General features: G+C 41.1%; 1 protein-coding gene across 1 annotated transcript; it reads left to right on the top strand.

Annotated features, from left to right (window-relative positions):
• Window positions 1-24,587: 24,587 nt before the first annotated feature.
• On the top strand, window positions 24,588-107,941 carry LOC135198821 (ras-related GTP-binding protein D-like). Its single transcript, XM_064226790.1, has 6 exons — window positions 24,588-24,811; window positions 33,910-34,087; window positions 48,307-48,443; window positions 57,565-57,707; window positions 78,222-78,367; window positions 100,008-107,941. The coding sequence occupies exons 1-6, from the start codon at window positions 24,623-24,625 to the stop codon at window positions 100,145-100,147; spliced, it is 933 nt and encodes a 310-aa protein (XP_064082860.1). The 5' UTR covers window positions 24,588-24,622; the 3' UTR covers window positions 100,148-107,941.
• Window positions 107,942-143,462: the final 35,521 nt, after the last annotated feature.

Raw genomic sequence — 143,462 nt, 5'->3', positions numbered from 1 at the left:
CGCGCCTGGCTGACTCCCTCGCGCTGCTGGGCGCCTCGCGCCTGACCTGACTTCTCGCGCTGGCTGCCGCTCGCTGACTGGTGCCTCACGCTCAAAAGTCTCGCGCCTGACTGACGCCTCGTGCCTTGTTGAAGTCTCGCGTCTTCCTGGTGTCACATCCTTGCGTGACAGATGCTTGTCTGGAGCCTCACGCTTGGCTGAATGCTCACGCTGGTTGTTACCATCGCGCTCGGCTGAAGCTGCTGATCTGGCAGACGTATCCCATCTGGGAGAATCCTCTCGTCTGTAATGCGTTTCTCGCTTGTCTGACTCTCTAATCTTAGAGGACGCTTTCTCGTCTGTAGGACGCCTCGCGCTTGGCTGGCGCGACGCGCTTGCTGGCGAATCAAAATCTTCCCACGAGTCTCTATCTGAGTTCTCAAAAGACTCACGTCTCACAGGAGCCTCACTCCTGGTGGGAGAAGGAAGACGAGTCTTCTTGACCGGCAGTCTGACGTCTTTCTTACGAGGAGGATCCTTCCGAAAGGACTCCTACTAAGGCGGAAAGCTGTTCCTGCACCGCCAAAATGATCCTCTTGGACAGCTTCTCCTGCGTCTTCTTGAACTGGGGAGAGGGAGACCTCGAAGGCGTGTTGCCCCCATCATGGGACGGCAAAACCCCTCTTCGCCTTCTTGATAGAAGGAGGCGCTTCTTCCGAAAAGCGTTCTGGGCTTGAATCCAAAACAGGATCTCTCCAGTGCTTTTCAGGGGCCTGGACAAGTCCGAATCCTTCCACCCTCGTTTAGGAGAGGGAGAAGCGGACGAAGAGAAGCACTCTCTGAGGACGCTTTTTCGATAGCGGTCCTGAGCAGGCTGTCTATATACAGCACCTGCTGAAGGGACGCCTGACCGGGGGAATTCTCCACAACCTCCGTACGGCTTTTCGACTTTCTTTCCTTCTCCTCTGGGCTTGGGAGCTTGGAAGAGGTCTAGGCCTGGGAGCGTCGCAGAGACGGTCAGACGCCCCCTCCACAACACTGGGGACACTCACTTCACTAAAATCACTTTCACAGTCCTTACCTTTCATGGTAGCCATTTTGGATCTCATCCTGTGAAGAGTAGCCTTCAGTTCAGCAATTTCCGATGCCGAATCTGAATGTACGGCCAGTGAGGGTCCTGATACAGAATCATAATTAAGAGAAGAGTTAGAATTATCAAAGGCTCAATAGGCCTTGTACTACTACCCGCAATCTTAGATGCAGCCCTTCTGACTCTATCGCCTTTCTACTTCTTCAAGTGAAAGTTAGAGTCTTCATTCCTCAACATTCAACCTCGTCACACTTCATGACCAGGTGTTAGAAATAGAACAAACAAAACCCCTACATTTGCGACATACAGTGTGAGGATCAACCGAAGCTTTCGGTATCCTCACCTTGCAGCCTACATTCACACACATTCTCACACAAACACTTGAATCAGACATTCTGAAGAAAAATCAAAAGCAAGTCCAAATCCAGTCCACAGTAGCGAATGCCAAAACAACGATCCAGGTACGTCACCAAAAGTCCACAAAAAGATGATCAATTGTCTAGAAAAGCGGATTCCAGTCAAGAGTGGCAGCAACGATGTTGATACCACCGCGACAGAAAATATATGAGTAGAAAACGGGAATGGTTCCTAGTCCTGCCGCCCAGGGCAGGCTGGTAGATCACCTGACCTACCTGTAGCGAGTGGCGCGAAATTTGAATTTCTGTCGGGGACGACGGAGTCTTAGCTATGTATATATCTGACAGGTAAGTTGATTGTATGAAAACAGAAGTTCTCCATGGAAACCTCTGCTTCAGTCCTGGCGGCTCTTCGCCAAGGGGATTGGATGGTGTCTCTGGATCTCCAGGACGCCTATTTTCACGTCCCGATCCATCCTTCGTCGAAGAAGTACCTCCGTTTCATGACGGGGTGGGGGAAGGATCTTCCAATTCAGCCTTGTGCTTCGGCCTGTCGACGGCGCCTCAGGTTTTCACGAACCTTTTGAAAAATGTGCGAGATGGCTTTCATCTGAAAGGAATCAGTATATCTCTATTACCTAGACCGACTGGCTCTTATCAGAGCAAAGTCAGAGGAACAGTGTTTGGAGGACCTGACTGTGACACTAAACCTAATAAAGACTTTAGGATTACTCGTGAACCTCGAGAAGTCCCAACTGATCCCCAGCCAGAACTTGGTCTATCTGGGGATTCGGATGGATTCTCGGGGTTTTCGAGTATTTCCTTCTCAAGAGAGACTAGCGAGAGGTTTAGAAAAAGTCTCTCTCTTCCTAAGGAAGGAACGGACTTCAGCGAGGAATGGTTGAGCCTGTTAGGGACCCTTTTCCTCGCTCGAACAGTTCTTTCATCCTAGGAAGACTTCATTCTCCGTCCTCTTCAGTTCTTCCTCAGAAGTTCCGTGGAACATGAAGACAGGACTCCTCTCGGACATTTTTCCCATTCCAGATCTGATAAAACGACATCTAGAATGGTGGTTACTCCCACTGAGGGAAAACAAGGGTAACTTCCTGGAAATACAGAGCCCAAACCTTGTATTGTTTTCCGACGCGTCGAAAAAGGTTGGGGAGCAACTTTGGGAAAGAGAGAAGTGTCAGGCACTTGGAATGCTCTTCAAGTGTCCCTGGCACATAAACTGCAAAGAACTGCTAGCGGTACACTAGCTCTAAAGAGCTTCGAACCGTTAGTATGCAACAAAATAGTACAAGTGAATGCGGACAATACAACCGCTCTGGCATACATTCGGAAGCAAGGAGGTACTCACTCGTATGCCCTTTACGAACTCACAAGAGAACTGCTGTTGTGGACATCCCAAAGGAACATCTCTCTCTTGACGAGGTTCGTTCAGGGAGTAAGGAACGTACGAGCGGACAGGCTGAGCAGGAGGAACCAGGTCCTTCATACCGAGTGACCCTCCACTCAGAAAGTTTGCCTCCAGCTCTGGTCTCTTTGGGGAACTCCCTCATGTCGACCTCTTTGCCACGTTCCTCTCGAGGAGACTGGAAGTCTTCTGTTCAGTAGTAGAAGATCCCAGAGCTCTAGCAGTAGACGCCTTCCTACTAGATTGGTCTCAGGTAAAGACTTTAAAAACGCAATTTCCCCCCCATTCAAGATTCTGGGCAAGTACTCCAGGAAGTTTGTGACTTCAAAGGGGACCAAGAATGGACCCCATGATTAGCCCTTCCCCCTTTTGGCCAGCTCAAGAATGGTTTCCAGAGGTACTGGAGGTTGGATAGTAGACTTCCCCAGATCCCTTCCACAAAGGAGGGATCTTCTCAGACAGCCACACTTCGAGAGGTTTCATCAAAACCTCCCGCTCTCGCTCTGACTGCCTTTAACGACTATCGAAAGACTTGTCAGAGCGAGAGGCTTTTTTTCTAGTAAAGCAGCAAGCTCGATCGCTAGAGCCGGAGAACTTCCACTATCCGGGGTTTACCAAATCCAAGTGGGGGGAAATGGGAAGTTTTTAGAGGTGTAAGTCAAAGAAGTTGTCCTCCTCCAGTACCTCTGTAACAGAAATAGCTGATTTTTCTGTTATTTCTGAGAGAAGAATCGCAGCTCTCCGTAGCCACGATAAAGGGGGGCTATAGAAGTATGCTATCAGCCGTCCTTTAGGAATAGAGGCCTAGATTTGGTTTGGGGAAACAATAAGGATCTGCATGATCTGATTAGGTCGTTTGAGACCAAGAAGTCTAGAATTACTTCTCCCCCTAACTGGAATCTAGACGTAGTGCTGAAGTTCTTGGCTTCAGAGAGATTTGAACCCCTACATTTGGCCTCGTTTCGTGATATACGAGAAATGTTTATTCCTTTTGTCACTGGCGACGGCAAAAAGGGTTAGCGAACTGCACGCCCTTAGTGACAAAGTCGGGTTCAATATAGATTCAGCCATCTGTTCCTTCAAGGAATTATTCTTGGCGAAGAATGAAAATCCTTCGAACCCCTGGCCCGAGAAACTTCGAAGTAAAAGGATTATCGGGTCTCGTCGGCAGGGAACCGGAGAGATCTCTTTTTGCCCAGTAAGGGCATTAAAGTTTTACTTAAAGAAAAAGGAACAGTTGGGAGGTTCTAGACAAGGCCTTTGGTGCTCAGTGAAGGATCCATCAAGACCTATGTCTAAGAATGCCTTAGCCTTTTTTGTCAGGAACGTAATTATGGACGCTCATAAGGCTTGCACGGATGATTCTTTAAAACTCCTGAGAGTAAGAGCTCATGAAGTGAGAGCAGTGGCGACGTCTCTCTCTTTTCAGAGAAATATGTCGCTGAAGAATATCTTGGAAGCGACATATTGGAGATGTAATTCTGTGTTTGCGGCTCACTATTTGAAGACATGCGTGTGACCTATGAAAAAGGTGTTTTTCATTAGGTCCTTTTGTGTCTGCGGGCACAATCCTGGGTACAGGAGCTTACAACAATCCTTAAAATTTTTTTGGTTGGTACTACTTAAGTCTAAAATAGATATGTTCTAGACTTTCTGCTGAACAAGTGCAGTTGCCGCACAAGCGGTCCAGTCACTTCAGTTCAGTAAGGAACTCTTGTGATATCTTGTAATAGATAAAATTTTTTTTGAAATTATTGTGGTTGCTTGTGCATTGTGGTTTGAGTTACGGTTGTTGCGAAGAGTTGGGGATAACTCGGAGCAATTTTTAATACTAACATGGTGGTTAGGATCAGGTGGTCGGGATTGGTTGTGTGCTCCTTAATAAGGTGTGTTGTCATGTAAGTGGAATCAGCACCCATTGACAAAGTCCTTTCAGGCTCTGCCGAGTAAGTGGATAAGACCCCTTCGGCAGACCCACAAGAATTCTTGGCCATAGATCACATATCTCGCTAAAGTTTCTTGAGGTGATGCAGACTACGGGGAAAACACCCACGAAGTCTACCACCTATCAGGTAGGAACCAAGGTTTTTAATTTATACCTACAACAGATGTTGTTTACCTGTCTATTCCAGTAGTAGCTGTCTCTTACCCTCCACCGAAGGGTGCCAATCAGCTATGTATATATCTGACAGGTAAGTTGATTGTATGAAAATGATATTGTTATAATACAATAAAGTTTCATACATACTTACCTGGCAGATATATACGATTAGGGCCCACCCAGCCTCCCCGCAAGGAGACAGGTGGAAGAGAAAATATATGAGTAGAAAACGGGAATGGTTCCTAGTCCTGCCGCCCAGGGCAGGCCGGTAGATCACCTGACCTACCTGTAGCGAGTGGCGCGAAATTTGAATTTCTGTCGGGGACGACGGAGTCTTAGCTATGTATATATCTGCCAGGTAAGTATGTATGAAACTTTATTGTATTATAACAATATCATATTGTTCTGGTACATAATACAAACCTTCAGTCCTTTAACAATAGGAATTAACTTGCGGCGTAGCTGGAATTACGGCCGTTGAATCTTGAACAAGGTAGTTAGGCAGTAACTACCGTGGGGCTGGCTAGCCTGCCCGGATGTAAACACTCCACGTGTGTGCCCCTGGAATTCCAGGCTTTCCGTGTTCTCGTTTTGGCTTCGGCAGCGACTGATCCCCACATCACATGTAGTAGGTGCCGTTCTAATTTTTGTACTATAACGAATCCTTGCACGGAGTGCCGGGCACGTCTTAAAGAATGGAAGTGGTTTTATAGCAAGAGAGAACATCGGAGGGTTTCGACTCTTCCTTCATGGGAAGGCTTTTTGCCTCTTCCTGATGCTTTGTCTCCTGCAGTATTCAACCCCCATAGTAGCGTTGTTCCTGTGTCTCCTTCCTTTTCTTCCATTGATTTGTCACTGGAAGTATCGGGAGCCCACCAGGCTGATGTTTGTAATGTCGTCCTTTCTTCTTCAGGAGTTAATTTGATTCCCAGGAAGGGGGAGGCATTTTCATCATTCTCATTTCTTCCAGAGTCTGAGGCGTCCAAGATGGCGGCGATTTGGAAGACGCTCGAGGTAGGGGGTACCCTGTCCTTGGAGAGGTTGCTTGTGCACTTTTTGGAGGCTCACTACCACCCCCTCCTCAGGCTGGCTAGGCCATCCCCCCCTCCTCCCGGCCTCGTCTTTGTGGGTAGCCAAGGTCAGCCATCTTGTGTTGCTCCGCCAGTGACTGTTGCCGCTTCTTCGAGTTGGAGGGAAGCTGTGGCGTCAGCCTTGTTCATGACGTCACAGGATCCGTCGTTGTGTATTCCTCCACCAGTGGTGTCTGATTCCCCTTCACACCAGGGGGAAGCCGTGACGTCATCACCACTTGTGACGTCACTCCCATCAATGATGTCACTCCCAGTCATCTCCTGAGCACTGCCTTTCTCAGTCGTGGCATCATCTCTGCCGCCCAGTTCGCTACATCTCCCTTCCATGTCATCGGAGCCTTCTCTTGCAGATCAGTCTGAGGTTATATGCCAGGCAGTGTTTAGGAGGTTGAACTCTGTTTTGGATGATAAGTTGGCTGTCTTGTCGGTTGGGAGGATTGGAAGGAAACGTGTTGCTTCATTCCCTGCCTCTAGCGAAGAGATCGCTTAAGGAACCAGTTATGTCTTTCTCTCCCTCTTCCCCCTCAACGCCACGTTGGCGTATCAAGCGTTGAAAGGCTAAGGACTTTGCTCTTTCTTCGCCAACGAGGGAGGAAGAACGTGGACGTGTTCTCGAGAGTGTTGGTGTTTCGGAGAGTGTTAGTGTGTGTATCTTCCCTTGTGTAATCTGTAGCGGCTGCTTTGTCCTCTGCATCGAATTGCAGGAGTGTTGCAACCTCCCCTGTCCATGCACATCTCGAGTGTGTTGCAACCTACCCCGTCCATGCACATCGCGAGCGTGTTGCAACCTCCTCTGTCTGTGCATCATGTCCGTGCACATGATGCAAGTGCTCCTTCTCCAAGGCCTATTCGTTGCCGTAAGGATCTCAAGGCGCCTGTCAAGAGGTCGAAGGTGGTGAGCGCAAAGTTGCTGCAGTAGGAGTGTTTGCCTGCCCCTCTCACTGATGCTTCTAAGAGTTCGATTCTCGAGGATTCTCCTTCGATCTTGAGTGTTTGGGATTCCTCTCCAACTCATGTTCGTAAGTCTGCCACGGCTGTGACCATTCACGGACATGTTAATGAATCATCTGTTAGAGGAGAATATAGTGATGTTCCTAGTGTTATAGTGGGTTTGTCTCAGGAGCTGACGTGTGGACCCAGCCCAGACAGGTTAGTTGGTGTTTCAGGCTGTTTGGCTGCTGATCCTACCGTTAATTTTAATGAAGAAGTGCCTTAGAGGAGCCTACACATCCTTCTTGTCGTCGGTCTCCATTGCCGGAGCAGGAGGAGGGAGACACGCAAGAGTTTTTGTCTTCCTTTTCGGAAGTTGTTGATCTCATTCATGGGTTCAACAATTTGGAAAGTAGGTCTCAGGCTTGGTTATCTTCACTCCTTGCTTGGGAGCCAAATCATCTCTTCAGGATCCCAAATCATCTTTTCAGCTTCCCTTGTCGGGGGCACGTTCAGTCAGTCTTGCATAAGGTTAACGCCTCTGTTTCGGACTGGGATGGTTCGCTTCGCTCTAGGGGCTCTGCCAAGCTACTACTCCCGCCTGGAAGTACTATGCTATGAACTCTACTTTTTTTTATGTCGCGCCATCTTAACCCAGACGTCATTCGCCTGAAGCCGGGATTGACTTTGGAGCAGGTGAGGTCGGTGGCTCCGTCCATGTCTCCGCAGGATGCCTCCGCATTGGAATCTACGGCAGCCCTCATGTTGCACACTGTTTCTTGGCTGATCTCCTGGTCTGTGGTCATTGCCAAGATAGCTTCTGACAGGTCCCCAGAAAGGTTGGTGAGTGCATCCTCTTGCCAATCTGTTGCAGTCTGGAGGCAAGGCGTTTTCGTATATATGGCTCACCTCAGTGTTAGTTTATGGGCTAACCTTCTGCTGATTAGAATGCGATAGGCCAGCGTCGTGCTGACACCAAAGACAGACTGGTGCACCAGGCCGTGTCTAAGTCGGAGTCTTGTCCTCAGAGACTTCTGGCTCCTCCTCCTCCCCCTGTCCAGCAGCAGTCAAGAAGATCGTCGCCTGGTAGGGCGTCAAGGAATTCGAGTTCGGCAGGACCTTCCCGTTCGACTCAACCTAGGTCAGAGGATCAACGTCCCCTTCGCTCACGTTCCTTTAGGCCAAGAAGGGGCCCAAGGGGCAGAGGTAAAGGGGGCTGTCAGTAGGTTAGGCGCCTCTCCCTCTCCTGTGCCATGGGGGGCCAGGGGTTGTTGCCTGGTGGGCCATTGGGCCAATTGGCAGAGTTATGGGGCGGAGAAGGGGGTGGTAGATATGCTTCGGGTGGGGTGCCTACTGTCATTCAATTTCTCTCCTCCTCTGTCAGACAAACCACAGCTGGGGAAGGCATATCTTCTAGATTCTCTGAAGTTCTGTGCTCTTCTGGAGGAGGTGCAGAAGATGCTGGACAAGGATGCGATAGAGGAAGTGGTGTGTCCGTCTCTGGGGTTTTACAGTCATATCTTCTTAGTGCTCAAGGCGTTGGGAGGATGGAAACCTCTGATCAACTTATCCACCTTGAATCACTTCATCAGGAAGACACGTTTCAAGATGGAGACCCTGCGTTCGGTGTTGGCAACTGTGAGGGAAGGCGACTTCATGCTGTCGATAGACTTATGGTTTGCATACTTCCAAATCCCTGGTCATCCGACGTCCAGGAAGTTCCTTCGCTTCCCTCTTGGGGACAAGGTCTTTGAGTTCAAAGTTCTATGCTTTGGGCTGACAGCAGCCCCTCAAGTGTTCACAATGGTCTTCTCTCTCGTGTCAAGTAGGGCCCATGCTCAGGGGATCCGTTTGCTGAGGTACCTCGACGATTAGTTGGTCTTGGCAGTTTCCAGGGAAAAGCTACTGCAGGACAGGGATTGTCTGCTTTGATTCTGTCTGGAACTGGGCATTGTAGTCAACCAGGAAAAGTTGAATCTCGTACCCAGTCAAAGGATTCTCCGCCTGGCCATGGTCATCGATACGACAGTGGCAAAAGTTTTCCCGTCAGATCAGAGATTGGTGAAGTTGCGGGTGGTGGCGCGCAACTTTCTGTCGGAACCACATCAGTCAGTTCATCAGTGGCAGGTTCTTCTGGGAGTGTTGTCATCCCTGGATAAGCTGGTCCCTCATGGGTGTCTTCCATCTTCGGTCTCTGCAATGGAGAAAGGGAGGATTCTGGTCTCCGGCGGGGGACTCACCCTTGTTAATAGTTCCTCTGTCTCTGGAAGTGAGAGAAGACCTTTGTTGGTGGTTGGACGACCAGAATCTTTCGAAGGGTGCCCCTCTGCGTTCTCTTGCACCGGACTTCCTTCTGTTCTCAGACGCCTCCCTCGTGGGTTGGGCGGCCTCATCGCTTCAGGTGTTTGAAGGACAAGCAGCAACATATCAATGTCTTGGAGTTGAAGGCAGCCTTCCTGAGTCTGAAGGAGTTTCGGGAGAAGGTAGATGGTCATTCTGTCGTTCTCATGTCGGACCACACCATGGTGGTAGCCTATGTGAACAAACAGGGAGGCCTGGTTTCTCGTCAACTTCACGCTTTGACCGTTGAGGTTCACCAGTGGGCGGTCAGCAATTAGGTAGAGCTCTCAGCCAGGTATATCCCAGGCAAACGGAATGTGGTCGCAGACAAACTCAGTCGTTGGGATCAGATCCTAGGCACAGAGTGGTCCCTTCATCAAGTGATAGCAGACAAGCTTTTCCAGGTTTTGGGTAGACCCATGTTGGACCTTTTTGCGACTCGCTTCAACAGGAAGCTGGAGGTGTTCTGTTCAATGTTCCCAGATCCTTTATAAAGGGCATTAGCAGAGGACACATTCCAACATCCCTGGGACAACCTGGAGGTGTATGTCTTCCCTCTGTTTTGTTTGATCCATCAAGTTCTGAACAAGCTAATGAGTACACAGGGTGTCAGGATGATTTTGGTAGCCCCTCTGTGGCCTCAGGCGGAATGGTTCCCAGATCTGCTGCTGTTGTTGTCAGAGGTTCTGAGGGAGATTCCCCCTTAGTAACATCTCATGTGTCAGCTCCACGCGGAAATGTTCCACCAGTCAGTAGAATCCTCGTCTCTTCACGGTTGGAAGCTATCAAGTATCTCCTCCGAGCAAGAGGTTTTTTCTCAGAAGGACAGCAAGCATATGTCCAGCAGTCTCAGAAGTTGCCTCCGCGGTTTACCAAGGCAAATTGACAATCTACTGTGATTGATGTCATAACGGGGTTTTTCTCCACTAGCAACCTCTATTCAGCGAATAGCAGACTTTTAACCTTCCTCAGAGATGAGAAACGTTTGTCTGTTTCTGCCATTAGAGGCTACAGGGCGGCCCTGAGTTTGGTGTTACGCCTTATAGGTATCGACATCTCCTCTTCCTGGGAACTTTCCTTGCTAGTTAAGGGGTTTGAGCTGTCGCGTTTTCCTAGAGGGCTCAAACCTCTGACGTGGGATGTTTCCTTGGTTCTCAAGAGCTTCACTAAGAGTCCATATGAGCCCTTGCGTCGCTCATCTGACAGGAACTTGATGCTCAAGGCAGTTTTCCTTTTGGCCTTGGCATCTTCCAAGAGGGTAGAAGAGCTCCACGGTCTGAGCTGTGAGGTGAAGCACACCAAGGGTTGGGGGTTGTTGTCCTTCAAATTTGTCCTGGAATTTGTGGCCAAGACCCAAAATCCCTCTGTGCACGATGACAGGTTCACTTCGTTTTCCATTCCATCACTGAATGACTTGTGGGTGGTGATGCTCAAGAGCTTTTGTTGTGCCCTGTCTAGGCCCTGCATTGCTATCTTAAAAGGACTCGGCACCTTAGACCAGGCTGTTAGCACAGGCCGTACAAGAAAGAGGTGTCTAGGAATACTATCTCTTTTTTGGATATGGGAAGCCATCAGGCAGGCTTACGTGTCTCTTAATTATTCCACCACCACATCTGTGCAGGCTAGACCGCATGACGTTAGGGGCATTGGTCCCTCTCTGGCTTTCAAAAAGAACTTGGCTGTACATAAAGTGCTGAGCGCTGGTACTTAGTTCCGCCAGTCCATGTTCGCCTCTTTTTATCTTAAGAATGATGCCCACAGATCTACAGACACGTTTTCCCTGGGTACTGTGGTGGCCGCCCAACAGGTTGTGTAACTCATAGTTGCCCCTAACAGGGCACTTTTGTATCTTACCTAAGATGATTGTGTGGATGAGAGAATGAGTGAGTTGGCTGGTCTCCTTCTTTCTCTTGTACCTTTCCTTCTTCCATCGGGCGGGTTAAGGAATAGACACATCATTCGCTGGACTGGTCTGATACAGTGAGTAAGGTAGTCATACTGATAGTGTGGTTGCTTAACGTATTATACGTCGACGAAAATTGTCTGTTGGGTGCTTAATTGACATATCTGGCAGCTGGGACTGTCAAAGGAAGGGCAAAGCGACATTTCGGAAGCATTCCAGTCTTTCTGGTGTCGGAAAGACTTTCTCTACAGTGGTGTCGAGGATCATACAGAGATACACCAGTTGTTGAGAGGGCTCTAGAGAGGATTTCTTGCAGTTTACCATGATCCTCAGATTGTGACAAAATGCCAGAACCCTGTCTTGGTGGAGACGAAGCATTTCCATCGAGGGCGCCAGTATCAGCCAATCATCTAGGTAACACAATAAAGGAATGCCCAAGGCAATGAGTCCATGTCGACACTAGGGTGAACACCCGAGAGAAGACTTGCGGAGCTGTGGAGAGACCAAAACGTAGGACCTAGAATTGGAACACACTATCCGCTACAACAAGACAAAAATACTTCCTGGACAATGGATGGATTGGGTTCTGGAAGTATGCGTCATTTAGGTCAATTGTCGTGTAATCCAGAGGACAAATGACCTGTCTGACCGTGGCAGGAGTCTCCATCCTGAACGGGGTTTGCTGAATGAACTCGTTCAGGGCTGAGAGGTCGATGACTACTCTCCAGCCTCCAGACGCTGAAGTAACAAGATGCCGTATAGTACTGTTGTCTAGTTCCTGCAGGTTCTGGTCACAGCATACTTGTCACATTCTTCAGTTTTCTGGGCACCAGCTTGAAGAGCCCCAATATATTGGGTTAGATTTCAGGATTAAACTGGCCCAAGAGTCCCCTAAGATTTTCGGTATGATCCTAAATGGTTGTTTTGGTAAAATATGGTCTGTTAATGTGTATTAAGCCATGAAAACCAGATTGGGAAAGTAATTTATTTTCTCTCAACAAAAAAATAAATTAAAGGACTTATTTTAAAACAAGGAGAGTGTTATTGTTCAAGTGAAATCCTTCTGTAAAAAAATACTTCTTTATTAAACAATTGAAACAAAACTCAATAAGGTTCAATAAGTAACAAAAAAGAACACTGGTGGACAATATTTGAATAACCATTACTTGCTCAAGAACAGTCATCTAAAACATTTAAAATTAAATGACTCAGGTTTAGGACATCAAGTTAAATGACTCAGGTTTAGGACATCAAGTTAAATGACTCAGGTTTACAACATATCAAGTTAAACACAAAATATTCGGCGTCCAAGTTTCAAAGTTCCAGCTCTTGAATAGGAAGCTCACCTGAATGGCAAGCTTCTACACCTGTGGGGAAGAACCAATTGACAGTTAGCAGTGGAATGAAATACTGACACACCTCACGTACAACAAAACCAAATTTTTTTTAAACAGAAAATTAACAAAATAAAAATTCAGATAACCTTTGAGTCTCACTCTCAACTCACTACAATGCCTTCTTTACAAGAAAGAGTCGACTGGAGAAGTCTAGAGACTCGTCAAGGACCTCCTCGAGAGCATCCTTCCCCAGCATGTCCTGGACTTCCGCCTGAAGGGCGAGATCCTTTGTCGATCCCTGACGATAGGATGATGATATCTTCGGGGGAGAGTTGATACCCGTGTCGGAGGATGGTCAGCATCCAATCCTCCGCCTCGGTGAGCACTAACTCTGTTGCTGAGGCAGTGGTGAAGCAGCGTGTTGGGTAACACGCATTACAGGCGAGCGCTGTCTAAAGGACTGCATGCGTGTCACGCGTGATGTCGGAGTGCGCTGTCCAGGAGTAACACGGTGTGCAAATGAATGGTGCGCATCAGGAACTAGTTCTCGCTGTGGCGTAGAGGGTGGGGGCGCGTTGGCGCATTGTCCCCAAGAGGGAGAGACAATTTCTCTGCGACCTCTCTCCAATGAAGGCTCCTGTGCGCATGCTGAAGCATCACACACTGCAGGGGAGCGTTCAATTAGCGAAGCCTCCTGTGCGCGTGCCAAGCATCACACTTTGTGGAGGAGAGTAAATCCAATGAATGGTCCTTTGTGCGTGCTGTAGCATCGCACAAAGCCGAGGAGCTTACACGTGAAGGTTTAGTAGTTCTCGAAGGAGAGCATGCGTCAGCACGTCTCTTAAGAGGAGTGTCTTACTACTTCTGTGAGAGTCACTGCTGGCTCTCGAAGAAGGTGTTTGTTCCGATACGTAATACAAACCCTCGGTCCTTTAACAATAGGAAGGTAACTAGCGGCAGCTGGGACGGTCGTAAGCTTCAAACAAGGGGAGAACGGTAGTTAACTGCTTGTCCGATCGTGCGCGCGCCCGCGCGCCCGAGAGGTGAAGAATCACTTTTGCTTTCGGCCGCGGGTGTGAAGGACGTGTTCGTCATCGCTCTCTGCCCGCTTCATCGTCGTATGCTTTGTTTATATTGTGTTTTCTACTAATGGTTTGGTTTGACTTGAAAATGAAACATGGAGCAATCGCCGTAGAGACGGCGATTTCCGCTCTTTTCATGAATTGAACCCTTGAATTATGTCTCGGTGCCGAGGGCGGGCGCACTCGCGCCGAGTCATGTTATTTTGGGCGAAAGTGTGTAATTGAAAGATGTAAGTACTCTTTTTCATTATTTTTTTGCCCTGTGCGTTCGTTGCCGAGAGCTTGATTGCGCTCGGCAAGAGCCTCTTATTTTGTATGAATAGAATGCAATGAAAGTGGATTCGCAATGCAGTTTTATTTTCATTTTCATTTATTAATTGCATCAAATTTAATTTTGGATCAATTTCCGCTCTTACCCGGGAATTAATCCTTACGATTTATTGCTGTGAAAGTGAAAATAGCAAGTGCAGTATTGTTCATTTTCATATATATTTATGATAGCATCATATTATTATGGATCAAGTTTCCGCTCTTACCGGGAATTGATTTTTCCCTCTTTAAGTTCTATGAAGTGAATCGCAAGTGCAGTATCTGTTTTCATTTTCATATTACTTTTCACTGCTGTGCGGGGGTAGGGGAAGCGAAGGTCTGCCAGGAAGTCGTCGGAAAGCTCTCCGCGACTCCCTTGGTATCCGATTCTTCGTCTTCTTTCCTGCCCCCCCGCTCAGCTTCCTCGTATTTTGTTTTTGGGGTCTTCCTTCCGTTCGGGGTGGGGCATGTCTCCCCCCCCGTGCGTGAGGGAACCCCTCTTACTAATCTGTCTGTGCTACCGCAGGTGCTACAGCCATGGAGACGACCTTGGACAGGTATGGACCACTGCGGCTGCAGGGCGTGCCTAGCATCCACGATCTGCTGCAGAGTCTAGCGAGGTCTGGGGCGGTGACCTTGGAGTGGTCTCCACTACAACCTTCACGGCCGCTTATGCTGCTCCCCCGCTGGTCTACACTCCATGCTGTGTCGGTGACGCCGTCTGCCGCTTCTAGGGCCGGTCGCCGCCGTACCGAGGAGGGGTATGCCGCCGCCGCCTGTGTTTTCCTTCGTGTTGCCTGCCCCAGACTTCCGCTGTTCCAGCAGCTCACCCCTGGACCGGCCGCCAGTACCACGCTGGCTGCCGATGATTCTACGAGGCGATGGCTGGGCCTGCCTGTACCTGTCGCTGATGTGGTTCCCGCTACTGGCTTGGCTGTCCCTTCTGTGTTTACCGCTGCCGCTGTTCCTGCCGCTCCTGAGCTGGTTGCTGTTCCTGTCGCTCCTGGTTCCTGCGCCTGTCCATGCTGGTTCTGCCCATGGTGTGTCTTCCAGTCCCAGGTCCTTCCGGACAGGTGCAGTCCGGGCCGTGTTGCTTCGGCAATAGGCCCGACTCCGGCCTGGATGGAGGACCTGACGACTGTCCTGCGTGAGCTGACGAAGAAGAGGAAGGTGTCATCTTCGTCTGTTGCTGCCTCTTCCCCTTCGACTTCTAAGGCCCATAAGCCGAAGAAGAAGAAGGCTGCCTCCCCCCCTAAGAAGTCTCCTTCGGGAACTTCTAAGGGCCCGTCCCACCTCGGTGGGACGGGGGGTCCTTCTGCTGGTCCTCCTGCTCCTTCGGGAGCGGGTGCCCGTCTCCCCTTCCGTAAGGAAGAGATAGACGGGGACCAGAGGAGTATCGGTTAGCTCTGGTACTTCCTCGCCTGGTGCTAGCGGCGATGCCGCTACGCCAGGTTCCGGCTCGGTCTCTCGTTCGCGGGAGATCCCGAGTGTACGCTCTCCCTCGGGAGACCGTGCAGCCAAAGTTTCGGCGCCAGAGTTCGCTCGGCGCCAAGACCACGGCACGGAGCAGAAGGCTGGCGAGAACCGCTCAGGTGACTCTCGCCAGGCCAGCGGCTGCTCTCGCAGCGACCAGCTGGTAACCGGGTTTTGTTATTCCCCCTAAGAAGACTCCTTCGGGAACTTCGAAGGGCTCGTCACATTCCGGTGTGACGGGGGGGTTCTTCTGCTGGTCCTCCTGTTCCTTCGGGAACGGGGCCCGTCTCCCCTTCTGAGAAGAAGAAGAAGACGGGGACCAAGGGTGTGCTGGCTACCGCTGGTACACCCTCGCCTGGTCTTGGCAGCTCTGCTGGCTAAGCCAGGGTACCGGCTCGGTTTCTCGTCCGCGAGAAGTTCCGAGTGTACGATCTCCTTCGGGTGACCGTGCAGCCAAAGTTAAGGCGTCTGAGTTCGCTCAGCGTCATGACCGAGGCACGGAGCAGAAGACTGTCGAGAGCCGCTCAGGTGACTCTCGCCAGGCCAGCGGCCGCTCTCGCAGCGACCAGCCGGTACCTCGGTATGGACGTGACGGTCTCTGACCGGCCACGGGTTGAGGCTGGGAAGAGGTCCCCCAGGTCCCCTCGACCGACGGTACCAGCCTCGCTGGTACCAGCGGTTTGACGTGCCGCGAGGACGCTCACCGGTCTCACGGCGAAAGCGAGCTCTGCAGGTCACCTGACCGCCGCTCCCACAGGGACCGGGCGGATACGGTGACCAGCAGCAGCTCGTCTGACGCACGGGACCGGGGTCGACGTGCTCAGTCGAGCCGCTCGCCACAGGTGAGCGGCACGGCCAGGCCTGCAGATCGATCCCCACCGCGGGTTGGTGATCGGCTGCAGCCCCCCACGTACGCTGGTCCTGCCAGCGAGCGGGGGGGGAGCGTCAGGTCTGTCTCTCCACTACCTTCAACTTCCTCGGGCTACACCGGGAAGAGCGAGGTAGCTAGGAGTGATCGTGAGAGGTGCGCCGCTCACGATCCCGTCACGACGCCGCACGTGCCACGTATGGTCTTAGGACCAACCAGGACGTACGCGCAAGTGATTGGAGGCGACCGTCAGGGGGAGAGGGGGTAGCGTCAGTTCTGTCTCTCCGATACCTTCAACTTCCTCGGCATACGCCAGGAAGAGCGAGGCATATAGGAGTGATCGTGAGAGATGCGCCGCTCACGATCCCGTCACGACGCCGCACGTGCCAGTTGGTCTTAGGACCAACCAGGACGTACGCGCAAGTGATTGGAGGCAACCGTCAGGGATCTGTTGCTGGTGGCCTTCTTCTGAAGGAGGAGGGTCCTGGGAGCTGCTCTTGTTGGAGGGACTGGACGGTCCTACTCCTCAAGACGCTGTAACTTCCGAGATTCAGAGTAACTTTACTGATTCGTCAGCACAACGACCGGGGGGAAGGATCGCCGCTCCCACCAGCAGAGCCCATGTCTCTGCTCGAGTCGTTTTGGGGCCCGAGAGGGAACCCAAACCGACGGTGGGTATGCCGCGATCGGAGCTTGCCGATTCTGTCTTGAACCAGAGTCTCTCGTCTCCGGACAAGAAGGCTCTCTCAGTTCTGGCCGGTCGATCAAGCTACTTCCACCTCCTCTACTGCGACAGCGGCGTTTCTACGTGTCTTCGGACACCGTATTTAAATACTCCTTCGGTCCTCCTGAGAGGTTTCGACCTCGACGAGGACTGGAATGAGTCGGAGGACGGTATCGGCTCTCTCCTGTCAGGTGTCGATCAGCCCCACCCAGACGACGTTCACAGTGGCGGCAGACCCTTACCTACAGTGAGAGTTCGTAACCCTCCTCGGGAAAACGTTTTCTCCTGACGATACGTTTTCCCAGACTCTTGAGAGGCCATCGCCGCAAGGCGATGGCTGCTCCTACTCTTCTCCAACTGCTAGTTCCACTGGGAAGGCGAGCGAGTATCCAATTCCTCCCCATTCCCTCTCTCCTTACGGCTACGAGGGAAAGGGGAAGGATCCTACAGAGATTTCTCTGTAGGATCCCACGTTGGGGACTGCGCTACCAGGGGGGACCTTCGGGTCCTACCTGACGTAAGCCCCGGTCGTTGAGGAGGGATCTTGCCCCATTCTCGATTTCTACGGGAATCGAGAGGACCACCAGCCGATATCGTTTGACGAATTCGGTGGGGTTTCGCAGACTGCTTAGAAATTCTACGAAATTTCTAGCGCATTCAGAGTGTTAGAGTTTCTTACGATCTCCAAACACTTAGGCGAGACCACGGTCCAAAGTGAGCGAGACGAGAATCCCCGATATGTTACACGATAATCGGGAACCTCGCCTATGCTCGAATTCCTGGAATTTCTAGCATTAGGAGAAGACTGCTGCTGAAAGAAGACTATCTCACAGTAGGCGACCAACCTGGAATAGAGAAGAACGGACGGGAAATATCCAGTTTGGCTGGAACTATCGTCTTAGTATTCTGTTCACCATTGAAGCTTTCCTTCGAGAAGACTTCTCCTTCACTCTCTTTAATAGAGAACGAAGGTGGTCGATCTCCAATCCTTATTTTGTTTTCTTGAAGGAAAGAATTTAGGATGGAGATCGTTGTTCAGAATCCTACAAATATACTACGTATATTAACCTCGCGGACATGATTCTGCTAAGCAGTTGAATGGTCCGAGGGGTAGGCGCATATCCTGGTTATTCTACGGATTGCGACTTAGACGAAAAGTATTCTAATTGAACTGCAACCCGGGTTGCTTGCAACCTCCAGGAGTTTCCAGTTTCAATTTTATATACTTATGGTGTTGTCACAACAACACCATTTAAGCTTTTATATTTACCGAAATTCGTTTCGCTTAAATATAATTGCTCGAGCATATCTTTTTATGCTCGGTGGTTCTAGCCGAACGCATTCCTTCGTGGAAAGGATTACTTGGCAACTCAGGATGACGAGTCAGCGACAGCTACTGCGTATTGAATTGCCCGAGGCATTTCAGTATCAGCTGCCGCTTTGAGATAGACGGTTGTTTATGTCTTTCTCACCTGCTTTGATTGAATAACAACCGTATCTCTGCCCAACAATCACGGACTTAAGTCTCTGATTAACGGGGGATTCTCGCATACATGAATGATCATCTCACTGCTGTGAAACGCTAGTATTCATCGTCTTCGGTATTGCGAGAATTTTAAACAGAGATATCTATTCGACTCTCATCTTTCTGTTTACCGCACGGTAACAGAATTCTGTAATAGTCTCTTGCTGCATCGTATCCCGATAATGCGGATGATTTTTGCGGAATCTGAGTTTGTCCTCAAAATATCTTGTATTCGGAGGTGTACAATTGTTCATTGTTCACCCCGGATTAGCAGATGTATTGAAAGACATCGCCTACTCCCACACCTGCCAGCTCTACTTCCAAACGTTCAGCCCATGAGAAGCAGTTCTCATTACTGAAGAACGCCCCGCTTTCATTGCACAACGGACAGCAATGAAATGGCGGTTAGCGTTTTCAGTCATTTGTAAGCACAGGTTTAGAATCTTGAGATTCCTTCTCTCGATTCAGCTGGAAGACGTAGGTTGCATTCATTGCCTACCTTCGTCTTCAACGTCACATAGTGTTGTTTCTCCTTAAGCTGAGATTCAACTTCTATGAGATTTTCTTGCCATCAGGGACCTCGGTCTTTTGAAGGCAATTGACTTTCGCCTTTTGAGCTTATGCATTAAGAGAATCATCGCCGCGCCGTCCGGCATCGGTGACTAAAACAAATATTTTATTTGTTTGGTCTCTCAGCATAACTCTTTAAAGGGCGAAGGTCACGTGACTTACCCGGATGCTTGGACAACTTGCCTCTACTGATTCCGAACCAGTCAGTCGGCAGCTGTCAGAGCGCCCGAGTCAGTTACGAACTATGCTGTGGACTTAGTTCGGTTGTTCCAGAGCAATCATTACTTCGTCTTAATAGCTTGTCAGTATGAGTACTGTACATAACCAAAGTCGAGAAGAGGGATAGGTCATACGACTATTCCCTTCTTTTCGTCTTAGGTAACTGCATGACTTCTCTTGAGAAGTCAAGCACAAAGGGATGGGGATTTGTGACGCTCGATTTCGTACCGATCTTCGGTAGCGAAGACTCAGAACCCTTCGGTAACTGACGATTGGTTCGAGTCCTTCACAATACCCTCCCTAATGGACTTCACCGCCTCCGATACGAAGGCTATGCTGCTTTGTCCTGTGAAGGTGCGACGGAGCTGTCTGAAGAAATCGACACCCAGGATGAGTGTGGACGCCTCTTCAATCATTCTCTCGCGTTCCGCAAGAACTTCTCCGTGGCGCAGGTAATGAAGGCAGGCGCCTGGTCCAACCGGACCGCATGCACCTCCTTCTACCTTCAGGATATTGCCCACAGTTCCTTGGATCTTTTTCCTTGGGAAACCGTGGTGGTTGCTCAACACGTTGTGTAGTTAACCCAGACCCTCGCAGGCTGAACAGCATCGAGTCCTGGTGTGACCGTAAGAATGGATGAGGAATGAGAGTGTGACTGGCTCCTCTTCCCATCTTTTTCTTCCCTCTACCTTTGGGTAGAGGGACACGGTCGTCACCCTGCTGGGTAAGGACGAGATGCAGGTGAGCTACTCAATAGAGCACCATCCTATCCCTTTCAGTAGGGATAGGAGTAAATATCCACCACTTCCTCCAACAAGGGGGAGGAAGTGGATGCCAAATTGAGACAAACCCATCATTTTATGATTGTCTCTTGCAAACAGGAACAAGTTCTTGCTTGCTGGTACGAAGAGATACGCTTGCCTCTCTCTTAGTACTTGGCCCAGAGGTCTGACCATTGATCCTGCGGTGCACACCCCGATCAATCGGACAGAGGTTTGGATCCCTCCCTTGCTCTTACGACCAGGGAGGCACTCCAGGGTTGGACGAACACCAGTCTGTTCACCAAAAAGACTCAGATTCCTCCCACCAAGAAGTGAGTCTTCCTATTGTTAAACGGACCGAGGGTTTGTATTACGTATCGGAACAAATGACAATTTGTCGAAAATTGCATTTTTCCTAACTATACAAACCTGAGGTCCTTTACATATAGTCCCACCTCATGCCACCCCTCACTCTGCAACTTTTTGCATGGGCCTAAAGCAAAAGTGATTCTTCACCTCTCGGGCGGGCGGCCGGGGGAGGGAACGTGGGCCCAACGGATCGGAACAAGCAGTTAACTACCGTTCTCCCTTGTTCGAAGCTTACGACCGTCCCAGCTGCCGCTAGTTACCTTGAAAGCCTATGTTAAAGGACCTCAGGTTTGTATAGTTAGGAAAAATGCAATTTTCGACAAATTGTCATTTCAGGAGGAGTCTGAGGACCTCGTTCAGGGACAAGGTGAAGCTGCAGGGCCCGCATCCCCGAGGGCGGGCAGACAGGATGACAGACCTGGTCAGCGTCGAAAAGAGCCTCCGCAGGGTAGGGCTCTGGGGGCTGCGCCGCATCCACGAGGGCGGGGCAGACAGGATGACAGACCTGGTCAGCGTCGAAAAGAGCCTCCGCAGGGTAGGGCTCTGGGGGCTGCGCCGCAGAGTGAAGGGCGTCTTCCTTAACAGCATGGGAGGATGAGGCTGACTCCTCCGAGAAGACTAAGGAAGAAGACACAGCCCCTGAGGAGAGTACTGACAAAAGTCTCTCCTTCAAGGGCAGCCAGGAAGTCCCAACGAAGGCCACAAAATACGAAGGGTGTCGTCAACAAGTACTGAAAAACAAGGCTCATCCTTAGAAGGGCCAGGCCTTCCCGTTTCACCAGGGGAAACGGGCAGGTCTTGCTCTTTCAAAGGCTGGCCAAGAGTTAACCCTTAAACGCCGACTGGACTTATTTTACGTCGACATTTTTTGTCTCTCGGGTGCCGACTGGACGTATTTTACGTCGACATACAAAAGTTTTTTTTAAAAAAAAAAAAAAAAAAAATTTCCGCGGAAAAATACTTTTAGGCCTACCAGCCGAAAACTTGAATCACGTGCCTTGGGGGATGCTGGGAGTTCACGGATCAAGGTGTTGTTTTGTTTACAATCGTTACGCAGGCGCGCAAGCGCGAATTTCTTTCTTGCCGCACTAAAAAGTATCTGTGACACATCTCGGAAATTATTTTGTCACTTTGACATAATTTTGTTACCATTTTAAATTAGCCGTTACATAAAGTTTTATATATGAAAATGTGCGCATTGTTATGTAGAACACAACAAAAAAATACTCATGATTGTAGCTTTTATCAGTTTTGAGATATTTTCATATAAATAACGATAAGTGCCAAAATTTCAACCTTCGGTCAACTTTGACTCTACCTAAATGGTCGAAAAACGCAATTGTAAGCTAAAACTCTTATATTTTAGTAATATTCAATCATTTACCTTAATTTTGCAACTAATTGGAAGTCTCTAGCACAATATTTCGATTTATGGTGACTTTATGAAAAAACTTTTTCCTTACGTCCGCGCGGTAACTCTTCCGAAAAAAATCATACATGCGATTGTGGTAATGTTTGCACCATTTTAAATTAGCCGTTACATAAAGTTTTATATATGAAAATATGCGCAATTTCATGCACAATACAACTAAAAACAACCCATGGTTGTAGCTTTTATCAATTTTGAAATATTTTCATATAAAAAATGATAAGTGACAAATTTTCAACCTTCGGTCAACTTTGATTCTACCGAAATGGTCGAAAAACGCAATTGTAAGCTAAAACACTTATATTCTAGTAATATTCAAGCATTTACCTTCATTTTGCAACAAATTGGAAGTCTCTAGCACAATATTTCGATTTATGGTGAATTTATGAAAAAAATAACATTTTCTTTACGTCCGCGCGGTAACTCTTCCGAAAAAATCATACGTGCGATTGTGGTAATGTTTGCACCATTTTAAATTAGCCGTTACATAAAGTTTTATATATGAAAATGTGCGCAATTTCATGTAGAATACAACTAAAAATAATTGAAGGTTGTAGCTTTTCTCATTTTTGAAATATTTGCATATAAATCACGATAAATAGAAAAAAAACCACGTTCGGTCAACTTTGACTCTACCGAAATGGTCGAAAAACGCAATTGTAAGCTAAAACTCTTACAGTCTAGTAATATTCAGTCATTTATCTTCATCTTGAAACAAATTCGAAGTCTCTATCACAATATTTAAATTTATGGTGAATTTTAAAATAAAACTTTCCTTCCCTCCGCGCGCGGATTCTCCACCACAAATCTCCGAAATGTGTACGTCCCATTCTCGGAATATTTGCTCCTTTCATACTCCGTTCATATTAGGCATTTCATAGAGTTTTATATATGAAAATGTGTGCAATTTCATGTAGAATAAAACGAAAAATATTTGAAAGTTGTAGCTTTTCTTATTTCCGAAATAATTGCATATAAAAAATATATATAAAAAATTTGACATTCGGTCAACTTTAACTCGTCAGATATGGTTGAAAACTGCATTTGTAAGCTAATATTCTTATAGTATAGTAATATTCAATCATTTGTCTTCATTCTGAAAGAAATTGGAAGTCTCTAGGACAATATTTAGATTTATGGTGAATTTTTGAAAAAAATATTTGTTTACGTCCGCGCGTTACGAATTCATGCATTATTTTGTGATAATATTTTCTCTGTGTTGCTTTTATCGTTTTACAATGTGTTATATACCAAAATGATCGCAATTTAGTGTAGATTACAACGAAAAAAAAAGTAACTTGTTACCTTTAACTGTTTTGCGCACAGCGCGATTTGAATACAATTATATATGAAATTTCGTTTTTGCGCTATCATATATCGCATTATTTATATATGATAATGATAATTTTTTTCATTTCTGATGGTTGCATACTAAACTTCAGGCAATGACAAAAAAAGGAGCCAAAAATGAACTCTTAATCTTGAAAACTAAGCGCGCTGTGATTTAAAAAAAAAAATATCTTTTCCGCTTCCGCGCTCACTCTGAAACACCTCCGGCACACGGGAGACATTTTTTTTTTTTTACGGCTTCGGCGTTTAAGGGTTAAATTGTCGCTCATATGCGCTTCACTCCTGGAGGAGTGAGATACCGAAGGTCCCGAAGGACGAGTCCCCGACGAGGAAGCAGAAGGTCTGGGTCGTTTAGTCTTCGAGGAAGAACTCGAAGGCGAAGAATCCATTTTCTTCTCCTTACTTCACCGCCAGCGATACTCAACCCACTAGGCAGGCGACCAGGTATGACACTCCTCACGGGGATTCCGATGTACAGGAATGACCCCTGCAAGGACAAAGGGAGTGAGGGTCTCTATCAATCCTGCTTATGAGAGTCCCACACCTATGGCCCGGGACACCAAGGCAGGAACACATAACCATATTGTCAGACATACTCGCATTCAGGTAGAAAGAGAAAAAGAATGTTATGAATAATTTCAACAAGCCAGCGAGAGCGAGAGAGAGAGAGGTCTTTCCTCCCTGCCGGCTGTAATCAAAGTGGCGACTCAGTGAGCTGGTGGGAAGGCGGTGCCTCCCCACCACTGGGCAGGTAACTACCAACCCGGTAGTTACTACCTTGGTATATAAAAGAATGTATTAGCTGGTAGTTTCAGCTGAGCTGCAATCTATCCCTAATTAAAGGACAGAAGGTTTGTATACTGTGTAGGAACAAATAAAAAGTGTAGAAATGTAAAAAATAAAGGCAGAAAAAAATGCATAGGCATTGGACCACTTACCATACTTGTTGTATCATAAATATGATGCAGTTGCAAAATATGTGATGGATCAGGTACATTAGTACATTAACAACATAAAAATACAATCAAACCTGTTTAACTGGCTTAGTTGATCTTGTAAGGCACCTTACTACCAATTTAGAGTATAGTCAGCAAATTATTCTTATGTTGGAGGCAGCAAAGGGGAATTTAAAAAAATAGCCATGATTAATTCAAATAGCATATTTTTAGTTATTTTTACACTTATCTTTTTATTTGTGGTTGATTATCATTTTATAATAATTGGATTATGAATGAAATTTGTTATAGATACTAAAGAGTTAGGTACCATTGACCTAAGATTGGATGTATTTGTTTGGAGTGACATTGTATAAGTAGTAGCTACAATTTTAATGGCAATTTGTCATACTGGATGTTTCAGGAGTGGCAAGTCATCAATACAGAAGGTTGTGTTCCACAAGATGACTCCAAATGAGACGCTCTTCCTAGAGTCAACAAACAAAATAGAATCTGAGAACATTTCCAATTCTTCGTTTGTCCAGTTCAAGATTCTAGATTTTCCTGGGCAGATAGATTTCTTTGAACCTTCATTTGATTCTGAGAAGATTTTTGGTGGTCATGGAGCACTTGTCTTTGTTATAGATGCACAGGTATGTTGGAAAGTTTCCTTTTTTAAATTAACATATTTATTTTCATGATAAGTAAAAATGTATTATTTGTAAAGTTAATGTGTCAAAGAATGAATGAGGGTGGTTTGGGTCGTTCAGTTTTTTGTGTTTGAGAAGACTGGAGATTTTGGTTATTTGTTTGAAAGCCAGTAATTCACATGTTACATATTCAAGCACACTGCATTGCTGTACAAAAGCTCATTCCTTGTATCACAGAACCATTTCTTATTAATTGCTATATCTAATGATTATGTTTCAAGAAATTTACTGGAATCGGCAATTATACAAATCACTAATAAAAGCAACCTAAATCTTAGTCTGGGAATGTACCATTTGGACCCATATATTTGTAAGATGTTTATGAAGGACCTTAAAATAAATGAACTGCTAATAAATTAGTCCCACTGTTATATAGTATATTTCTCTTAGTACTTATTTCATCTCTCTTCTTCGAATCTTCTCCCCTCTCTCTATCTCTCTCTTCTCTTCTCCTCCCTCTCTCTCTCTCTCTCTCTCAACTCTCCTCTCTCTCTCTCTCTGGTTCAATATTCTCTCTCCCTCTTTCTCTTGCTCGATATATATATATTTATATTTTCTTTCGTCTTTTCATTGCTAATAATTTTTTGGGAAAATTTGTGTAAATTTCATGATATTAAGTTGTATATGCTTCCTTGTATTTTTTTCAAAAATGTGATGTTTTCTGGAAGAATAACCTGTTTACCGCGTGTGTATCCTCCAAGGTGTGGCTACCCTCAGGCCCTTCCTCGTTTCTGTAGAGCGAAATCGACCTTATTGCTAATCTTGTAGTGTCAGTTTGGATATTAAGCCTTCTTTTGACTGTTTTCCTCTGTAAAATCAGTTTGCCTTAGTAAAGGGTCGGAACAAGACCGAAAGTACTCGGCTATCTCGCTTTTTCATTTTTTCCTTCTTGGAAAAACCTTTATATATGTATGTATGTATGTATGTGGTAAAATTATGGCAATTATTCAATTTCTAGTATCAATTTTGCTGTCACACAGACTCAAACACTCTCTCTCTCTCTCTCTCTCTCTCTCTCTCTCGTCTCTCTCTCTCTCTCTCATCTCTCTCTCTCTCTCTCTCTCTCTCTCTCTCTCTCTCTCTCTCTCTCTCTCTCTCTCATTATCAGTGCAGTTTTTGTTTCAGTCACATAGTTTAATTAATTCTTTATTGGATATCATCATCGCTTTAGCTCTAGGTTCTTGTTAATTTTCCCGCTTCTTCCTTTTGTTCCTTTCTTAATTCATAACGATGCTGCTTTTCTTCATTCCTTCTTTTTTTGAGAGAGATAGAGATTGCTCCCATCCTAATCTGATGAGTGCCATTGTCATAGCCAAGAGGATTTGGTGGTACAAAAATAGGAGTTTAGGACTTTTTGCCACATGTTTTTGAACCACGGTTTGGCCTAAAATTTATTTGACACTGATGGCCAAATTGTCCTGTGGACCCCTTGGAACATTCCACAGACCCAAGGGGTCTGTGGACCACACTTTAAGAAATACTGTCCTAGACAAAGGTCACTGTCATACTCCCCTAAGGTCTAAACCTGGGAGGAGACGTACCGGAAGTCCAAGGGAGGTCGGGGTGTTTACACACAGGTAGATGTGTAAACAGTTGATCCTGTTGCTGGTCCCAGGTATCGACAGACAGCCACTGGAAAGATGTCTCGCAGGATGTGTAGTGGAGGAGGTTGCTATCCGGCCCTATCAGTTCCCCTAAACCTAGTACCTGTCAGGCTCCCCTAAACCAGGAGACATACTGTTGGTCCATGGGGAGTCCAAAAGGGATTTGCCCCCCGGATAGTTGCTGCTCAGTTGAGCCTGCTGTCTGCAGGTGTTCATAAAGATTTGCCTTTATTCTGGTGACACTCCAGTAAACAAAGCGCCAGTGGCACTTTTTCTAGTGAATCTCAGTTGATGACGGCCGTGTTTATCTACTCCCCTAAATTGGAGACATCTTGTCATGCAACGAACTCGTGCAGTCTTAGGGGACGAAGAACCAGCCTGAGAACTCTTGATTCGAGTGGAGATCAACACGGACTGGATCACACTCACATACTTGAAGAGTCCGTGCTGGGAAGATGTAGAAACACCTTTCTCACTCTTAGAAGATGCCCCACGGACTGGAACATGTTCACATACTTGAAGGGGAGAGTCACATCTGTGCTGGGAAGATGGAGAAACTCAAATTCCCCAACTGTAAAGGAAGGGGAGGAGGAAAAGGCAACGGATGTCTTGCCCTACAATATAGAAACTCAGGGACTGGGACACCTTCCAAACACAGAAACCTTCCAATCAACCAACTCTTGGAAGAATACTTCTGATGGGCTGACAACCAACTATGTGGCGTTTTGGACGATGATGGAAGTTACGTCACAGTAACTGGCGTAGGAGAGACGTCACCGAAGTGGACGTCACAGGCAGAGATGAATTTGAGAATGATGTCATGGTATTTGGACTGGTAGCCCAAATCTAGGGTCTCGGTGACAGCGAAGATGGCAAAAGAGGCCTTCTGCCACTTCCTAAAGCAACCAGAGGTCCTCCCCAGGACATATACATGTGACAGATAGCGAAGAATTTCCAAGAAAATCCATCATTGAAGAAATAGGAAGAGAGATCGCCCCTCAGTCAAATGTATTATTGTCAAACTATGCAGTCAACAGAAGCCATGACATAACAGGCCCATTTGTGACCTCACACAGCAGATTACTGTTACAGAGAGAGAGAGAGAGAGAGAGAGAGAGAGAGAGAGAGAGAGAGAGAGAGAGAGAGAGAGAGAGAGAGAGAGAGAACATTGTGTTTAGTGCAGAAAAATGTTAAAACAAAACAGTAGTACAATTATATCATAAGACATTAGGGTACCAAGTCGAACATCAAAGGTTCACTATTCAAAGCAGTCCATAAGGTTGGTATCCCAACATGACGACACTGTATTGTTTGGCAAGCAAGGGGCTCCAATGACGGCAAGGAACACACTGCCGACAGTACTGACTGCTTTCATAGCACAAACTCACAAATAAAAAATTAGTGAAGTTTCATATCTGTTAGAGGGAAGCAAAGCAGAGGGGTTCCCAAGTTCTGAGCGACCACCGCCGCTGCCGGACTTCCAGACGTGAAGCAGGGGTGACAACTGAATATGCTCTCTCCCTCAGGAAAGATTTCTATCCTGAGAGAGGGTAAAAGAATCATATTTATGTGAAGGTGGAGGGAAGGACGGGAGTGAGCCATACTGAGCCGTACAACCCACGCCCTACTCCCGCCAAAATGACGGAAAGAGACGAGATGACAATCACGACTGGTCTTGCAAGCAGGCTGGAAGGTCGCAGTTGTACAACATTAAAATTTGTGTTGAAGTGTGGGAATGTACTATGCTCGACAGCCGAATCCTAGCATAAAATCTTGTTTGCAACACGAACCCCTACGTCTCGAACATCCCGAAACACAAACATTCTGAAAATTAAAACATTACTAAGTTCCCAGAAAATGTGTGCAAATATCAAAAGAAATATTCAAATTATCTTCAATTTAAAAAAGCAAAATATTGAAAAACTAAAAGTAGCTGGGCCCTCTCTCCCTGAAGGGGCAATATCACCTTGGGAACAGACCAGCATACTCAAAACACAAGCGATAATGAGGCAGAAGAAAAAGGCAAATCTACTGCAATTTGCATCTGTCCCAAGGCAGGTCAACATGGAAAACAAGGAAGACCATCTAAAAATGTTGGCGTTCCCGGAACTTTTGGGCTGAATAAATGTGAAAAAATGTACAGGCTTCTATCAAAAAAGTGGTTTAGGGGAAGGAGGGCAAAGCGACAAACTACTCTTCAAGGCGGTTGAAGAAAGCCTGGTCAGTAACCAAAATCCACCTCGTATACTCATGAGTTGTCAGATGCCACAGATTCCTTGCTTTATAATCTTGGATTGTTTTTAACTGCTTTCCAGCTGGTGGTAGAAGATTATCCTATTGTTAAGACCGAAGGTTTGTTAGCCATGAAAAATGCAAATTGATTAAAAAATTTGCCATTTCAGAGCAGACCATGACCGCCTGAGCTTCTGAGAGCGGCCACTAGCGCCCAAGCTTCCAGGAGTGGCTGCTAGCGCCCAAGCTTCCAAGAGCGGCCGCTGGCGCCCAAGCCTCCAAGAGCGCCTGCTAGCGCCCCAAGCTTCTGAGAATGTCTATTAGCGCCCAAGCTTCCAGGAGTGGCTGCTAGCGCCCAAGCTTCCAAGAGTCGGCCGCTGGCGCCCAAGCCTCCAAGAGCGCCTGCTAGCGCCCCAAGCTTCTGAGAATGTCTATTAGCGCCCAAGCTTCCAAGAGCAGCCACTAGCACCCGAGATTCTAAGAGTGGTCGCTAGCGCCTGAGCTTCCAAAAGTGCTGGATAGTGACCGAGCGCTCTATAGTGCTCAATGGTTCCCAGACACATCACTCAGGCAGTTTTGCCTATTTTTTATTTGTTCCAACTTTGCCTAGAGTTACAAACGGGCCAAATTGCGCCCTTTTGTGTCATCAATTAGTGCCTCAAAGCTTTGGTCTTTGCAGGCAAGGACTTTGGTGGATGAATGTATGAGCATGTTGAAGAAAACTGTCGCCTCTATGGGGTGTTGGGAGCCTGACAAATTTTTTGTGTGTTATTCCCTTTGATGTTAAGACAGAATAGTCCTACTGGTTGTAGTTCTTGTCAAGATTTTAGAGTTAGATCTTTTTTGTCTTAACATCAGGAGCAGGGGCTAAGATTCAGAAGACTTGCAAGTGTTGCCAGCCTCAGGTCTGTAACAAGAGAATCACAGCTACTTTCAGAAGGTATGTATACATATATGCTCTGTCATTTGGTCCTTTGGATTGGTGATATCTTCCCTCCTAATTGCTTTTTTATGGATAGTCTTTCTTTGGCTCCAGACTGAAGGGAACAGCTCATTTTCCTTTCATTAGAGCATTGTGTTTCACTGAAGCAGAAGTTATTACCCCTGGTTGGGTTGAAGAATCTTTTTTATCCAATGGCCAGGCTTTAGTGTCTCTTACGGACTTTCCAAGTTTCTTTTCAACATGTCATATATAAGTTTTACCCAAGTACAAGTTTCTTTTCAACATGTCATATGTAAGTTTTACCCAAGTACAGTGCCGCATATATTTTCAGTCTGTACAAGTCAACACTGGGCATTATCGCATAGGAAGTCGATCCCGCCCTGATGGCCATGTGTCAGTGACTGGGTATCAATATGGTTGACAACTGATCCATTTAGTTTTCTGCGAGTCTGCACGATGTTCTACAAATTTGTTTGGTTTTCAGAGACAAACCTCACTGTCCTGTCATCCATTCCCTGGGGTGTTTGAATGAAGTTCCTGGTTATTAAGATTTTTTATTTTTTTTGTGTCCACATACATACACTAGAAGATGCCTCAGACTCGTCTCAAGAGACGGAGTCAGCCAATTCGAGAATTTAGGCTTCAATAACTATGGCACAAACCTCTCAAGTCTATGCTTCGCTTTCTCCTGCTTTCTTTTTTGGGCAGGAAGTTCAGCCTGTCCAACAAGACCAACAGGGACAGATTATCTTAGCTGGTAGTTGTCCAAATTTTAGTCGTATGGAAAAGGTCTCTCATCATGAGACTGGTCTTAAGGTGGGTACACACGTGAGAGCCGAATCTTGTATGTGTAACTGAGTTACGCATACATGGTTACAAGGTGTCAAAGTGTTGAGGACGAACCGTAACCACGTTAAGCACGTAACTTCATTTCAATCCACTGCGATCATCAGTCTGTCTCTGTCCGGGTTGTTTACCGACGATGGCCACCATGCAAGTAGCAGATGCCGCATATATTTATATACATTATTTAACGAAGAGGAAGCGAAATAAAAGAAGATGGTGGCAATCGAGGTTATATACTAGAAGGGTAGAATACAGTGGTCGGGAATTACTCGCTGACATGAGATTCCAAGAAGTTTCTGGCCACAGTAACTAATAAATTGAAGGACCTCTTCCTCACTCCAATCAGCCATGGTAGACATATATGTACGTACTGACTGACCAAAACATGGGACTCTACTATGGACGGCCTTGTTCATAGTTGGTTAGTGTTAACAAGTTCAGAAACCTCTGTTGATACGCGTGTAATACAGGTCCCCTCCACACATGGCGTAACGTGCAAAGAGACCTCCCTTTGATTCGGGGCCCAAAAACCGACAATTGCCGGGACGGAGGGCGAACGGAGCCTCAAACTTCGCGGGTTCAGGGTTCGGGTTCGAGGAACCGTCCACACTTGCGTTTTTGTTACAAGAATCGGTTACAATACAAGGTTCGGTTCGCACGTGTGTACCCACCTTTAGACTACTTCTCACTCCTCGTTGTAGTCAAGGGAGCCCGCTTGGGGAACCGGGAGTGTTTTTTCAGAATGTATCCCCAGCAGAACGGAACCTTTTCACACATGCCAGAATAGCCTAGACTGAGTATTCCTTTAGACACAGTTATTACATTTTTACTTTAAAACTTGTATGCAAGCAAAGAGTTTTTCTGTGAGCAATCAGTCAAGTTTTCTCTAGTCTAACTGAAATTTCTGGTGCAGAAACGTAACTGTCAGAAACCAACTCTAACTCTTGGGTAGACCTTGATTCCCCTGATCTGTTGAGTTATGCTATTTATGGGGCAGGCTGACCTTGACTGTCTGCCACCTTTAAGGAATCTTCTAACATGGTCCATGGACACCATTTTACGAGATTGTTCTAACTTGTACTTCTACGCTTTTCCACCGTTCAATATGGTCAGGAAAGGGCTGGATTTTTTTGGACTCATCAAAGCTTTGCTATCTCTTGTTGCTCTGTTCTGAGTTACAATGATAGTTCCTGGTTTGCTGCGAGGGATTGATGAACTACCCTAGAATCCCTCCACCTTTTATACCTTCTTGAACAATCTCATTTCAGGACACTATCAAGGGCAATATGCTCTTACGGGGAGAGGCTTTGGGATATCCAAGTGTTTAACAGAAAGGAGGGGCCTTTTTTACAGGAGCTACAAAAGACATTTGAAAGTTGGGAAATGGTATCAAACTAAGTCTTGACTCAATAAGAAGGTTTGGTCATTTACCCTGAGTTCTTTACCAAGAATGAGGACCCTTCCACGACCTGGATCCATTCTCTCTCTCAAGAATTTTTTGGTAGAGAAGACAGTCTTGTCTACCAGGGATAATGCCCAGGAGTACCCATTAGTACGAGTTTTTTTCCCTCACATGGCTTCCTGCTCGCCTGGTGCCAGTTACAGCCGGGTACAGCTCTAACCAAAACTCCTAGGAACACCTTCCAGCTCCAGCTCCCAAACATTTAGTAGTTAGATGGCAGCCAGTCACCTGTAGTCTGGCGCCAGCCCAGTCGCTTGAGCAACCAGAATTGCTCACTAACTTAGGAAGAACAGCGAGTGGCCTTTAAAGTTGGAGGATTCTGGTATTACCGAGAAGGAAATGGAAGTCTGCGACCATCCTTTCCTGAAAAGAATCTGTGGTTCAAAGGCCATCTATAACCTAAGGTGTTACAGCTAGGTCTCATCTTGTCTTCTGTTTAGGTCTGGTTCTTTATACTAATGGACATATTTTCTGATACTCTCAGATTTTGAGGGGCATTACTTAAGGGTCTCTGCAGCATGCCTTTGGCCCCTAGCTGCAACCCCCTTTCATTCCTTTTACTGTACCTCCTTGTATATTCTCTTTCTTCCATCTTACTCTCCACTCTCTTCTAACATTTGAGTCTTAGTGCAACTGCAAGGTTTTCCTCCTGTTACACGTTTCTAACTCTTAACTGTCAATTTCAGTTTCAGCGCTGAATGACCTCATAGGTCCCAGCATTTGGCCTTTGGCCTAAGTTCCATATTCAGTTCAGTTCTATTTGAAAGCTAAAGATGTCAGGAAAGCTTTTCTTCTTTAACTTTCAGGCTCTTCTTGTCCCTTACGTCCATTCTACTATCATTCTATTGGAAACAGTGTTACAATTTTTTTACAGTACCTCTTGATTATCAGTAACTGCCACAAAACTGCGGAAGGAAGCATAAGATATTCTCCTACCGTCTCTTCACCTTGTTATAAGTTATCGAGTTTTAGGGAACCAAAGGGTCACAATGTACCTAGAGCACCCACCACTCTCAGTGGATGGGTTGTGATTTTATTTCAATGCAGGTGTTAGTATGTCTGGTTGTATCTAGTTGTTTTCTTGTGGTACTGTGCCCGGGGCACCTTACATAAAGTTTTGCTAGCCATCAGATAACTCATTGAACTACATAACTTCTACTAATTCTTTGGCAGCCATCAGAGTACTCCATCGATACAAAGCTCCCAGTTAAGTAGAGGGGCTCCTGGCTTTACTGCCATGCTGCTACAGGTTAAGTTGAGCAACAACCAGAGGCAGCTCACTACTGCAGGCTCTCTTAACTAATCAAGAACTACAAACATTGTACTCAATGCTAACGACTTTCTGTTTCAATTCATTGTATCACTTAATGTTTTGAAGTAAAGTATGTCCATGTATCTCACTTCCTTCAGTGTGGAATCAGGTTGGTAATTACTGGGTAAGTTACTTATTTAAAAATGACATTTTTATGATAAAATAAAACTTGATATAATACTTACCCAGTAATTGCTGACAGGGCCCTCCCACCTCCCCACTGATGGACATATGGCATAAATAGAATGAAGTGGTCTGCTAGTTGTTCTTGGTATCCCTGTTGATGGGTGGGTTCTATCACCGGCTCTAAATCTGTGAAGTGTTACCCAAGAATCTTTCAATCTTCAAGCTGCTGAAGCAAGAAATTGTTAGCTAAGTAATTACCACTGGGAAGTTACTTCTACGAAATTTTATTTTATCATAAAAATGTCAGTTTACTCTATTCTCTTTATTTTTTGGGGGTCTTTATCTTGTTGTTCAATCATTCCAGCTTCATTGTTTCTTGGTCTTAAGAGCTGAAAGGTAGCAAGTGTCCCAGTTATTGGCTTTATAACCTAAACTTTTTTATTCATTAATCCTGGGAAATTCTAAGCTTAAGATGGAGGGTATTTTAATATTCTCTAACTATTATATTTTGTTTAGGATGACTACATGGAAGCTACCCAGAGATTACACCAGACAGTTTTAAGGGCACACAAAGTCAATCCTAATTTAAGATTTGAAGTCTTCATTCACAAAGTAGACGGACTTTCAGATGACATTAAGATCGAAACTCAACGAGATATTCATCAGAGGGCCAATGATGATTTAATAGATGCAGGTACAGTTTCTAGTATTTGTTATTTGTGGATTGAAAATCATTCTATCCTAAGAAAAATTTAACTTTGTAGATTTTTAGTATGGAACGAGTGTAAATTAGTACAAATATTAATCCCTTTTATGACCTTCACAAGGGTCTAAGGTTTTCAGTTTTGACTTACTCCTTATTTTGTTGAAATATCACAGTAGTATAAAATTTACTACCAATGCAACACAGGAACATTTTTCATATTTGCCCCTTTCATATCAAGTCTGTGCTAATAATTCATTTACAAGATTTTCTTGACAGATTTTTAATGTTTTCATCAGTCATACATTTTTCTCCTAACTAAATCCATGTTGTCATCTTATACTCTCTGTTGTAGATTTCTCCTATCACTTTCTTGACTTCCCCAAACCATGTTAGTCTGTAATCTCAGTCTGTATTTACATGTCTGATCAACACATCTTTATGTTGCTTAATACATTTATGGTGGGGTCTTCCCAGCATTGTCCAACCAATGAATCTTATTTTATTTCATAACAAACCCATCATGAACATTAGCTGAATTTGTGGTCTTTACATTTCTTCTATATTTCATTCTTTAATTCCCAAATTAAAAGATTGTCTACTGGTGAACAACTGCATCTTGGATGCGCTGTGTAAATCTTGAAGAGCTGAAAAAGGTCCTGCTTTTGGCTCTTCTTCATTAGAGGCTTCGTCGAAGCCTAGGAAGTCCGCTTCTTGAGCTACGTCGCTGCCTTCGGTCTCGCTGCCATTTGAAAATTTTGCATAGAGCTGCCGTGCCTTCTCACATATGAATACACGACCAAGGGGAACGTTCTTCTTACGGCAGTCGTGTATCCACAGTGCCAAGGCAGACTCCGTGCGTACCACAGCCTGGTCTCGTGCAGTACTCACTTTCTTGGCGCTGCCAAGAAAACTAATGCCGACGGCCTTTCTTATCTCGACCTCCTTCTTCTTGATGGACCTGAAAATATAAAGAAAATTCATTAATTAATTATCGTTACAGCATATATACGTATACGTATATGCATTATTTGTACATTATAAGCACTTTCGTTGATAAACGATTACATACCTGACTGTACTTTCATTAACTGCAAAATGGCGACCTACGGCTGCAAAACTGTTGCCTGCTTTAAGCATATCAAGCAATTCCACCTTCTGCTGGAGGGTCATGACCTTCCTTACTCGCTTAGGCTCATTGCCAGAAGCTTTACCAGAGGCAGGACGTTTAGGAGCCATGGTATGGATTAATATAAAAATACACGTGACTGGAGAGAAATAACAAGATGCTACCTGAACGATCTAACGAACGCGAATGAGAGGTCAGGACATGAGATTGCCGCATTTAAAGATTCCCTCGCTGGATTAAGTACTTTGCGCACGCGCAGGCTCGCCTCTGCATGTGTTGATCGTGGGGAAAACATTTATTCAAAAGACAAAAATACGCATCACAGTACGCATTTATTACTTTTGTTTCTGTGATTACATTAATACTACAGCATTGTACTTTTATTTGCACGTACAGTAAATACTTTTTTATCATAAATGTGTATTCATTCACAAAATGCATATTAACCTAAAAATGCGAAAGATGACTGCCGTGACGTCACAATACATACAATCTTGTTTGTACGTATGTACGTACATACTATCGCACACAAAGTAATAAATAGTAGTTACACTGTCCCAGAAGCTACCCACATATTTTATATACTCTAGTAAACCCATAATAATTCACTTTTTGTACTGTAAATATAATTTCAAAATCCTCTTACAAAACACAAAAAAATGAAAAGCCGTATGGTTGCGTAGTAGTACGATGCGTGGACATGTTCAGTCCAGTGTTACCAATTTCGCATTTTTAATGCTACCCTTCATTTTCTTGAGGTAATTAGCAAGAAAATTTTCAGTCTAGCATCTGGCAGGAAAACTTGCACTTTTTTTTTTAAATACATCTAGCATACGTATTTTGACATCAAATCTTTGCACTGTTAAGTTGAATATTTCTTTTATTCTACTATATTTGATATATCATGTAAGAAAAAAAGAACAAAATCTTGTAAAACCAGAATAGGTTTCGAAATTATTAGGAATTATGCAACGTAATGTACAAGTACAATGTGTATGTTAGAAACATGTTTGAATCGAAAAGACGGGCAATAGGTTGAAATTGGTTGGGTGGCATTGTTGTGTATAGGACATCGTCAATTCATATGGAAGGTATAGTCTTGTCACCGTAGCGAGCTCTCTGGCGTGGCTTTTAAAGATCTGCCCTTATGGTAATTTTACAAAAAGAGCAACTACCCGTGTGTGTGACAGGCCTTTTAATGCCCTTGAGACAAACCCCGGAGGCTATAATTATAAGATTATAAGGGGTTTTCATTCCCAGGTACTATAATCTCCTTTCTATTCGGCCCTGCTCTCTCTCTCTCTCTCTCTCTCTCTGTCTCTCTCCTAAATCTTACAGCTGTCCGAGCGAGAGCTTTTTTTATGGGACAACATAGGCCCGCATTTCGCATTTTCCAAACCTATTTATTTTGTATACAATTGCCCTTTCTCGGCTGTGAAGTTGATTTCTATCCACGACTGTGAGATGACCAAGAATAACTTGTAAGTCGGTGTCAAAGTCATTCCACACTTCAGATCAGGCCGAAAACTTGCCATAATCCATTCAAGCTATATTCAGTCATTGTTTCCTATCTATTATTTTGTCAGAGAGAGAGAGAGAGAATCTGTCTGTATACGATTGTTTATTTTCTCACTCGTCAAACTTACTCTATTATGCTTTATTTCATATTTTCTTGCTCACCAATTTATTCTTTACCTACGATATTAAGAAATCAAGATATGTGTAAAGGGAGAACTGCCTCCAGACTGCAGAATTGCCAATTGGCAGTTTTCACTGCCAAATTTGCTGATTTTTGGCAGTATAGTGAGCGTTTGGCATTGGAAAACAGTGAATTGGCAGAATATCATAATGGGGCTCAAATTTGGCAGTTTCAAATGAATTCTGGCAGTAAATCAATGAAAATATCCCTAATCATATTTTTTATTATTTCTATAAATGAGGCAGCTAATATTATCATAATATATTTGACATCAGTAATAAATCATGTCAAATTCCCTAAATCTGAGGATATTATCTTTATTTCTTAAATCTAAAATAAAAAAAAAAAAAAAAAAAAAAAAAAAAAAAAAAAAAAAAAAAAAAAAAAAAAAAAAAAAAAAAACTACATATGCCCTGCATTGCTTAACTACACCAGTAAGCAATGCAGTTTTGGAGAGAATATTTTCCCATGTAACAGCAGTCAAGACTAAAGTTCGCAATAGAATGAGTTTGAAGATGCTTGAATCAATTTTGAGAATTCGCACAACACTAATAGTTTCTGGGAAATGTTGCAAAGACCTGGCAATTTCTGAAAGTATGATTGAAAAATTTAATGTAGATATGTACCATGATGTAGAAAGTTCCAATCCACCTCTGGATAATGCTGTTTTGAGAATTTATTTTAGTCATACAAACAATCAAAATAATCTGAACAATTTTATGTTACTCAGTTAATTTTCTGTCAAATTGAAATTATGGTTTAAATTTTCTGTCGAAGTGAAATTTTAGTTTAATTATTTGTTTTTATTTAATTATGAGATTTAGCTTAATGAATAAAGATTAATCACTGGAACAGTAATGGCTATTCACTATTCAGCACCAAGACATGGCCTATTATGTATATTTATAGACTAGGATAGTGCCACTAGAAGGTTACATAATTCCTAGGTAAGAATGCAATTGTGTTTCAATATTCTATGATGTTACTACTACCAAAAAATAATATTTATACACAACCTTAAAAGTTTTGCCAAATAAAAACAACTAAATACAAACATTTTCTTCATTTCCAGAATAACCTAAAGTCCTAAACTTAATATAAACTTTACAAGACCCCTCAAGATATAGTTTTTGATAATAATTTTTCAAGTGTATGAAACATTCAGATTTGGCAGTAAAATGCTTGAATTGGCAGTAAATCTTATCAAATTCGGCAGTAGGGGAGTCATGTGACTTGGCAATCCTGCTGTACAGTCAGTATGGATTTAAACGCACATTGTACTGGTTGAAATATTCACAACTGCACCAAAATGAGATGCCATGTTGATAGAAAATCTGACTCCGTTTCTTGTTATTGCATAAAAAAACTATCAATCGTTAACCTACGTAATTTATTTAGAATTCAGCGTAACGGAAAAGATAATATTTGATATCTGTAATGGGAGAAATGGTTTTATCTCTGTTGTTATAAATTTGGCAGATATGCGTTCAAACACGTGGGAGGACCAAAACAGCCCAGCCAGAGAGCTCTGCTCATTTTGTAAATACTATTGTTTGGCGTGTTAGGCTTACCCGATTCATCTGGGTGTGTGCTGCAGCTGCTGCTGCTGCTAATCAAATAATCGCCTTTTTCTTACTAATCCCAAGAGTTGACCATGGAAAGTCCCAAGATTAACCAAAAATCCCAAGATAATAAAATAATTGACATATGCCAAGCCTTGAAGTCCTAAATATTTACTTTGTCTGTCTATCAGGAAAAGATACTGATAAATTGAATTGACGGTATCTTTCCTGAGAGAGAGAGAGAGCGTATATTTAACCAGTGTGCATTAGTACATATGCAGGCAGTGTGTTCATGCTCGTTACAAAATGTGCAGTATGGGTAATTCATATCTGGAAGACAAAAAAAAAAAAATATGAATTTTGTTGCTGTCAGTCGCAAGGACTAAATTTACAAAGAGCAGGGAACAAATCTTAAGATTCTTCGGGAGATTAGAGAGATGAACCAAGGCCATCTAGGATGAATCTCTCTCTCTCTCTCTCTCCTCTCAACTATACTCTTTAAGTGTTAACTTGAGTCTCTGAAACCAATAGGTATTAGCACACGCGCGACTGTATGTGTGTATGGGCATTACTGTTAAAAAATGTGCTGTACCTACAGGTAATACCTACATCTTGGAAGATAAAACAAACCAAAATTTTGTTGTTGTTAGTCGCCGGGGATATAAAGGGTGTGACCAGCAGGCAGAAAGATTAACATTTTTCCAGAGATTAAAGAGCTGAATTTTGTTTTGAAGGTATGTCAACCGCGTTAGTAAATAGGTATCATCTTCTAAAGAATTTTTTTTTCTCTTCTTTTTGCGGAAGAATCTTCAAGCCATTTTGCATTCAAAGTAATGAGAAGGAATCATTCTATTCTTCATGAAATCAGTAAAGTACACTAATAAAAACTAAAACTACGTACTGTATGCAAAACACACACATCATCGTTAGCTTCGTGTGTGTAAACGTTCATTCTAAGAAATTACAGAGTAGTATAACTAACACCTGATTGGTTGGTTGGTAGCCATGGAGATCTGTTATCCAATGACTGCCCTCTGCTTCTGTTCTATTTATAGACATATGCCATGGATGGCACTAGGTTTGAACGTTACCATGTTCGTGATTTTCTGACTGCTGACGGCAAAAATTACTCAATAATTTTCTTTATATAATTATTCCTTCGTGAAAACAATAATATAATATGATCATTTTAACGTATAGTGGTATGAAAAACACCAGTGGGTCGTAGCGATGCGTCATCAATATAGTGGTATGAAAATACCACATGGTGTTGTAGCGATACGTAATCACAAAGTACAAATCCTTTTCCCGGACCATCCTCAGAATTTTACGACTCTTCAACTTCAAGATCGATATGGTGAAATATATTATATGGTCATACTTATTGTTAAAATTCACAAGTTGAACTGCAAAACATTATTATATTTTGATTGTTATGTACATATATTTTTTGTGTTTTACGGAATGTTTGTTTTGAAAATAATACCTATTAGTGAACATATGGTATTAATTGTCCCACTATTTTATTATAGGTGATCTTAATTATCTCACATTCATTTAACAGTATTATATTAATTATTTATTTAAATAAAATGTAATTAATAAATAACAATAATGAAAAACATAAAGGGAAAAAATGATTTTGCTACAGTAGTGGTGTTTGTTTGATTATGCATCTGACCTCACATTTCTGAAATCTGAAAAATTCCAAAAACCGAAACATTGGAATGTGTGTGTACTGCACATTTTTTTTAAACACGCACACAACGTCTACACATTTACTGATACCCGTTGGTGAAAGACTCAAATTACAGTACGTATTTATTCCTGAGAGAGAGAGAGAGAGAGAGAGAGAGAATGATTAAGGACTCCAAGGCGTGTTATTTTTACAATTATTTTATTATCTTGGGATTTTTTTTAATCTTGAGATTTTCTATTCAATTCTCAAGATTAATAAGAAAATTACCGTAACTTGACTAGCATCAGCACACATCTGAATGACTCGGCCATTAGCAGGCTAAACCACCAACGTTATGAACTGACGCTCTCGGAAAAGGAACTTGCATGATACATGAGATACATGACAAAACCACTGTTTATTGGTGAAAATTTGGGGGTCGCACAATATGGGAGATTGCACGTTATTCGAGTATATACGGTATGTGATTTTTTTTAGCCTTTTATGGAACAAAATCTAGCAAGAAATTGCCATTCCCAGTTGGCAACACTGGCCTACTCACGTTTGTCCAAGTTTTGTTTGTTGTTGTTTTGAAGTGTGGTGTGCGGCGCGTTCTTTAAATTGTACCCATATAAACGAGTTAATTATGTGGCATCCAAAAGCCCTGATTCTTTTACTCTTATGGGAAAGACGCCTAAAGGTCAGATGAAGGTTTTTACGTGGAATATATTAACGTGTTGTGACCAAGGGAAGAGATGTTTCGCTGCATACTGCTGGTAGCATTATCGTTATTATATTACTGGATTGCACTGCAAAATCGTCGCCATCTTTTATCAACATAGATTGTTGGTGAGTACCCATATGATTTACATAATTTTGATAGTTCTCTTACCACTCATCCTCTCTTTCCTTGTAAAAAAAAAGAGGCCCACCATGCGTATGTAGGCTTCTAGCTGTAATCCATAGGCTAGTAGGCTACATATGTACAGTAGTACATATACTACATTTATTTTTTAAGGCTAATTTTGTAAAATAACTTGAAAACTGTCTTGAATTTAGTTTTAGGTGATAGTTGAAAACATATTTGGTGTTTAACTAAAGTAGGCAGTTATAAACATTGGAATAGTGGTCTTGGGTGGGTTAACTATTAAAGTAGGCAGTTTTAAGCAATTTTTGAGGGGGGTATCAGGATAACACGGGTATTTACTTATCACGGGGGGTTCTGGGCCCTATCCCCCGTGGATAACGAGGCCCCACTGTATTCTCATATTATTGTATTTTAAAATACTACGGCAAACTTAAGCCCGTATTCCGCGGAGCGGCCAATGTTGTGGTTTGAAATCAGCTGATGAATACGAGTGTTTCACCATAACGCAATTCTGAGCGAATGCTCTTGCTTCTAGTTAGTAGCATAAACGAATATCTATATACTTGACTTATATGAGACAAAGTTATTTTTCCTTATACAACGTGTTTTTAGGGGGAAATATTTATTGAATATGTCTCGTTGTGAATGTGAACTACTTTTTTTTTCGTTAACAGATTACGTTGGCCGCATGTTTATTGCATAAAAAATTACGTGATTCCGTTCGCAATACGTAATCCTTTATATCATCGTATTACGAACTTTACGTTATTTATCTTATATCGGCGTGAAACCAACAGTAAAATGTGTTCTTTCAAGCACAGTAGTTTTGATTAAAATTATTTTATCCCAATTTTATCTACAGTTGTGTGTGATGGCAGACGTTTACTGCAGTTTTATCCTTGTTGCCGATGTACGATAATAGTCATTAGCAGCTTGAACAGTTTTCTCAGCTTCAGTTATAACTAGGTTTAAATTTAACGGTATATTTCCCGATTGATCTTTAATCTATATTGATCTCTGATCTATAGCGAATAAAGTTATTACATTAAGATATCTCAGTTCTATTCTATACATAACGCCATTTATAACAAATACGGTAATGTTGCACTGTAGTATGATGATTGAAATACAAGCCAAACAGATGTTATCCAGTTCGGTTGTACTTAGAAAAAAAAAAAAAGTCGTTTCTCGTTCGGTTGTTCATGGCTGTACACGTTCACGCAACGAGTATAACGTTAAAACCTACTTTCATCATTTTCTTATGCTGTTATTGAACTTATGTAACTAGAAGATGGATAAAATTAGGCCATTGTAATTTGATCTCTCATAAAATCGAACTATCGTAAGACTAATGATCGTAACCTGAACACTACAGCTACCTGTACACTGTATAAACTTTATTATATCTTTACATACTCTAGACACCCACATGTACTGTACAGTAAATTCTATAGTACTATACTGCATAAATATAATTTTACTTATTGCGCCGTTGTGGGATTACGGCGCCTTTGACTGGTCTAGAGTTTCGAGAGAAGGTGTGCGGCGGCCGTAGGCTTTAAAATCGCTCAGCGTCGAAAATCGCTTGGCGTCGGTGGCCAGGAACGGAACCCCTGCCGCTAACCGAGGGCCGCCTGTACTAGAGCTATTTGTAAAAAATGCCAAAAAGCAATGGAAGGGCAGATAGCTAGAATGAAGGCTCATTATAGTAACTGCTATGCCTTGGAAACTGGTGATGACATTGGTGAGTAAAGGTGTTATAAAAAGATGTTGGTAATTGATATGAGTTAGGGGGTAATTTTTTTGTTACTTAGGCTAAACCAGGAAACTGAAATTGGCTAGACTAGGAAACTAAAATTGACACTGAAGGACCTGCTTTCACCTATTGTAATTCAGTATGTAATGTCAAGTAGGTTAGATACTTAAGTTCACAGTAGCTTAGGCAAATAATATGATGAAAGAATTTTGGCCTCAGCTAAAGTCTGATTCTGTGTGTGTAAAGAGGCAGGAGCTGGGGAAAAACTGTCATATGTTGAGCTGGACACCATTCTTTCTTGCTCAAATCGCTTCCCAGTCGTTTTAGTTGTGGGTGGTCGTAAAGTAGATCAGTCGTAAGTCGACAACTAGCTGTATCACCAAAATTTAGGCTTATAGGTATAATATGTATAATAATAACTTTATTAAAAGATGAAATATTTTGTAGGTCAACTAGCCTTTTTTCATGTTAAATTTTAACAAAACCCTTGTAATATTGATTACCAGTATAGCATAGACCTAGCAATATGATAATTTCAGATGCTGACAAGCCAGAATAGCAAAAAATTTAATGCCTTAGTAATCCTGGACCATCAGATTCAAGTTATAGCTCGGTCTCTCAGTTAGGCATAACTAGAAGTTCCTCAGTCCCTTGTACCAGTAAACAAACTACTATTAATAGCTCTAGCATGAGATTTTCTTATATTTCTGATAGAAAATTGAAAAAATTGGCTAAATCAAAGGAAGAAATAAAACCAAAAAGAAAAATTGAAAAACATTCAACTAGACAGATATATTATAAAGAGAAGGGAAAAAGAAAAACAAAGTTTTGATAAGTAGCTAGCTAGATATTTATATGCAACATAAAGTAGCTTTAGAACAGTAGGAACCCTCTGTTTCTGAAATTTGTTGAAAAGATACGCCCAGGATTTAAATTTCCTACACGGAAACAAATTGGGGGATCAATTTTGAATGAAGTATATAATGAGGAGATTGCTAAAGGGAGACTTCTTTTGAAAGGTCAGATTGTTTTAATGGATTTAGATGGCTGGAGCTATGATCATAATGAGCCAGTTGTGTGTGTGTCAGTTATTGATGAAAATTCAGAAAGTTTCTTGATTAAAACTTTTGATACATTTGGTCAAAAGCATGATGTAACATACTTAACAAGTCTTGCTACCAAAATGATAGAGGAAGCATCTCTAGAGTTTGATGTAAGGGAGCGTAGTTTTGTAACAGACAATGCTGCTAATATGAAAGCCAAGAGGAAGCAACTTAAGAATGAGTTTGGCTGTAGGATTGCAACTTATGGTGGTTCTTCACACATTGCTAATTTATTAGCTCTTGATTTAGATACAGGCAGTCCCCAGGTTACGACGGGGGTTCCGTTTTTGAGACGTGTCGTAAGCCGAAAATCGTCGTAAGCCAAAAATCGTCGTAAGCCGGAACATCGTCAAAAATCCTAAGAAAACCTAACTTTTAATGCTTTGGGTCATTGAAAACTATGCAAACTGCATTCTTATGACATTTTTCATCAAAAAAACCTTCAAATATTGATTATTTTGGATTTTTGGTGTCATATTTCATTTGCCAGATGAGCGTTGTAGGCGTTGTAACCCTGGAACATGCGTCGTAACCCTGGAAATAATGTCTGATGAATATAATTGAAAAGCATCGTAACCTCGGAACATTATAAGCCGAGACCGTCGTAACCCGGGGACTGCCTATATGATAATGATATTTTTTTTCATTTTTGATGGTTGCATACTAAACTTCAGGCAATGACAAAAAAGGAGCTAAAAATGAACTCTTAATCTTGAAAACTAAGCGCGCAGTGATTTTTTGAAAAAAATATTTTTTTTTTTAGCTTCGGCGCTCACTCCGAGACCCCCTTGGCATACGGGAGACGATTCTTATTATACCCCTTCAGCGTTAAAGGGTTAGGATGAATCTAAATAATGCTGAATGTGGTATTTTATTTAGAATAGGATTTTGCTTGTCAATACTGGTATTATTAGGATATTGGTATACAGGAATGGCGGATCTCAGGTCCAGGTCAAGCAGGGGATGTTGTCGGTGTTGGTATTATTCCAACACCGACGACTGCCCGTTCTTTACCTGGAAGTGAGATCTGCCATCCTGCATACCAATATACTGATAATACCAGTGTATTGACATGCCAAATCCTGTTCTAAATAAAATATCACGTTCAGCATTATTCAGATTTATCCCAATATAAATACATATTGGTCAATTATCAAGAATTATTGCTGAGTCAGAGAAGTGAGTACAGGCAGTCCTCGGTTATCGGCGCTCTGGTTTTATGGCGCTTGTGTAGCGCCAAAAAATCTGTGATTTATGATGCCTTAACAGGCAGAGTTTTAGTTATTGGTGCTATAAGGTGCTGGTAATAGAGTTATGGTACCATAACATACCAAACAGAGGCGCCATTAACTGGTTATCATTGCCATTAACCGAAACTTGGCGCCATAAATTGCAAAGTTTCAGTTAGTGGCTGTTTTCGCTTATCAGCACCCTGCCGAGCAGAACCCCCGCTGATAACCAGGGACTGCCTGTAATAAGAAAAAATAGAAAAGATAATATATAAGATTAATTTGCTGAATTCTGCCATTTTATTAAACAAAATTTGTTAAAAATAGTGTCTTCTTCCAAAATATTATTATTATTTATTCATTTTTTTGGGTCTCACAGTCATCCTATTCGACTGGGTTGTTTTTATAGTGTGAGGTTCTGAGTTCCATCCTGCCTCCTTAGGAATCCATCACTTTTCTTACTATGTGCACCGTTTCCAGGAGCGCACACTTCTGCTGGAGTCCTGGAGCTACTTCAGCATCTAATTTTTCCAGGTTCCTTTTCAGGGATCTTGGGATTGTGACTAGTGTTTGTATGATTATGGGTACAATTTCCACTGGCATATCCCATATCCTTCTTATTTTATTTATATTTTTCATGTCTTGATACTTGTGAATTTTTTCTCTTTCTTTCCCATCTACTCTGGTGTTAAATTTATTCTCTTTCTTTCTCATCTACTCTGGTGTACCATGGTATTGTGACATCAATGAGTGATACTTTTTTCTTGATTTTGTACTCAGCATCACATCTGGTCTATTTGCATGATAGCTACCAAATGGGAAATAGCATCAAACACAAAAATGAGACAAGATACAAATTGCAGAGGAGAATAGAAGGAGAGGATATAAAACACGAAGAGATGAAGGACACGATCAAGAAAGAATATATGCAGACTTGAAGGTGATACTCAAGTCAAAACTCAACGCTGGAAATATGATGCAAGCCAATAATGCATGGGTAATACCAGTAATCAGATACAATGCAGGAGTAGGGGAGTGCATGAAAGCTGAACTCCACAGCATAGACCAGAAAACTAGGAAACACATGACAATACAGAAAGTACTACACCTAAGAGCAAAAACGGACTAAGCATAGAGGACTACATCAACATCGAGAGCAGACTGGGTACAAGGTTTGATTTTTTGTGGTCGACCACAATGCCCAGTTCCAGACAAAACCAAAGCAGACTATCTCTGTCCGGCAGCACCTTTTCCCTGGAACCTGCCAAGGCCAACCAATCGTCGATGTACCTCAGCAAACGGATCCCCTGAGCATGGGCCCAACTTGATAAGAGAGAGAAGACCATTGTGAACACTTGAGGGGCTGTGGTCAGCCCGAAGCACAGTACTTTGAACTTGAAGACCTTGGCCCTGAGAGAGAAGCGAAGGAACTTTCTGGACGTCGGATGAATAGGGATCTGGAAGTATGTGTCCTTCGAGTCTGTCGACAGCATGAAGTTGCCTTCCCTTACAGCTGCCAACACTGAATGTGGGGTTTCCATCTTGAACCGTGTCTTCCTGATGAAGTGATTCAAGGTGGATAAGTCAATCACAGGTCTCCAACTTCCCGACGCCTTGGGCACCAAGATGATGTGACTGTAAAACCCTGGAGACAGACGCACCACTTCCTCTATTGCATCCTTGTCCAGCATCTTTTGCACTTCCTCCCAAAGAGCCAAGAACTTCAAAGATTCTAGAGGATACACCCTCCTGAGCTGCGGCTTGTCCGAGAGAGGAGGAGAGAAGTCGAATAGCAGTAGGTACCCCACCCGAAGGACATCTACCACCCACTTCTCTGCCCCATAACTCTGCCACTTGGCCCAATGGCCCACCAGGCATCCCTCCCCTCCCCCCAGGCCACAGCAAAGGGAGAGGCGCCTAACCTACCGACAGCTCCCTTTACCTCCGCCCCTGGGGCCCCTTCTCATTTTAAAGGAACGGGAGCGAAGGGTAAGTTGGTCCTCTGACCTAGGCTGGGACGAACAGGGAGGCCCTGCCGAAACCAAACTCCTCGACGGCCTACCAGGTGACGATCTTCATGACTGCTGCTGGGCACAGGGAGGAGTAGGAGCTGGACGTCTCTGAGGACGAGACTCCGACTTAGACACAGCCTGAGGGAAGACTGGGGTATGCTTCCTACTGACTTATCAGCTGGGCTGGGCTGGGATGATTGTTTGCCTGTGTCTTTCTCTAACACTCGATTTGCCAAAATCGCTTCTTTTTGTTACATAAAATACCTATCTAGTGACAATTGCTTTTTACGATCTTTTACCACTGTAAAAATAACTTAGCTCCATAATAAACACACTGGTGCTTTATTCAGCTTCTGTGTGTCCTTGTTTGCTTAAACGACTTCCTTGTGAAAAATTATTTAATCTTTCCTTTTCTTGCCATTTTCCAACAGTAAGTTGATGTATTGTGGCATAATTAATCACTTTCATGCACTTAAGATCCAAGTTTCAACATACAACCTAATTACTCTCTCTTTATCTCTCACAGACAATTGAGCACACACACACTATCGATTATTCTAGTAAAATGTGAATAAGATTGATTTTGTTATCAACCTTTGCCTACTGCAACCATTTCAGTTTCCCCAAAAGGTTGCCCTTCCTCCTCCCTCCATCCCCCAGCAGGCCGTGCACCATTTTCACCAAACAGTTTGTAAATTGTACACAGAAACAAATTTTTATAAAATTTTACTTCATATAATGTACTGTTTTATTAGTTAACACACTTAATTTAACTTGTAGCACATTAATAACAGAATAAAAATGTGAAAAGGGGGACTATTTGGGTTGGCTGGAACAAATTATCCTGATTCTCATTATTTCTTATGGGGATTTTTATTTCATATTTCACACAAATCATATTTCAAAGAGCCTTCTGGAATGGATTAAATTTGGAGTCTGAGGTACTACTGTAATCACTGTTCTCAAAAACTAATTTCAGTTTTGTAATTTAGAAGTTGTCCTATGCAACAGATATGAGATAAGTTCATGAAAATTTGCCATGATTTTTGACCTCATCTTATCTAAAGGTCGTCTTATACATGGAAATATACGGTATGTAGCCTGTTCTTTTTCAGTAATTTATGCCTTTGTAGTCTAAAATGTTCTAAATTCATTCTGTTTCTTTTCTCTACAGGAATGGAACAGATTCATCTGAGCTTTTACCTTACTTCTATATATGACCATAGCATATTTGAAGCTTTTAGCAAAGTTGTACAAAAACTGATACCGCAGCTTCCAACCCTAGAAAATCTCCTCAATATATTTATATCGGTAAGTTTATATGTTAATTTCCATGTGTTATGCTTGGGCATAATTGTCTGAAATTTGTAGCATATTAATTTGTACTGTCAATCAAAAAGGCTGTTGTCTTTTAGACATTTATAAGCTTAAATTAAAGAACATTGATAGTTTGAAGTTATTAACTAATGATGTGAAACCAGATCTTATCAGAGTAAAGGTATGATTGTGTGGGATATTGGAATTAAATGCTCATTGTAAACTTTTGTGATAGTCTTATGCCTTTCTTCTTCCACTCTGGAGTTGATAACAAATTTCTCTTAATTTTTCTCCCTTTAATGTTGTTTTTAATTGTTATTATTTAAATGGTCACATGTGTCATTATAAACCCATGAATCTTATAACATCCTCAGTCATGCTGCAAGTGTTCCCAGACACTTATTCTTAGCTTGGTAAACAGAACAGGTACAAGGTCTTCAAAGCATGTGTTTGTATATGTATCCTTGACACATGGTCAGGGGTACCCTTGCCAAGCCTTATTAGTGGTTTTTTTAATTTGCTGCACTGCCAGAGAGAGAGAGAGAGAGAGAGAGAGAGAGAGAGAGAGAGAGAGAGAGAGAGAGAAGTGAATGTAAATGGCGTTGGGTTTTTTGTGGTTGTCGGAAATAACTGAGGGTTTGGATGTTTCATGTGGTTGATGTGTCATGTTTCGTGTAGGGGTTGTGCGTTTCTCTGGAGTGTGAGAGGGATCGAACTATCGAGAGAGAGGAGAGAGAGAGAGAGAGACGAGAGTGAGGAGAGAGAAAGTAAGAGAGATGAGACAGAGGAAGAAGGAGAGAGTGTGGTGGGTAGGTTGTTAGCGAGCAAATTGCTCGTTCTATGACGAGTTGTTGTGTCTGTTGGGTCGGTCATAAGTCTGGTCTTTATTTTGAGGGAGTCTGTAATGAGAAATCGTGAAAGACAGACGTTTAGGGCAGCGGTCTTGGCAGTTGTGTTGTTTTTTCAAGGAGTTATTTGAGTTATTGTGCTGTGTGTTTGAAGGTTGTTGTGCATGTGTGTTGGGAGGTTGTTGAGCTTGTGAGTTGTTATAGTTGAGGATTGTTGTTGTTGTTGGGAACTGTTGTTGTTACTTGATATTGTGAGTGGTTGGGTGTGGGCTTTGAGGTTGTTGGTTTGGTGTTGTAGAGTGGGGTTATTGCTGGTGAGCTGTTGTTGTTTGTGGTTGTAGTTCTTGGTTGTTTGTTGTGGCTGTAGTACTTGTTTGTTTGTTGTGTTGTTGAGTTGTGGGGTTGTGGTCCTTGGTTGTGTTATTGAGTTGTGGTCCTTGGTTGTTGTGGCGTTGTGGTCCTTGGTTTCTTGTCGTGTTGTTGTTGAGTTGTGTGGTTATAGTTCTTTGTTGGTGGTTGTGTGTTGGTTTGTGGCGGTTGTTGATGTCTCAGGGACCTTGTCCAGCGGACAGGACAGCCTAGCCCTGAGTATCTAGAGTTGGGGTGAGTACATGTGTTTGTGTTCTGTGTTCTGTTTGTAGGTAAGTCAATTGTCCTACGTGTATTCCGTAGCGTGAAGAGGAAAGTGTGGCTGAGGGTGAGTTTGGCAGCCGGATTGGTTAAATTTATGTGGGGGGTCTTTCCCGCTTGGTTTTTTTAACTTGTGATCCCGCCACAATGTTAGTCCATTTCCCATTTCTGTTGACCTGCTGGTCATACCCTTTATACTCCATGAGACTGACAGCAACAAAATCTGTATGTTTTATTTGTTCTCTATAGATGTTACCTATATCATGCATTAAAAAAAAACCACACTTGTATATTTGCTAATACTAGTTGGTTAAGGAGACTCATATTAGTCCTGTAATGCACTTTGTTTCATGTTGTTGGTTTTCTATTTTGCTTATTTATAATAATTATCTAACACCTTTTTTTTCTTCGAGTATTTACTATTTAGCCTTGGGATGAAGAACACTGTTCAAGTTTGCTCTAATGTTTCACAGAGGCGACCACATGAATGAATGAGATGTGTGATAGCCCTTGCCGTTGGGTCTCTCACAGACTTTGACAGAGGATTAACCAAATATGGCAGCAAGGTTAAAAATATTCTTGCCTCATTTACAAGTAAATATCTTTGGCATCATTAAATAGTCTTACTTCTGCAGCTATGGCTTTTGTGCTAAAGCAGATCAGTAGTGAATATCCTGCATTTTGAGAGAAATAATGAAATCCTATAAAACATCATGCGTGGTTTATTGTTTGGCAAAGGGGGTTTTTACGACTGCATGCCCTTGCTGTTATCAACCACAGTTATTGGTGGTGGGTCTAGCCTTTGACTAAAAAGTCCAACTGCAAGGCAGCAGTTTCCACAGTTATTGATGGTGGGCCTAGCCTTTTACTAAAAAGTAAGACTGCAAGGTAGCAGCTGTCCTTTTAGTCGCCTTTTACAACCCACAAAATCTACGGTGGTAGTATTCTTACACCTTTATCCCTACCACATTGTGACTGATAAACTGCAAAGTGATCTTGGGAGAAGTGTGTGTTAAACAGCATAGGTTGGTGGTGATGGATTTTAAAATGAGAGGTAGGAAACCCAAAAAGAGAAAGAGATCTAGAATTATGATTTGGGACTCTAAAGGAGAAAAGAGGGAGCAATTTAGGAGGACTGTAAGATAGAGAATTCTGGAAAGGGGGAACTTAGAATTTGGACAGGGTAACAGAGGGTAAATATCTGGGCAGACATGAGAGAAATATTTTTGGGGGAAGCAGAGGAACTGGTGGGAAGAACCAGCAGATATGGAGTGTTGAGAGGAGAAAAGTGGTGGTGGAATGGAGAGGTGCAAGAATCAATTAAAAGAAAATCAAAAGCATTTAAGGACTGGAAAGTAAGGCATGCACGGGGTGCAGAGGTAAGGTACAGAGAAGAGGAAAGAGAGATGATAAGGAGGGTAGGTATGGCTATTGGAAGGGTGGCAGAGCAGTTGGATGAAAGACTAGGAACAAGAGGAAAGGATATCTATAAGATTTCAAACTTGAGGAAAAGGCAGACAGTATGTCGGTAAATTGGGTGAAGACCTTAAGAAGAGATAGTGATGTGGTGGGATCAGAAGCTTAAAAAACAAGCGGGTAAACCCCCCCCCCCCTCTCATAAAGCTAATCACTCCAGCTGCCAAACCCATCCTCAGTCACACTTTCCTCTTTACGCTACAGAATTCACGCAGGACAATTGACCTATACCAACACAGAACAAAAAAAACACAAACCCACAAAACAAAAAACTCAAAACACATGTACTTACCCAACTCTAGATACTCCGGTCTATCCTGTGCTGTCCGCTGGTCAAGGTCACAGAGATACCAACAACAAAAAAGACCACAACCAAAAACCACAACCCACAAAACAACAACACAACACCCAAGGACCACAACCCCACAACAACAAAAAAGGAACACAACCACAACTCAACAACACAACACCCAAGGACCACAACTCAACAACACACCAAACCAACAAGGAACACAACCACAACAAAAGACCAATGCACAAACAATTACCAACACAAAAAAAGCAACACACCCACTAACAACACCAACAACAACCCTCAACCACCACAACTCACATATAATCCAACAGGAACTCACTTACAACTCAACAAAAACGTCAGAGCACAACAACTCCTAAGCAACCAATATCAAACCCAACAACAATCAGCAACAAACTAATAACACGCTACTTAAATAACTTAACCAATCCCTCAACACTTTCCACAGACCACTGCCAACACTACTGATTATCACAGCTTCTGACTAAAAGACTGACTAAAAACACAGAACTCTGATCTCCAACAGCATCAGCAGACCACTCAGAACTCACCAACAATCAATTCAGTCGTTAACCATCCAACCACCAATTACCCTCTCTCTCTCTCTCTCTCTCTCTCTCTCTCTCTCTCTCTCTCTCTCTCTCTCTCTCCTCTCTCTCTCTCTCTCTCTCTCTCTCTCTCTCTCTCTCTCTCTCTAGACGTTGTCAAATGGAACTCCATAACTCCTCCATAGTAAGAGTATTATGAACAACTGTTAAATACTAAAAATGAGAGAAAGGAGATGGGGGAAGCACAGAGGGTGGAGGGACCAGTAATTGAGATACAGGATACAGAGGTAAAGAGACCATTAAGGAAATGAAGACTGGTAAATCACCAGGTCCATTGGCATTCCAAATTGAAATGGATGCTTGTTTTATTAAAAGCTATATGTGAAGAGGAAGAAATGCCAAGGGACTGGGAGGAGAGTCTAATGGTATATATATACAAGCAGAAGGGAGATGTCATGAATTGTGGTAACTACAGGAGAATTAAATTAACAGAGCATGGATTGAAAGTTTTAGAGAGAATACTGGGTGAGAGGTTAAGAGAGATTCTAAAGATTGGGAAACAGCAGTATGGATTCATGAGAGGAAGAGGGATGGTGGATGCCATCTTCATAGTAAGACAGCTACAGAAAAAGAGGCTAGGGGGAAACCAGGATGTTTTGGTGTTTAAGGGAAAGGAAAGTCCTAAAAAAGTTGGTTAGGCTGGTCAAGATGGGCACAAAAGTGATAACAGCAATTGGGTAAACAGAAAGGTTTGAAGTTCGTGATGGATTATACCTGGGGTCAGCATTAAGCCCAGTTTTGTTTGTGCTGGTTATGGATGTGTTGATTGAAGAGATCAGGAATGAAGAGCTGTGGGAGTTGTTGTATGCCAATGATCTTGTGATTACGTACTGCTGAAAATGAGCCGGACCTAAAGAGAAGGGTTGGAGATTGCCAGGGGTCTTTAGAGAGGGATGGCTTAAAGATGAATGCGAATAAAACAGAGGTTTTGCTGAGCAGTAGGGAAGATAGAGACAGCATAGTAATTTAGGAAAGAGGAGGTTCGATTATAAAACAGGCAGAAAAGTTTAAATACTTAGGATCTACTTTAAACCAAGAGGGAGGATGTGAGGCTGAAGCTGACAGTAGGATGAAAGCTGCATGGGGGAAGTGGAGAGAGGTAGCTGTAGTGGTATTGATAAGAAAATGCTGATCAAGCTAAAAGTCAAGCTAAATATCATAGTGATAAGACCAGTGCTAATGTATGGAGCAGAAACATGGGCTCTTAAGAAGAAAAGAGGAAGTAAACCTTGAGAGAACAGATGAGAATGCTGAGGTGGATTACGGTAAGAGAGTCACGATTTAGATGGTATGGACATGTGTTGAGGATGGAGGATGAGGAGAGAGTGAAGAGGGCTTAGAAGGAACCTGTGAGAGGGAGACAGAGAATTAGGTGGCGAGATGAAGTGAAGGAAGTTTTGGAGAGAAGAGGTTTGGTGGAGGATGATGCCTTTGATAGAAGGCAGTGAAGGCACATCAGGCAACCGACCCCTAATGTACAATGATGCAAGCAGCAATCATTAGGCAAGCCACTCATTTTTGAGGAAGAGTAAATAATTCAAATCCTGACAAATATAGACTATCTATCATACTCTGTGAACCAGTGGCTAGCTGATGCAGACAGTCGCATGTCTATAGGGGGATGAACAACAGAAAGAGCTCAAATTAACGAAGCCTTGCTTCTTGTTAGTTGAGAAAGAAGTGATGCACAGAGGATGTTGAATTAAGCTAGATTCAGTAAAATAACCACATACACTGAATTCAAAAGAATTTGTTTATCAATTTGGGAACCAGTAAGTCAATGTGATGCATTATATAATATTAACAAATTTCTTACACATTTTGATGGAGAGTCAATAGTAAATCTCATACAGATATCAAAGAATCGATACACAGAATAGTGGATGACTTAAAGAAAACTAATATCACCATAGGAAAGAAGGATGATTTTAGTGATGATGAAGATGATTTAGTTAGCTTAAGGCATGTTTTGAATTATTTGCCATTTGGAACCATGTATAATGCACTTGGAGAAAAAGAAAAAGGCTTTTAAGGTTAAAATTTATCCCAAAAAATGATAGCCTTACAGCAATAATATCAATCAGACAAGAAATCCAAAAGAAAGAGATAGACTTTTCTAAGGAATTTGTAGGGATATCAGAAGCTCAAATGAAAGGAAAGGCAGAAATATCAATGATTCATAGAAAAGAAGTAACAAGTAAAATTAAATATTCCAGACAATTAGAGAATAGACAAACTTTCTTTCAAGGGAAATATGCACTAAATAACAGGAAAAAATTAAATTCAAACCAGAAAGGAAGACAGAATCAATCCAGGAATGGTCCACCCATAAGATATAATAATGGTCAATATATAAACACAAATAACTCAAAGCCAGTGAATAATTAAGCTCAAGGAGCTAGACCAAAAACAACATGTGAAAACTGCAGCTGTGCCAATCATTCCACTAATGAATGCAGAAAGCCTAGAATCTGTACAGTTTGCAAAAAGGTCGGGCATTTAACTAAGAACTGTTGGTTCAATACTAAGGAAGCCAATAGAGAGATTGTCACCTAAATACAAATACTACGTCACTAAGTCAGTGACAATGAACCATTTGACAGAGAAAGGAAAGTAAATCCTTATTGTAAAGATTCCAATAAATGGAAAGACATTTACTTTACTCATTGATTCCAGTAGAACTGTAAATATAATTGATAAAATAATTTTAACCTCATATTTAACCATGGCAGGACTCAGATTCAGGGTCAAAATAGAGTAATAAAGGGAATAGCAGAAAAACAGCTAGCCACTGGTTCACAGAGTATGATTTAGTCTTTTTTTGTCAGGATTTGAATTATTTACTCTTCCTCAAAAATTAGTGGCTTGCCTAATGATTGCTGCTTGCGTAATTGTTCTAAATTGCAATGTGTTGTTGTTATTATTATTATTATTATTATTATTTATTATTATTATTATTATTCTTATGATTATTATTATTTTCTTGAGTTAATGTTATTCGTGAATTCGGCTATGTCTGTCTGATTTCTGTTGTAAATGGTATGGGCTATTCCTAACAGTATTCAACAATTCATCAAAAAGACCTGACATAGTATCAAATTAATCTTATAGTCTATTTATATGGGACATGGTTAGTTTACATTATACAAAGTGTTTTTTTCAAGTCAAAATATCACTTAAAAACGTATTGTTTGTGAACAAAATTTAGTTATTTTTTTTGTAAGTAGATGGCGCTGAGGGCATGTTTATTGCATAAGTAAAAATAAACAGATTTCATTCGATAATTTCACTGGATCTCATCAGAATACTACGAGCTTTACATATTTATCTATTGGAGTGAAAACAGTAAAATGTGTTCTCTCATGCCCAATAGTTTTGATTAAAACATGTTTCTCTCAAATATTTTTTACGGTCGAGTTTGATGGTTCTATACCGAAGTTTGCGAGAGTTTCACCCATGTTGCCGATGGACGATAATAGTCGTTAGCGGGTCAACGGTCTTTCCTCAACTTCAGCTAAAACTTACAGATTAAATTTAGCAGCATATGCCCTTGCCGATCTTTTCTCCATAGTGAGTAAGGATATAGTAATGTAAAAATACTATATCAGTCCTATTCTCCTTAACGTCATTTGTAATACAACTACAGTAATTTTTTACTATTGTACGATGGTTGAAATTCAAGCAAAAAGCTTGTTGTTATTGGATTCGGTTCATAAGAAATCAGCTGTTTCTGGCTGCATGCATTTTCAAAACAAGCATATCATTACTAATGATACTTTTGGCATTCTCTTTTACTTTTTTAAACTTAACTAGAAGATTGGATAGATAAAGCGATGGAGAAAAAGGGGTTAGACTAACTAAAAAAAAACGGAATAGATAAAGAGGAGGAAACAAGGTTAACCTATTGTTATTTGTCTTGTAAATTGAACTCGCATGATATGTGAGATACATGATAAAATCAATTTTTTCAGGGTGAAAATTTTGGGGTCGCATGATATGCAGGGTTGATGTTACACGAGTATGTTAAGTGTAGAGAGAGGAGTCGTAACATGATTCTTTCTCAGGAGTTAAATGAATATACGTAGTATATGTTGTTGAATTTTGACAATACTTGATAAGGTCTTGCTCATCAAGAATTTAGAGGTCCCAAACAGATAAACAAGAAGATGGTTTGTATGGGTAGTGAAAGAAACTCCAAATTGGAAGTGGTGAAATTTTTTCATTACTCCTTGCAGTATAGTATTGAGTTCCTGTTCAAAGGTAAAATATGTAAGATGTGGTTTGCTGAATGGCATTAATGTTTAGTCAGTTGTATTTTCATTGTGCAGCTGCATGTGACTTGAACCTGTGAAAATAACAGAAGAATAGACATTTGATTCTAGATAATTAGGATAGTCTCTGTAATCAGAGACACTAAGAACTATTATGTGTTGGATATCTTGTAATGTACAGAAAGCAGTTTGTTTCTTCAGTCTATGGTATTTGCTGGCTATTTGCCCCACAGTCAACCATGATAAAGGGGAATCCTTGATGATTTATTTTGGAAACTGATAAGACTTAAGAAAAGCCCCAATCCCTTTGCAGTGGATTGTTTTGGATAATTCTGTATTTTTTCAATTTTTTCAGGATAATTCTGGATTTTTTAAAAATGTTTTCAGGATTTAGTAAGCCATCTAGATTAGTTGTATGCCCTAGAAACTAAGCACCTGCCTGGCCAACAGTAATTCTCTGAATTTGGGCAGTAAGTGTTCAGGATTATGTAAGCAACAAAATTTAGCCAATTTTAAGTACAGGCAACAAGGTTTTGATGTTATGGGGTTTGGTCACTGGTGTTGTTAACCAGATTTTTGGTGCTGGTAAACAATTTTGGGCACTGGTAAGCAGTTTATTGACATCAGTAAGTAGTTTTTTTTAATTTGGTAAGTGGTTTGTTGGTGCAATACGTAACCAGTTAACTGTGCTGTTAAGTGGTTCATCACCGTTTACAGTATCCTAAATGACATTTATTACCATAATTATTGTGTTGCTCCGGTTAACAATGATTTTTGGTTATCGTCACTCTGCTATTAACCAGGGACTGCCTGTACTAATTGGTTTGTATGAAAAAAATTTGTAGGTTTATAGAAGAATTTATTTTGCTGTTAGTACAGTATGTATACCAATTTCTAGTACAGTAATAGATTTTAGTGTCAGTGAGTGTTGCACAAAGTAAGCATATTTTTTCTTGTTTATTCCAGAATTCTGGTATTGAAAAGGCCTTCCTATTTGATGTCCTTTCCAAAATTTATATAGCAACAGATTCTTCACCTGTGGACATGCAGAGTTATGAATTATGTTGTGAAATGATAGATGTTGTTATTGATATATCTGATATTTATGGGTGAGTTGCTGATTTGTTTTTTCTTTTCTGTCAGTTAAGGTTTCACTCCTTTTGCTTTATTGGTAGTTCATTAGACGCCAAAGTGTAATTGGTAAATTGACATTTCCATGAATGTAGTTTTAATCTTCTGATCATAAGTAGTAACAGGTAAATAGTAAAAATTTCTAGAGGGGAAAAAAGTATGTTCTTAGTACTAGGATAAAAAAGTAATGTGTTCAGAATAGTAAAGTCAGTTAAAAAACATGAAATATATTAAAAGAGGCTAAGTATGTAAAAAAGATGATGTTGAAAGTAGAACTGAAAAAAGTTCCTAAGACTCCTAGCCCCTTGTGAATATACATCTGTCTGGGTGCTCTCTTAACTCAGCTCTTTGTGTTTTCTGTGAACAAAATTTCCCAGGAGAGATGCTTTAAACTGATTTTGTGAGGCTGTCTTGTTTCCAGTTCTGTTTTTATCTCCTGGTACTTCTTAGGCTGACCTTTTGTGATCTTGAGAATGTTTTTGATTACAGAAATTTAAAGGAGGGTGATTTTGATAGTATTCTCTGCACTTACAGAATCCAGGTACCTTATGTTGTTGAGTGAGGTGAAATTCTTATGCCCCAGAGCTAGATCTTGTCTCAGAAGGCTAGTGACCAGAAAAGAACTAGGAGTTACAAGGATTAGAATGTCTCAAAGACTTGTTAGTCCATTCGAGGAGACATCGTGTGCTCACTTATCTGTAGGAGCAGGTTTTACTGTGCACTCACAGTGTCCTAATGATTTTGTCCAGCTTTCTTTTAAACTGTTCCACACTGTTGCTGTTTACAACTCCTGGTGGCAGTTTATTCCACGTGTCACATATCTTGTATGTAAAGAAGTTCCCACAATGGGATGTTTTGTATCTTTTCAGTTCGAGTTTCCATCCATTATTTCTTGTCTGGTTTTCATTTAATGTAAACAGGTTACTGTCTACTTTTGTTATGCCTGTGAGTATTTTGAATGTTTCTATTGGTTGTCCTCGCAATCGTCATGTTTCTAAGCCATATATGTTCAGGCTCTCTAGTCGTCTTTGGTAACCTATTTGCCTGATGGATGGAATTAACGTTGTGGCTCTTGCTTCTACCACTCCTAATCTATTTATCTTTTCTTAGTGTTGGTGACCAAAACTGTACTGCATATTCAAGATGGGGTCTAACTATTGATGTGTAGAGCTGCACCACAGTTTCCTTGTGTCTGTATTTGAACTGCCTCTTTATGTATCCCACTAGTTGCTGTGCCTTCTTTTCTGCACTGTTTTGTGGATTTTTAAGTCCTTGGTAATAATGACTCCAAGGTCCTCCTCTTGTTCTACACTGTTTATGTTATTCCCAAGCAGCATGCAGCTGGCATAAGGGCTGTTTGTTCCTATTTGTAACACTTTACACATATTGACATTAAAAGGTATTTGCCATTATTTTTACCACTCCTATTTTCATTAGATAATTTCTTAAACTTTCCACTGCATCTGGGTCTGTTGCATTTACACTTAGTTTGGTGTAATCTGCAAATTTGGCTATCCTGCTAGTTAAGCCTACATAAATGTCATTATTGTAAATCAAAAACAAGAGAGGGCCAAGGAGAGAACCCTGAGGAACTCTGCTTGTTACATCTGCCATTCTGATTCTTCACATTTAGGAACACTAAGTAGAGTACAGTGGAGCCCCGTATTTGCGGACTCACACATTCGCAGATTTCTCTCAGGAACGTTTCCCCGCATTATTTGCGGAAAATTCGCACATTCGCGGTAGTTTTCTATGAAAAATATCCACAAATTCTTGTTTTTTTTATCATTTTCATCATAAAATGCACTTTTTGTGATAAAACTATTAAAAAAACCAAGTATAAACATTTTTAGTGGGTTTTCTTGAGTTTTAACTAACAAAATAGGATGTTTTTAGTGTTTTTATAGGAGTTCCAAACATTCGCGGGTTCTAACTATTCATGGGGGTGTCTGGTACACATCCCTCACGAATAAGGGGGGACCACTGTATATCTATTGCTCTACGACTGTCGTAAATACCTAGCATGTTATGAAAAAACTCCAAGAGGTTTGATAGGCAGCATCTGTTTTGTCTGAAACTGTGTTAGCTGTTAACAATAAGTTGTTTCTATCCATGTGATTCACAATTTAATCTGAAAACATGGACTCAGAAATCTTGCAAACGACCAATGTTAGGCAGATTGGTCTATAATTTCCCGGGTCTTCTCTTGGACCTTTTTTGTAAACTTGGGGCACATTTCCTAGTTTCCATCCTTCTGGTGCCTTTCTTTGTTCAACACTTTTCCTGTAGAGTTTATGTTGATGAGGAACTATCTCTTCTTTTAGCTCTTTAATTTCTCTTGGATGAATCCCATCCGGGCCAAGAGATTTGAAATTGCTGAGTTTGAGTTTGTCTATTTTGATTTTAATGTCCTCTTCTGTAAATATTATTTTTTCCAGTGTTCTGCCCCTTCATATTTAACAGGTTCCGGTAATGAGATAGTGTCTTCAGTTGTGAATACACTAGTAAAAAACTTATTCAATAACTGATTTTCCAGGTCTGAGTTCACCAGGTTACCTCTATTGTCCCTTATGAGACCTATGCTATTTTTTATTGGTTTCTTACTATTAAAATGTGCAAAGAATTCTTTTGGGTTTTCTTTACAAACTGATGCAACTCTCTTATCCTCATTTATCTTTGCATTTCTTACTAACTTGTCCACCAATCTACAGAGTTCTTTATGCCCGCTTGCTTCTGTTGGTGTTGGGTGTGGGTTTATTGATTTGTGCAATCTGTCTCTTTCTCTTATCTTATTTTTAATTTCCCTGATGAACCACTTTGGCCGAGGGTTGCCATTTGTTAGTATTTGCCTTTATGGTATACATCTAGAGCGTTTTTGTGTTTATTCCTCATGAAAGGCTTCCCAGTGCTTATCTATGCCTGTGTTCTCATTGTAGTCTAGATTTTAAACATACTCCTTAAGCTTATTTAGGTCTTGTTGATGGTAGTCTAATCTCATTAATATCATCTTCTCTTTTTTTATATTGAACATTTATTTGAAATGAGATAATTTTATGGTCGCTTTTGCCTAGATTTGCACCTACTGAAAGGTCAGATACTAGATTATCTTCCGTTGATAGGATGATGTTTAGTATGTTGTTTCCTCTAGTGGTTTTGTCAACCCATTGGTGGAAGAATTAATTTTTTACAAAATCTAAGTCTTTTTCCTTCTACGATTGATGCTGAGGTCATCATGTCCCAATGTACTGCTGCATTGAAATCTCCCATTATTATGCAGAGTTTGTTGTTTATCTCTTGTCCTAGTAGTGCATACAGCTTCCTCATCAGACATTGTGATTGGTGGGAAGGTCTGTACACTAGTATTAGAGTTATCCTCCTCCCTAGGCTGTTTATATTGATGCCAATCACTTCTTGCCTGGTTATAATTTTACACTCTTTTGGACTGAGTTGGTCCCTAACATTTAACATAATGCCTCCGCCTTTTTTTTTGAGTATCTTTTTTTGATCAATTTATATCCAGCTATCTGGTACTCTCCTACAAAGTGTCTTGTTGCCTCTAGTATTCATGTTTCTGTGATACCTATTTTGTCTAATTCCTCACTTGCTACCAATGCTTTGAAGATATGTAAATTTTTCTGAATTGATTGTGCATTATACTGTGCCACTCTGAGGGACTTTTATATCTTCGCTTTTGTCCTCGGTGGCTTTATTAGCTTCCCTTACTGTCACTGTTGCCTGCAGTGCTACTACTAGCCAGCTTCTGGGAGCTTTCAGATTTCTTACCTTGAAAGTTCACTTCATTGAGGAGTTTCAAGAGGTTTTTGTTGAGAAGGTTTCCTATTAGTTTTGCTCCTTCCGAATTCAAGTGAGTTCCATCTCTTTTTATATAGTTTTTTATTCCCTATAAATCTGTCCCAAATGTTTACAAACCTAACACATTTTTCTGGACATATTAGTTCCAGTCTGTCATTGATTCCAAATTCCTTGCTAAGGGAGTAATGGCTAATGGCTTACATTGGTTTTGGGCAAAAGTCCTATAAGAATGCTGTTATCAGTTTTCTCTTGGATGTTCTCTACAATTTTAGTCAGGTTGGCTACAAGGCCTTCTGTCTGGCCAGTTCCTCCGTCTTTTAGAAACAAGTCATTTCCTCCTCCCTGCACTATGACTGCACTTTTTCTTCTATTATTTACCTTGATTTTTTTTACTGCCTCGACTATCTTCTTTGCTTCTGCACCTGGGTAAGAATGAACTTTTCTCTTGCTTCTGTTTTTGGCCCTGTTCTTTTACTAACGAGTCTCAGATTAAAATTGTTTCCTCTTCTGCTTCTGAGAGCACAGCAAATCTATTCGTTGTGTCGATTCCTTTTGGGGGACAATTGTGTTTTCTGGCTGCTATCACTTCTACCAACAGCTCACTTGAATTCATCATTTTTATTATTGTAAGCTTCTTTCTTTGTACCTAGTCTAGTGCTTGTTTCTGTTTCATTTCTGGTTCTGGTCTTAAGCAATTGTTTTCTAATCTCCACTACACTCTCTCCATTTTCTACTATGTCATTGTTCAGTTCCTGTTTTTCTTTCTTAAGGTTTGTAACTTCACTTCATAGGTCTCCAATTTCCTTTTCCATCCTGTCTCCTCTTCTCTTGCCTTGGAGTTTGTCCTTTGTCAACTGCTTTATTTCTTTTGCTAATTCTTCTACTTCCCTCCTCAGTTTAGCTATCTCCTGTTTTTGTTGACAGAAGAGACAGACACTGAGACTACCTAGCTTTGATGTGCATGCCTCTTTGTAGTCTACACACCACTTGTTAACACTGCCTTTTGCACATGTGTGCTTTAATTTTAACTTTTCTTGAGTCATCTTTGTGTCTTGGTTTCAATATTTCTACCTGTGCTTTTAATTCAGTATTCTTTCTATTGTGACCAGTTTAAAAGGAAAAAGGGGGGTTGGTTGAGTACTCCCACAGTGGTCGCATCCACTTATCCATGGACAGTTTTTCATAGTTCGTTGCCAGGATACCTTCTATCACTGCCACACTAACATACGGTCTCCCTGTTGTTAGACGATCCCAAACGTGTCGCAGCTCCCAACTGAGCAACACAATTAGCCCAAGCAAATGATTTTTCGCCAGGAGTGAACAGCAGTATCCCTTAAATTACTAAACTTCCAACAGCCATGAACAGCCAGAATCTTATGACCTGAATGCTTCTCCTCCAGCCATGAAAATCCCCAAGGAATGGCCACACCAGCAGGCCCCATGGGTAGGAAGTTCCACAATCAATGTCACAGAAGCTCGTCTTGAGGTTTTTAGTTGGCTAGGACTGCAACAAGGCACAAAAGCTCTGCAACCTCAGAGCAGTTTAGCCTTCACTCACAGGGTAGTGGTTGCAGGGGTGGTCATTTATTACACAAAGGAGTGAGCTTAAAGGGGCGCAAAAGCAACACTCCATTTCTTCATCCCCAGTTGCCCCAGGATCCCTCCAATCTTGGTCTTTGGAAACCTGCAAACATCTGCCCGTCGTTATTTAGAGGTTCCAAAGCCTCTGTTTTGACGAATGAGGTAGCTGTCAGCTCCTTACACTAATCTTATGTCTTAAGTTTTATATATACATTTTTTTTTATAAAAGAGGTACAAGGAAGAAATCCTCGCAGTCACAAGATGAAATAAATCAGAGAAAGAGAGAGTGGGATGGCAAGGTGGTAGAAAGGTGGTTTGAACTGAAGTAAAGTAGAAGATTTAAAAGAGGTTGCAGCTTGGGGCTGAAGGGACACAGCAAAAAACCCTTAAGTATTGCCTACTGTGTACCGTGAAAGGTGCACTGCAGGCATTACTCCCCTACTCAGTCAGATATTGCAAATATTTCAGCGAGTTCTAGGGTAGCTCCTAAAATGAATTCATGAGTTCTGTTTAAGTGTAAATTGTGCTAGGTATGAGAACATTCCCGGTTGAATGTTAATCTTTATTCCAGACAAGTAAACATATCCTTTGAATGACAATGACCTGTGCATGGACTTGGACATTTTTTCAACTCTTCAACAAAAACTAGATCTAAACCAAAAAGACATACATTACAGCATACTGAAGCTGTGTAATAGAGTATTGGTGCCAATACATACTTAACAGAGGTATCATTAACCGGTTATTTATCATAAAGCTGTCAAAACGTTACCCCCGCCGATAACCGGGGACTGCCCTGTATGTGGAATCCAGAGGATTGTCAGATGACAGTCAGTATGCATGTAAACCATAAGGCACATATTTATAAACTTCAGAATCTTGGAGTGGATGGATAGTTTTAAATTATTTCAGGATTTCCTTACAGGTAGGCAGCAGCAAGTTGCTGTTGATGGGATCTTTAATGAATCAAGACCTATTTTGTCTGGAGTTCCACAGGGTAGCGTTTTTAGTCTATACAAATGATATGATTTTTTACTTGGAAAACAGTTGTTCAGTATGCTGCTGATGTGACATCGCCCAGTTGCCATGATGTTGACCGTGCAATGTTAATTACTGTAAACATTTTTCATGGAAATGTATTTTATATGGTTAGGAGAGCAAAATTAGCTTGGTTGCTACTTGTGCAACATTCAGCATTTTTCAGAATTCAAGATGGCGGCCTCAGCCATCTTGAATTTCGACCAATTTTCAACTTTTGATCTCGCTGACATAGAAGGTTGTGTAATACCTCTTTTTATGTGTTTTCTGGGATGGGGAGTCCATTTCTGGAGTTATTTTTGGAATATGGGGTTAATGTCAAGGTCAAATCAAAGGTCAAAGGTCAAATTTAACGTAAATTTGGGGAAAAATCACCTCTATTGACCGATTGTGTATCGAATTTATGAACATTGCAATATCGACACCTTTTTATATATCATATCACCCCCTAATAGCTAATGGTTACAATAAAAGGAAGTAAAGGCTGAGTACTAGACCATATCTTACCAATATCTCAAGAAACGATGCCACTATATTGTGTGTCCTGTGCATTTATTTGCAATGTATTACCATTCTCCCTATTGTCTGTCCACTTTTATTGCCCATGGCAGGGAACCCTGTGGTCGAATTTTGTCGCCCATAGCAGCGAAAGAGTTAAGAAGATAAAAGGTATATGTATTTGAATTGATTTGTTAACCATTCTGATATACGTACATGCAAGTATATATAACAAGTAAATAGTAAAGTGTACATTTATTCATCATCCACATCCCCTTCATCATCTTTGATGTCCATCTGCTTGCTGCCGAAAGGACTACAGCAGATGTCTCCTCCCTCGCACTTGCAGTAGTCCGTGCATGAAAGGCCTGCGCTTTTGCAGCTGCAGCGTGTGCTACTGCATGCCTTGCCATCTGCAGTGCAGCTACAGCTGACTACATCCAGGAGTGCTTGGGGAGCAACTGGCATTGTTGAGAAGGCTGGTGTGATGGTGGATCCTTCGATGTTCCAACCAAAGTTGACAATATTTTGAGCTTCTTCGGGTGGATCACGTTGGTCTGCTTCCTTCTACAATAGCATCTGAAGATGAGCTCGGAGCACGTGAAGCTGCAGGTTTGCATCAGTCGGGAGTTTCTTCAGTGGTGGAGGCTTTGTATGGCCATGGTAGAAGTGAACACGTGCGTCTTTCATTGTTGTACACCTCTTCTGTCCATAGAGGGGTAAGAAGAAGGTATGTATACGCAGTTTCCTGGAGCTAAGCGTGAGTCACGCTAGGCTGTCCGAGCACTTGATCGAGACCTGGCATGTATATCCCTAGGAGCTTCAGTGCTGATTGCTTTCCTTTTCCAAAGGGGTACAACACTGTTTCACAGCCTGACAGTGCATGGACACCGAGAAGTTTGCTGCACTTTCTGGGGCATAACTGCTGAAAAGTTTTGTTGATGTCAAGACATCGCCGTTCCAATTTTCCATCTGAATTTTGGCGACAACTCGCATCCTCGATGTCCACTACACTAAGAGAACGATTACATCAGTGTCATTGCTGAGGATTTGGATGCTCTGGGCACCTTCTGCAACCGCTTTTAGTATGCAGTTGGAGAGGGTGACGTCTGCCTTAGCGTGGGTAACGACACAGTCCAGCTTGTTAACAAGTTGGATGTTGTGTGGAAGGAGATAGCTGCATAGAATGTTGTTGAGCAGATTCTTGTTCTTGGAATTGTGAAGAATAACTTCATGGCATGGAAGGGGGGTGTTTGGGGTTAGCCGGACTTCCTTGGCTGATCCTCTTCTTGTCTGCTCATGGTCCTTTGCGCTGGGAGCTTCTTGATCATATCTGTCGAACAGAACGATTTTCTTGGAGACAGGAGATACTGGGCCAGTCGAGTCCCAAATCTTGCAGCCAGGTCACCTGTAGTCTCGGAGACTGGCCAGATGATGTGATACAGAAGCTGGCCGCCATCAACTAGCACCACGTCTGGAGCAGATGGAGTCGTGACAGAGAAGAGACACCGAGAGAGTTGACGAGCATGGCCTTGTCACCCTTCCTCAAGCAGCCGTACTTGTTGATCAGGGCTGGAGGGACAGGACTCGGTTCAAACCGGAAGACATCAGCCTTATCAATGCTCCGCTGCTGCCCCACGACTATCAGCCGACCGAACAGTGTCTTGACGTCGTAGATGACCTTTCCCTTGACAGTGACTGCCTTCTTGAGCAACTCCATTGTTTTGACCTTCTTTGTTGTCTTGTGGAAATCGCTGCTTAGCGAAGTGGAGAAATGCCTGCTCTGCTCACCCCCAATGGCCAATGCATCCTGAACATTCACTGTGACTGATACCACTTGGCCATTGCAGATGTTATAGAGACCTGGTTGCTGGTGATTGAGGGGATGACTGAACTTCTTTAGTTCCACTGCAATCTTCCTCCGATCGGCCTTGTCCATTCTCCTTCTTCCCTCCCCTTCCTCTTATTCTTGTTGTCCTCCCCATCTGCTCCACTGTGTGGCATCTGCTCCTCCCCAGCTTCATCGTACATATGTTCCATGGCGATATCAAGGTGGGCACACATACTGAAACTGTTCACCCACACAGCCACTTGCTTAGCACTCGTTGAAATGCCCTTCATACCTCCAGAACCCTTTCCTCGCTTAATATAGGTTTGCTCTCTGAACTGATCTGATGGTACTGCAGTCCTACCATCCGAATGCCGACAGACATGCGCACCTGCCAGTAGGTCCTACTTGGCACGTTTTGGAAGGTGCTCCATCTGTCGCACATACTAGCTCAGGTAGCGAGCATAATTGTGGTGACCTGCTGCGAAGAAGTATGGTAGCATTGCCTTGAGACCGTGTTGTTGGAGAAGAAAGTCACCATTTCGCTCTCCGCGCAGGAACATGAACGTCAACAGTGTAGGCTTAACTAGGCAATCCACCCATAGCCTCCCGGTTGGGTGTTCTCTGGCCATCTCCAGGTAGACATCCAGCTCCTCATAAGTCATGGCACCATCCAAGTGTCAGTCGGTGCACGCTTTCTTTTTCCCTGTTCGTTATTTCTACTCCTCAAAGTATAGGTACAGTAACATGATTTGTGAGCTAGAATATCACTTCCAGACAGAGTTTTGTACAGATTATCGTGCTTCACTTTGCTTGTAGTGATGATTTTCTGCACAGCCACCATTTTGAACATTTGTAGAGCTCCACTGGCGTTACATGGAGTGAACAGGCACTTCTCCCTTCCAGTAGCCATGATATGACGACTGTGACGGCCTGAGGGGTGTTGCAAGACTGATGTTGGGATGCTGATCACGCTGGTTCATCACACTCTGAAATGAGAAAAAAAAAAGGTTTTAAAGCTCTGATTGAAAAGTGGGGTGAGTACATGTAATGTAATGGCGGAACTTGCATGTTATATCAACTCTGGCACAAAAACAACGAACACAAACCAGAATGGGTCACGATAGAACACGGGATGCTTTGTCTGGGGTGCTAGTGTCATGTGGTAGACCCTGGAAGGAGTGTTCTGAGCATATGAAATCCAAGAATATGTATGAAACCTGAGACAAAATTTTGTTGGATGAAGTTTACGAAAACGGAATTGGACAAAAACCAGGGCGTACAAAAACCAAGGTTCCACCGTATATGATGAAATCATGTTGATGGATGAAATTTTAATTATCACATGATATACAAGAGATTGGGTGATGCATGAGAAGTATATATGCAAGTTATGGTTCTTTTGTATGCTTTCTATTGAGTTTCACAGAATGTGTTTATTGGAAATAATCTGTGTTTGTGTATTTACAGAGTAAACTTCAGTTCCAAATTCCAAAAAATAAAGGTGCTTAAGAACTAATGGCGGCTGATATAAAAAAGTTCCAGATAATGGGAATTGCCAGACCATGGAGTGCTATATATATAAGAGGTTGTACTGTACTGAAAAAGAAATCTGTAGCATCAAACCAATAAATGCATTACACATAGGGAAACTATGAAGGAATTTATAAGCTATTTTTTTCTGCTAGTACTGGAAAAAAAATAGCTGATAAAAGGGTACATAAGGAAAGTGTAGGATGTTTCCATATGATGCATATGAAAGTTACTTGTATTCCCGCCAAAATGTGTTTAAGGCGGGAGAAATTGAGTCTGGGGCAGTCTCGCTTGGGTAAGCGTAGCCTCAACACTGTCACGTGCACTGCTGCTCATCATGTATTGAACTGTGTGAAAATACAGCTATTGCATATTGCTCGTGTTTGAGTATACCCAACCTGCTTACATGGCGCAGTGATATAAGGACCTGGGAAGCCTTCAAGATGTCGGGTGCAAGATATTCAACAACACCAAGAAGAGGGGCCATTCGACGAGCTGCACGTAGCCGCACCGATTGGATGGGGAAATGAGGACCTTCTGAGTGCCATGGCAAACCTTTTCTTGCAGCAGCGACAGAGCAGTGGTGCCCCCTCAGGTATGAGAGCAATTATGCCCGACAATGTTTCGTACGAAATGTCACAAGGAGCATTTAGGAAGTGGCGTAGGTCTATGACAGATTGGTTCCAAATTGCAGGGTTTCAACTGAAGATGCTGTGCTAAGCATTCGTTTGAACTGCGATGATCAGTTACAAAGGGCATTGGACGCTTGTTACACGTCCGATGAATGGAAAGCCCTTTCTCTACATCAGGCATTGGATGCCGTCCAAGAAGTAACTCAAAAGTCTGTGAACCGTGCAATTCTGTGGGATAAATTTTTTAGTGCACAGCAAGGGCCTATGGAACCCGAGAAGACTTATGTACATCGGTGTCAGGAATTGGCTTTAGATTGTGCTTTCCGCTGCCCTCGGTGCCAAAATGACATGAGTGACTATATGCTGACTCACAGGTTAGCCAGTGGTTTAAATAACTGCGGATTGAAACAAGAAATACTCCAAGACTACGAAAAATATAACAGTGTCGCCAAAATACTACGGAAGTGTGAAATATATGAGGCAGCTGAAAGGGATATTGGGGCCAGCAAAATTAACCAGAGACTCATTACTGCCAAGGTGGGGAAAGAATTGCTGCCCTATAATAATAATGAAACAGAACATAGTGATGTTGCGGCAGTAAAATCGAACTTTCGTCGACAAAAGGATAGTAAGCTACTCATGTCAGGTAAGAGATGTGATAATTGTGGCCGCATTCATGAGAAAAATAAATCTAGCTGCTATGCAAGTGAAGTGTGTTGCCACAACTGTGGTGTAAAGGGTCATTTAGCTAGATATTGCAGAAAAAAACATGCGAATAACAAGGCAGCAGGCATTGAAGTTGACCATGATGACAACACCATGTCAGTGACGGCATGCACATTAGTGCAGCACTGTGTCCAGCAGGTGACAGCATTGGCGGGAAAGCTACCGCATGTGCGCGTAAAAGTTGAACATAAAATGAGACGTGATGTACCAATGTATGAAGCATTTATTGATGCTATTGCCGATACTGGGGCTGAAGTTTGTATTATGGGGGAAAAGGTTTTGCATCAATTAGGACTGAACGTGAAACAGTTGCAACGTTCGAACGCCAGGGTTAATCATGCAGCCGAAAAACCCATGAGAGTACTTGGTAGTGTGCGTTGTACAATAACATTGGGTAGAAATAACGCTCTAAACATAGAGGTGTTAGTAGTGTGCGGTGTCTCTAGGCTATACCTATCTATAGATGTATGTAAGGGTTTAGGATTAGTGGATGCAAACGTTCCCCATCATGCTAAGGTAGACGGAATATCTGTAAATAATATTGGTAGGGAACGGCCCAATAGTGTGGATGCCAATGACGTCACCAGTGATGGGAGCAACACCCATGACGTCATAGAGTTGCCGTTCTCCCCTCAGGAGGCCAATGTACCTAAGCTCAAAAGGTGGATTTTGGAGCGTTTCTCAGGTACGGTATTCAATACTAAACGGAATCCATTACCGGTAATGAAGGGAAAGCCACACCATATCCACCTTCTCCCTGATGCAGTCCCATACGCATGCCATACGCCAATTCCAATTCCCAAACATTGGGAGCAAGAGGTAAAAAAACAGCTGGACGACGATGTAAAACTGGGAATAATCCGCCCCGTTCCTACAGGAACTGCAACCGATTGGTGTGCGCGAATGGTAGTAGTAGCTAAAAGGAATGGAAACCCAAGAAGAACAGTGGATTACCAAAAGCTAAACAAATATTGCAAAAGAGAAACTCATCACACTTTTTCCCCGTTCGACATGGCATCCAGTGTACCTGTGCGTTCATACAAAACTGTAATAGATGCCTATTCTGGTTTCCATCAAGTGGAATTAGATGAGGAAAGTCGGCACCTGACTACCTTCATATCCCCATGGGGTAGGTACCAGTATTGTAGGACCCCAATGGGACATGTCTCTGCCTCGGATGCATACTCAAAGCGCTTTGATGATGTAATAGCGGACATTCCGAGAAAATCTTAAATTTGTCGATGATGTTCTCCTATATGATGATACTGTGGAAGGAGCGTTTTATCACACAATAAGTTTTTTACAAGTATGTGAAGAGAACGGAGTTACCCTCAATCCTGATAAATTTCAATTTTGCCAACACGAGCTAGACTTTGTAGGCTATGAATTAGGTTGGGACAATTTCAAGCCAGGTGAGGAAAAGTTGTCTGCAATCAAGAGCTTCCCAATGCCAAATCAACCAACCATCACTGACATAAGGTCTTGGTTTGGCCTCGTAAACCAATTGGCACCATTTGTTGCTACCTCTCAACTAATGGAACCCTTTCAAGACCTCCTAAAAAAGTCTACCAGTCGAAAGGTATACTGGGATGAAATGTTACAGAATGCATTCGAAAAGACTAAAAAGAAATTTATGCAATTTGATTTTGGGGGATGGATTGGCCTATTACGATAAATCTAGGCGAACTGCAGTAATCACTGACTGGTCGTGTGATGGGATGGGATTTCTGGTGTTACAACAACATTGCAGTTGCGAAGAGGATAAAGTCCCATTTTGTTGCAAAGGGGGATGGAAGCTTGCCCTCTGTGGAAGTAGACATTTAACCTCGGCAGAAGTCAATTATGCAGTCGTTGAAGGAGAGGCTGCTGCCGTGGTATGGTGCTTTCAGAAAGCTAGATTATTCCTGCTGGGATGTCCCAATATTATCCTTGTTACTGACCACCGTCCGCTGGTCAAAGTGTTTGGTGATAGAGAATTGAAAGACATTGCAAATCCTCGTTTGCTTCGATTAAAGGAAAAAACATTACAATACAGTTTCACGTGAAATACATTCCTGGGAAGAAAAACTCAGCAGCCGATACTCTTTCAAGGTACACAGTAATCAGAAGCCCAATAAATGCGAGTGACAGTGAGATGGGGGAGGAGGTTGAGAGTTCGTGCGTTGCAGCGTTGATCACGTCGCTGAGTGATGGACGTCATAACCCTCGACTGGAATTCTGTTAAAAAGCTGCTGAAAGCGATGTGGAATATCAGCTGCTAAAGAGTATGGTAGCCGCAGGTTCTTGGCCGGTATCAAGAAATCTATAGTCGACTCCAGCATAAAGCCGTATTTTAACGTACGGGACCGACTTGGCATCGTGGACGAACTGGTGGTGTATTCATATGATGAAGGGCAACATAACGTTCTAGTAATACCTGTGTCACTACGAGACCGAGTTGTCTCTAACCTACACTCAGGCCACCAAAGTTCTGATTCAATGATTCGTAGGGCACGCCAGGCTGTGTATTGGCCTGGGATGGAGGGTCAGCTGAATCTCAAGAGGATGCAGTGCAGAACGTGACGTCATCGCTCCATCCCAACAAAAGGAACCGCTATTGCCTACCCCACCCCCTGAATATCCTTTTCAACAGACGGTCACGGATATGTTTCAAATATGTGGAAAACAATATCTGGCATATGCAGATAGGCTTACTGGTTGGCTGGAAATTGCCTTCTTTCCAAGTGGTGCTACTTCTGCTAAGTTGATCCCACTCTTCCGACGATACTTCATGCAGTGTGCCCCGCAGTGGGGTGCCCGGAAGAAATCTCCCTCGACGGTGGCACCAATTTGGTAAGCACTGAAATGGCTAGCTTCCTACAGAAATGGGGGGTTAGGATGAGAATATCCTCAGCCCATTACCCCCAATCTAACGGTAGGGCAGAGGCAGCAGTACGTACAGCAAAAAGAACCATTCAAGATAACACAAGAAGCGACGGAAGCCTCGACACAGATAGTTTTGCAAGAGCCATTTTGCAATATAGAAATACGCCCCTAAGAGACATCTATAAATCGCCGGCACAATTAGCCATGGGACAACAACTCAGAGACTCAGTCCCCATGATTAAAAGCTACCATAAGATAACAGAGCAGTGGGCAGACATTATGATAGACAGAGAGGAGAAGATGGGTAGACACTTGAGAAATGTTCCGTCATGATTCTAGTGCAAAGAGAGTCCGCCCCTTGCAAACGGGTACCACAGTAGCAGTGCAAAATGTTGTCTCTAAGGCCTGGGATCGTATTGCAAAAGTCATTGAAATGAAAGGAGACCGCCAATATGTCATAAAATTAGATGGTAGTGGAAGAATATCAACGAGAAACAGAAAACATCTTTGGGAAATAAGAGTGCAGGATTCCCCACCTACTCGTTCACTTTCCCCCGCTGACTCGTGTGCTGACCGCCAACCTAGAAGAGGGTCTTAGGTATGCATTTTTCTTTTTTGCACTGAATATGTGATCATTTTATAATAACTTGTCAACTTCATGCAACTAAATGTCGTCGTACTTTGCAATGAGCACGTAATCACGTTCCACTTATATGATTTGTTTTTTCTTTCATATAACACCATTTTGTCGTCAGTATGCCTTACACTTCTCTTCTGTATAATTACTTGATAAACCTTCAATTTCATGAAAAGTGTAATACATTTATTTTAGAGAAGGGATGTAGGATGTTTCCATATGATGCATATGAAAGTTACTTGTATTCCCGCCAAAATGTGTTTAAGGCGGGAGAAATTGAGTCTGGGGCAGTCTCGCTTGGGTAAGCGTAGCCTCAACACTGTCACGTGCACTGCTGCTCATCATGTATTGAACTGTGTGAAAATACAGCTATTGCATATTGCTCGTGTTTGAGTATACCCAACCTGCTTACAGAAAGGAAATTAAACCCTTGATATCAAACCAGGATATAGCAGTAAAGAAATTAAAATGAGAAAAATGCAGTGAAAATAAATGATGTGAATGATCAATTCTAATACCTGCCTAAAAGTGAAGTCCTGGTTCTGGTCTCTCTGGATCAGCAGGCCCCTCAGTCTCCAAAAAGCAGGAAACTAGTTTTCTGTACCCATGGGGCCAGAAGAACTAAATACTAATAGGATAATATCTTCTAAATTAGGCAAAGAATAAACTTTTTAATACCTCAGTAAAAGAACATAAAATTGCAGTGCCTCAAGTTCAACTGAGGCCATGCCTGCTGGTTCAGGCACTGACTTGAGAGAGAGAGAGAGAGAGAGGAAAAATGGCAATCAATGAAAACTCAATTGAGGCTTGTCCTCCAGAAAGCAGATATCTTCTATGCAATCTTGCTATGGAACGGCCAGGGACTTTAGGAAAAATATAAGGACTTGAAGGTATTAATAGATATGCATACTCCTTGTCCAAGGGAAAATGAATATGACAGAACCTTAAGTGATTAGGGAGTGGGTAGTCATGGTGGCTGCCCTATATAAATTTTTGGGGATATTAAAAATTTCACATTTCATCTGACTCAGAGTAACAGGCTATTGCAGTTCAAATCAGTCAAAAAGGGGAGTACACTGTATGTTCCCTTGATCTTTCCCAAATAACCAGGTTACCCCAGAGGAATTAATAGCTTTAGTTTACTTTACTATACTCCACAGCTGGTCTTTGCTTTTCTTTGTTGATTGTTTAACACCTTCTAATTCTTCACTTGTTAAAATTTCCTCACAGCTCTCAAATTACTGTATTACACTAGCACCTTACCGTAGTGGATTCCAATATTTCACGATGTTGCCCTAGTCTGATAAAAATAATAAAAATATTTTGAACTTACCAGAGAAATCCAGTAAGTACCATAGAGTTATGGGACAGTAGAGAGGCTTTCTTTTTTGTGCCTGTGAGGATAGGGGGTAAACTAATGAACAACTGCACTTGTGTTGACTGATGCATTCCTGGTTGTGCCTGTGAGGGTAGATAGTGAATGAACACTTGCACACATGTCCAACATTTGCCTCTTTGTGCACCATATTAGGAACCAGTACCCTCTCTTTCTCTCTCTATGCAGTATTGTACTGTACTGTAATTAATACAGCACATTAATGTATTGCATTTTTCAGTGTGTGCTCATGTGTGCAGAGTATATGCACACACATACATGTTAGAATACACTGAATGTCAGTTTTCTTGGCATAAAGAATTTAAGGTAAATGTGTTGAAAAGAAATGTTTATGTTCTATTTATTAGGTGTTGTAGTATACCATACTCATCTTGGGAGCATATTGTCAGAAGCCGTTCATTTTGGATGTGCAGTACTGTATATCTCTAGAATGATAAGTAATTCAATTAATTTAAGTGAATGGTAATAAGAAAATACCAGTTAGGATATGTTGTTGAATACTTATTTGGAATTGTGCAAGGCTGTAAGCTACAGACTTATCTTTGATGTTAGTGGAATTGCCAGTATCACTGATTTCATGCTTTGGAACCATTATTAGCAAAAAGTAAAGTTATATTGTATAGCAAGCAAGAGGAATGTCAGTACTCCTATTATTTGATAAATCTCTTGACAGTATTACAAACCATGTGCAGGATTGGAGGCTGGGTAGGATTAGACAAGGAGATGAAACACTTGGCTACTAGAGAAGATATACTTGTGAGAATTAAATTAAATTTGAGACTAATTTTTTATTTATGTTGCATTTTTGATATGTAAGATATTTCACAATTGCAAAACAAAAATTGTTCAGTCTTATTATGTATATGTTCCATGATCATTTTATTAGAGTTGCTCTCTCATAATTAAGATTAATTTTGTCTTTATCCCATCATTTGCAAACTAATTGTTCATCAGGATGTTTTTATAGTATTATTAGGCAAACATTTGGTAAAAGTATGAAATGGACACACACATACTCCTTCTATCCCTCGTGGCATGTTGAAAATGATACTGTGCATCCTGTCACATTGCAAACTCATGATTATAAAAATGCACTAGTAATACATGTATTTAACACATATATATTTGTGTAATGTACTTATAGAGAAATTATTTTTACAGTACAATATAGTCTTTTGAGAGATTTTTTTAGTAAGTATCCATAATTTCCTCTCATTCTGAGAGGCTAAGGGTGAAATATCACTAGCAATAGGTACACTGTTATTCTTAGAGGCTAAGGGTGAAATATCACATGTAATAGATAGGTAGACACTGTTCTCAAACAGGTGTGTTTTTGCATAATCCACATCAAATAATTAATAGAGTATATGATTATAAGTAAAATTGTTACTTTCTATGATGGAGCGGAAACTTGTACAGTATGAAGCAAACTTGAATAAGCAAGTCAGTATAAATTTATCAATGCATCTTCATTAGAAATGTCAAGTATTAATGCTAAACTGTTATTGAGACATGGTAAAAACTCAGACAGGCTAATGTGTAAAATTGGTAGAAAACTCAGATAATACAGTAAAATATAGTAGTATGTAACTTCATTGGGAGATAACCAAGCATAAATAGCCTCTGATTTTATTGTAGGCAAGTAATTTACAAGCTTTCATCATTATTGTCTTCATCATCATCATCATAAAAGCGGTACATTAAATATGTGCAGTGAGTTCTTTCTACTCTCCTGTCGTGTAACTTTCTTCCTGAACTTCCATCAGGTATAGGTCTTCATTAGCCTTCTTTTCATTTGATTCCCTTGGTTTTCCTACAGGCCATCTTATTGATAATACCTCCCTGTGTACTGCATTTGTTCATATGCAAACAAACCTTCGATCTTAACAATAGGATAATTTCTAGCGCCCAGCTGGATCCGGTTAAATCGCAGATGAAAGGCAAGGAATCTTGAGAGATCTGGCAATGCGTACGTATATCGGGTGAAAAGTGGGCGAGAGTTGTGGTTGACCTCTCTCGGCCTTTTACCCAGTTCATTGTCCATTGTCGTTTGTGTTTCTGTGTTGTGTTTGCTTTTATTATGGCTTCCTCTCCTCAAATGGGTTTGTCTGTTTCTGCCATTATAGGCTACATGGCAGCCCGGAGTTTAGTGTTATGTCTTAGAGGTATCAACATCTCTTCATCCTGGGAACTTTCCTTGCTAGTTAAAGGGTTTGAGCAATCGAGTTCTCCTAGAGAGCTCAAGCCCCCGACGTGGGATGTTTCCTTGGTCCTGAGAAGTTTCACTAAAGCTCCATATGAGCCTTTGCGTCGTTCATCAAACAGGGACTTGCCACTCAAAACAGTTTTCCTCCTGGCCTTGTCATCTTCAAAGAGAATGGGGGAGCTGCATGGTCTGAGCTATGGTGTGAAGCAGACCAGGGGTTGAGGGTCAGTGTCCTTCGAATTTTTCCTGGAATTTGTGGCTAAGACCCAGAATCCTTCGGTGCTTGATGATAAGTTCACCTCCTTTTTCATTCCATCACTGAATGACTTTGTGGCTGGTGATTCTCAAGAATTTTTGTTATGTCCTGTCAGGGCTCTACGTTGCTACCTTAAAAGGACATGGTACCTTAGGCCAGGCTGTCGTAGGCTTTTTGTTAGCACGGGGTGTGCGAAGAAAGAGGTGCTGAAGAATACACTTTTTTTGGATACGAGAAGCCATCAGACATGCATACTTGACTCTTGATGATTCCGCCACCACGTCTGTGCAGGCTAGAGCACATGATGTTAGGGGTATTGGTCCCTGTCTGGCTTTCAAGAAGAATTTGGCTGTACATAGAGTGCAGAGGGCTGGTACTTGGTTACTTCAGTCCACATTCACCTCCTTCAATCTTAAGGATGTTGCCCACAGAGCTATGGACACATTTTCCCTAGGTCCTGTGGTGGCTGCCCAACAGATTGTGTAACTCATCATTGCCCTCAACAGGGCACATTTGTATCTTACCTAAGATGATTGTGTGGTTGAGAGAATGAGTGAGGTGGCTAGTCTCTTTCTTTCTCTTGTACCTTTCCTTCTTCCTTCGGGCTGGTTATGGAATAGACACGTCATTTCCTGGGCTGGTCTGATATAGGTGAGTAAGGTGGTCATACTGATAGTTTGGTTGCTTGGTATGCAAATAACCAACCCTCAAGTTTCTCTGTAGTTCCCTATACAATGATTCATCCCATATATCATTGTATGTCGCTCAGTGACTGAGTATGTAGCTGGATATCAATATATCTAGCTTCTCACGGGCATCAGCTCCTCTCCGATAGATATTTCTTCTGGAGCTGGACTGGTGGGTAGGCCTCCAGCCTGTTTAGGATGTATGTACCTCCCTCCAAGTATAAGTCTATCCTATTAAGACCGAAGGTTTGTTCGCGTATGCACAAATGACAAATTTTCTAAGACAATTTGTATTTTTCATAGCTACAAACCTGAGGTCCTAACATTGTACTGCCCACCTCTAGCCGCCCCTCTGTATTACTAAGACGTCCTGGGTTGGGAAAGACTGAACGCTGTAGCGTGTATGCGTGGTCCTTGGCCACTTTTCACCTGATATACGCACACGTTGCAAGATCTCAAAAGATTCCTTGCTTTTCATTTGCGATTTAACCGGATCCAGCTAGGCGCTAGAAATCATCCTATTGTTAAGACCTCAGGTTTGTAGCTATGAAAAATACAAACTGTCTTAGAAAATTTGTCATTTTTTACTTATTTTCCATCATACCTTCTTATCTCTTGTCCAAACCATCCTAATCTTTTAGATCTCAGTCTGCTTTCCATAGTCTATAAACAAACCTATTATAGAACTGCAAAGATTTACATCTCAAAAATCTCGGTAGCCTCCCAACTCTCATACCTTCCCTCCCCATATTTATTGACTACTGATGTTTTAAAAGTAACATATCTTTTATTTACAGGAAAGATGAAGGTGTTCAAGTGCCATTTGACAAGGAAAGCTCTAGCATAATAAAGTTGAATAATGCCACCATATTGTACTTAAGAGAAGTCAGTCGGTATTTGGCACTAGTGTGTATCCTCAGGGAGGACAACTTCGAGAGACAAGGTATTTACCGATTTTTGCTGTGTAACCAAATAAAATTTTATTCATTAGGAATTTTTTGTTGCTTTGGTGATGTTTTCATTTTACTGGAAGCAATTTTTCTTCATTGTGTTTCCTGCAGAGTTGAGCAAGCACAATCCCGCGTATTTTACGTAAAGGTAACTGCTGGTATGTTGAACTTGGATGATAATGATAATCTGTGTTGTTTGCCAGGAGCTACTTGTCCTGTTGTTATTCAGCTAGTCATATATCCATCATTCTTACATTTATTATATTTCCATTTCATTGGGAATATGCCTGGGAGTTGGGATATGGTGTTATGCTGATTATGCATAGCACCTACCTGCTTAACTGATAAATATTTGATGATTAATAATCATCAGCCTTTTTGCAAAGATTGCCTGGTCCCCTTGACAGTGAGGCATTTGCTGGTTGAATGTCTCGGTCTTGGGGATCTGAAGAACCAATACCTCTGCAGCTCATGGTTTATCATTGCTTGGGTTCTCACAGAGGATGTTACATATGCTGCAAGTGGCAGTTTTAGCTCTATCTCAGAAGCTGGTCTCCAGGAAGAAATCTAATCTTAATTCTTTTTTTTTTTTTTTTTACATAAGTGACTTACTATGCAATTAGGTAGATGAAAGCTTCCTACCTGGCAGTCCAAAAATTCAAATTCACGGTGACGGTACCTTTGCTTGTGTAGGTGAACAGGTTCCACTTACTTTTGGGATCACCAGGTACAACTCAGCAGAGAGCTATCAATTAAGCTTCTGCTGGTTCCTGACTGCCATTGGTGGTTTTGGGCAATTCTCTTCATCATTTTTTTGTATTGTTTTCCAGTATATTTTGGTGAAGTGTTCAATTTGGTGGATTTTGTTGGTTAATCCTGTTAGCTAAGATTAACTTATTGCTTTTCCAACTCAGTGTCTGACTCTAGTTCCACAAGTATTTGGTATTGTACTGAAGGTTGCAAGAGTAGGCTATTTTAAGATCTCTTGTGATTCTCATAGTTAATGTGTGAAGTGTAGGGGGCAAGAGTTTAACCCTTAAACGCCAACTGGACGTATTTTACGTCAACATTTTTTGTCTCTCGGGTGCCGACTGGACGTATTTTACGTCGACATACAAAAGTTTTAAAAATTCGCGGATAAATACTTTTAGGCCTACCAGCCAAAAACTTTTGAATCACGCGCCTTGGGGGATGCTGGGAGTTCACGGATCAAGGTGTTGTTTTGTTTACAATCGTTACACAGGCGCGCAAGTGCGAATTTCTTTCTTGCCGCACTAAAAGTATCTGTGACACATCTCGGAAATTATTTCGTCACTTTGACATAATTCTTCTACCATTTTAAATTAGCCGTTACATGGTGTATTATATATGAAAATGTGCGCATTTTTATGTAGAATACAACAAAAAAATACTCATGATTGTAGCTTTTATCAGTTTTGAGATATTTTTATATAAATAACGATAAGTGCCAAAATTTCAACCTTCGGTCAACTTTGACTACCAAAATGGTCAAAAAACGCAATTGTAAGCTAAATCTCTTATATTTTAGTAATATTCAATCATTTACCTTAATTTTGCAACTAATTGGAAGTCTCTAGTACAATATTTCGATTTATGGTGAATTTATGAAAAAACTTTTTCCTTACGTCCGCGCGGTAGCTCTTCCGAAAAAAATCATACATGCGATTGTGGTAATGTTTGCACTATTTTAAATTAGCCGTTACATAAAGTTTTATATATGAAAATGTGCGCAATTTCATGCAACAAACAAACTAAAAACAACCATGATTGTAGCTTTTATTCAATTTTGAAATATTTTCATAAAAAATGATAAGTGACAAATTTTCAACCTTCGGTCAACTTTGACTCTACCGAAATGGTCGAAACGCAATTGTAAGCTAAAACGCTTATATTCTAGTAATATTCAAGCATTTACCTTCATTTTGCAACAAATTGGAAGTCTCTAGCACAATATTTCGATTTATGGTGAATTTATGAAAAAAATAACATTTTCTTTACATCCGCGCGGTAACTCTTCCGAAAAAATCATACGTGCGATTGTGGTAATGTTTGCACCATTTTAAATTAGCCGTTACATAAAGTTTTATATATGAAAATGTGCGCAATTTCATGTATAATACAACAAAAAATAGTTGAAGGTTGTAGCTTTTCTGAATTTCGAAATATTTGCATATAAATCACGATAAATAGAAAAAAACCACATTCAGTCAAATTTGACTCTACCGAAATGGTCGAAAAACGCAATTGTAAGATAAAACGCTTACAGTCTAGTAATATTCAGTCATTTATCTTCATCGTGAAACAAATTCGAAGTCTCTAGCACAATATTTAAATTTATGGTGAATTTAAAAAAAAACTTTTTTCCTTCCCTCCGCGCGCGGATTCTCCGCCACAAATCTCCGAAATGCGTAAGTCCCATTCTCGGAATATTTGCTCCGTTTCATATTAGGCATTTCATAGAGTTTTATATATGAAAATGTGCGCAATTTTATGTAGAATAAAACTAAAAATATTTGAAAGTTGTAGCTTTTCTTATTTCCAAAATAATTGCATATAAAAAATATATATAAAAAAAATTCGACATTCGGTCAACTTTAACTCGTCAGATATGGTCGAAAACTGCATTTGTAAGCTAATATTCTTACAGTATAGTATTATTCAATCATTTTTCTTCATTTTGAAAGAAATTGGAAGTCTCTAGGACAATATTTAGATTTATGGTGAATTTTTGAAAAAAATATTTGTTTACGTCCGCACGTTACGATACGAATTCATGCATTATTTTGTGATAATATTTTCTCTGTGTTGCTTTTATCGTTTTACAATGTGTTATATATCAAAATGATTGCAATTTAGTGTAAATTACAACGAAAAACAAAGTAACTTGTTACCTTTAACCGTTTTGCGCACAGCGCGATTTGAATACAATTATATATGAAATTTTGTTTTTGCGCTATCATATATCGCATTATTTATATATGATAATGATAATTTTTTTCATTTCTGATGGTTGCGTACTAAACATCAGGCAATGATAAAAAAGGAGCCAAAAATGAACTCTTAATCTTCAAAACTAAGCGCGCTGTGATTTTTTGAAAAAAATATTTTTTCCGCTTCCGCGCTCACTCTGAAACGTCTCCGGCACACGGGAGACATTTTTTTTTACCGCTTCGGCGTTTAAGGGTTAACAGGATCTCACTTGCTTAAAGTGTCAAGGTTTGATGACCAGCAATGGAAGATATTTAAATCTCATTCAGAAAAGTTGGATAAGGATAGAAAGAGGAAGGTGGCCTTTTGAACTGAAAATAGGGTGAGCTTAGAGGCTACTCCTTTGCCTGCAGCGGCAGAGTGTAGCGCTGTTTCTTTTATTCCTGCTGTTTCTCCCATTCTTAGCCCTCCAGGTTCCCATGCTTCCAATCTTGAAACCAGCTTTGAATCTAGGTTCAATAGGAACTTTGACTTTTTAGCTAACGCTGTTATGGAATTAGGATTATCTTTTAGAGCGTTTCTGGTGAAATCGACCAGTGCTTGTGCAGCGCAAAGTGTTAGTGTTGTGCCTGAGGAGGTGGCTGTCCATCCCACCAGTGCTCCTAGACAAAGGTCCTTGTCCTGCATACTGGAGGCCCAAGGGAGGCTGGTGGGATTTGCCCGCGGGCAGTCGCCCCCTCCATTGAGCCTCTCTTGTCCACTCAACACCAGCTGTGGGGCACTTGGCATCATAGGTGGGATGCTTGGCATCAAAGGTAGTCTGCTCAGCACCAAATACTGGACATTTGGCTCCAGCTTTGGGTCTCTGCGGCACCCTCTCTCCTACATATGTCTGCTCAAGAGGATCCAGCGTTAGCACCAATTTGCTGACGGCTTAATGATCTGATGGGTTTTTTTTGAAGAAGAAATCCATGTTTCCTAGGAGTGAGAAATCTTTCTTATCACCTGTCTTGTCTGATAAAGAAGAAGCTAACCCTAATACCACTCTCTCTTCAGTTTCTTCAAGTCTGCTCAGGTACTTCTTGCTCAGCTTCCCGGACTTCTTTGAACCTACTCCGCTGAATTTGCCTGCTTCATCTCTTCTTATGAGAAAAAGGACTAGTGATAGCTGCCTTCCTAAGCTAGTTCTTTCCTTCTCTTAAGAGAGTATTGAGAGAAGTCGATGTGTGGTTAGCTGCCAAGAGAGATTAAGGTAAGGCTTCCTTTGCCCTCCCCTGGTCTAAGCTGTTGAAGAGGAGGTACCGTTTTTATGCCATTGGAGAGGCTCCACCTTGGGAGTTGCTACCTCTTCTCAAGGGGACTTCTCCAGTTTGGTTGACATGCTGCCTTTGTTTTGGCCAAGGTAACTTCTACCTGGACTTTGATCACCTCATCAGAAACTTATTAAAAAATCTGGAGGTTTTTAGTTTCCTGGATTGGATGGTAGGAGCTCTTGTCAGGGAAACTGAAGACTCTCCTGTCCTGACAGAGGATTTCACAGCTAGCAGGTCTGGTGTCAGTGTCTTGTCCTTCACAGACAAGGCAGTCAGGGATGGCTCAGCAGAACTAGCTTCTCGCTTCTCTATGGGTATCCTGAAAAAGCAAGAGTTGTGGTGCTCATTTGCCACTAAGGGAGTTACAACCACACACAAGTCGGCCCTCTTGTTCTCCCTGTTTGATAAGACACATCTCCTCCTGCAAGAGACGGTCAAGGAAGTGTTGTTGGCACTGCAGAAGAAGTTGACACTTGATCTTCTAATGCAGTCAACAAAGCACGCGAAGGAAGCTTCGTCTACTGTCACCAAATCTTTCTCCCCTCTGCAACCCCAGCCCTTTCGAGGAGGAAGATACAGACCTAAGCGAGACCCCAGACTAACTTACGCCCCCTTTCGAGGTCAGTTAAGAAAACCTTTTAGCTAGCTAGCAAGTGAGATTCTGGTCCTTGGTGAAAAATTGTTCCCTGTAATTGTGGGCTATGTATAAATTCTCTCAAAGTTCATAACTTTCAAAGCATGGAAAATTACTAAGTTTTGAAAGTTGTTCAAATCTAAATTTTATTTTCCTTTTACCTTCTTAGCCTCCAAAGTACAGTGGACCGCCCGTATCTGCATTCTCAAGATTCACGGACTCGCCTATTAGTGGATTTCTCTTTAGACCATATCTACCCTTTTGTTCACAGGAAATTGCATTACTTTTCATTGAGAAATATTCACAAATGACTGTATTTTCATATATAGCTAGCTAGTTGTCGACTTATGACCAATGATATATAGCTAGCTAGTTGTCGACTTACGCCCAATGATATATAGCTAGCTAGTTGTCGACTTATGACCAATGCAAGTTACGAATGATCGACTTTACGACCGCTCACAATTAAAACAACTGGGAAACGATGTGAACAAGAAAGAGTGGTGTTCAGCTGAACGTACGACAGTGTTGTCCCAGCTCCTGCCTATCCACACATGCAGCTCACTTTTTGAGCTGCTACTGACTATTATCGTGCATCAGCAACAAGGATATAACTCCAGTAAACTTATGCCATCAAACACAACCATAGATAAAATTGAGAGAAAATAATTGTAATCAAAACTTCAAGTCTTGAAAGAACACATTTTACTGTTGTTTGCACGTAGATAAAAGATAAGTAACGTAACGGTAAAGCTCGTGCTACGATTAAATCAAGTGAAAATAGCGAATGGAATCATGTAATATTTTTACACAATAAACATGCATACAACGCAATCTGTTAACGAAAAAAATAATTTAGTTCACGAGATGTATTAAATTCATATTTCAACTTAAAAATACGCTGTATAGTGACAAATTACCTTGTCTCTTATAAGTATCTAGATATTTTATGCTAACTAGAAGCAAGGCAATTCGCTCTGAATTGAGTTAAATACAGCAAAATAAACTCTTATTCGCCATCGGCTGATTTCCAAACCAAAACATTGATCGTTCAATTATGCCGATGTCGGTCTGAATCTGATTCCCGTTTCGTGTCCAATTTTTTTTTCTACAGATAGTCAGAATACATTGAACCTCCAGAATTGGCGTATATATTCTCCAAAATTGGCTTATATATTCTCCAGAATTGGCTTATATATTCTCCAGAATTGGCTTATATTAATGATTAATAAATAATGTCGTATATGTAGCATACAGTATACTGTAGGCTAGGCTTCTGTATTCGTATGTATACAGTGGTCCCCCAGTATTCGTGGGGGATGTGTACCAGACACCCCCGTGAATAGTTAAAACCCACAAATAGTTAAAACCACCACTAAAAATGCTTATAACTGCCTGTCTTGAAATATACCTAAAATTATTAACTTACTGTATTAATCTTTGAGGTTATATTATTAATATCATTTCAAAGTCATCTCAAACATTTTACTATTAAAAATATATACCTATAGCCAATAAGAGAGAGAGAGAGAGACCATTGAATGGCATCATCATATATCTGACCATCAAGAGTGAAATTATGAATTATTTCTGAGACAAAGATGATAATAATGGAGAGAGAGAGAGAGAGAGAGAGAGAGAGAGAGAGAGAGAGAGAGAGAGAGAGAGAGAGAGAATAACTCCTAGACTCCGGCTCCTTTCCCTCCCCCTCCAATTCATATATCAAACTGTCATTTATTCCCCTGCCCACCTTCCTCCAAATGGATAAAAAGACTGGGAATCACACATTTGTAAGAGAGAGAGAGAGAGAGAGAGAGAGAGAGAGAGAGAGAGAGAGAGAGAGAGAGAGAGAGAGAGAGAGAAATGTTATTGTTACTGTTTAATCTCATTAAACTTGATATTATTTGTAAACTAGTACTGTATATTATTGTTTTACCATAAAATGTAGTAATGTCCTTAAGGATATACTTATACATACACTTCCAGCCCAAACAGAGGGTGAGAGTTACCACTATGACATAGGTATCTCGTGTGGCAAGAGAGAGGGAGAAGAGAGAGAGAGAGTTATCTTTATTTAAAGGAGTGAAATGATAGATTATTGTATTTCTTTAAAATACTATCACATATGAATTTTGAAATTAGTTATATTACTATTACTATTACACAAAAATATTAATACACATACACATGAATCATGGAAATTCTTTCTTCTCAGTGAGAGAGAGAGAGAGAGAGAGAGAGAGAGAGAGAGAGAGAGAGAGAGAGAGAGAGAGAGAGAGAGAGAAATGGGATGATTAATGTAGTATTTCTGTAAAATACTTTCACATAGGATTTTTGTAATTACAGTTATTATTATTATAATATTATTATTATTATTATTATTATTATTATTTTTGCCTTTATCACAGTCCTCCAATTCGACTGGGTGGTATTTATAGTGTGGGGTTCCGGGTTGCATCCTGCTCCTTAGGAGTCCATCACTTTTCTTACTATGTGTGCCATTTCTAGGATCACACTCTTCTGCACGAGTCCTGGAGCTACTTCAGCGTCTAGTTTTTCTAGATTCCTATTCAGGGATCTTGGGATCGTGCCTAGTGCTCCTATGATTATGGGTACGATTTCCACTGGCATATCCCATATCCTTCTTATTTCTATTTTCAGATCTTGATACTTATCCATTTTTTCCTTCTCTTTCTCTTCAACTCTGGTGTCCCATGGTATTGCGACATCAATGAGTGATACTTTCTTCTTGACTTTGTCAATCAACGTCACGTCTGGTCTGTTTGCACATATCACCCTATCTGTTTCTGATACCATAGTCCCAGAGGATCTTTGCCTGATCGTTTTCTATCACTCCTTCAGGTTGGTGCTTGTACCACTTATTACTGCAAGGTAGCTGATATTTCTTGCACAGGCTCCAGTGGAGGGCTTTTGCCACTGAATCATGCCTCTTTTTGTACTGGTTCTGTGCAAGTGCCGGGCATTCACTTGCTATGTGGTTTATGGTTTCATTTTTCGTATTGCACTTCCTACATATGGGAGAGATATTATTATTATTAATTATTTTATTCATTTATTATTATTCTTATTATTATGATTATTATTATTATTATTATTATTATTATTACTATTGTCATTTGAAAATATTAATAAACATATTATACATACGTGTACCATAAAAATCTCTCATCTCAGTAGTGAGAGAGAGAGAGGGAGAGAGAGCGAGAGAGAGAGAGAGAGAGAGAGAGAGAGAGAGAGACTCCCTCCCCTCCTGTCACATTACTTGATACATTTGACAGCTGTTGGACTTCAGCTTGGACCTGGAGTTCGAAAGAAAGATGCGTGAAGACTGGGATTTCCTTAATTCTTTGTGATAATCTTATTAAACTCACTAATACAGTATTGATCAATATTAATATTTTAAAATTATAAAATAATTTTTGTATCATAAAAATGTATATAGGCATGAAAATAACATTAAAATACACTAATTAGTGATTATTTATCATAAGAAAACCCCGCGAATAGGTGAATCCCCCTCAAATAATGAGTAGATATGGTCCAGAGAGAAATCTGTGTATCCGAAGAACGCGAATACGGGGGCCCCGCTGTATACGATATATGTACCATGATATCATCATCATCGTATACACGAGGCAAACTTGTTAATGTTATTCAATTTCTCTTGGTTTCTGAATAATTTCCTTAAGCCCAGTTGTGGGCATTGGAACCTAGAGAATTAGCTGAAATTAATAATTACTATGCCATATATGTATAAAGTATACTGTGTAGTGTAGGCTAGGCTACCCTGTATGTAAAGATGGTACTGATTACCCTAGTGTAGGCTAAGCTAATATAATATTCTTATTGTAAATTAGCATGGGCCAACTTACGTCCAAATTGTCTTACGACCGGTTGGTCGTAACCAATTGCAGTCGTAAGTCGACAACTAGCTGTAATTTTCATGACTAAATGCACCTTTTGTAATAAAACTACAGTGGTACCTCAAGATACGAAAAGCTCAATTTATGAAAAACTCAAGATACGAAAGCAAATACGAAGATTTTTGTGGCTCTACATACGAAAATTGTTCAAGATACGTAAGGTTGTTGCTGTAAAGTCCGAGATTCGCCCGGACCACCGATAACAAGGGCGTGACTATTTTGTCCAGCAAGAGGAGCCACGTGCACGATGAAATGGAAAGGCTTCTTCTTGTCTGGATAAAAGACAAAGAAATTGCTGGCGATACGGTAACGGAGACGGCAATCTGCCACAAGGCCAGCGCTATTTTCGTCGATTTGATTGCCCAGGCCGAAGACGACGGAGGGTAAGGGACATCGACGCCAACCCCAGACTTCAAGGCTTCTCATGGGTGGTTCGAAAAATTCCGTAAATGGACAGGCATCCATTCAGTGGTGCGGCATGGGGAGGCGGCCAGCTCGGACATGAAAGCGGCCGAAGCCTTTATTAAGACGTTCAATGAGATGACTCTCAACGAAGGCTACAGTTCTCAGCAAGTCTTCAGCTGTGATGAGACTGGCCTTTTTTGGAAAAAAAATGCCTCGTTGAACGTACATCACGGCGGAAGAGAAGAAGCTACCTGGGCATAAGCCTATGAAAGACAGGCTTGCGCTCGCACTTTGTTCAAACGCCAGCGGGGATTGCAAGGTGAAGCCCCTATTTGTCTATCATTCTGAGACTCCTTGAGCCTTCAAGGCCCACAAAGTGCTTAAGGAGAAGCTTCCAGTGATGTGGAGGGCTAATGCGAAAGCCTGGGTAACAAGACTTTTGTTCACCGAGTGGGTAAATCTGTGTTTTGGCCCGACAGTGAAGAAATTCTTGGAAGAGACGCGCCTCCCTCTGAAATGTCTGCTGTTGTTGGACAATGCCCTTGCTCACCCTCCTGGCCTCGAGGAAGATATCCTAGCGGAGTATTCGTTTATCAAGGTTCTTTATCTTCCGCCTAACACCACCCCTTCAAGTTTCCTTTGCAAGAATTATTGTAGTTTCTCTCATTGTATGGTAAATTCTATTTGTGGCAAGGCAAGACTCAACAAAAACGGTGTAATTTTCATTTGAGCAATTTTGTGTCCATGTGTGTTTGTTTGTCATGGGAGGCTTGTGTACATGTACCGTCAGACCATGGCTGGTCATTTGTCCTAAATTTGATGACCTTTCTAGGGACATATCTAATTAAAATAGGCATCAGCATTTCATTTAACTTCTTCTTGGGATCAGGATCTAATTTTAGCATCTGAAATATGAAGTGCCTGACAAGCTTCAAGTACAATCGTAATTGGCTCTGGATTTCAACCAGTTCATTTTTCCAGTATAGTGAAATTAGGAATTCTCTAACCTGATTGATAGATATATCCATCTTAATGGTACAATGATCAGAAGTGTCTATATATTCACAGACTTGGCCTTCAAAACAGCTGGAACATTTGTGAATATGATGTTTAATCTATTGCCAGAAATGTGCGTGGGTTCCTCAGTTAGCTGGACAAAATCAGAGGATACACAGAACTCAAAGCAGACTGGCCATGTAGATCTGTGTAATAAGAATTTAGCAACTTACTATGTTTTGGATTAGTCTCCATAGATAGCAAATGAAGCTTTTGAATTCTGTGACTGACCCACACTAATCTTCTCCAAAAGACAGTCATATATTATAGTTCGTTGATATTTGGATTGCTGTAAACAGTAAGTACATAAACATTGTAGAACGTACTGAAAATTTTAAAACTAAGACTTCATGGCCACTACACTCCAAATTTTTCTGATGATAAATAGTTAATCCTATTTTAATTTAAATTTCCTAAAAAATCCTAGTCTGTCTCTACCCACCATCCGAAGGTGTGATTCAGCTATATATTATATCTGTCAGGTAAGTTTCATGAACAAAATGTTATTGTTATAATACAATTAAGTTGTTCATACTTACCTGGCAGATATAATATACTTAGAGTGCCCACCCTCCTCCCCTCAGGAGACAAGGGCCATGAATAAATATGAATAGAAAATGGGAATGGTTCCTGATATCCGCCGCCCGGCGGCGGGAATGGGTACTACCACCTGACCGCCCCACACTACGTGTGCCGCGAATTTTGAAATTCTGTCGGACGTCAGAAATACAGCTATATATATATCTGCCAGGTAAGTATGAACAAACTTAATTGTATTATAACATAACATTTTAATAGTTAAAACACAAAAAAACTCTAAAAATGCTTATTTTACCCGAGTGTTTTATTAGTTTTATCATAAAAGGTGCAGTCAGTCATGAAACTTATACAAAAATACTGTAATTTGTGAATATTTCTCTGTTTAAAGTACCGCAAATAGGCAAATTTTCCACGAATAGATGAGTCCACAAATTGTGAGTCCGTGAATAGTGGGGGTCGATTGTAATTTGCTTTTTTTTTTTTTTTGAGCAACACTGTGTATTAACTAATTGCTGTAGTTTTTCATTATAAATACATGTAGTATGGTGCGTATACTGAGGTTATCTGGCATTGGTACAACGAAGATCATTGATGCCAAAATCAGTTTTAAATATCAATCATTAGTATAAAACTACTAAAAATAAATAATAATGATTTGTATAAAACAAATTAAAATATAGATAGAAATGATTAGTATAAAAACAAATTAAAAATTCAGCAAAGTAAAATTTCTTAAAATGATAAAAGCAAAGGTGTTTCATAATTTTTGGAGAAGACCAGCTTCAACCAGAAATTTAAAAATGCTGCTGGCATTATAGATCACATCCTCTCCAAGGATCTTGGAAAGAATGTACCTGCCATCCCCACCAAGATCCTCGGAGAGGTACCGACATCTAAGGTCCCGAAGACTGGGGCATTCAACCAGCAGATATCTAACAGTCAAGGAGACTAAACAGTCCTCACAAAATGGCTGGTATTCTCCAACTATAAGATACTTTTGAGTCAGTTGAGTTTCCCCAATTCTTAGTATACATAAAGCAGTTTCCCATCTCCTGGGCATATTACTATACTTCCAAGGAGATATCACACTAGTAATCCCTTATATTTGATTTGGGTTGGCCAGTTCCTATTGTCCTTGCCAGATGTTAAGAATGATAGTTCTAATTTGTGGTCTGAAGTCTCTAAATAAGAGCAGATATCGCCTCAGAAGTAATTTGGCTGCAGCCTGCTTAGCTAATTCATCTGCCTCTTCATTTCCCCACACACCCACATGTGCTGGTACCCAGCAGAACTTAATTTGAAGGCTGCTGATCTCAATTATATGAATCTGTTGCAAAATTTTTAAAACTAAAGAGTTTGAAGAATTAAAAGTACTAAGTGCTTGCAGAACGCTCTTAAGAATCTGAGAAAATTAAAAAATTTCCTTCATCCAAAAGAACTATTTCCTCTACAGCTACCAGTATACCATATAAGTCTGCTGTGAAAATTGAAGCAGTGAGAGGAAGAACACCTTTACAATTAAAGTATTTATTAAAAACTGCAAACCCAATGCCAGTGTTAGATTTGGAGCCATCAGTAAAGATGAAATTGCAGTCACCATGTTTTACAACATGTTCCATAAAAATAGTGGGCTTCAATCTGTCATATCTTTCTTAGACCAGAAGAAATATTTACAGAAATTTACCTCTGGCAAATTCCAAGGAGGAGTTAAGAGGCACCTTAAATGGAAGTACTTTGTCCCTGAGTATATCTAAATTCAATAGAATCTGTTTAACCCTAAGCTCATAAGGTTAGGAAGATTTAGGGTGTGTTTCCTAAAATCTAAAATTCATTTTATTACTTACAGCTTTAAAAGTCAAAGAACCTGGAAGTCTTTGCTGCCTATACCAATGTCTTAAGCATAGAAGACTGGCGATATAGATCCAATGGTAGCTCTCCAGCATCAACTAAGGAACTTGGAAACGGCAAAGTTTTAAAAGCCCCTGTAGCCAGTCTTATACCTGCATGGTGTACTGAATCTAAAGCCTTCAACTGGCTTTTGTGGCAGATGCATAAATTTCACAGCCATCCATAGGAGAGCTTAGAAAAAATCAATCCTTTATTATATCCCCAAGAGAGTTTTTCGATCTGCACCCCAGTATGTGTGTGTTAATACCTTCAAGATGTTCATAGCATTACAACAAGTATTTTTAAGATGTTTCAAATGGACGGACCATGTCAATCTTTGATCAAATATTAATCCTAAAAATCGTGTCTTGTACACAAGGGCTGACCTTTGATGTACAAATCAGGATCTGGGTGTATGCCTCTAATTCGGCAGAAATGCATAACGACAGTTTTACTAGTAGAGAACTTGATGCCATTCATCCCAGCACACTCAATAATTTTGTCAGTTGCAAGTTGTAACTTCCTTTCAATCATCATCATTCTTGCTCTCTAGTCACAGATGTAGAGAGGTCATCAACAAAAAGATTATGAAGAATATCTGGCAGAACAACAGATGAGACAGTATTTATTGCTAGCACAAACAAAGTCTAACTCGACATGCTTCCATGTGGTACTCCCTCTTCCTGACACTTTCTCTTAGAAAGTGTATTACCAATCCTAACAGAAAAAATGACGACCCAAAAAAGCCTGAATAAACAAAAGTAATTCTCCTCTCAATCCTGCATTATAAATAGCTTTAAGAATACCACATCGGCATGTAGTGTCACATGCCTTTCTAAATAAAAAAAAAAACTGATATATGATGCTGTTTTGCTGCAAATGCCCCACAAATGGATGATTCCAAACAAATTGATACATCACTTGTGGAATGCATCTTCCTGAAACCACATTGGGTTAGTGATAAAAGACCTTTCTTTCTAAGATACCACATCAATCTTGCATCGACCATCTTCTCCATGATCTTACATAGACAAAAGGTCAATGCAATTAGTCTGTAACTGCCCACTAAAAACTTATCCTTGATAGGTTTTAAAAATGATAAAATTATACAGTTCCCACACTGCTGGATAACTGTTATCATGCAAAATTCTATTCATAATAGTACTAATAATAAATTTTTTTAGTATTAATTGATGCATGTTTTACCATTGCATAAGGGATTTCATCAGGGCTGGGAGCTGTATCATTACAAGATGTCAATGCAGAGTTAAACTCCCTTTCTGTAAATGGTTGGTTGTAAGACTCCATTCTACTAACTGTGAAATCTGTTAGCATTTGTTCTCTGTATCGATATTGGTATCCTGGATTGGCTTCAGATTTGCTTGAGATGTTAGCAAAGTACTCCTCTAATTGATTAGCTACTTCCAGCTCATTAGTGATAATTTGTCCATTTACTTTTGATTCTGGAGGTTGACTTGGATTAAACTTTCCTGCAGTTTTACTAATCTTTCTCCAAACAAATGAAGGTGGAGTTCTGTCGTTAATTGACGACACATGCAGACCATGACTCTCGTTTAGCATCCTTTACTGCTTGAAGGAACTGTGCTCTGCATTTTTTATAAATATTAAATTTTCTTCTGTATGGTGTATGTGGCACCTAATAAGAGATCTTCTAGTTATTCTCTGTAAAACTTGCAATTCCTCAAACCACCAAGGAACTGGTTGCCTTCAAAAAATACCTGTAGATTTAGGGATAGAATTAACACCAGCCATGTGGAAGGTTCCATTCAGCAGGTCAATAGCATCATCCACCATCTGGAAATCCTTGAATTTTTGCCAATCAGCTTTTTCTAAGATCCACCTTGGTGATCTTTATGGAGGAGGATCAAAACCAGTACTGATGACAACAGAGGCATGGTCACTAGTGTACCAGTCATCTAGCATTCTCTAGTTGAAATCTACTAGGGAATTAGAACTGGCTATAGACATGTCAATACTAGATAAAGTTCCAGTTTGAATATGGAGATGAGTTGGTTCATCTGCGTTTAGTAGTCCTATATCTTCACTTTCTATAAGTAATGCTGCTGGTGTTACTTTTGTCATTCATTACTACATCACCCCACAATGGGTGTCTACTATTAGTGTCTGAGTATGAGGAAAGGTTGTGGTAATTGTTGAATAAAATATTTCATATCTTCCTCATTTAAATGAGCATTTGGAGGAATATAAATGGAACATATATTTTGAGGATGCGACTCCCTTAATAGGGCACTCTAGGGGTCCAACCTAGATATACACCCCCTCCCCCCCCACCAGTGGCTTGGGGGTCATCAGTCCGTCGAGATCGGACCCAGCACTGGGTGTGGAGTTAAACATAAAAGTTTCCCCTCACTCGAACATGTCAGGTACTCCAGCTTCACGGGTAAGGAGGAATGCTGTCCAACCCCACCCTCCATCAAATCAAAAGCACTGTCAGAGCCTGTGAGATTCATGCCAAAAGCAATCCACAAAAATGAGAAGGTATGAGAGGTTGGATAAGTGATTAGAGAAAAAAGTGAAAGATAGTAGAAGAGGAAGGAATTAGGAATATGAGAGAAAGGGTTGTAGGACGATCCATCAGGACCCGGGACACCTGTGGGAGTAGTATTGCATTCCCACAGAAGCCAGGGTCCCTTATCCCCTCACTCCATAAAGGATGGGAAATGTGGAGTATTTACCACGTTTGTTTAATAAATAAATGATTTACCTAGTAATAAGTACCCATGTTCAAATATTATTAATAATGATACATAATAATAATACAGTACCCCCGTTCATGCACGTTTCACATTTCCATGGTCCAGTTTGTTGAAGATTTTTTGGAACACAGTATTCACATTTCCACGGGGAACTTTCACTATTTGCGGATTATTCTTTGGGCATTATCTCTTAAAATAATCAATAATTTGCTTTTTTCATAGAGCAATGCTGTGTATTCAGTAATTACTGTATTTTTTTAATTAAAATATAAGAGAGAGAATTGTGGTTTTCACATCCAAGTCTAAGCACAGTATACTGAATGGATTTTGTAAGTGAAATATTGTTTAACTGATATTTTGCTGTAGTTTTTTATTAAAGGAATATGTACGTATACTGTCAGAGAGAGAGAGAGAGAGAAGAAGAGAGAGAGAGAGAGAGAGAGAGAGAGAGAGAGAGAGAGAGAGAGAGAGAGAGAGAGAGAATATAGAAGCACAGTGACTGCTGGTGACGAGAATTCAAAGGCACTACAGGGGGTCCTCGAGTTACGACGTTGATCCGTTCTTAAGATGCGTCGTAACACGATTTTCAGCGTAAGTCGGAACATTAAAAAATACCACATGATTTAATGTAAATACCTATCAATAACAACGAGAGAACAATTCCTTACCTTTATTAATTTGATTGGCTTGCACACTGGAGAGGAAGCTGCGGTGCTGGAGAGACTGGGGGAGGTTAGTGAAGAGAAAAAGAACCTCCAGAAGTTGCTGGAGATGCTGATTCTTGAGGTGAGGCAGAACATACTACTGGAGATGCTGAGGCAGGTGATTCTTGAGGTGAGGCAGAACATACTACTGGAGATGTTGGGGCAGGTGAGTCTTTAGGTGAGGCAGAACCTACAGAAGGTGCTGGAGATACTGGGGCAGGTGAGTCTGGGTTAGCAGAACATTCAGAAGGTGCTGGAGATTGTGGGGCAGGCGAGTCTGGATTAGCAGAGGCAGCTGAGGTAGAGGGTACAGGATCTCCTGCAGGCCTCTCTACCTTCTTAAAATACTGCTCCAGGTTAGTCTGAACAGAGAGCGACCTCTTTTCATCCAAGATCTCCTTGTAACACTGCATCAAATCCATGACGCCTCTGGAAACCCTAGTGAACCTGTCCAAGTTGGGATCCTGAGCCTCAAAAGTTGACAACGCTTGCTGCAACTCTGCAAAACCTCTTATCAAGTCCTGCCTTGTGAAAGCCTTAGGCTCTGGGGTGGGTGCTTCTTCTTCTTCCTCTATCATCTGCTTCTCCAGTTGTATCAGGTCCTCAGCAGATAACTCCTCGCCATGAGACTCCAGCAGCTCTGTAACATCATCAACCTCCATCTCCAAATTGATTTCCTTACTCAGGGCAACAACGTTCTTGACAACTAGCTGAACTGTGTCCTCAAACCCATGGAAATCATTCACAAATTGAGGACAAATTTTCTTCCAGACACCATTCATGTTTGTTTGCTTAACCTCCTCCCAGGAATTAGCAATGTTCTTTACAGCATCAAGGATGTTGTAGGATTTCCAAAAGTCCTTCAGAGTCAAGTCCTTCTTGGTTTCAGTTGCCTGTAAAGCCATAGCAATTGTCCTTCGTAGGTAGTAGGCCTTGAACGAAGCAATCACTCCTTGGTCCATAGGCTGTAAAAGGGCCGTGGTATTAGGTGGAAGGTAAACCACCTTGACATTAGGGTTGAAGTCTCCCAGCTGGGCAGGGTGTCCAGGGGCATTGTCCAGCACTAGCAACACCTTAAAGGGGATACCCTTGGAGGCGCAATACCGCTCCACACTTGGAACAAAATGGTTTACGAACCAGTCCTCAAACACTGCAAGTGTCACCCATGCCTTCTTGTTGGACTTCCAAATTACTGGTAGTTGACCCTTCCAAATGCCCTTGAGTGCCCTTGGATTTTCAGCCTGATACACCAACAAGGGCTTCAGTTTGAAGTCGCCAGCAGCATTACCCCCAAGAAGTAAGTTAGCCTCTCCTTGCTGGCTTTATGACCGGGTGCTGACTTCTCCTCCTTGGCGATGTAAGTGCGGTTAGGCATACGTTTCCAAAACAAACCTGTCTCGTCTACGTTAAACACTTGCTGAGCAGAATAACCCCCCTCCTTAATTATCTCAGACAACGCTTTAGGAAATTCACTCGCTGCTTTCTCATCCCCACTAGCAGCTTCACCTTGCAATTTAAGGTTATGGTAATTGGCCCGAGCCTTAAATCGCATAAACCAACCCCTACTAGCCACAAACTCTTCACTTTCACTTCCCTCCCCCTTTTCTTTTTTCAACGCTTCAAACAATCTTTTCGCCTTCTCCTGAATCACCATAAGGCTGACTGGGATACGCCGTTGATTTTGGTCTTCCAACCAAAGCACCAATAACCTTTCCATTTCAATTATTAGACCACTACGCTGCTTAGTTATCACTGTCGCTTTCATAGGAGCAGATCCTTTCACATGTTCAACGATGCGCTCTTTATCTTTGATAATGGTAGCAACGGTCGAACGGCTAAGGCCAAGCGAGCGGCCAATGTTTGTTGGCGTTTCTCCCTTCTCAGATCGCTTTATAATGTCCACTTTAATTTCCATGGTGATGGCCTTTCTTTTCTTCGATGCACTACCATCAGAAGAGTCCGCCTTGCGCTTGGGAGCCATAACAAAGAGCAAAAAGTTACAAAAACGATACAACACGAGGGAGAGAGAGGCAGTGTAAACAACCAAAATGGCGTATGGGCGAGGAATGAGCGTAGCGAAGCGACGCCGTCCTCTCCCCCACAAAGCGTATTCTTCCGCCGTGCGCCCGGAACTAGTTCGCGTTTGTTTACGTTGCTTACGACGCTAAACCGCGTAAGACGGAACGACGCAAAATATTATTTTTTATATTTTTATGGGGGCGCGTTCGTAACCACGAAACATCGTAAGTCGAGACCGGCGTAACCCGAGGACTTACTGTATTAGTCTGGGAGCCAGCAGGGGTCAGGGTAGCTGAAAAGCGAAAGAATTTTTTTTTATGTTACATTACTGGATGCATATCATGGGTCAATGAAATGAAAGTCTGCCGGGTGTCTGGCAGTGGGTGTGGCTGTAGGACCTATAAGAATTACCTGGAAAAATGGCCTAGGTCAGCTCAGAATCAAAACTTTCAAAACCTGCACCAAAATGTTCCTTATGATTCAAACTATCAAGAATTGCCAATGCCAGACATTTTTGGCGACGGGTACCCCCTTCCAGAGCTCAAGTGCAAAAGAAATAAAACTAATTGGAAAATGTCCTGCATAGTCCCAGGTATCTTGAATTGGCATTGCCAGATATTTTCATTGGTGGGGTACCCCCGCCAGACACGCCCAAAAGACCACACTCTCTAGGTAACCTAGATCAGCCGAAGAGAGAAAGAATTGAAACCAACTCCACAATGTTAAGCAGATCCACAGGCACTATGAATTGGCATTTCCAGACATTTTCATTGGTGGGGTACCCTTGCCAGACGTGCCCAAAAGACCACACCCAGCAGCTAACCTAGATCAGCCGAAAAGTGAGAGAATTTATACCAACTTCAAAATGTTAAGCAGTTGCACAGGGATCATGAATTAGCATTGCCAGACATTTTCATTGGTGGGGTGCCCCTACCAGACACGCGTAAAGAACCACACCCTATAGCTGATCTAGAACTGACACTAATTTCAAACTGTTTAGCAGACCTCCATACATAAGAAATTGGCACTACCAGACATTTTTATCTGTGAAATACCCCCGCCAGACACACCAGACACACTATGGCTGACTTAGCTGTATGGTCATTGATATTTAACAGAAATTGAAAACCTTAACAAGTTTTCTTTCAGAGAATGCAGAAAACTCATTTGGGTCAGACTCGCTGATCTAGATCAACTGAAATGTGAAAGATCTTAAACTTTAAAATTTCTGCCCTACCAGACATTTCCATAGGGTACCCCGGACTCTAGACCAATGATCCATGCTAAATATATGAGACCAACTCCAAAGTGACTTCCACAAACAGAGGAAACAAAAACTGAAACAAAGATATGCTTTAGATAATTTAATATCAGTTCATCAAATTCTCCATACCCTGAAGGAGGCTAGGGCCATACTACCTACAGAATAAAGACCCTCATTGATTGCTACAGGCCAGGGATGACTAATCTGTGATGTATACTTGAATGGAACTCAAAATAAAAATATAAATATTTTCTTTAAAAAAAATTATTGTAATAATTGGCATAAATAAAACAAGTAAGGGTATCTTTTACTAACAAATAAACATGAAATCCCTACAATGTATGATTACATCAAACAACTAGATTCATATTAAAACCACATCCATTATTAAGGGATACAGCTCTTGCTTTAAGCACAGAGGTCTAGATTTGTCCTCCAATCAGGATCTAAATGATCTCAAGTCATTTGACTGTCGATCTCAAGAAATCTAACTCTGTCCTCTGGAATTAGGACGTTGTTTTGAAATGGCTCACATGTCCCTCCTACGAACTGTTCCAGACTGCCTCTTCAAGAAACGTTACCAAGAAAACCTTTTTCCTGTAGCCTTGGCCACGGCCAAACATGTTAGTGAGCTACAAGTGATCAATAAGAGAGTGAGTTTCTCTTAAGGAAATGTAATTTGTTCTCTCTCTCTTGGGTTCCTGGCCAGAAACGAGGATCCCTCTAAGCCTTGGCCCTGTTCCTTCACAGTTAAGAAGGCAACCTATGGTGCTCGGTAAAGAACCCTTCATGCCCTCTCTCCAAGAACACACTTTCCTATTTTCTGAGGTGGACCCTGATTTCTGAATCCCCCTCCCAGATTGGAGACAAAGTCTTACCGACTTTTAAAGTAACTCATGAGGTCTGGGCAGTTGCTACCTCTCTCATCTTTAGGCCTAATATGTCCTTGTCGAATATCCTCCAGTCAACCTTCTAGAGATGCAAATCAGTGTTCCCAGCTCACTATCTCAAGGACATGGAGACTACAGATATGAAAATTGCCATGCTTTGGGACCTTTATCCATGGCTGGCATGGTGTTGGGAGAAGAAGCATAAGAGGTCTTCTATCCCTGTATTATTCCTCGCCTTGTAATAAGTGTTGAGTTTTTATGGGAAGCCTGGAGGTACATGGTACCTGGAGTACCCACCAGTTCTTAGCAGTTGGGTGACAGTGTTTTTTTACAGAGTAGTAATAGCGTGAATTTTTGTCTGGTCTCTGCCCTGGGCAAGGACATTTTATTTTCCTTTGCTAGCCATGGGTGTACTTCCCTCACTGCAAAGTTCCCACTCATGTAGGGGAGACTCTGGGCTATGCAGCCGCACCCTCTACAGGTCAAGAGGAGCAGTCGACCAGAGTCAGTACTTTTTTGCGGTTGCTCCCCTGCTAGATAGGAGCAATCGACCAGAAGCAGTACTTTTGTGCTGTTTGCTCCCTTGCCAGGTAAGGAAACAACAAGCATTGTCTAAATGCTAGCAACTGTTTTAATTCAAAATCGTTATGTAATTTAATGTTTTGGAATGGAGTATACGTATGTCCATAGATCCACCTTTCCTCAATGTGGAATCAGCTATGTAACTTCTTGGTAAGTTTCTTATAAAAAAATTACATTTTTTATAATAAAGTTTTTTATATACTTACCAAGTAATAACATGATCTGAGCCCTCCCTCCTCCCCTAGCTTGACATAATTGGTGCAAATGAATTGAAGCTCTCTGCCTAATTGTTCCTCCCAGTAGTACCTGGAAAATGGGCTGTGCTGGTTACCTACCAATTAGTGCTACTGCAAAGTTTGAATTTTTAGATTGCCGTAGGTAGAAACTTTTAGCTATGTAATTACTTGGTATGTATATACAAAACTTATTTTATTATGAAAATGTCATATTTGTTTGATATTGTACTTGCAGCATGTAACTTCTTTGCTGCATTATTTCTTTTTGGTCACTAGAAATTTTGAACTTGCTGATACCTGAATTGATATGAAAAATAATTTGTATTTTATGCATATTTCATATTATAGCATGGAATAAAATGTCATTTATGAACTGCTCTAGTGGAAAGATAACAACTAGTTAGGCTTATGACAAGTAAAATTTGTTGTGATACGTTCATAATCTGCTTTTCCTTTGGACTAAACCTTTCAGGTCTCATAGACTACAACTTCCTATGCTTCCGAAATGCAATCCAAGAAGTGTTTGATGTCAGAACAAATCAGTTACAGCAAATGAACTGCAGTTCTTCTCCCCACCTTCAAACAAATCATGTAAATGGTCCTACATCCTAGTATAAATTTTATTGTTAGTTATTGTTCATCGCTGGTCATCTTCGCTCATACGTACTATATTTACTTAGGCTGTGCTCAAGACTTGCTTCTTTAACCTTTTGGTTATCTAGACATGCCAAAGGTTTTGAAGAGTGTACATGAAATTATTATTGAGGCTCAGTTTCTCCTTTTTAATCTGTTGTAGATGTATAATCCGAGTATGTATGTGTAATTCAACAGCATTTATTATATGTGTTTTTTCTTATCATGGTAAGTAATTATTTTTAAATATTCTTTGAGCAATTTAGCTTCTTATTCAACCAAAATTTAATTACTTCTTCATGTTTTTCATGTTGTTTAACATCTACAAACTGCTGTGCCTAAGGATCATTATTTATACAGTTTGAATAGTATTTCCTTTCAGTAAAGTTACTAAGTTATAGATATACAAGTATCATTCATGTACAACCTGTGAAGCAAATTTCTTTGTAAACTAGTATTGTGAGTTTGACTAACTATATAATACATATACAGTTTATATATATATATATATATGATTTTTTCAGTAGTTTGTAGAAATAAAATTTTAAGATATTTTTTCAGCATTTTTAGTTACTGTGATTGACATAGTTATATGATTATGTATATTGAGCTACCCGCCCTTAATTTGGCATTTAAAGTAATACTGGGCTCCAAAAATATTAATGCGACCCTTATAACTATTGAATTTCAAAGTAGTGCTTTCTCGACTTACGGTGCCACCGACTTATGTAGATTCGATCTTGCAGCGCTTTTTCAGCGCCATTGACGGTGTGAATGTCAAGAATAGGCACCGAGTTAACTGTGCTTATTGTGCTGCAACTTGATGCAACATCAAGTTATACTGCCAAAATTCAAATTACAGTGCAGTGCTGGAACAGATCAGCCACTGTAAGTCGAGAAGTGCTTCCATTGATGAAAAAGTATTTTCAAACTTGTATTTAATGAAGAAAAAGATTTTGTAAGAGGATTGAGATTTTGTTGAAGTATACACTGTAAATAAATGTTATAATAATTGCTATGAAGTAATTATCATAGTAGGTGATAATTACTTTAGCAGTCTTCACAAAACGGGATATTCCAGTTATGGAGAATTGGATTTTAATTTATTGTGTGTACAAAACAATATCCAACTTAGTACGTTTTGAATGCTTAGAAACTTAAAAGTGAGTTCACAAATGGTCTGATAAAAAAAGGGGGGGTCTTCAAATTCAAATTTGTCAAAATTAAAGTGACAAGGTAGCCTTTGGATTCAAATTACTATTACAAAGAATTTGAAGTCTAGGTCTTTTTTCCTGATAGGCTGCTTTTATATGTTTATCAGTAAAATCTCCTACACATTTCAGATCAGAATAAAAAAATATTTTTTGAAGTATACTAAGGCTGTTACAATATGGAGACAAGTCCTCTAATTACCAAATAATATTGTACCTTGCTTGCTAGTTGCATATAATTTTTTTACTTCTTTTTGTTTTGATACTATTTTATCTTCTTTCTCCATAAAAAGTGATGAGACTTTTAAGACCCACAAAAATCTTTTTTGGGGACAGAACATAAACATTGGAAAGCATAAAAGCATTAAATGTGAATTAAAGTCCTGGAAGCAAATCATATTACCATCATGTGCTGTATTAAAAAATTTCATTGGTCTTAAACCATCATCCAGCTCTGATGCCATCAAAGTTTGGTGGTTGATGCCCACTTACTGCAGGCTGTCATCCTTGCTCGTAGAATTTGGCCCAACATTTCTCTCATAAAGTGTTTATGTAGGAGAGGGAACATAATAAATTATTGTGTCATCAAGCACTACCCATGATTTGATTTTTAAAATGTAAATAAAGATGGAGCTGGGTTTCTTACAAATTAACATGAAGAATCAACTCGGGAATTGGAATTGCATTTTTACCTGTATGTAATTCCCTGATAGTTTTACAGATTATACTACAAAATCAGTCCTAATAAAAGGGTATGCATGTTTAGGAGTTTCATGGGGACTATACCATAAGCCTTGGAATCAGTTTTGACAGTACAGTCATATCCTACATACGAAAGTCCCTACATACAAAAAATTCAGGTTACGAAGGCAAAGACAAACAGTTTTTTGCTTCTGTGTATGAAAATAATTCAGGTTGTGAAAGGGTGTGTGCACTGTAAAGTCCGAGATTCGCCCGGGCCGCTGAGAACAGTTTTAAAACTCATGCAGCGCCAACTCAGTAGACTCACCACCATCCTCCTGCTCTCCCATTGGTTCCTGATGCTAGTCACCACCGTAAGATCCTGCTCTCCTATTGGTCAGCATCTGCCCATCATGCCTCTATGTAAAGGCGTTCCTTGACCATTTTTTGCGGCAGCGTTATCGTAAACACCTGGAATTCGTTCATTCACATATTATTTTGTTTGTTAACGTGAATTTGTGTTAGGGATTTTGCTTTCATTGTACTGTAAGTTACTTTATCGTGTCGTGAGTGAACTTAATTACTTACGTTATTAGCCATGAGTCCCAAGAATGTTGCTGAAGTTCATGTAAAGAAGAGGATGCTTTCTATGGAGACGAAGATGGAGATAATCAGAAGTGTTAATGTTTTCTGCCATTTGTTAATGTGTTTCGTAAAGTTTAGTGTTAATGTTTTATGCCATTTTTTAATTTGTTTCATAAAGTTAAGTGTTCATGTTTTCTGCCATTTGTCCTCCTCCTCTGTCGCCACTTTCGGACATCGCCTCACTCTAAAGGTAAGGTTCCACATTTTACTACATACATACATAAATGTACATACAGTATTTCTTGTACCCTGTACACTAATACACTTTATTTACAGGTACAGTCACGGTTAGGTTAGGTATTGAATGGTCCAAATTGTTGTATTTCATTGTTTATTGATCAATTTAGCTTTATTATAAAATTTAATATGGTGTTTTTGTAGGGCTTGGAACAAATTAGGCAATTTACGTAGTTCTAGATACGAAAAAATCAGGTTACGAAGGCCACTTCGGAACAGATTAATTTCGTAACCTGAGGCACTACGGTAATTTTGGACTAAAGAGTCTTCTTTGGAAGCCCTTCCAGTCTGGGAAATATAGTAAAACAGGTTTTGAGCTAGGAAAAACCTATTTTTGGTAGCCACTGCGAGTCCTCGAAGTTGTTATTCTCATGGTCTAGGGGGGCTTCATAAGATAGACCAACCAATTTTTCTAAGAATTCTCGTATAGTTGGTCTTGGCCAGTATAGTGCACGTTGACGCTGATAGAGTATAGGACTCAAGACAAGAGGGCTCTTCTCTTTTCAAAAGCGACTGCCTACGTTCTTCCTTGCCTTACCGTGCAGACATGGCAACTGCGCACCACCCCATTGTCCACTATCGTGGCAACAACACACTGCGCTAGACTAACTGACCATTCTTTTCATGTCTATGCAGGAAAATTATTCACCCAAATCCCATGCCTTTTCATTAGGGAAAGTGGGTGGGTTTGAAGACACAGCCGGTACCTAAATTAGGTTTATCCTACATCAAAACCTGTTTTTTGATAGTGTAGCTGCTTTTTGTCTTCAAAAGAGCTTGTCAAAGAAATTGACTGGTGACAAGATGGCTAACCTTTTGAAATTCAATCCCAACAACCCAGATAAGATTTTTGTCCAAGGTTCCACAAGTTATAAACCACCTACGTATTTTATTCCGGACCCATAGGGTTTGGCAACAAAGAACATAAAACTTAACACGAACTTACAATTATTATGATACCACCTACTGATACACAGTGTAGTTGAATTTGTTCAAGCTTGGGCAGTAATGTTTTAAGGATGCTGTTCCTGATGACCACCCTGTAGATTTGAAGACTTCTACGAAAGAAAGATTTCCAAAGAAAACTAATGATCCACTTACCGTCCGAATGTCATACAACTTGGGGGTCTGCCTTTTTAATAAGGGGCTCCACAATTATTCTCAGCCCATGAAGATGGAGTGGTTGGATGTGCTAGGGTGTAGGAAAATTGGACCCTCTAGGATGTTTGCTACGACCTCTAGGTAAACTTTAAGTGCTTGAACCGGGGGTAAGTTTACTCAACAAATTGAGTTCCCTTACCAGAATAGATTTTCTCTTTAAAGGGTTCTCATTCTTGGTCAGGAGTGATGAGCCAGGAAACAATGATAAATGACAGTTAGCTTTATGAGTAATGTAATGTTGTCCTTGCCTAATAAAGCCCAGGTCACTAATGCAAACTTTTGATGCAAAAGTAGTCAAGATCACCTTTTGCATTATATATTTTGTAGTTGTATTAGGCTTAATGAATTGAGGGGTTGACAGAAGACTAAAACACTTTCTTCAGGGACCTGGTTAATGGGAAGTCTTGCAGGAGCAGGTTTATGCAATGCAAAAGACCGATGGAGGGAAGTAATAAAGGGATTTTGACGTAGGAAAAATCTATTTCTGGGCGAGGAAGCCGTGTCGCCCAGTGAAATATGTCTCCTTTAGCACTATTTCTAGTAAAATATTGCTATAATACCAGAGAACTGCTAAATTGGACATGTCAGAAGCCTCTGACTGGCTCACCTATATAAAAGGTGTCGGTATAAAACTAACAGGTTCTTTCCAAGCAGCCCTCTTCACTCCCTCTTTGTCATCCATCCTCAACACTTGCCCATACCAACTCATTTGTGACACTCTTATTGTCTCTGTAATCTTTACTAAGCCTGCTCTTCTTGTTTTGTCATTTTCCAATCTCTTAAGCGATATTCCTATAATCCACTTCAACATTCTCATCTCTGTTCTCGCAAGCTTACTTCCTGTTTTTTTTCTTAGAGCCCATGTTTTTCCATAGATTGACACTGGTCTTATCACTATGCTATAGATCTTGACTTTTAGTTTGATTGGCATTTTCTTATCACATACTACTCCAGCTACCTCTCTCCACTTCCCCCATGCAGCTTTTATCCTACTGTCAAATTCAGCCTCACATCCTCCCTCTTGACGTAAAGTAGATCTTAAATATTTAAACTAACCTGTTTTATAATAGTTTCTTCTTTCTTGCATTACTATTCTTCCGCTATCTTACCTACTACTCACCAAAATCTGTTTTATTCACGTTCACCTTTAAGCCACCCCTCTCTAAAGACTCCTGCTACGCTCCAATCCGTCTCTGTAGATCTTCCTCATTTTCGACATTAATCACCAGATCATCGGCGTACAACAACTCCCACAGCTCTTCATTCCTGATCTCCTCACTTAACATATCCATGACCAGCACAAACAAAATTGGGCTTAATGCTGACCCCTGGTGTAATACAACTCTAAATTCAAGGTTTTCTGTTAACCCAACTGCTGTTATTACTTTTGTGTTCATTCTATGATATATCATGTCAACCAGCCTAACCAACTCTTCTGGGACTTTCTCTTCCTCAAGCACCAAAACATCGCTTCTCTTGGGATTCTGTTGTATGCTTTCTCCAGGTCTTTAAATGCACCATAGAGCTCCTGGTTTCCTTCTAGCCTCTTTTCCTGTAGGTGTCTTACTATGAAGGTGGCATCCACCGTCTCTCTTCCCCTCTTGAATCCATACTGTTGTTTCCCAATATTTACAATCTCTCTTAATCTCTCAGCCAGTATCCTCTCTAAAGCTTTCAATCCATGCTCTGTTAGTTTAAACTGATAACATTCTGCTCAAAATTGCCGAGATGTAAATTCCACAACCAGGCCAACAACCATGTTAGTTTTTTCTTTTAGGAATTTCCTTTCAGGCCACTGAACAGGTAAATTGGTTATGTATATGAAATTTATGAAGCTCCTTTCCTAGCTCTGAACATTGTCAATCAAGGGGAATTTGGGAAAATCCTTTGCCTAACTTGGAATTGTCTCTTTTGTTGAGCAGGAAATGGATATAGCCCATGGATATGATCTTTTATATAATAGACAAATTATACATCAGTATTCAGTAATGCTCCATGTTGTGTGGCAGACTAATCTTTGACCTTGTTTCATACATGCATACAGGCTTCTTTATGGTAGCGGTCATTAGTTTTCTTGGAGTCTACTCCTAATGCTATGTTAGGAGGGTACTCCTGATGATTATGTTAACATCTCTGTTGGTAAGAGATTATTTTGGCTAGCTGGGAAATGATGGCAAGGCGCTGAATGCATTTTAGATCCCTCTTCTCTGAAACCCAGATATAGCTAATGTTAACTTCATGATAATTAAGAACAGACCTAGGATGAAGACCTTCATCATGAGGCTTTGTTTATCTATCCTTTGAGTCTACTCGGGTAAACCAGTTATCCACAAAGACAAACTCTTGGCTTTTGCCCAACCAATTTCTTTATGGGCTGGTCTACGACAAGAGACTGTGCAGGCATTATGTCAGCATACTGTAATCATAAACAATAAGCCAGTTTCATGTGTTTGGTGAAAATCAGAGATGCAGTGTTATGGGATGTATCTTGTATGTACTTTTTATGTTAGGCTATTTAATATATCAATCTGGTATACATAACACTACAACAATAATCCGTTCAGGACTGAGACTGTATGTATTTAATTTCTCTCTTCAAAGACAGGAATGGAATATCAAAAACTGACACAGAAGAATGCATAATCACATGGACTCAGTTCTAGGGGTCCATGTGCAGGGGCACATTTTTTGTGATGAATCCAAGTACTGTTCATAGTACCCAATTGGCAATTGGCCCATGTGGCTCTGGACAGTATCAGACTTCTTCCATATGAGATTATTTGCAACCCTGTCAGTTTTCATCATCTTGCCAGTCTCTCCTCATAGCTCAATTGATTGTCATCATCTTGCCAGTCTCTTCCTAGCTCAATTGATTCAGTATATTAGTGTATTAGCATTATTGTTCAGCACAATGCAGTGGCAAGCACAGTTCAGCACATTCCAGGAGCAGTGTAGTGCAGTGCATTGTAGTAGTTGGCATTTGGGTCACTGAACTTGAGGATGTTAAGACAAGGTGTGGGATCATAGGGGCTGATGTTTAAAACGTTGATATGTTGCTTTCTAAATACTGACATGGCTCTACAAGCAGGCTTAATTGCTGTGCTATGCTCAGTGAATAAGTCATCTTCATGAGGGACCTCAAGGTGCACTTTTACTTATTTTTGTGTTTAGAGCTTTAAATGGAAGGTTATCCAAGATTCCAGAAAATTTTGAAGGTAAATGCTTTGGAAATCAACAGCTATACTTTGAGATTTGAGGTATGTATTTTTTTATGTCCTTAAGAATTGAAGCAGATATCTGTTACTAATCAGCCTCTTTCACATTCATCTTCTTAGAGCTCAAGAATTTTGGCCACTGCTCTTTAGAAGTAAATAACACTGAATTATATTGTCAAAGATATTCCACATTGGCAGACAGCACAGTGAAGATTTGCCTCTTGCAAACAGGGCAAAAAATCCCTCTTTTTAATTCGGAACCTAGGTTCCCATCAATCTGCTGTTTAAAGACTAGGATGATGATGGCTTCTTCTGAGTTAAGTTAAAACCTTGGTAGTGAGAGTATAATTAAACTGGGTGGACTAAGAACGACAAATGAACTACTTGAAATTTACTTAAAACAATATGTACTTCTGTCCTATAGGAAGGATAGAGTAATCTGTTGAGGATAGTTTACATCTTGGTGGTATACTAGTGATACATGTTTCTTTGATTCTAAGTTTTCTGTGTTCCCCTCAGTCTAGTCCTGGAGGAGCTTAATGCTGCTGGCATAGATAATTATCAAGCTACCAGCTCTTCTAGTGGAAATTGGAAATTAATTTGTTGTGCAACCAAAGTCAGTGTGTGCCTTACAGTGATTTATGTCCATGAAAACAAAGCCCTGAGGAATTTAATAAATGTCTAATGCAATCAATTTCTGGCACCATACTGTCAAAGGATTTTTTTTTAATGAAAGTGCCTTCATGTTTTGCTTAGATTTACCATGTAATGAACTGAACCATAATTTTGCAAAGGTCAGAACAACTTAAGAAGCAACATTACTTTATATCCATTGGGAAGAGTGGAGTGTTGCGTTAAAAAATTTAAGAATGTAATTCAGACCTTATTTCTATAGCAACTTTTTATTGAATAAGTTGTTACCGGTATACCCCTGAAGCCAAAAATTTTCCCTTGGGTCTCAAAATAGGCTAAGATTTAGCACAATAGCACCGGAAAGGCAGATCAATAGATTATTAACATTTTCCACCGATATGAAAGCTAAGCAGTGAATAATTTATTACTCAAGCACAAAGTCTTTGGAACCGAATATGAAAAAATAAAACAGCCATACATTCACCAGAGGTGATTTGTAAGTGTGAGTGTGTAGTATCGGACATCATAAACTCTCAATTTGGCAATATTAGTACGTACCACAGTTTACCATCACATGACTTACTACAAAATTTGGTAATTGTCCATGTCAGAAATCATCTGGAAGTTAAATATGAGACACAAACTATACTGAGCAGAGCCAACCTCTTATGTTAACGTTTGTTCATATGAAATGTCAAAAAAATTTGTTACATACTTACTTTTCTGCATAGATTAAATTTTTTTAGTAAAACTGGTTTCTGTACTTGAGCTAAATTTATTTCAGCCACTGTGAAGGTGAATTTGGAAGATTATGATATAGGATGGCAAGTGTAATTTTACCATCAGTGACTTGTGCGACCCTTGTGTACAATATTGTACAGTAGATTTTTAAAGTGAATTCCCTAATCTCAACTCTCTTTTTGTATTTCTAACTAGAGCTTGCAGGCCATGGTGGTCTTCACTGAAGATTAACTATCATCTGAAATTTATGGTATGATTTGCCAATGTAATTAGCTTCCAGGCACATTCCCAAAGTCTAATTGCTTTTTCACAAGAAGGCTGACACATGGAAAAGTCAAAACTGTCATATACTGTACAGTGCACAAATGTGTAATTTGTTAAAATTCTAATATATGTGTATTATAAGAAAAATATTTCCTGGTTGAAGATATCCATATTAAGATATTCACTCTACAAATTTAGTATTGCACTCTCAGTGTTCGAATGAAACAAGGGGTTATAATAGAAGGAAAACTTCTGAATTAACAGTTATCTCATAATCTGGAATAATCATTCCTCATTTTGTTATATATCTGTGAAGATCAGTTTTTTAATAAGATCATTTTACCATGTAAATAACTTGTGACTGTTAAATTGGTAAAGTTATGGATATGTACTTTCTTAGAGTTGTTATTATATTTTCATGGTGTACTGATTAATTTAAAGCTTGTATGACAAATGAGCATGAAATTGGTAGTACAGTTGTATAGTTAAGTTACTGAAGAAGAGTTTTTAACTCGTCAGATTAATACAGCTAGAGACTGGTTTATGGAAGATTAGTGTTTCTTTTTTGCCTGGTACAATGATGAAATTTTGAATCACTAATTATTCTTAGGTCTTTTATCTACTAAGGTAATTTCAAGGTTTTGTGAAAGCATTTAAGTGTGTGTCTGAATATCTGTGGCATGTTTGGTACCAAACTGTAGTAGTTAATTCAAGTGTAATTATCCCTGATTGTGTAAGGAAGACAGTAGCAAAGGAAAATGATAGGGAAAAATATGGAGAAAGTTGGGGTACTTGTGAATGGACTCTCTTATTTTATGTAAATGTTGGAAATTTGGTTTAAAAAAAGTCAAATACCCACATCTAATATGTTGAACCTAAATCATAAAATTATGAATTATAAGATTCTGTAACCTAATTTCATTATCTTAAGCCAACAGGATACTAGTCATTTAAAGCTTCTAGTGAAATTACAGTAACTTTTTTGAGTCTATAAATTATTAACATTATTCTAAGTAATGATGAGGTGCTTAGTGTATTAACATTTGGGCATACAGATATATAACAGTTCCCAAGACCTTTCAAAGCCCCCAGCAAAAAAGGAAGGAGGCATGATACTAAACTCAAACTGTTTTTATCACTCGGATAGCACAAGGATAAACTAATCTGGATACGTTTTAAGTAAATATAAGAATTCCTCATGCAGTTTGTTTTACCATTTGCCATCAAAAGTCATATTTACTTGTGTGAATATGGATAGGCTTTGTACTATAGTGTTTATATAACAAAGTGCTTTAAAGCATTATCAAGAGTAATTTCAAGTTTATTGTACCCTATTATTACACATGAAACAATATGTAATTTGGGCATGGTCCACATACATTACTGGTGGTAACTATGAATAATCCATTTATTTACTATACATTGATCACTAAAATTATTTGCAACTGAAATTCATGAATGAGGTTAAATATAGTTGCTGTGAAGCTTGATGGTTCTGCCCAAAGATTTTTAAGTGAAATGGGAAATAAGCGTTGAGCTTTTATGCAAAAGATATTTTAGGTCCATAAATCAGTTCAGAAAGAGTTTACAATGTACTTCAATTTCACAGTACTCTTGAAGTGATCTTTGCTAACAGGAAACTTAAAGAAAAAACAAAAATCTTAAGGTTAACAGCTCTGCTTTAGGTTGAAACAGCTATTTCATCTAATTAACAGCCCTTTAGTCTTTGTATTACTTCTAGTATATGGGCAATAGTCACATGCCTTGTGCCTTATGTCCAGTTGCAGTGAAAGAACAGGTATAATAGTACTATGTATCACTGTACTGCACTCAAGATTTTTATGCACCATGTTTCCCTCAAAACTATACAAACTGATTATAAGTAACAAAATTATAGAAATGTCAAAAGAAAATTAAAATAATCTTTGCCAGTGAAGTGCTAGGAATTACATAAAATTATGTGAAAAGTTAATTTGCAAGTGTAGTGTATTGGAAAAATGGGAGCTAATATGCATTCCCAAAATTATTATGCTCAGTTTGGCCAATATCTCACGTACAGCAATTTTACTTGATCGAAAGTTGGGTCTTCTGTACACTGGTATGTTGTATGGTTTCATGTTTTGTCTAAAAATTAATGAGTGAATTATTAATAATTTCTCAGCTCTCTTGTAATCTAGTGGAATCTCCAAAAGGGAGACCGTGCTTAAGATAAATACTCTTATTTTCTTAACCTAACTGTAATGATAAGGTTTGCATTACTTAGGTAATTAGCAAAACCATCATAAAGGTTTGACAGAACCAAAGTTAAAGGTGTTTTGAATGATTTGGTGTTGTGTAAGGAAAAATATCTTTTCATAGTTATGTATAGTATGTACCAAAAATATGTTATTTGAACCACCATTTTTCAAGATATATTTTCTGTAATGCAAATGCATGGTCTCTTGTACGAGATGCTTATGCTTATTCTGCTGCCACTTTCTAAGTCTTGGCTTAAAGTTCATTGTCATCAAGACTGCTTTTATGAAGTTACAAACAGAAACAGTCATGAACAGTCCCTTATGAAAGAATAATGTTTGAGACCCTAAATTTCTTGCAAGATAACATTACACGTGATCATTGTTGTTAATATTTGTACAGCAGGGTTTCCCTTTACTGTAGAGGGTTAAGAAACCTAATGAATTCTGTCCACTTTCTGATTGAGTTCCTTTCTGAAACCTCTGTCCTAACCAAATCAGTCTTGGAGATTTTAAGTTTTTCCAGTTTCTGAACATCATCTTAGCAAATTTTTCATATGTTATACATTCTCCCCAAACCACTACAACTATGAATCTTTTTCAGTCTTTTTTTCTCTGTGTGTATGAAATTCAGATCTGATACATAGGGTTTTGCCATTTAGATGTTTAGGATTTTAAACTACAAGTTACATTACTGGTTCAAAAGAAAGGAGGCTACGCACTTGCAAGCTCCTAAATATGACATTTTTAATTCATTTGCATTTTTCATAGCTAACAAACCTTCGGATTTAACATTATGTATCTTGTGGCACTGCCAGAAGATCTATCCTATTGTTAAGACCTCAAGTTTTTTAGCTATTGAAAAACAAATGAATAAAAAAATTGTCATATTTTGTTACTCAAGGGGTGCTTGATCTTTGAATTTCACAGAATTATCAAAATTGAGGTATTGACAGTTCTGGACTTTTTTTATGTCTAAACATAATCCTGAAGTATTATTACTCAAAAAAAATTCTAGATTGGTTTATTGACAATTTTGTTCTTCACATGTATGGTAGTGTGAGCAACAAATTGTTGGAAAAATGTTCTAATCCCATTTAGTTTGAAATAATTGATATACTTGCGTCACCCACTGAAAAATCTGTGTGTTCTCTAGTCATAGTGTCGAGGAAAACGTGCGATCAGAGTAACTCTCAAAATGTCCCATTCCCCTCGGGACTCATGAAAGTGGCACCATAGATGTACTGCACCAAACAATTTACTTGTAATGTATTTCTTGACTTATTGTTACAGTTTCCTATTTCTTGATTTGTTTTAATATTTCTTGACTTATTTTGCAGTAGAATAATCACGATATGTAAATCAACATGCTGCATACAAATACAATAGACGTGCAGTTACAAGCAATTTTCCTCATCACCATTCATGTATGTATAAGAAATTTGTTATCATAAGTGAAATAATTTACAAGTCAATTTATTTTGTTTGACAAATTGTAAAAATTGAATGAATATTATGTTTTATTTCCCCAGGATATCTATACAGGGTGTCTTTTCACAAATAAAAAGAATATTTTTGTACATGCAACTTCCCCGGCAGATATATACTTAGCTTATGTCTCCGACGTCCGACAGAAATTCGAATTTCGCGGCACACGCTGCAGGTAGGTCAGGTGATCTACCCCCCTGCCGCTGGGTGGCAGGAATAGGAACCATTCCCGTTCTAGAACCAGATTTTCTCAGTCGCGGTAGTGTCAACATATGTTGTTGCTACCTCCTGACTTGATTTTCGTTTTTCATCGCCATCGATCTTCTGGGCTGTCTTTTGCAGGGAAGTACTGGATCTTTGGTTCGGCATACGCTTTTATTAACTTTTTAATGAATTTGGCTTCGAAAATTTCGAAGAATATATGACGTGTAACTACCGAAATTTTCGGTAGACACTCACATAGTTTGCAAGAAAGGGAAATATTAATATTTATTCATTAATACGTGTAATAAGTGTTAGAATTGATTGAGGAAATAAACTGACTTCCTACTTTAGGGAGTCAGTAAAGCATGTAACTAGATACGTTTCTTTTAAAAGTTTTTTGGATACTCGTACTAACGAGCAATTAGAGTATTAACAGTACTAGTAGTGTTGCATCCTCATCACCTTCTTACTTCGCAGAAACTTCAAATTCATAATTGCAATTTGAAGACAAGGATTGTGGCTCAAAATGCGAGCTATTAAAAGGTAAGAAGTGATTACTAGTGTTCCCCATTGCAGTGGAGGGTGCGTCTGATCGGCTCTGTCTCGCTCCCAGGTCTAGACCTCTTCCAAGCTCACAGGCCCAGAGGAGAAGGAATGTCGAAAGCCGTAAGGAGGTTTCAGAGAATCCCCACCGGTCAGGCGTCCCTCGGCAGGTTCTGTAGAGCGTCCCAAACTGCCAAGGATAGCCATTGAAAAGGCATCCTTTAAAAAAGTGCGTCTCTTCATCTTACATCCGAAAAGACGAAGAATGTATACGTTTGGAGTTTGGATGATCTAGCGTGTTCTCAGAAAACTAAGAGAACACTGAGCAAGAGCCAGCCAGGAAGCCGCGTTCCAGCAAGCTAGCGTGAGCCACGTTCCAACAGCCAGCAGCGAGCCGTGTTCCAGCAAACAGACTAGCACGAGCCGCGTTCCTACAACCAAACGCGAGCCGTGTTCCAGCAACTGAGCGCGAGCCGCGTTCTAGAAAAAATTTTTCTTGGCGCAAGGCGCCTTCAAAGAGACGAAGCGCCAGCCTGGCGCAAATTGCGCCAGAAAAACAGACGGCTAGAGCAAGGAGCCTTATAGTAGAGTGGCAATCAGAACGATCCTTCCATTGAACGTTTCGGGGCAAGAGGCTCTTTCTAAAAGGGGTCTAGTAGGCGCTCGGAACTAACAGGGCGCACGGGACCTTCCACGCAAGCGGAACATTCCAGGAGCGAGTCTCCTTTCTAGCGTGCGGAACATTCCAGGCGCGCGGAACTATCCAGGCGCTAGGCGCTAGGCACAAGGAGCTAGGCGCAAGGAGCCAGGCGCCAGAATATTCCAAATCTTCTTATGAGAGAGAGGTCAGTCGCGAGGCTCCTCTTTGAGTTTTTAACTTGAGCAACTTTCCCCTGGCAAAGGTGCAAGATGTCGCACAGGTAGCCGTCGCTTTTGTCAGAAGGATTCTGATACTAAGAGAAGCCATTTTTTCATTGTTCAGAAGACTCCTGTGTTTGGCAGTTCCTCTCAATGCGGACTCTCTCCTTCATTCATGCTCTTCCCTCGTTATGAAGAGGCAAGAGCTTTGGGAGTTTTCTTATAAGAATCTCATCAACATTTGGGTATGATGGCGGATAGGAAATATTTACTTCCTTCCGTAAACCCTACAGATGAACAGGAATTCTGTCTCTTCCGCGATTTATGAGGAAATCACAAAGATTAAAGAGTTCCTGGATTAACTTCCTTCCTTAAGGAGATATATATATCCTTTTTTTTTTCTATCGTTCTATTAACGAAAAGAACGAAGATAGTAAAAAATTTTTCCTTTCTCTATCTGCCTCGGCAGGGAAAGAAGGTAATAGAGTATCTGCTGTATGAGAATACGATACGGCAAATCATAAGCACATACCGTAGTTACTTCTTTGCTGAGCAACTCAATTACCAGTATTCTTCCAGGAATTTCCTAGGAAGGACTACGCTTAAAGGGATTGTTAAGACAACACCTACTTAGCTTCTAGATTTATCGAAGTCTTGTTTCGCTTAAATGTGCATGAATAACTTCCTGAAGTTCGATAATAATTTTATAAGATTCCTTTATTGAATGGAGTAGCTGGCAACTCTGGAAGAGTAAGGCCAGACGGCTAACGGAGACTGCTATCGCTAGACCAAGACCAACGCAGTACCATGTAGGTGTCAGTCATGACTGTTTGGTTACATGTCTCTCTCCTGCGGGATGGAATGACTAACCGTGTCTCTCCCCTACAATCGCGGTTTTAGCCTGGGATTGAGGGGATAGTTAAGCACACATAAATAAAATATTGTCTGCCTTTTGCTAAGAAGCTTTCAATAAGAAAGATATTACAACATTTCAATGCTGTTTACCGTAGGTAACATTATTAAAGGATTCTAACGCAGCGGAACTCTATATTATATAATGCTCTCTTGCTTACGAAAGCATGGCTTATTAGAGTACATGCTTAGTGAGAAGATGAATGTAGTAGAGAATTCACTTTAAGACTACGGTATGGTCAAGTCTTATGCACATACCGAAGTTAACTAAAGAATTCCTAGTATCCTTACAAAGGTTTCCTAGATTAATGCTGTTTACCACAATGTGACAGTATTATAAAGGATTCTAATATGGCAGAGCACGATATAATATAATTCTCTCATCCTTTCGAGAAACGCGCACAACCTTTTTAGAATCGGATATTGCTCAAGAGAAGATGGGTGAGTCGGATGGGAAACATTCTCTTAGTGGCAGAAGTTGTTTCCCTGAATGGACTATACTACGTATATAAAAGTTTTTTCCTACTAAGAACGGAATTAACAGGTGAAGGATGTCGGGTACCATAAAGGCACAGATGTTCTGGCACATAACCTAAAAAGAACTAGAAGGAAGCGCCAGCCTGGCGCAAAGCGTCAGATGCGCCAGCCTGGCGCGAATTGCGCCAGAAGCGCCAACCTGGCGCAATGCGCCAGAAGCACCATCCAAGATATTTTCTTGTTTTAGCGAGTTATTAACCTAAGGGTCCAGTAGCCTCTCGGACAGCAGGCTTGGTAACGGCAAGATTCGTTCCTGATTTCGTTACCCATTTAATCGGAAAGGGGTCGCTTACGAGGAATGATGAAATGATTTATTTTAATCACTTAGGCCAATTCCACGACTCTCTCATATCGCAAAGAGCATCGAGAATCTCTTTTTTTGCCCCTGTTTGCGTTAACAAAAGAGAACCTATTTGGGAACAGACACAGAACGTAACGATCCTTAAGAGGTTCGATGCAAGATTTTGCATGTCCGTGAGAACCTTCTCGATCGAAGATAATAACTGTTAACGTATGTCTAACATTTATTGAAAAGAGTTGTGAGAACCTGCAGAAAGTCTTCTTCATAGATCTCTTCGCAAGGTAGAAGACGAACAGGTTTCCTATAGACTGCTTCCTTTTCCTCGAACCAAGAGGAATATACGACATCTTTAATTTAAAGAAGGGGAATAAACTTTAGTCTTTTTTTTTCCTCTAGTTATAAATTCTTAACAGATATTAAGATAAATGGGCGTCAAAGGAAGAGAGGATGAATGCCTCTTTTTGGCCTTAGAGAGTTGGATTCAACAGAAGTCACGTTCTTCTCACAACATGTTTCGTAAGGCTTTTCCAAGAGTATCTGGATATTCTATCAGAATCTATTATAAATAGACCTGAAAAACCTCTCCACTCTGAGTCAGTCCGCATGTAGACTGACCAGAAGTGGACATGAATGAGAGGATTTTTCAAGGTAAATGACAATAGTCATGGCTAAGACATAGAATTGCTGCAGATCGTGCTAGATGGAATGAGGAAACTGTCCTTTTCCGATACCTCTGTGAACCACATAGCGAGGTTTTTTCTTCACTTTCAGAGGGAAGAATCTCCTATGTATATATCTGCTATCAAAGAACGCAGTAAAAGGCTATACTCTGTCTCTACAAGGGGAATTAGAGATAACAGAGGATTAAGATCTTCGGGATCTTATACGATACCGCAATACGACAAGAGTAGGATATCATGTACTTCGAATGGGATCTTTTTGTGGCCACAGATTCCGTGTTCCGACAAAATGGAACTGCTCCTCATCAAACTTCTTTGAGAAAGTTTATGAAGGAATTCTTTGTTTCTCTTAGCCCTAAACGACCAAGAAGACAAGTGAATTTTTTGTGCATTGGAATCTCGCATCAGATTCAATGGAGACACAGCAATGGGTTCTTGCCAGCATAGTATGTCTGGCAAAAGAACTAAAACCCTCTATTCCTGACACAACGCTTTCAGATAGAAGTTTCGTTGCCCAGGCAGGGTACTTACATTTTCATCTACAGAAGAAGAGATGATTGAAACGTTTGCTACAGAGTTTTCGGGGTGCGATGAGGGCTCGAAATGCTTCCCAGAAGGTATTCAGAAGGATACAATAAGAGCTAGAAATCAGGGTTCCGCCCAATTTCAGCTCGGAGTCTCCTTCGACTTCCTGACTCCTTCCCTTCCTTCGGGCAAGGATAGGGAAGATTCTGCAACAAGGAACCTCATCAACATGTAAGAAGAGATCTCGTTAGCAAAGGAAGTATTCACGAAGGATCCTCCTCGGAGGAAGACTCTTCTCTCTCGTATTGTTAGATATCCTGTCGTCTACTGGATGTAGCTGACTACAATCACCTCCCCTTGCCAGGGGCCAAAAGCTCAAAGGGGAAGAATTTCTTCCACCCTTCTCCAGTCTCCTGATAAACTATGTGGTTGTTCAGGACTCTCGGACAATGTAGCGCCAGCCAGGCGCCAAATGCCAATACAGGCGAAAAACGCCAGAGGCTGACAGTTCCAAGGAACTCTGTCATGGTCGGATACTGAGAAGGAGCGGGCCTCCAACCTGGCGCAGAGGCGAACAAATCGGACAGATATAAGAGTGTCCGATGTGGACATCGCCAGACAGCCTAGAGACTCTTCCAAGCTCGAAGCTCCAGCAAGTGTGGAGGAGCCAAGCCAGGCGCGAGGCGCCAGCCAGGCTCTAGAAGCCAGCCAGGCGCCATCCAGGTGCCAGGCTCCAGTCAGGATTGAGGATCCATCCAAGCGCAAGGCTCCTTCCAGTAAAGAGAAACCTAAAGCTCTGTCATGTAAGAGGGCTAGTCCCCATTGATATGATACAGGTAAGGCTCTGCCATGTAAGTGGGTCAGCCCCCATTGGCACGATCCGAGAAGGCTCTGTCGTGTAAGCGGGCTAGCCCCCATTGACATGATCCAGAAGGGTTTGTCAGTCATAGGTCCCTACCTCGCTGAAACTCTTGAGGCATGCAGACTCATAGACAGTAAGGAAGGCGCAAGGCGCCAGCCAGACGCAAGGCTCCAGCCAGGCGTGAGGCGTTAGCCAGGAGGGAGGAGCCAATCAGGTGCCAGCCAGGCGCGAGGCGCGCAAGGCTCCAGCCAGGCGCGAGGCGCTAGACAGGCGCTAGGCGCCTGCCAGGCACAAAGCGCTAGCCAGGCTCCAGGCTTCACCCAGAAGAGATCTATATCAAAGAACGCCCTGGCCTTCTTTGAGACAATGTGATCTCCTAAGCACTTGATAAGTGCATTGATGATTCCTTCAAACAGCTGAGAATTAAAAGCACATGAAGTGCGAGCTTTTCCGAATTCTTGTTCTTTCCTTAACAATATGTCATAAGGACAGATTAGTTGTCACATACGGGAGATGCAACTCTGTGTTGACTTCCCATTATCCGAAGGATGTCAAGATAACCTACGAGAGATCCTTCTCTCTTGGTTGATACGTGTCTGCGGATACATTGCTGGGATAGGGAGCCGATACTGATCCTTAACTAGTTAGTTAAATTTTATTTAACGTCGTGTTTTTTTTTTTTCTTTGGGTTGTTTGAAAGGAGTTTGGGGATAACTCTTTTCAACTTAAGCACTAACCCTCGTGTTAGGATCAGGTGATCGGGATCGGTGTTGTGCTCCTTAATTATGCCACTAAGCATAGGCATATTGTCATGTAAGAGGCTCTGTCGAGTAAATGGATAAGACCCCATCGACAGACCCACAAGAACTCTTAGCCATAGGTCACATCCTCGTTGAGGCTCTTGAGGCGAAGCAGATTCCTAGGCATTAGCCATGGAATCTTCCGCCTGAACAAGTAGGAACCAAGGTTTTATTTATTTATTACCTACAACGTATGTTGTTTACCTGTCTATTCAGTAAATAGTTGTCTCTTACCCACCACCAAGGGTGTCAATCAGCTAAGTATATATCTGCCGGGGAAGTTGCATGTACAAAAATGATATTGTTAGAATACAATAAAGTTTTGTACATACTTACCCGGCAGATATATACGATGAATGGCCCACCCAGCCTCCCCTCAGGAGACAGGTGGAAGAGAAAATCTGGTTCTAGAACGGGAATGGTTCCTATTCCTGCCACCCAGCGGCAGGGGGGTAGATCACCTGACCTACCTGCAGCGTGTGCCGCGAAATTCGAATTTCTGTCGGACGTCGGAGACATAAGCTAAGTATATATCTGCCGGGTAAGTATGTACAAAACTTTATTGTATTCTAACAATATCATGTTAAGTGTATGGCAACATTTCTTTTGGATGTGTTATGTAGTCCCACGTGAATCATGCCACGCTTCGGGTTTTTAGTACATTTCTGAGTATGATTTTTTCTGTCAAAATAGGAGGAAAGAGGGGACGTATTATGAGAGAAATATATAAAACTATATGTGCTATAAGAATTGAAAAGACACAAGAAATCAGAATAAAAGGCAAGTGTCTCCATTGGATTAGTTTCATGAAAGTCATCCACCCAAGAGGAAATCAAGCAGGGAGCGCATTTTTCATCTGATCATTGTGTAAATTTCAGGGGGTTTTCTATATGAAGAAATACTTTTACTACAAAAATTTGCTTTCCAACTATCCTAGTTTCATAGTCATTACAAATTAAGCAATAATTTTTTTCTTTTGATATTTTCTCAACTTACTTTTTCAAAAAGTAAAGAACCATACTTCAAAGAAGACTGAACCAAGTTCAGTGAAACTTCACAGCATGTACTATGCCTATATATCTTCAATATAGCATAAGGAAAAATATTTTGGAGTGCGACTTTTTTGTATATTTATGAAACTTGTAATTTTTTTAACTGCAAAATTTATAAGCTAAGGAGTCGAATTATTTTAATTTCTTATGCTTGTATTTTCTGTATTAGTTGTTTGAATGATATCTAAATCAATATGTTAAATTGAATGTTGATAACAAACTACTGGTTAGGATAGGCTATTACATATTTTTAATGGAAGGTGCATTACACTGTTAAGCTATGCGAGTTGGCCCAGGAGTACCTTATCTTGTAGGTTAACAGCAGGTTTTGTTACTGTTACTAAGTAGATTTCATTACTTACCAGGAGCTGACCCCCAATCTGTCCATTAAGTAGAGATCACACTGTTCCTATTTTCAAGTCATTCATTAGTTCTTGTGAACTATTGAATGACAGAGGTTTTCCCTTGTGCTAAAAATTTAGCATTACTGCTATTCAAGGCTTTTTGTACATGTATTTTGTGCTAGAGAAGTTAAAAGCTGTTGAGAATTTCCTTGCAAACAATATTCCAGTTAGTCACTAGCCAGAGGATTTGGTAGCAATGTACTGGCAAAATATAATATAGTAGGAACCTTTCTACTCACTTTGCCCTAACTTATAGCCAGCTATAGTTTCTAACCATGAGAACACTGAATACATAGTGTATTTGGCTATCAAATGAATATAAATGAGAAAGAAGTGGCTAAAAAGTTTTTGCAACAGAAGAGAATGTTGAAAGATTTATTGAAGACTTTCTTCAGATAATGTCTGAAAAAGCTTTTTGTAAAAGAAACACAAATGAAGAGTAAAATGGAACATATGGTGAAAAATTAGTGTATTATTGTTGATAAAGGCCCACAAAAATTTATGTCAATTCCCTGAACTTGTTAACGCCAATTAGTAAATTCAAGGTACAGCACAGAACTGGCTTAACATAGCAAGGTAATTAACTTTCCATGTCCGTTTCTTTTCATTTCTATTTCATTTCAAATATAAATACACAAGTACTTTATTATTGTTACAGATACATATTTAACTTTTATGTCTAGTACTACAAAAAAAATGTATTTGGTTATCAGTTACATTATTATCATGGTTTTTGCTTGGCTAACTTTTTAGAATATATGCATTTTGCAGAATAATATTTGAAATCGAAAGGGAACTGTAAATCACAGCTTAGCATAAGCTTAGCTGTAGGCTGTGGATTATCTTCAATGCTTAAGTATGCATAGGCTATACCATAGGTTCTGTTATTTAGAAAATATTATTGATTATCAAAAAGCCAGACACCTGAAGCTTTTGATGACCTAAGGGGTTACTTTTCAGTTTCTGTAGCTCACTACGACACCAATCACAGTATGCTGACCACTTTCCTTGGTATACTGTCGCAGATGATTTTCTGATATTACCTGCCATCTGAGTTGCTGCTTTCTGCGAAAACCCTCGCTCTCGGAGGAGATACTTGACAGTCTCCACCCGTGAAGCGATAGGGACTACTCAAGCGCATAGGTTAGATGGTACGTGGTCAGCGCTAGGCCTACCAGGCGTACCAACCTTGGATGGTCTGCTTGCGCATTATATGACGTCACGGTTCCAGCAGGGTCCGGCAGCGCTGAATGTTCCTCATCCCCCGGGCTTGCAATTTATGGGAATTAATGCCGCGGCTTCACCATCCCACTCAGTATTTACAGCGATGCAGAACGTGGGAGGTAGTTTGGCAGCAAACGTGCGGTTGCCAGCAGAAACCTCTCAGTCTCTCCCTACGAGAGGGATGACGTCACAACATACGTCACACTCTGAGATGGCAGGCGTGATGACGTCACAGACCGGTTCTCGGCCTTTTTCGATGCACCCAGACGCTAATACGCCTTCTGACCCGTCAATGCAAACTGTAATGCAGAAATTACAGGATATAGAGGAGAGAATGAATAAGAGAGACAAAAAGAAAATGTGTGATTCGCCTTCTTCGTCTTCTTCCTCTAGTTCGGCGTCATCGCTAAGTCAAATTAGTTACAAATTTGGTATTTTTGTATGTGGCTAACATGTATGTGTCTGCTAATGAATCTGTTTGCTGTTTATATTAACAAAATCATAAAGTTTAAAAAAATTAATGATGCATTGTATGTTATGAAAGCTTCACAAAGTTTTACCACGTGCAATGCATGGCTTTTTGAAAATCCTGAGCGTTCTCTTTGAACCTCTTGTAGCCAAGTTACATACATTACTTTTGTTCACTTAACCATAATTTTTTTAAAGCTTAGCTGCTGTGTGCCCTCAAAGGAGTTACATTCTCATGGTCCCCCCAGGGCTCCATAAGTCAGATCAACCAGTTACAAAGAATTCTCTTATAGTTGATCTTGGCCAGAATTTTGTTGGTTGGCACATTGATAGAATATAAAGTACTCAGGACAGGCAGGGCAGCTCGATCTCCTGTCCTACAATGACTGCCTTTGCTCTATGTCCCACTCGCACAGGTGTGACAACAGCTCATGTTGGCCATCCTCCTCATTACACTCTGGTCTGTCCAAGAAGTCGGTAATCCTCAGGTTTAACTCTGGAAATTGTGTTTGACTTTGCATTTTTCAGTAATCATAACTTCAGGCAAGCTAAGTAGTAGTACGTATTTAGTTTTAAGACCAGTGCAAAGTTCTAGGAACTCCCACTTCAACTTCTCCAATGTAGACAAAAAGTTTTTCCTTAGTCTTTCCTTGGGGGAGATGTCACTGATACTTGACATGAAGTTGATATGGCCACTGAAATTCCTCTTCTGTATCTGGAAGATCAAGGGAACAGTCTTCTGCTTTGCATATGAGAGAGACTTCATATGAGAATCTTGTCTTTCCCATGTAGAAATCATGTACTGAGAGGAACCTGATAGAGCCACCCAACCTTATCTGAAGTGTCTGTGCCTTCTAGGGGGTGGTGATTTATCCTGGACTAATATACTGCCAGGCAGTGGTAATACAACTGCCTTGGCTCATCAGTTCGTGCAGGCTTCCCTGATAGGAAATTTTACTTGCTGTACTTTCTGTATTGCCAGGCAGTGGTGATAAGGCTACCTTGGTTCAATCAGTTCATACCAGCTTCCCAGGTTGGAAATTCAGCTTGCTGTACTTTCTATACTGACAGGCAGTTGTGATAGGACTACCTTGGCTCATCAGTTCATGCAGGCCTCTCTGATAGGAAAATTCTCCTTGCAGTACTTTCAGAATTCTGGAAGGAAATCCTGAACAGTATCAAGAATGACCTTGCTGCAGAGTATCAGCATATCAAAGATGCTATCCAAGATTCCCAATAAGAATTCAGGTCTGTCCTGGATACGAAATTGGGTGTGATATGTAAAAATTTTTGTCTTTTAAAATAGAGGATAGAGAGGCTGCACAGTCTGCCCAGGCAGAGATATAGGTTTTCTTACCAAAATCTTAAGTCATTGGAACAGGGTAATGAAAAACCAGAGTTCAAAAAGAACTTTAATCTGTTGTCTAGATCCCCATTGAAATCAGAATGGTTGAGGGACAGCTTACTTACATCCAGAGCTCTTGACTGATAACAGTAAGACCAGGTCAGACAATAAAACTGCAAATCAGAATGTAGTACAGGTACAATATCTGCCCATGAGAATGATACTGATAACTTTAGGTGAGTCACTTCAATGTACTACATTCTTTCACCAGCCAGAAAATACCTCATTAGTGAAAGGAAAACTGTTTTAGGTTGAGCATATAAAATTTCAGGACAGATCAGCCTTTCCCAATACTGAATGGCACTTGGTTGAATTCAAAAACTGGTATCCTGCCTAATAATATATGTACGGTGAAAGCCATAGAAACAACCTCTCTTTAGTTGCATGGAAAATATTGTGCAACAACAATTTTACAGAACCAATAACCTTTCTGGGAGGCATCAGCATTGTCTCTCTTCACTTTTGGAACAATCGATCATGTGAAGACTGAATTTCAGATAGTGCTACATAGGAATGGGCGACAAGTGTAGTGCTACAAAGGAATGGGCAACACTTGTCCTCCCTTATGAGAGGAAAAAGTTCTCATTGGATGTGGCTACCCAGCAATTTAGGACCTCTACGAGAAAAATCTTAGGACAGCCATGAATGAATGTTATGCTAGGCCCATCAATTAACCCAGTATTGACAGGTAACATACATATACATGTTTACATATGTATACCTTTGGGGTAAAGGCCAGGTAGCATACATATATGTTCAAGATTTGGCACCTTACAGTTTGAATAAATTTTGCAGGGAAAATGTTCCTAGCTCCATTCATCACTATTGGCAACTCTTCAGATCGCAGTACAAGAGTCAGAATGAGCTGAGAGACCTTGTCTTGCTTGAGGTGGTAAAGGAGAATTTTGTCAAAATTTCCCATCCAAAGATACATCATAAATATTTTACTATAAATATACAGGCAGTCCCCGGTTATCGGTCGGGGTTCCATTCTTGGCAGGGTGCTGATAAGCGAAAATCACCATCACCTGAAACTTGGCAGTTTATGGCACTTATGGCGCCAAGTATCAGTTAATGGCGCCTCTGTTCGGTATGTTATGGTGCCATAACTGTATTTTCAGCACCCTATGGCGCCGATAATCAAAACTCGCCCTTATGGCTCCATAAATCGCCAATTTTATGGCGCTAGACAAGCACCATAAAACCAGATTGCCATTAATCAAGACTGCCAATAACCGGGGACTGCCTCTACTCAATTTGTTCCTGGTTTTAGTTCTTATCTGTTATGATATTGTCTGAGCTGTAATTTTGATTTGACAAAATAAAATAAAAAATATTAGAACACTTATAACTCTGTATAATTAACATATTTTTATATCTGTCTTAAGGAAAAGAGGCCTGCAAAGGGTGGGAAATATTTACTTTCAACTTTCAGTGGAAGATACAGAAAGTTTTTTAGAATTTTTCTTTTTTTGTTATACCATGAGCATATACATGTCTTCCTCTCCATTGATAGTTTTTTTTAGTTTTTCTTCTAAATTGACTGTCCTTAAATTTAGTCCAGTCATGGGTGTATCCATTAGCATATATTAGCCCAGACTGTGGTGTTAATGAGCTTCCTGAGTCTTCCAGAACAATGTTCACTGCATAACATGCATAGCATAACATGCAATGGAGGTCCTCCTCCGGGGGGGAGGGACAGTATAATTTTCGATGGGCTAGGGTTGAAATAGTCTCACCCTCCCTATCCCAAAGTAGTTTTAAAAAACCAGACCCAAAGGGCCATAGAGAAAAGACGGCTTTATTTGCCACCGCTCTTCAGCATCTCCAAGAAGCATTCCTCCAAATGAAGGGTGATCCTTGACCCTCAAATTTGAGCAAACATGTTTGCATAAATTTTTATATATACTGTACTTATTTTTTTATGGGAGCTCAGGAATGAAGGAATTTAACTGGTTGCTTTCCTAGATGGTTGGCTAATTGAGGGAGCCACCAGAGAAAAGTGCTGATGACACCCCAGGGTGCTAGTTGTCAGAATCCAGTCAAAAGATTTCTTAATAGGTACAAGTCTCACCTTACATCCAGTGGACTTTTTCTAAGGCTGGAACTTTATTGGGTTACTCTTTGTGGCTAGCTGTCTTCCCAGCAGCACTTAAACCAGTTTCAGTTTGAGTCCTAGGTAGATCTAATCCTGAGAATATGACTGTAGGATTTAACAGTCTGGCTCTCACATGCCATGAAAATACTGTGCGATCTCCTTCATCTGAGATTGGGAAGATACTGTTTGTGGATCTGGAAGGGGTCTCTAGCAAACAGGCTGACCTGACTACACCATTCATATGAGTGATAATAGGTACAGATTCTTCCCTAACAGGTTGGGAAGGTCATTGGGAGGATTGTCAGTTAAAGAGGGAAGATGGTCACCTGTCCTGAAGGAGTGTCTTATCAATTTCCTGGGGCTATTGGCTGTGTTTCAATCTCAGGAAATTGAAACTCCCATAGGGACTTGCATTTTGTTGACCCTAGACGATATGACTGCAATGTCTTATATCAAGAAGTTAGGCTCATGCTGAGCTCCTTTCAAGTCAGTAATTGCTAACATGTTTCCATGTCTGGAAGTGGACCGGTTTGCCACATGCAAAAACCATCAACTTCCAATCTGTGTCTTTGAACTTGTGCATTCATGTACTGTAATAGCAAGAGATTCAGTCTTACAAGACTGGAATGAATTGAGGGCAATATCTCTTTTTCCTTCAATGTCCCTGATTTCGAAAGTTTTGAACAGTCTACTAGATTTCAATAGAACTGCTTGCGTAGTAGCCCTGAATTAGTCAAACAGTTATGTTATTTATAGTTTCTTATTTCTTCAACAACAGGCTAGAGAATAGATTCCAATGCTGTCAGTTATTAGATCTAGACAGGAGGAGAAGTTATTTGTTTAACATTGCTAGGTACCTGATGCAAAACTAGGCTTCATCTATCTGACATACCAATCCATATCGAAAATGGGTTTAGATTACCTCCACAGTTTTACATTATACAATCTATTGAGGCCAAGTGCCTTGCTATTTCAACAATTGTGATATACAAGGCAGCACTGGTGGAACCCTTGCCTTATGGTTTTGGAATTGATTCTGATATGGAAATTGTTAATTCTATTATCCAAGCTCCTGCAAGGTTTTCCATTACCTGGTCCGTGAATAAGCTGAATAAGGTTCTTAGACTACTGTCATCCTCTCAATACATGAGCCCAATACAACTACAACTCATATGCTCCAAAAGGCAGTCTTCTTGACTGCTTTGGCATCAGGTGCTCAGATAGTGTGCTGTGCCCTCTTAGACAGGGACAACATTTCACCACTCATAAACCTAATTGTCATTTACTGTTGTCTCCAGGCTTATCATTCCTTTCCAAGAATGGGGACCTTTTTAAATGGAAAATCCCATTTTCTGATAAACGCATTATTTCATATTGAATATTATGCCTGGTTCAAGTCCTGAAGGTTTACCATCCCAGATAGTCCTATTTTCCCTACACTCTAGCACAAACAAACCATTCTCTCTACAGGGGTTGAGAATTATTTTAGGGGCCCTCATTAAAAAGGCAGACCCTCACTCCGTTCCTAAAGCACCCTCAGTGGCGTGGTTGGTTTGGTGTTTGCTTCTCACCTCGGTGGTCGCGGGTTCGATTCTCAGCCATTCCATTGAGGAGTGAGAGATGTGTATTTCTGGTGATAGAAGTTCACTCTCGACATGGTTCGGAAGTCACGTAAAGCCGTTGGTCCCGTTGCTGAATAACCACTGGTTCCATGCAACGTAAAAACACCATACAAACAAACAAACTCCGTTCCTAAGTCACATGACAACCAAAAGATCAGTACATTGTTAACTTTCTTCAGAAATATTTCCTTCAAAGAAGTCTTCATGTATTGAGTGGCTATTAGAAGCAGTATTCCTGAACAGGTGAAAGCGCAGTAATCCTGCAGACAGACCTGACATAATTAGGTAGGTCACTGTAGAACCACAAGAGATAATACATTTATTTGGGATGAATCTTACCTATTGTTAAAGTTAGCTTATATCTCTGCGCTGATTAGGCGAGTCTGTATTCAAACATTAAAAAATCGATTGGCTGCCTGGATGACTGTCTAGTTCACCTGTTCTCCAACGGGTGTGTTTCAAATGTTTTAGCTCTTGTCAGAATTTTCCTTGCCGCCATTACGCTTAGACAATTGTTGGTATTCTGTCAAGTTTGGCTGTTTTACATCTGTTTATGTTATTGTGATTTAATTTTCCTAGGATGTCTTCCCCTGGAAGCAAAACCAATAACATCAGACTATGTAGGAATTATTTTTGTGCAAGCAGGATGTTGGAATTTGTAGATCAACATTCGGTTTGTACCAGCTGCAGGGTGTATAGTGTGTGATCTCAAAACTATATGTGACGAATGTAGGGGATTGGTGGGAGGACTTTATGCTTTAATATGTCAGATATAGGAAAGAAGGAGAGCTGATAGATTGCGAAAGCATTTAGTTAGGTCAGTTCTTAAATCTGTCAATTCTTCCCTACCTAGTGTCCCTTCATCTGCAGCAATCCCTACTCAAGTTAGGCATTTTGGTAGTGCTAGTGTTGAGACTTCTTTTGTAGCTCCACCTTCTGCTCCCCATTCGGTTCAGGAAAAGCATATCAAGAAGTTAGAACATGTCGTTAACCTTATTTTGAGTTCCAATACAAGTTGAACTTGGTTCGTGAAAGGGAATGTTCCAAATCTCTCCATAATTTGTGTTCTTTTTCATGTTCCCCTGTTAGAAGCAAGGTGTTGGTGCCCTCGCCTGTTTGTAGCCTGAGCCTTGGACTGTCTTGCGATAGTGGGACTACTTTGTGAAATAGTCGGCTACCAGGGAACCAGGTCGGTTCTTGGGCCGATGGGGTTCTGTGCTCTTCAATACCTACTTCTCAGGTTGTTAGCACACATATAGGATTAATAATATAGGTATTGACAGTTTTATGAAGATAATGTGTCTGTAGCGATTTTTATGTATTCTGATGTTACATTGACTCGGTAGAAGGTTTAACCAGTCCCTCACAAACCACTCATGTTTTGCTCATTCTAAATTCTTGTCTGCTAGCCTATTCCTCTTTCTCCATCGAAATGCACTTGATTGTTCTTTGCATGCTTTTTCTTTGCTATCAGCAAATCTCTTACTTCTACCTCGGTTGATATTTGTCCATCCAAATCCACAATGTTTATAATATCTTTGGTTGTTTCCAAGCTAGGTATTATTCTAGCTTCATAACTTTCTAATGGTGTGTCATATGGAAATGCTTTCAAGTTTGTTGATTTTCTTTCGGGACGAGGCAGAAGAGTCGTCGTAACTCCTCTTCCTCAGCCTCCCAACATTTCCCATTTTCTTTTGCACCTTGTTTTGTTTCTCTCAGCTGACTTGTGTGGACACAGCTGAGTCACTTAAGACTGTCTCCCTTACATCGATTCCTGGATGCAATACAGTACTCAGCTACTGTCGCCTAATGTCACTTTCTGGCAGAAGAGGGAGAAACTCCTTTGGTTTGATCAGAGTTTGTTGCAATGGTATGTTCTGCTGTGTCCTCATTTAGTTTAGGAAAGAGGCTAGAGAATATGTCTCGCTTGTCTTAAGGGTATTTCAGAGCTCTTTAAGGATTTGGAGAGGAGAACCTAAGCTTTCTCCCTCAATTAGTGCGTGTTTCGTAACTTTTCTTGTACTTGGTTGCACAAAGTTACCCCTTAGGTCTGCCGTTGCTTGTCTTTTAGTTTTTTATGAAATCACAGAGAGCCAAAGACCATCTCCTGCGATACAGGCGCTTATTTGTGCTTAAACCATCTTCAGTGGGAGGTTCGGTTTCTTTCCCTTTCCTGTGAAAAGACGTACCTGAGACTGACAGGGGCTTTAGACTGGCTGAAATCAAGTCTAAGTCTAGCTTGTTGAGTTTTTATCATTTACTCAACATGTCTTCTCTGTGTCACCATAGAGAGGTGGAGGCGCCAACCTAGGGAGTTTGTGTAGTCCACTTTGAAGGTTTTTGGTGCCAGTGGGAGTTTTAAAGAGGAAGAGGGTTAATTTTTACTTGTTTCTGATGCTGCAGGCTAATGTTCTCATGCTTATACTAACTTGGTTTAGAGGAAGTGAGAACACTTTTGCTTCTGTCTGCTTATGTAGCTCAGGTAAAGGCAATAAGGTAGTATATATATTGGTACAGTCTTGGTTTATACCTTTTTGGGGATAAGTTCAGCCCTCAGGTTCTGGTAGATGAACAGTTGCAAGTCTCCTGGCATGCTTGGAGAGACTTGGGAGCAGTAGCTTACATGGTGGAGGTGGTGAAGGGTAGTTATGATTCTTTTTTTGGTTGCCCACCACTGGTTTAATCTCCCATAGCTTTTACTTTACCTTCTTCAGCAGTCTCTCCCTCTTTAATAGAAGATTGTATATAGAGAGAATGAATGAACCAGGCTGTAATTCACTGGGATTTTACCTCTGACTTTCCTATCTCCATAAGCAATTGGAGATAGGCAGTCATTCTCGGACACTTTTAGACTGAATAACATGAAGTGTCTGTCCCCATACTTTTGGTTTTTCTAACATGGTTTTAGTGACTTCATAAAGAATGATCAAACTTGTGGGGGACATGCAGAAAATGTATTCCTCTTATCAGAACATCCTGAGTTATGCAAGTTCCTTTAAGGTGTATTTACATGAAGGGAATTTGTTGCCCATAGGTGGATGATGTCGATTTTCAAGAACAAGAATCTTTTCAACTGAATCACTGGTTCAAGTTAGCACTTACATTGGTTTATTGATAGCAGTAAAATATCATTAGTATTTTATCATAATTGAGCTTAATTGTGTAGTACTCACATTTACTGTGCAGGTTGTATTTATTTTTCCCATAAACTGGCTCATATCTTTGAGTTGATATTTCAACATTTGCAATTTTTGTTATTATCTGGGTAAACATTTTTTACACATTATTACAAACAATAACAATTTCAGTTGAAATTCAACACAAAATTTCTGATGACAGAAACTATTTAGGAAAGGTGATACTCAGCTTGGAGTCACTGGTCTCTGTTAATTTTGTGGTCTGGTGGTATATCTGGACAAAAATTATTTTATTCCAAGAATTACATTATGAATTCAAGATTATATGTACTTAGTCTAATCTATTAAACTAAAGAATACATATATAAACAATTTTGAGGATAGACTGTAAGGATGTTAGTGAGTGACCAACAGTTTTCTAATGTAATGGATGCCTGTTAAAATTGTTTAACTGTGTCTTAAATTCTGCCTTAAGTTTGTTTTGTAAGTTTTTCCGATAATTCCAATGATATTTCAGCTCTCCATTTCCTTAGTCAAACTGTTTTTTAGGCATTTAAAATATCAACAGCAGAATCACTTTCATTATTACAAAAATATGTGTTCTAAGAGCTGTACACTATCTACATTCCTTTATCTTTACTGTGTTCCTTTCTACAATTCCATTATTTTAACAGATATTTTTTGGTAATTCCTATGAGTCAAGGAGTGTAACTCAAAGGTGTTGTTAATCTTCTTTATGGTAATAATCTCCAGTTTCCAATCTATCTTAGTAACACTATTGGTAGGAAACTCATTAGCCCCCAAAGAGCATGTTCCTTCAGAACATGGACTCTTGTACTATATTAAATACCAGTAATAAGTGAGTTAGAGTAAGTCTTTATTGCTCCTGCAGGTTGAAGGTGTTCCATTTGTTGGTCAAGATATTTCAGACAAAAAATTACACTTGTAAATAAGGAGGAACCTGGTCAGATATAAATGGTACAGCCCATTATGTAATTCAAAAGCCCAACAAACCTTAGTTGCCTATTTTTTATAGGCCATCTCCTAGAGTTCATAAAAGTTGTGGAAGATGTATGATAAAGATTTTACCTGTTTTGTTCATGACTTGTGAAAATTTCACATTTAGTGCATATTGAACCACAGGCTGTTAATACCTTTCTCCCATTTAGTTTGATGTGTTGAGAGGTATGGGTTATCCACCAGTATACTGATATGGCCTCTTTTTTTTCATTTCTTTCTTTTTTATAAAATTCTGTCATAGAGTATGTGAAGGCTTGCTGCAACATTTTTTTATAGTGAGTGAAATCCTGGGTAGCTCAGGCTCTTTGACAGCCTCACTTTTGAGTGTTATCTGAACTTCCTGTAGCGAGTTATACTACATTATTTAGACATCTGTGATGATACTTTCAGCCAATGAATAATGACATACATTAACCCATAGCTAAAGATTTGTGGTGGGGGGGGGGGGGGGTGGCGGATTTTACAGTTAAATCAAATCATCACCCATGATTCATGCCCCCAAGTGAGGATGAACCGCTGCAGTTTCCTTAGCTTCATGTTCTTAAAAGAAACATTAATGTTCAGTCATAGAACTGCATGTATATCAGCACTCTCTCTGCTTCTTTGAAATGGTGTGAACACTGTGTCACAACCTCACAGTCTTGAGCTCTTTGTGGAAGAATTTGTCATTATAGTATCACAGGTGGGTGAGGAACTACTCGGGTAACCTGCTCATGGCAGTACTACCATTAATGACGGGTAACTATGTACAGTGTGGCAGCATCTTTAGTTTGGATTACCTGCCAAAAATCTAGCAGTCATGGTTAAGCTGAATACAGTGCTGTAATAATTTTTTATTGGAATCCTTGGGATATTTCATGTATTTTCAATCTGTTACTGTGAAATCATTGCGAATAAAGATAAAAAATGGTGCTTACAGTGACAACTAGTACTGGCTTTGTAGTCACTCTAGAAAACTTTGCAGTATGTACTACAAAAGATTGAATACACTGCATATTTTCACCATGAAGGGTACTTTATTTAGGTCTGTAAAACTTTTCCAATCTCGAAAATACCATTGAGTTTTAGATAGCACTTGTCCATATAGTTGTCTTGAGTTTTCATTTTCATATTACCCAAGTAAAATTGATCTAGCAGTGATAAATGCTTTTGGATTTAAGCATCTCTGTGAAGAAATATTATATGGTGTATAGATTTCAGAGAGAAAACTGTTATCATTTGGTAGACTGTTCAGTTTATTTTCTTTGATGCATTATCAAAGCACACAGTATGTAGTGTATTTGAATTTTAAGAAATTATCCCAGCCAACTCTAAACTTGAAACTCCTACCTCATCTCTTGGTGTGGTCAGTAAGGGTGTAGTTTATTAATTAAATTGCCATAATCTCTGTTTGTTTGACTAGTCTTTCTTCCATCTTGCTTCATGTAGTTCTATTTTTGTCTAACCTGCAGGTTTTGATACTGTCAATAATGTGTATGTAATATTAATTATTTATACAAATTATTTTTTTAATATATCTTGCTGCACATGAATATAAACCAGAATGTTGTAAGTGCTTCACAAGTGACTTGATTTGTAGTTTGTGCGGGTTTACACACTTCTGCTTTTTCACTTGAGGTTACCTGTACATTTTTTTCTCAGTAACATTTGGTTATGTGTAAAATTAATTCCAGGTTGGTAAGAAAGCTTACAGTAAGTTACCACCTGGAAACGACAGGAAACTGCTATATTTATTGACATGCATAATTATGTAGTAAATGGTCAAGTAATGTCATTTTTAAGTAGCTATTTTGAATAGCAGTTATCACTATGAACTGAATTGCTATTTTCAAACTGTCCTCAACCCTTGGACAATACTGTGTCCAAAGTTTTATTGTGACAAGAGCTTGCAAGCTGAACGATGTTTTAGACTTCAGTTAATTTACATTTACTAAGAAGTTCTGGGAGTAAAGTGGATCAGAAAGGGTAGCATAATGATAAACCATAATTTGTTGCGAGAATTACTATTATGCCCCCGGTTATCGGCGGACTCTGGTATTTGGTGCTAGACAGTTTTTGGCGCCATAACACACACAGTTCCAGTTATTGGCACCATAAGGGGTCAATAATAGCGTTATAGTACCATAATATACCTAAAGGAGGTGCCATTAACCGGATATTGGTGCTTATTAGCGCCATAAATCACTGTCTCGGTTAATGGTGGTTTTCACTTATCAGCACCCTGCCGATAATTGTGGACTGCCTGTACATGTCATTTTTACTTAAAACAATATACAGTACTTGAAAGTCAACATGGAATTTAGTTTCTTCAAGTTTATGGACCAGCAGTAAACCTAACATTAAGGTAGACTCAGTGGTGTCAGAGATGTATATTTGATGATGGGTATTTGGGATTCATATTTTAAGGTATAACTACCTGGCATTAAGAATTTAATTAAAGTTGGGTATTTACACACCACATATTTTTACATTATCTAGCAATATATGCCTGTGAACTATGGTACTAGCTTTTTAGTGTTGGAAAAATATAAAATGTGATTTTTCTGTGCTCTTATTCCTTGAACAATTTTTGATCTTGGAAAATAGTAGCCATGTTAAGTTCTAAAAATATATGTATACAATATATGTCTACAGATACATACATAACTGTTTTATTCATGTAGTATCCTGTGCAAAACAATATTTACAGTTGTATTTATAAAGAAAATTATTTGTTCATACGCGAACAAACCTTCGGTCTTAACAATAGGATAATTTTTAGTGCCTAGCTGGATCCAGTTAAAAAGCAGATGAGAGCAAGGAATCTTGTGATATCTGGCAACGCATGCGTAGCTCGGGCCAGGAGTGGTCAAGGACGATGCCGTTACGCCAATCTTTCTTTGACAGCCTGGGCGAGAGTTGTGTTAACCTTTCTTGACCTTTTCCCTGGTTCATTGCCCGTTTCGTTTCTTTTAGTGTGTGTGTGTGTGTGTGTTTGCCTGGTATTATGGCTTCTTTTGCTCCTTCTCGGCATCAGGGTATGTGCCCCGGAGTTCCTGGTTTTCCATGTTTTTGTTTTTTGGCCTCGGCAGCGACCGACCCTCACATCACATGCAGTAGGTGTCGTTTGAATTTTTGTACTATTATGAATCCTTGCACGGAATGCCGGGCATGGCCTAAGGAGCAATGGAGGTCGTTTTATGGCAATCTCCTGCATCTTCCCTTCCTTTTCTTCCATTGATTCGTCGATGAAAGTATCGGGAGGCCACCAGGGTAATGTTTGTAATTTAGCCCCCTCTTCCTCGGGAGTTTATTTGATTCCCGAGAAGGGTGAGGCTTTTTCATCAATCTCTTTGCTTCCAGTGTCGGAGGTGTCCAAAATGGCGGCTATTTGGAAGACGCTTGGGCTAGGGGGTACCCCTTCCTTGGAGGGGTTGCTAGCGCATTTTGTGGAGGCTCGCAACCCCCCTCCCCAGTCTGGCCAGACCATCCCCACTCCTCCCGGCCTCGTCTTCGTGGGTAGCAGCAGTCAGCCATCTTGTATTGCTCCGCCACTGTCTGCCGCCGCTTCGAGTTGGAGTGACCAGCCCCGTTGATGATGTCACGGGGTCCATCTTTGTGTATTCCTCCGCCAGTGGCGTCTCTTTCCCCCTCGCACCGAGGAAAACCGTGACGTCACCGCCGCTTGCGACGTCACTCACATCGATGGCGTCTCTCCCAGTCGTCTCCTCTGCTCCACCTTGCTCAGCTGTGACGTCATCACTGCCACCCAGTTCGCTACATCTCCCTTCCTTGTCTTCGGAGCCTTCTCTGGCACATCAGTCTGAGGTCATATGCCAGACAGTGCTTCAGAGGTTGGACTCTGTATTGGATGTGAAGTTGGCTGCCTTATCGGTTGGGAGGACTGGTAAGAAACATGTTGCTTCATCCCCGCCTCCTGAGAAGAGTGCACATAAGAAACTAGTGCTGTCTTCCTCTCCCTCTTCACCCTCTACGCCTCGCCGGCATATCAAGCGTTGGAAGGCTAAGGACTTTGCCCTTCCTTTGCCTTCGAGGGAGGAACAACGCGGACGTGTTCCCGAGAGTGCTGTGGTTTAGGACAGTGTTACTGGTGTGCGTTCTGCATGAGTTGCCACGTCCTCTGCCTCGAATCTCGAGTGTGTGACCCCCCCCCATCCATGCACATCGCGAGCGTGTTGCAACCTTCTTCTCCTTCTTCTCCCAGGCCTATTCATCGCCATAAAGATCTGAAGGCACCTGTCAAGAGGTCGAAGGTAGTGAACACGGAGTTGGTGCAGCTGTAGTGTTTGCCTGCCTCTCTCACTGGTGCTTCCAAGAGTTCGACTCTAAGGGATTCTCCGTCAATCTCAAGTGTTCGAGTTTCCCCCCCCCCCCCCACCTCACGTACATATGTCTGCCATGCCCGTGACCATTCATGGACATGGAGTCAGCTGTTGAGGTAAGTGATGATCCTAGTGTTATAGTGGGTTTGTCTGGGAGGCTGACGCTTGGACCGAGCCCAGGCAGGTTAGTAGGGGTTTCGGACTGTTTGGCTGCTAACCCTTCCATTAATTTTGGTGGAGAAGGCGCATTAGAAGAGTGTACACACCCTTTTCGTCGTCGGTCTCTATTGCTGGAGCAGGAAGAGGGAGACATGCAAGAGTTTCTGTCTTCCTTTTCGGAAGTTGTTGATCTCATTCGTGGTTTTAACAATTTGGAAAGTAAGATTCAGGCTCGGTCGTCTTACACTCCTTCTTGCTTGGAAGCCTTGGTGGGAGCTACTCAGGACCCCAAATCATCTTTTCAGCTTCCTTTGTCGGGGCACATTCATTTGGTCTTGCAGAAGGTTAACATCTCTGTTTTGGACCTGAATGGGTCGCTTCGCTCTAGGGGCTCTACCAAACTACTACCTCGCCTCTCACGAGGCATAGAAAGTACTATACTATGAGCTCTGCATTTTTGTTGTCACGCCATCTTAACCCAGACGTCATTCGCCTGAAGTCGGGTTTGACTTTGGAACAGGTGAGGTCGGTGGCTCTGTACTTGTCTCCGCAAGATGCCTCAGCATTGGAATCTACGGTTGCCTCCATGTTGCAGACGGTTTCTTGGCTGGACCTCTGGTCTGTGGTTATTGCTCAGATAAATTCTGACAGGTCCCGGGAAGGGTTGGTGAGTGCCTCCTCACTTGCCAGTCTGTTGCAGTCCGGGGGCAAGGCGTTTTCATATTTGGCTCACCTTAGTGCCAATTTATGGGCTAATCTTCTGATTAGGAGGGACGCGGCTTTGTCTAGGATGGAGAGATCGCTCAACACCGAGTCCTTGCTGGCATTGTGGAACGGAGATCTATTGGAGTCCCAATTTTTGTTTCCTCGAACAGAACTCGAAAATGAGATAGACCGGCGCCGGGCTGAAACCAAATACCGAATGGTGCACCAGGCCGTGTTTAAGTTGGAGTCTCGTCCTCGGAGACGTCCGGCTCCTCCTCCTCCCCTGGTCCAGCAGCAGTCGAGGAGATCGTTGCCTGGTAGGCCATCAAGGACCTTGAGTTCGGCAGGGCCTTCTCGTTCGACACAGCCTAAGTCTGAAGATCAACGCCCCTTTTGCTCTCGTTCTTTTAAGCCAAGAAGGGGCCCAAGGGGCAGAGGTAAAGGGGGCTGTCGGTAGGTTAGGCGCCTCTCCCTCTCCTGCGCCAGGGGTGGGTGGTGCCTGGCTGGCCATTGGGCCAAGTGGCAGTTATGGGGCGGAGAAGTGGGTGGTAGATGTCCTTTGGGTGGGATACCTACTACCATTCGACTTCTCTCCTCCTCTGTCGGACAAGCCACAGCTCAGGAAGGCATATCCTCCAGATTCTCTGAAGTTCTTGGCTCTTCGGGAGGAAGTGCAGAAAATGCTGGACAAGGATGCGATAGAGGAAGTAGTGAGTCCATCCCCGGGGTTTTACAGTCACATTTTCTTGGTGCCCAAGGAGTCGGGAGGATGGAGGCCTGTGATCGACTTATCCACTCAGGAAGGCACGGTTCAAGATGGAGACCCCGTTCTCGGTGCTGGCAGCTGTGAGGGAAGGCGACTTCATGCTGTCGATAGACTTAAGGGACGCATACTTCCAAATCCCTGTTCATCCCACGTCCAGGAAGTTCCTTCGCTTTTCTCTTGGGGACAAAATCTTTGAGTTCAAAGTCTTGTGCTTGGGGCTGACGACAGCCCCTCAAGTGTTCACAAGGGTCTTCTCTCTTGTGTCAAGTTGGGCCCATGCTCAGGGGAACCATTTGCTGAGGTACCTCGATGATTGGCTAGTCTTTGCAGTTTCCAGGGAAAAGCTGCTGCAGGACAAGGATCGTCTACTTCGGTTCTGTCTGGACCTGGGCATATTAGTCAACCAGGAAAAGTCGAACCTCGTACCCACTCAAAGGATTCTCTACCTGGGCATGGTCATCGATACGACAGTGGCAAAAGTTTTCCCGTCAGATCAGAGATTGGAGAAGTTGCGGGTGGTAGCGCGCAACTTCCTGTCAGTCACATCATTCAGCTCATCAGTGGCAGGTTCTACTGGGAGTGTTATTTTCCCTAGAGAAGCTGGTCCCTCATGGGCGTCTTCATCTTCGGTCTCTGCGATGGAGACTGGGAGAATTCTGGTCTCCGGTGGGGGACTCTCCCCTGTTCATGGTTCCTCTGTCCCTGGAAGTGAGAGAAGACCTTCTGTTGAAGGGTGTCCCTCTACGTTCTCTCCCACCAGACTTCCTTCTGTTCTTGGATGCCTCCCTCGCGGGTTGGGGCATGCATTTAGGCGGCCTCATCGCTTCAGGCGTTTGAAGTTTGGAGGACAAGCAGCAACATATCAACGTCTTGGAGTTAAAGGCGGCTTTCCTGGGTCTGAAGGAGTTTCGGGGGAAGGTAGAGGGTCAGTCTGTCGTTCTCATGTCGGACAACACCACGGTGGTAGCCTATGTGAACAAACAGGGAGGTCTGGTTTCGCATCTACTTCATGCCTTGACCGTCGAGCTTCACCAGTGGGCAGTCAGCAATTCGGTAGAACTCTCAGCCAGGTATATCCCAGGCAAACGGAATGTGGTCGCAGAGAAACTCAGTTGTTGGGATCAGATCCTAGGCACAGAGTGGTCCCTTCATCAAGTGGTGGCAGACTAGCTTTTCCAGATTTGGGGGAGACCAATGATGGACCTTTTCGCGACACGCTTCAACAGGAAGCTGGAGGTGTTCTGTTCAGTGGTTCCAGATCCTTTAGCATTAGCAGAGGACGCAATCCAACATCCCTGGGACAACCTGGAGGTGTATGCCTTTCCTCCATTTTGTTTGATCCGTCAGGTTCTGAACAGGCTGATGAGTTCACAGGGTCTCAGGATGCCTTTGGTAGCCCCTCCGTGGCCTCAGGCGGAATGGTTTCCAGATCTGCCGTCGTTGTTGTCAGAGGTTCCGAAGGAGATTCCCCCCTTGGCGACATCTTCTGTGTCAGCCCCATGCGGAAAGGTTCCACCAGTCAGTAGAATCCCTCCCTTTTCTCGGTTGGAGGCTATCAAGTATCTCCTCCAAGCGAGAGGCTTTTCTCAGAGAACAGCTGGGCACATGTCCAGCAGTCTTAGAAAGTCGACCTCCGCAGTTTACCAAGGCAAATGGGTGACCTACTGTGATTGGTGTCGTAAACAGAGTTTTTCTCCATTCGTGACCTCTATTCAGCGAATAGCAGACTTTTTAACCTTCCCCAGAGACGAGAAACGTTTGTCCTTTTCTGCTATTAGAGGCTACAGGGCGGCACTGAGTTTGGTGTTATGCCTTAAGGGTGTCGACATCTTCTCTTCCTGGGAACTTTCCCTGCTATTTAAGGGATTTGAGCAGTTGAGTTCTCCTAGAGAGCCCAAGCCTCCAACGTGGGATGTTTCCTTGGTTCTTAAGAGCTTCACTAAGAGTCCATATGAGCCCTTGCGTCGCTCATCTGACAGGAACCTGATGCTCAAGACAGTTTTCCTTCTGGCTTTGGCATCTTCCAAGAGGTGTAGGAGAGCTCCACGGTCTGAGCTATGAGATGAAGCACACCAGGGGTTGGGGGTTGATGTCCTTCGAATTTGTCCTGGAATTCGTGGCCAAGTCTCAAAATCCCTCGGTGCATGACAGGTTCACTTTGTTTTCCATTCCATCACTGACTGACTTTGTGGGTGGTGATGCTCAAGAGCTTTTGTTGTGCCCTGTCCAGGCCCTGCATTGCTATCTTAAAAGGACTTGGCATTTTAGACCAGGCTGCCGCAGACTTTTTGTTAGCACAGGCCGTACAAAGAAAGAGGTTTATAAGAATACTATCTCTTTTTGGATACAGGAAGCCATCAGACAGGCATACTTGACTCTTGATGATTCCACCATCACATCTGTGCAGGCTAGAGCGCATGACGTTAAAGGTATTGGTCCCTCTCTGGTTTTCAAAAAGGACTTGGCTGTACATAGAGTGCTGACTGCTGGTACTTGGTTACGCCAGTCCACGTTCACCTCCTCCTACCTTAAGGATGTTGCCCACAGGTCTACGGACATGTTTTCCCTGGGTCCTGTGGTGGCTGCCCAACAGGTTGTGTAACTCATAGTTGCCCTTAACAGGGCACCTTTGTATCTTACCTAAGATGATTGTGTGGATGAGAGAATGAGTGAGTTGGCTGGTCTCCTTTCTCTTGTACCTTTCCTTCTTCCTTTGGGCGGTTTAAGGAATCGACACATCATTTGCTGGACTGGTCTGATACAGGTGAGTAAGGCAGTCATACTGGTAGTGTGGTCGTGCAATATACAAATGTCTTACCAGCTATTTGGTAGCATTTGCTCCACTCCTTGGCAAGGAGGAGTTGGGAGTAATACAAACCCTGGTCTCTTTGTTTCCTATACAATGGTTATACCATATATCATTGTACGTCACTCAGGTTCTGAGTGGTTAGATATCAATTTATCTAGCTTCTCAACGGGCTTCAGTCCCTCTCCAAGAACCATTTCTTTTGAGAACTGGACTGGTGGGTAGGCCCCCAGCCGGTCTAGAATGTCTTATACCTCCCTCCATGTATGAGTCTATCCTATTGTTAAGACCGAAGGTTTGTTCGCATATGAATAAATGACAAATTTTCTAAGACAATTTGTATTTTTCATAGCTACAAACCTGAAGCCTTAACTTTATACTGCCCACCTCTAACTGCCCCTCTGTTTTGTTAAGTCATCCTGAGTTGGGAAAGACTGGTGTAGCGGCGTCGTCCTTGACCACTCCTGGCCTGAGCTACGCATGCATTGCCAGATATCACAAGATTTCTTGCTTTCATCTGCTTTTTACCCGGATCCAGCTAGGCACTAGAAATTATCCTATTGTTAAGACCTCAGGTTTGTAGCTATGAAAAATACAAATTGTCTTAGAAAATTTGTCATGTTTATTTTCTGCCAATGAACTTTTCCCTTAATAGAGGAAACTGCCATGTTCATCGTTCAATCACTATACTGTATTTATGATAAATACCTGTAGGGACTACCGAACATCAGAATTATTTTGACCATTGGACAAATACTGTGCCATTTGCCTTTTACCTTACACACAGTATTATGCTTATTTGATATCAACGTCCTGTGTTTTAACACTTTTAACCCACGTTCTACACCTTCTTTTGCCTCTGAGAACTTTTGAATTGTACACCATTCATGCTGATAACTTTTACTCCATTCCATCCATGCAATTAGGTCAACTCAAAACACTGATCCATATTGTAACCCAGGTTCACTTTTACCAGTTTTTGTGATTTCTTCAGATTTCTCACCTTATAATCCTTTTTACTCCACATATTATGCAAACACTTACTATAATAGTTTAGTTCAAAGAAATGAGCGAGAGATGAGCTATGACATGAACTGCCTGAAGACTCGATGTTCAAATCAAAAGGACCTCTTGAATGATATACAATACATATTCAAAATTCAGTGCCTTGGGATCATTAAGCTCTTATAACTCTGCCCCAGACAACTCTCAATGTTCCTTATTGTTAAAATTCAAAACTTCCATTTAGATGCATATAGTAAACTCATCTCTACGAGGAGTATGATTGCCAGACAACTAAGTAAGCAATTTTGACACTCCAAGATGTAGACTTGTAAGTCACCAAGAAGAAATGCCCTTTGTTCTTTGTTTCATGACTAAAACTTAGTGATGGGGGTGATGTTATTAATATAAATTTGAATTTTAAAAGATGGTATTTTTCCTGGCATCAGTAACTGCAAGGAGCCTGTGATCTATAGATATTCATGTCCCAATTAGGTTTGGCAACTATATATATAGGAATGCCCTTTTTAATAGAATCCTTTTGTCTTGTGTAAAATGTACTACAGTGGAACCTCGGTTTTCAGGCATATTCCGTTCCAGAATGTCCCACGAAGTCCGAAATATACAAAATCCGAAACAATAATTCCGATAAGGATTAATTTAAATAGAATTAATGCGTTCCAGACGCCCAAAACTATTTTTAAAAAATACATTTTATAGGGAATAAGCAGTTTTACATACAGAAAACAACGAGAAATAAATATAAATGACTAATTAGATGAATAAATAGAGAGGAGGGGAGAGGGAGGAGGATGGGTTATTGTTTGGAAGGGGAATCTTCCTCCAGGACTTCAGGTATCAAGGACTTATCTGGGGTTACTTCTCCTCTTTGTTTTTTACCGGCACTATATGATGTTACTTTCCCTCTTCATATTTTACTGGCTCTGGGACCAGCTTGAGAGTCATTGGACCCTTGCCACACAACTAAACTGTCCAAAGACGTTTGTTTCTGGCATTTCTTTAAAATTTGCCTAAAGTTAATACACATAATTGTCATTAAACATGTTGGAGACACCGATTACATCTTTGTTGGGATGATATTGCTCCAAAATTTTTTTACATCACTCCACTTTGCAAACATGTTCTTAATCACTGAAGTAGGCACATTATGTACACCCGTTCGCTGTCAGAATTTTTCAAACCAGCCTCTGCTGGCCTTAAATTCACTAAGCAGTGCTTGTAGGCATTTTCTCACTGAGATTGGAATGTAACATCTCCTAAATCTTTGCAAGAGTTCTTTCTTGAATTCTATGGTGTCTCTTGCCTTTTTTTTTTTTTTGCGGAAGGGTTAGCACTTGGAAATTTCTTTGGCCCCATGATAGCTTATTTAGCAGTTGCACTCAAATAAAATAGCACAAAAAACAACGTACACAAAAGCAGAATGGGCCACGAGAGAACACGGTATGGTGTAGTTATGCAGTTCCATTTGACAACGTCTGTCAGAGAGAGAGAGAGAGAGAGGGCATAATTGCTAGATGGATAGTTGACGATTGAATTGGTGTTGGTGAGTTCTGGGTTGTCTGCTGGTGCAGCTGGAGTTAGCTGTCAGAGTTCTGTGTTTTGGAGGCAGTCTTTGGTCAGTCTTTGGTGAGAGCCGGTGATAGTCAGTAGTTTTGGCAGCAGTCTATGAAGAGAGTACTCAAGGCATTGAAAGTCAGTTAAGTTGTGTTATCGATTTGTTGTTAAGTTGATAGTGTTTGCTTTGGAGTTGTTGTGCCTGTGCTGTTGGGTTTGTTGAGCTTGTGGGTTATGTGCAAGTTGTTGTAGTTGTGAGTTATTGTTGAGGGTGGTTGTTGGTGAGCTGTTGTGATTTCTTGGTGTTGTTGGTGGGTGTGTGTGTTGGCTTGTTGTGTTGTTGGTTTTTTTGTGTTAGTGATTGTTTGTGCAGTGGTCTTTTGTTGTCGTTGTATTCCATATTTGTTGTTGTGTTGTTGAGTTGTGGTTGTGTTCCTTGGTTGTTTGCTGTGTTGTTGATTTATGGTTGTGTTCCTTGGTTGTTGTTGTGTTGTGAGTTGTGGGGTTGTGGTCCTTGGTTGTTGTTGCTGTTGTGTTGCTGGGTAGTGGTCCTTGGTTGTTGTGTTGTTGGGTTGTAGTCCTTGGTTGTTGAGTTGTGGGGTTGTGATACTTGGTGGGGTTGTGGTTCTTGGTTGTTGTCTTTGTTGTTGTTGGTATCTCCGCGACCTCGACCGCCAGACAGCACAGCATAGCCCGGAGTATCTGGAGTTGGGTAAGTACATGTGTTTGTGTTATTTTGTTCTATGTGCAGGTATAGGTCAATTGTCCTGAAGAGGAAGGTGTGATTGAGGGTGGGT

Source organism: Macrobrachium nipponense, chromosome 22 (genome assembly GCF_015104395.2).
Source record: "Macrobrachium nipponense isolate FS-2020 chromosome 22, ASM1510439v2, whole genome shotgun sequence".
Classification (NCBI taxonomy): domain Eukaryota; kingdom Metazoa; phylum Arthropoda; class Malacostraca; order Decapoda; family Palaemonidae; genus Macrobrachium; species Macrobrachium nipponense.
Note: the sequence above shows the minus strand (reverse complement) of the source record. Positions and strands in the feature narration are given on the sequence as shown.

What these genes read in the sequence shown, in the direction of transcription:
- LOC135198821 (XM_064226790.1), top strand. Translation starts at nt 24,623, where the DNA reads ATGACTCCAAATGAGACGCTCTTCCTAGAGTCAACAAACAAAATAGAA. An exon ending in TCTTTGTTATAGATGCACAG is followed by an intron (nt 24,812 to 33,909) that starts GTATGTTGGAAA and finishes TATTTTGTTTAG; the next exon opens with GATGACTACATGGAAGCTAC. An exon ending in GATATATCTGATATTTATGG is followed by an intron (nt 57,708 to 78,221) that starts GTGAGTTGCTGA and finishes TTTTATTTACAG; the next exon opens with GAAAGATGAAGGTGTTCAAG.